The sequence below is a fragment of the Oncorhynchus tshawytscha genome, linkage group LG09, assembly GCF_018296145.1.
Source record: "Oncorhynchus tshawytscha isolate Ot180627B linkage group LG09, Otsh_v2.0, whole genome shotgun sequence".
NCBI classification, from domain to species: Eukaryota; Metazoa; Chordata; class Actinopteri; order Salmoniformes; family Salmonidae; genus Oncorhynchus; species Oncorhynchus tshawytscha.
This window is the reverse complement of record NC_056437.1, coordinates 22206639-22314889: the sequence shown is the minus strand read 5'-3', so window position 1 is coordinate 22314889 and position 108251 is coordinate 22206639. Positions and strand designations below refer to the sequence as shown.

Below are 108251 nucleotides of genomic sequence, written 5' to 3'. Positions count from 1 at the left end.
CTGCATGTGTATGTATTTATGTGTATTTATGTCTGTGTATGTGAGAGTGTAATGTTATCAAATCAAATCTAATTTTATTTGTCACATACACATGGTTAGCAGATGTTAATGCGAGTGTAGCGAAATGCTTGTGCTTCTAGTTCCGACAATGCAGTAATAACCAACAAGTAATCTAGCTAACAATTCCAAAACTACTACGTTATAGACACAAGTGTGAGGGGATAAAGAATGTGTACATAAAGATATATGAATGAGTGATGGTACAGAGCGGCATAGGCAAGATACAGTAGATGGTATTGAGTGCAGTATATACATATGAGATGAGTATGTAAACAAAGTGGCATAGTTAAAGTGGCTAGTGATACATGTATTACATAAAGATGCAGTAGATGATATAGAGTACAGTATATACGTATACATATGAGATGAATAATGTAGGGTATGTAAACATTATATTAGGTAGCATTGTTTAAAGTGGCTAGTGATACATCATTTCCCATCAATTCCCATTATTAAAGTGGCTGGAGTTGAGTCAGTGTGTTGGCAGCAGCCACTCAATGTTAGTGGTGGCTGTTTAACAGTCTGATGGCCTTGAGATAGAAGCTGTTTTTCAGTCTCTCGGTCCCAGCTTTGATGCACCTGTACTGACCTCGCCTTCTGGACGATAGCGGGGTGAACAGGCAGTGGCTCGGGTGGTTGTTGTCCTTGATGATCTTTATGGCCTTCCTGTGACATCGGGTGGTGTAGGTGTCCTGGAGGGCAGGTAGGTTGCCATACCAGGCGGTGATACAGCCCGACAGGATGCTCTCGATTGTGCATCTGTAGAAGTTTGTGAGTGCTTTTGGTGACAAGCCGAATTTCTTCAGCCTCCTGAGGTTGAAGAGGCGCTGCTGCGCCTTCTTCACGATGCTGTCTGTGTGGGTGGACCAATTTAGTTTGTCTGTGATGTGTACGCCGAGGAACTTAAAACTTACTACCCTCTCCACTACTGTTCCATCAATGTGGATAGGGGGGTGTTCCCTCTGCTGTTTCCTGAAGTCCACAATCATCTCCTTAGTTTTGTTGACGTTGAGTGTGATGTTATTTTCCTAACACCACACTCCGAGGGCCCTCACCTCCTCCCTGTAGGCCGTCTCGTCGTTGTTGGTAATCAAGCCTACCACTGTTGTGTCGTCCGCAAACTTGATGATTGAGTTGGAGGCGTGCGTGGCCACGCAGTCGTGGGTGAACAGGGAGTACAGGAGAGGGCTCAGAACGCACCCTTGTGGGGCCCCAGTGTTGTGGATCAGCGGGGTGGAAATGTTGTTGCCTACCCTCACCACCTGGGGGCGGCCCGTCAGGAAGTCCAGTGCCCAGTTGCACAGGGCGGGGTCGAGACCCAGGGTCTCGAGCTTGATGACAAGCTTGGAGGGCACTATGGTGTTAAATGCCGAGCTGTAGTCGATGAACAGCATTCTCACATAGGTATTCCTCTTGTCCAGATGGGTTAGGGCAGTGTGCAGTGTGGTTGAGATTGCATCGTCTGTGGACCTATTTGGGCGGTAAGCAAATTGGAGTGGGTCTAGGGTGTCAGGTAGGGTGGAGGTGATATGGTCCTTGACTAGTCTCTCAAAGCACTTCATGATGACGGAAGTGAGTGCTACGGGCGGTAGTCGTTTAGCTCAGTTACCTTAGCTTTCTTGGGAACAGGAACAATGGTGGCCCTCTTGAAGCATGTGGGAACAACAGACTGGGATATGGATTGATTGAATATGTCCGTAAACACACCAGCCAGCTGGTCTGCGCATGCTCTGAGGGCGCGGCTGGGGATGCCGTCTGGGCCTGCAGCCTTGCGAGGGTTGACACGTTTAAATGTTTTCCTCACGTCGGCTGCAGTGAAGGAGAGTCCGCATGTTTTAGTTGCGGGCCGTGTCAGTGGCACTGTATTGTCCTCAAAGCGGGCAAAAAAGTTATTTAGTCTGCCTGGGAGCAAGACATCCTGGTCCGTGATGGGGCTGGTTTTCTTTTTGTAATCCGTGATTGACTGTAGACCCTGCCACATACCTCTTGTGTCTGAGCCGTTGAATTGAGATTCTACTTTGTCTCTATACTGACGCTTAGCTTGTTTGATTGCCTTGCGGAGGGAATAGTTACACTGTTTGTATTCGGTCATGTTTCCGGTCACCTTGCCCTGATTAAAAGCAGTGGTTCGGGCTTTCAGTTTCATGCGAATGCTGCCATCAATCCACGGTTTCTGGTTTGGGAATGTTTTAATCGTTGCTATGGGAACGACATCTTCAACGCACGTTCTAATGAACTCGCACACCGAATCAGCGTATTCGTCAATGTTGTTGTCTGACGCAATACGAAACATATCCCAGTCCACGTGATGGAAGCAGTCTTGGAGTGTGGAATCAGATTGGTCGGACCAGCGTTGAACAGACCTCAGCGCGGGAGCTTCTTATTTTAGTTTCTGTCTGTAGGCAGGGATCAACAAAATGGAGTTGTGGTCAGCTTTTCCGAAAGGAGGGCGGAGCAGGGCCTTATATGCGTCGCGGAAGTTAGAATAGCAGTGATCCAAGGTTTTTCCAGCCCTGGTTGCGCAATCGATATGCTGATCAAATTTAGGGAGTCTTGTTTTCAGATTAGCCTTGTTAAAATCCTCAGCTACAATGAATGCAGCCTCAGGATGTATGGATTCCAGTTTGCAAAGAGTCAAATAAAGTTTGTTCAGAGCCATCGATGTGTCTGCTTGGGGGGGAATATATACGGCTGTGATTATAATCGAAGAGAATTCCCTTGGTAATTAATGCGGTCGACATTTGATTGTGAGGAATTCTAAATCAGGTGAACAGAAGGACTTGAGTACCTGTATGTTGTTGTGATCACACCACGTCACGTTAACCATGAAGCATACGCCCCCGCCCCTCTTCTTACCAGAAAGATGTTTGTTTCTGTCTGCGCGATGCGTGGAGAAACCAGTTGGCTGCACCGACTCCGATAGCGTCTCTCCAGTGAGCCATATTTCCGTGAAGCAAAGAACGTTACAGTCTCTGATGTCCCTCTGGAATGCTACCCTTGCTCGGATTTCATCAACCTTGTTGTCAAGAGACTGGACATTGGCGAGAAGAATGCTAGGGAGTGGTGCGCGATGTGCCCGTCTCCGGAGTCTGACCAGAAGACCGCTCCGTTTCCCTCTTTTTCGACGTCTTTGTTTTGGGTCGCAGGCTGGGATCCATTCCGTTGTCCTGGGTGAAAGGCAGAACACAGGATCCGCTTCGCGAAAGTCATATTCTTGGTCGTACTGATGGTGAGTTGACGCTGCTCTTATGTTCAGTAGTTCTTCTTGACTGTATGTAATGAAACCTAAGATGACCTGGGGTACCAATGTAAGAAATAACACGTAAAAAAACAAAAAACTGCATAGTTTCCTAGGAACGCGAGGCGAGGCGGCCATCTCTGTCGGCGCCGGAGGTATGTAGTTTCACCTCTTTACTCAATCTCAGTTTTCCCATGGCTCCAACAATGCTGACAGGAACAAGAGAGACGGATGATGGGGTTGTTCCCCAGGGTCTCCATCCACAGCTTCAAAATAGTGCTCTGCACGGGCATGAATTTTAAGCCCAAACCCGAGCTCTACCCATGCCTGTGACATTCCTACCCTACCCATGCCCGATTTCTTCTGCCAAATTTAAGGCCCGGCCCTGCCCGAAATCAGAAATAACTTCCTCCGTTAGTAAATCCCTTAGCTGCTCCTCACTGTCTGTCGCTCCCTCCCTGTGTTCAGCTCGCTCTACATGCGCTCTGCTCATGATAGCTCTAATTTTGTGAGTATCCTTGGCAACGGCTCCACTTAGGCGGCTCTGGTCAATAAAGAGACGAGAAAGCAATTACTGTAGCTGTTAGCTACTTTTCGTCACTCTAAACTCCAACAAAACTCAAGGAACATTTACATTTACTGTGAAATAATCTCTCTTGTCTTATATTTGACGAGGTTAAAGCACTTCTGACACCATGTTATGATCTTAGACAAATATGACTGTACTGCGCAGCAGAGTACAAGCAAATGGCTCAGCTTCAAAATGTTAGTGATTCATTTAGTGATACTCAAGCCCTGCCTGTACCCTATTTATTGATGATAACAAGCCCAACCCGACGTATAAGGTAGAGGCCGTGGGGCTCAGGTCAGGTAGCAGAGTTTTACTTCAGAATGCTGTTTGATTGAATATAATACTCATCACTAAAACAAAAGCAGTTTAGGTCAGAAGAGATGAGACTAATAAAGGAAATAGAGGAAGTAACAGAGCAGGTAGATGGTCATGGAAACTGTACAATAGAGGCACAAAATAAGTTAGAGGAAAAACAAAAAGAATTGGAGGTACTTATTCAAGAACAATCAAGTGTAATGTATTACAAAAATAAAGTGAATCGATGGAAAATGGGTAAATAAAGTGCACAACATTTTTCTTGAATCTTCAACATGGAAATGCTACCAAGAATAATTTACAGAAACTTGTTACAAATTATGGAGTCATCCATGATTCTCCAAATGATGGAGTCATCCATGATTCTCCAAATGATGGAGTCATCCATGATTCTCCAAATGATGGAGTCATCCATGATTCTCCAAATGATGGAGTCATCCATGATTCTCCAAATGATGGAGTCATCCATGATTCTCCAAATGATATTTTGAAAGAGGAAGCAAAATATTTAAGCATATGTTTTCTTTTCAGTCCTCCATTTCCACTGAATGATGTTAACTACAAGGATTTGTTTCCAAATAATAATAGTAATAATGCTAATAATAATAATGTAAAATTATCAAATTTACAGAAAGACCTGTGTGAAAGTCAAGTTACAGAGAAGAGGAACTTTTTGAGGCAATTCAATTTTTTCAGACTAGAAAATTAAACATTCCTATTTATATAATGAATATGAGTTTGGGGTGCTAAAATGATTAAATATTAAAGCTTTAAACCTCTCACTAAAAGCTTCCCTCATACATAAGTTATACTTAAAATCCAAATGGTTCTCCAGTAGATGATTAAGAAAGGCTCATCCTTTGTTCAAAATGGCCTTTTTGCCTTTATACAGATTACAATTTCTCATTTCCGACTAATTGAAAATGACATTTTGTTTAAGGTATCGCCCTTTCTTAAACAAGCCATACAAAACAATTTCAGTTTTATCCTCCAGAAAAGATAGAACAAATATTACAACAAATGTTTTGGTTAAACTCAAATATACTGATTAATAAAAAAACATTCTTTATGGATTTAAAAAAAGTATATTATATTTATGAATGACATTATGAATAGAAATGGAAGAGTTATGTCACATATGCAGCTTTCGAAAACAAAAATATATGGGAATGTCTGTTCAATCCAAACTTACAACCAACTGATTGGAGCATTACCACAAAAACTAACTAAACCTGAACTTCCTGACCTGCCGCCCGCAGGTGGTAAGGGTAGGTAACAACAGATCCGCCACGCTAATCCTCAACACAGGGGCCCCTCAGGGGTGCGTGCTCAGTCCCCTCCTGTACTCCCTGTTCACTCATGACTCCACGGCCAGGCACGACTCCAACATCATCAATAAATCAGTGGTAGGCCTGATCACCGACAATGACGAGACAGCCTATAGGGAGGAGGTCAGAGACCTGGCCGTATGGTGCCAGGACAAAAATCTCTCCCTCAACGTGATCAAGACAAGGGAGATGATTGTGCACTACAGGAAAAAAGAGGACCGAGCACACCCCCAATCTCATAGACAGGCCTGTAGTGGAGCAGGTTGAGAGCTTCAAGTTCCTTGGTGTCCACATCACCAACAAACTGACATGGTCCAAGCACACCAAGACAGCCGTGAAGACGGCACAACAAAACCTGTTCCCCCTCAGGAGACTAAAAAGATTTGTCATGGGTCCTCAGATCCTCAAAAGGTTCTACAGCTGCACCATTGAGAGCATCTGGTTGCATCACTGCCTGGTATGGCAACTGCTCGGCCTCCGGCCGCAAGGCACTACAGTGGGTAGTGCAAACTGCCCAGTACATTACTGGGGCCAAGCTTCCTGCCATCCAGGACCTCTATACCAGACTTCAGCCACCCTAATCATAGACTGTTCTCTATGCTACCGCACGGCAAGCGGTACCGGAGCGCCAAGTCTAGGTCCAAGATGCTACTAAACAGCTTCTATCCCCAAGCCATAAGACTCCTGAACATCTAATCAAATGGCTACCCCCCCCCCTCTTTACACCACTGCTGCTCTCTGTTGTTATCATCTATGCATAGTCACTTCAATAACTCTATCTACATGTACATACTGCCTCAACTAACCGGTGCCCCCGCACATTGACTCTGTACTGGTGTACTGGTACCCCCCTGTATATAGTCTCGCTATTGTTGTTTTACTGCTGCTCTTTAATTACTCGTTACTTTTATCTCTTATTCTTGTCCATATTTTTTAAAACTGCATTGTTGGTTGGGGGCTCATAAGTAAGCATTTCACTGTAAGGTCTACCTACACCAGTTGTATTCGGCGCATGTGACTAATATTGTTTGATTTTGATTTGAAATCCATTCATCTTTGTTTGATTTCATTTTCCCTTCAAAGATTTCATAACTTTGGAAATGTTTTAGTGATAACCCCTATATCACTTCCTGGTAACAGTGTTTTTCCAGTACTCTGACATACAATAGTGGTGTCCTACCCTTGATATGAGGTGGTGATCCTACTCAGCAGACTTCTTTCCCATCTTCAAGATGTTCAAATCCAACGGTTTTCCATATTGCGGAAGTATAATAACACAGAAACATCTCAATGTCATCTTAAAGGGACAATCTGCAGTTGCTACATACCGTTTTGGACTTATAAATAAATGATATCCACCCGTTGTTGTCGTACCCCTATTGATGTCGTACCCAATCAAAACCCCAAATAAGGTTGTTTTTAAAGAAACACTATATAGTCTCAAAACATGGTTAAAACTATCATTTTTGATGGTCCTTGCATCTATAGCTCGGTCTATGAATTTGAGAGTGGTTACATTTTCCAGCCCATCCCTTAGCTTTTTCATTGTTTCAATTGTTGATTTCAGCTTTAAAGTCTCCTGGACAGTTGTTTATTCTCAGCAAGGATAACAGGATCCGCTTTCCCAGAAACTGTCGTGGGATTTGTTTCTTGCTTCCCAGCAAACCTCAAAGAGGATCAGGAACAGAAAAAAACACACTCTCAAATTTGATTTGTGTTTGCTAGCAGGTGTTTTGGCCTACTACTGTGTTGCTATACTTTTTACAGACCCTTCAGGATGAAGAGCGGTGGACTTGGGAGAATGGTAGACTATTTATTTGCAGGGGGTCTGACCTTTGGCTATGATTTGAACATTTTGGTCCAAAACAGCCCCAAAGGAACCCACACTCAACAAACACTCAACAAACAGCTACTAACACGCTACTCATACAAGTGCCAAAGGCATTCTCACAACATTATGGCCATTAAAGTGTATTTTATAGTGAGCATAATTTACGTACTATATTTTACATGGCTCTTTTCCTCAAGATTCCTGTTCACTGAGTGTAATATCTGAGTTTAGGATTAGGGTTAGGGTGCAATGTATTACCAATCTAGGGTCAAGGTTAGGATTAGGGTTAGGGTGCAATGTATTACCAATCTAGGGTCAAGGTTAGGATTAGGGTTAGGGTGCAATGTATTACCAATCTAGGGTCAATATTAGGATTAGGGTTTCTGCTGTAAGCGCAATGTATTAAATCAAATCCAATTTTAATTGACACATGCGCTGAATACAACAGGTATCATAAAATGCTTACTTACAAGCCCTTAACCAACAACGCAGTTCTAAGAAAATAGAGATAAGAAAATATTTACTAAATAAACCAATCTGGGGTTGTGGTTGTGGATAAGGATTGGGTTAGGGATTAAACGGGATGTGGATATGAAGCTCGGGTTAATGTCCGCGCCCGCATTGAAATCTAATTGGAAAATCTGTTAATTTAAACTAGAGATTTCTAGGTTCTTGCAAGAGAAACGGATGATGGATTTGTTCCCCAGGGTCTCCCTCCACAGCCTCAGAATTCTGTTTGATTAAAACGATCTAGCTCACATTGGGGGAGAAGAAAATCCCTAATATGGACCCCATCAAGGGGTCACATTCTGTTAACCTAACAGGCCATAAAACACAGCTGGAAAGGATCGAACATGGGGAAATTACAAGATCTGATAAAATACCCTCCATTAAATTAATTAATCCCTGCAATGATTTGATTTTCCCTTCCAGCTTAAAGGTTTACGAAACTTTGGAGATTTTTGAGTGATGAACAATGTGTCATTTCCTAGGAACAGTGTTTTTCCAGTAAACTCTGTGAAACCTTTGATGTGTGTGGGAGTTTCTAGTTCGTACATGAGGCAGTGATCCTACTCAGCATACTTTTGTCCCATCTTCAAGATGTTCAAATCCATGAGTTTTCCATATTGGGGAAGGATAAAAAGTGGAAATCTACGGTTGCCACATCCACGTTTTTATACTCAGCATGGATAGCAGGATCCGCTTTCCCAGAAACTGAAGAGGTACTTGTTTCTCGCTTCAAGGTAAACCTCAAAGACGGTCAGGATCTATAAAAACATACTCTTAAGTTTGATTTGTGTTTTCTAGCAGACATTTTGGCCTACTACTGTGTTGCTATACTCTGTACAGGCCCTTCAGGAGGTCAGAGCGGTGGACTTGGGAGAGTAGCAGAGTATTTATTTACCAGGGGTCAGACCTTTGGCCCACAGGAACCAACACTCAATAAACTACTACCCACACATGTTTCAGTAAACGTTATTAGTGCCAAAGGCTTTCTCACAACATTTACCATGCATATAGTGCCACCTTATGGCCATTAGAGTGTATTGTATTGCGAGACATGTAACTTACATGGCTCTTTTCCTCAGCATTCCCATTCACTGAGTGTAGGGTTAAGGTGATGAATGAGGATAGGGTAATGGTTGAATCAGGATGTGGATATGGACTAGTGTTAAGGTTAGAGTGAGGGGATAAGGTGTGTGTGTGTGTGTGTGTGTGTGTGTGTGTGTGTGTGTGTGTGTGTGTGTGTGTGTGTGTGTGTGTGTGTGTGTGTGTGTGTGTGTGTGTGTGTGTGTGTTAAGGGGGAATGTTGGGGCCTTGCCTATACTAGTGATTTTTCCACCTCCAACCATTGGCAACACTGCAGTATTAAATGTCATTTGATCCCATTCACCTCATCATCTACAAGCCTGTAATCAAATGTTTGCCGCTCTGAAGCGGATTCTGCAACATTTACAGGCCACGTTGTTCGCCTCAACTGCCATCACTTAATGTGATTAGGTGGGAATAAATGTCTCTGGAAGCACTGATAAGCAGGAGGCAATAGACTGCAGGCAACACTGCGCTGATGGTGGCTGTGTGATGTACTGTAGGCCTATTATTATGTAATACATTGATGGCAGTATACATTTGTGGTACAAATGTCCCTAATATTTGGAACAGGCCTAGAGACTGATTCAGAAAAACGAACTATTTACCCATGAGGCTAAATATTTTGCCTCTACTGAAGTATGTGAAAAATGTAGATTTTGGTGGGTTATACTGCAAAATATGTACTGTTCTGTGTATGTAGTGTTATTTGTATTGTTAGTGATGTCATTATAGTCTGTTATACACTCAGTATACAAAACATTAGGAACACCTGCTCTTTCGATTACATAGACTGACCAGGTGAATCCAGGTGAAAGCTATTATCCCTTATTGATGTCACTTCAACGGTAGTAGGTATGTTAGTAGGTGCTATACTGGTTTGAGTATGTCAAGAATTGTAACGCTGCTTGGTTTTTCACTCTCAATAGTTTCCCATGTGTATTAAGAATGATCCACCACCCAAAGGACATCCAGCTACAGTGACTTGACACAACTGGGAAGCATTGTAGTCAACATGGCCAGCATCCCTGTGGAACACTTTCGAGGGCAATAGTGGGTGCAACTCATTATTAGAAATGTGTTTGTATACTCAGTCTCTCTCTGTCTCCCCCCCTCAATCTGCAGGCCTATGGGCCATTTGCAGTTCTGATCACCCTGACACAAGCACACTTGTTTGTTTCCCTCACACTTTGAAGTTTGTAGAGCCAGATGGATAGCCTCATATTGATCTCAGAGTTTAGATGTTCTGATTCTGTATTTAGTGAAATAATAAATATTCAAGCCATCAGGTGAAAATCATGCAAAACATAGTAGATACTGTATTTGTTTCCAATAGAGGTATTATTTTTTGTGATAATCATAGGCTAATCAAATGAACATTCAGAGGTAGCTAGGCTCTATAATTAGTTGTAGTGCAGTGAAGTGAAGTGATGGATGGGCAGCTTGTTCGAAGATTACATCATAGCCTACTGGGCTACAACTCAACTCTGCACTATGCAGTAATTTAACTATCACCCCAAAACTTGTCGCAACAAAATGAAGTCAACATCTTAATAAAAAAAATCTGCAGCAGCAGTATTGCATAAATATACATTATCTAAATTAAATATCGATAGTGCACGGCGGATTGCCCGTATCAAGACATGCGCGTACCTACGCATAGCTCAAAACGCCCACTATGCGGCAATTGAAAAGGCGATTGGCTGCTAAAGATAACCGTACCTCCGGTTATTTCGTGATTGGTTGAGGGTGACTTGTACATTACGTTATGCCTATTCTACAAGTACACAGGGAGCTTCTGAAAAGGAAGACGTAATGGTGTGATTCCTTGTGTCCTTGCAATGGTCATCATTCTAATATTACACAACAAATTCCACAACCGGGAGTCAGAATGAAGGTATGGTAGGCCTACTGCAATGTCAATATATCTATGTTGTGATATTTTGCACAGCCGGCTTGCAATCGATCTATATTACAACTTTTAAATCCGGTGCGTCGACAAATAGTAACAAAATATAAATATGGCATCCAATCAAACCTATTAATTGTTATACAATTACAATGCATTAATTTTGTTGTTTGTCTGTTTGCTTTAAAGGGTTGCAAACTCTGATTTTACGGATACATGTATAAGGTGAGTGACAGTAGTGTTTTGCCGGTTGGAATATTTTCTCCAGGGTTGAAATATTTATATTGCGTTCTATTTACAATGGCATGGATACATTAAATGATGATAGTCACGAGCTCTTTCTGATCCTCAGTCTGACACTAGTTTGCATCTCCCTCGCAGTGAACTATACCACAGTGCAATGTCCATTCATTTCCCCCATCGTTAATCTGCCATAATGAGATCAGTATACTGCAGTCAACGAGTGATGGAATATTTTGAGATGTCTGGTCTATTGATAATACCCCGTCCCTAGTATTTTGACTCACTAATCACTGACCAGGAGTGCTAGAACAGGCAAGAACAACAACCATCGTGTAGGGGATGGTGATGTTGTTGAAGAGGAGGATGAGGATGGATGATTATGATCAATAACCCCCTAGCATTTTTTTTAGTGTGAGTATCCGATGTATGGAAAGTTGTTTACCTAATTTTAATTAACAAAGCCTAACCCCTTAAATCCTGTTTCTTGCAACACTGTAATAATGAGCATCAGTGTAGAATAGTGTTTAGAGTAGGCGATAGATAAGATCTTCTAAATTGAGCAATTATTTCCACTGGCAATGTTTGGCTCCGATCCAGCATATCAATGTTATGTTGTGCAGCAGGCAGTAGTCTTTCAAAGGTGCCATGCTATAGTATCACAAGGTGCCATGCAACGTCAACATATCACAACATATCACTTTAATAATGTTTACATATTTTACATTACTCATCTCATATGTATATACTGTATTCTATTGTATCTTAGCCTATGCCGCTCTGACATTGCTCGTCCATATATTTATAAATTCCTAATTCCATTCCTTTACTTAGATTTGTCTGTATTGGGTATATGTTGCGAAAATGGTTAGATATTACTGCACTGTCGGAGCTAGAAACACAAGCATTTTGCTACACCCGCAATAACATCTCCTAAACACGTGTACGTGACCAATAACATTTGATTTGATATCAGACATTTGTGAATACATAAAGTGCATTCGGAAAGTATTCAGAAACCCTTCACTTTTTTCACATTTTGTTATATAACAGCCTAATTCTAAAATTGATTAACACAATTTTCCTAATCAATCTACCCAACACAACCCACCCATAATGACAAAGAAAAAACAGGTTTTGCACATTTTCTGCAAATTTCTTACAAATAAAAAACAGAAATACCGTATTTTTCAGACCCTTTGCTATGAGACTCGAAATTGAGCTCAGGTGCATCCTGTTTCCAATGATCATCCTTGATGTTTCTACAACTTGATTGGAATCCACCTGTGGTGAATTCAATTGATTGGACATGATTTGGCAAGGCACACACATCACACATGTCTATAGAAGGTCCCACAGTTGACAGTGCATGTCAGAGCAAAAAAATACAAGCCATGAAGTTGAAGGAATTGTCCGTAGAGCTCTGAGACAGGATTGTGTCGAAGCACAGATCTGGGGAAGGGTGTCAAAACATTTTTGCAACATCGAATGTCCCCAAGAACACAGTGGCCTCCATCATTCTTAAATGGAAGAAGTTTGGAACCACCAAGACTCTTCCTAGAGCTGGCCGTCCGGCCAAACTGAGAAATCGGGGGAGAAGGGCCTTGGTCAGGGAGGTGACCAAGAATCCAATGGTCACTCTGACAGAGCTCCAGAGTTCCTCTGTGGAGATGTGACAAACTACCAGAAGGACAACCATCTCTGCAGCACTCTATCAATCAGGCCTTTATGGTAGAGTGGCCCGATGGAAGCCACTCCTCACTAAAAGACACATGACAGCTGGCAAAAAGTTTGCCAAAAAGCACCTAAAGTACTCTCAAACCATGAGAAACAAGATTGTCTAGTGAAACCAAGACTGAACACTTTGGCCTGAATGCCAAGCGTCATGTTTGGAGGAAACCTGGCACCATCCCTACAGTGAAACATGGTGGTGGTAGCATCATGCAGTGGGGATTTCTTTCAGTGGCAGGGACTGGGAGACTCATCAGGATCAAGGGAAAGATGAACGGAGCAAAGTACAGAGAGATCTTTGTTTAAAACCTGCTTCAGAGTGCTCAGAGCCTGAGACTGGGGCAAAGGTTCACCTTCCAACAGGACCACGACCCTAAGCACACAGCCAAGACAATGCAGGAGTGGCTTTGGGACAAGTCTCTGAATGTCCTTGAGTGGCCCAGCCAGAGCCAGAGCCTGGACCTGAACCCAATCTAACATCTCTGGAGAGACCTGAAAATAGCTGTGCAGCGACGCTCCTCATCCAACCTGAGAGATTTTGAGAGGATCTGCAGAGAAGAATGGGAGAAACTCCCCAAATACAGGTGTGCCAAGCTTGTAGCATCATAGACAAAAATACTTGAGGCTGTAATCGCTGCCAAAGGAGCTTCAAAGTGCCGAGCAAAGGGTCTGAATACTTATGTAAATGTGATATTTTCTTTTTTTATATATTTCTTAATCTGTTTTTGCTTTGTCATTATTTGGTATTATGTGTAGATTGAGGGGGAAACTATTTCATCAATTTTAGAATAAGGCTGTAATGTAACAGAATATGGAAAAAGGGGTCTGAATACTTTCTGAAGACACTAAGTTGGCCATGATGGTTCAGAGGTCTATCATAAACATGTTTGTAACATCTTTATCCTCAAGTACTCAATCTTTTCCTTTATCCGCTTCCCTAGTATTTGAATAGTGAAGTATTGTGGGGGGCCTAAATCAGTTTGTTGTCTCAGTGCAGGTGAAAGGTCATCTGGTCTTCTGTCTGATCATGACAATCCATCATCTGCCCCAGAGAGATATCTGTGACGTTGTATTGACTAATCTGGTTTATTTTGAAAAGCAGCTTTTCAGCTCATGAGAAATGGAGGATGATGGCTGTAATATGTTTAGAACCACACATGAACCGTTTTTGTTGCAGTCAGTTGTACCATATGTTTTTCATCTAATTCATTGATACTGCATTGTCATAAGGATCCTGTTATTCTACATGACTTCTCTTGAGTTCCACTGAATTGTCAGTTATGCGGACTGTTGCTCATTGGGGCATATTGTTTTGTTGTGCAAGAGAATTCACTGAGAATTTGAGAGAATTTGCACAAGAGAATTCAGGATAGTTTGACTGGCATGACCCTGTTCTGAATTCCAAAATGGATTTGGAACTCTGAGATTAGGAGCTATGGTCTGTTCGAGTTAAATGTGATAGACTCAGAAAGGTAGCAGTTTCCGTGGGGGTCGTTATTAAATATGCCAGTCATATTTTAATATCAGGATTATCTCCTGAGCAGACACATCGTTTTGGTTTTATTGCCTGCAACCCAAAATCCAAATCGCTGTTTTTTTATTAGTTGGAGCTATCTTCTTCTACCCCAAAGGTAAGGCTTTAAAGGTACAAATGTATGATGCACAGGACATTTGCCATAATTTCTAAGCACCATAATTTCTAAGCTCCATCAGTTATCATTGACATGTTTGAATGCAGTCTTTTGAACAGCACATATTCATACATTGTGATTTGCTGTGCCTTCCCTGACAAAAGCAGCAAGAGATTGATTGAATCAGCTAGATTTTTCTGTCAGTTTTACTTCCTGATCTCAATGGAGATGAAGTCTAGTGCAGGCTGCCAGCTGACTGCACGCTTCACTATGTGAATGGCATCTCCCCCTGAAGCTACTGAAGCAATACTCTCCAGTGAGGAAATGATGGGGTGGAGAAGAGGGAGGGAAGAGAGGATCATCAAACTAAATTCATCATCAAATCACAAGTGTAGAATTTACTGTGAAATGCTTACCTATGACCTTTTCCCAACAACGCAGAGTTAAAAAGTAAGAAAAATTAGCTAAATAAAGGAAATAGTAACACAATTAAAATAACATTAACAAGGCTATATAAAAGGAGTACCCGTACCGAGTCAATGTGCAGTATGAGATAGTTGAGGTATTGATGTAATATGTAAATGTCATGTAGGTAGGGGTCAAAGTGACTAGGCTATCAGGATAGATAATAAACAGAGTAGCAGCAGTGTATACGAAGAGTGTGAAAGTGTGTGTGTGGGTGGGTAGCCATTTGATTAACTGTTCAGCAGTCTTATGGCTTGGGGGTAGAAGCTGTCCTGGAGACTTTGGTCCCAGACTTGGTGCTCCGGTACCGCTTGCCAAGTGGTAGCGGAGGGAACAGTCTATGACGGGTGGCTGGAGTCTTTGACAAGTTTACCTCTGACATCGCCTGATATAGAGGTCCTGGGTGGCAGGGAGCTCGGCCCCAGTGATGTACTGGGCTGTATGCACTACCCTCTGTTGCGCCTTACGGTCGGATGCCAAGCAGTTTCCATACCAAGCGGTGATGTAGCCAGTTAAGATGCTCTCAATGGTGCAGCTGTAGAACGTTTTGATGATCTGAGGGCCCATGCCAAATTTTTTCATTATCCTGAGGGGGAAGAGCCGTTGTCATGCCCTCTTCACGACTATGTTGGTGTACTTGAAGCTCTAGACCTGATCCACTACAGCTCCGACGATGTGAATTGGGGCGTGCTCGGCCCTCCGTTTACTGTGGTTCCCGATCAGCTCTTTTGTCTTGCTGATGTTGTAGGAAAGGTTGTTGTCTCTGACCTCTTTCCATTAGTCAGTCTCAATGTTGTCGTGATCAGGCCTACCACCATTGTGTCGTCTGCTAACTTAATGATGGTATTGGAGTCGTGGCTGGAAGAGTGAAGGCTGGGGACACTGGGACAGGGTCTGTTGTTTTGGTGGGGTGGCAGGAAGGCTAGCGGTTAGAAGCGTTGGGCACTAGAGTGTTGGGCCAGTAACTGAAAGGTCACTGGTTTGAGTCCCAGCCGACTAGGTGGAAAATCTGTTGGTGTGCCCTTGCGCAAGGCACTTAACCCTAATTGTGCCTGTAATTCCCTCTAGATAAGAGCGTTTGCTTAATGGCAAAAAAAAATAAAAAATTAATGTGGTGTGTCAACAGTAATATCTGTAATTATTGTCACAGTTTGTCTATGTTGTCTGGTCTTTGTTCTTTAGGGAATGTCTTAAGCCCTGGTTTTACCTGGTTCAATTGTCCTGATCTTGTCCACATTCTGATTGTGCTTACATTTTCAGACAGGTGTTTCAGATTAAAAAACGCAGGAGGTAGTCCGGCACGTATTTTGTATGGATATCTGTAAATGGATCTGGACAGTGAAACCATTTAAATTATAATTTTACCGCCTTCTTAAATCATTGACAGGTGGCACAATTGACTTATGGCATTAATATGTCTGTTTTACATATTCCTAACCAGTTGGGTTATTTTTGTTTGTTTCTTTGCGTTGTTTGTAAAAATAAAAATACAATTATTTTGTACATAATATCGCTGGTTCTACACTGTATCGGCAGGATAGAACAACGGCGTCTGGTGAGACAAGGTGCGGCGGACTATGTATTTTTGTAAATAACAGCTGGTGCACGATATCTAGGGAAGTCTCGAGGTTTTGCTCACCTGAGATAGAGTATCTCATGATAAGCTGTAGACCATACTATCTACCGAGAGAGTATTCATCTGTATTTTTTATAGCTGTCTACATACTACTACAGACTGATGCTGGCACTAAGACCGCACTGAATGAGCTGTAAGCAAACAGGAAAACGCTCACCCAGAGGCGGCACTCCTACTAGCTGGGGACTTTAATGCAAGGAAACTTCCGTTTTACCAAATTTCTATCAGCATGTTAAATGTGCAACCAGAGGGGAAAAAAATAACTCTGGACCACCTATACTCCACACACAGAGACGCATACAAATCTGACCATAATTCTATCCTCCTGATTCCTGCTTACAAGCAAACATTTAAGCAGGAAGCACCAGTGACTAAATCAATAAAAAAAAAGTGGTCAGATGAAGCAGATGCTAAGCTACAGGGCTGATTTGCTAGCACAGGCTGGAATATGTTCCGGGATTCCTCTGATGGCATTGAGGAGTACACCACCTCAGTCATTGGCTTCATCAATAATTGCATCGATGACGTCGTCCCCATAGTGACCGTACATACAAACCCCAACCAGAAGCCATGGATTACAGGCAACATCCGCACTGAGCTAAAGGCTAGGGCTGCCACTTTGAAGGAGCAGGATTTTAACCCGGATGCTTAAGAAATCGCGCTATGCCCTCCGACGAACCATCGAACAGGCAAAGCATCAATACAGGACTAAGATCGAATCGTACTACACCGGCTCTGACACTCGTCGGATGTGGCAGGGCTTGCAAACCATTACAGACTACCAAGGGAAGAACAGCCGAGAGCTGCCCAGTGACACGAGCCTACCAGACGAGCTAAACTACTTCTATGCTCGCTTCGAGGAAAATAATACTGAAAAATGCATGAGAGCACCAGCTGTTCTGGAAGACTGTGATCACGCTGTACGCCGCCAATGTGAGTAAGACCTTTAAACAGGTCAACATTCACAAGGCCGCAAGGCCAGACGGATTACCAGGACGTGCTTTGAAAGGCTGGTCATGGGTCACATCAACACCATTATCCCAGAAACCTTAGACCCACTCCAATTTGCATACCGCCCTAACAGATCCACAGATTATGCAATCTCTATTGCACTCCACACCGCCCTTTCCCACATGGACAAAAGGAACATCTACGTGAGAATGTTATTTATTGACTACAGCTCAGTGTTCAACACCATAGTGGCCTCAAAGCTCATCAATAAGTTAATGACCCTGGGACTAAACACCTCCCTCTGCAACTGGATCCTGGACTTCCTGATGGGCCACCCTCAGGTGGTAAGGTTAGGTAACAACACATACGCCACGATGATCCTCAACACAGGGGCCCCTCAGGGGTGTGTGCTCAGTCCCCTCCTGTACTCCCTCTTCACTCATGACTGCATGGCCAGGCGCAACTCCAACACCATTAAGTTTGCCGAAGACACAACAATGTTAGGCCTGATCACCAAGAACGACAAGACAGCCTATATGGAGGAGGTCAGAGACCTGGCCATGTGGTGCCTGGACAACAATCTCTCCCTCAATGTGATCAAGACAAAGGAGATGATTGTGGACTACAGGTAAAAGAGGAGCAAGCACACCACCACTCTCATCGACGGGACTGTAGTGGAGCAGGTTGAGAGCTTCAAGTTCCTTGGTGTCCACATCATCAACAAACTGACATGGTCCAAGCACACCAAGACAGTTGTGAAGAGGGCACGACAAAACCTATTGTCCCTTAGGAGACTGAAAAGATCCTTAGATCCTCAAGATGTTCTACAGCTGCACCATTGAGAGCATCCTAACTGGTTGCATCACTGCCTGGTATGCCAACTGCTCGGCCTCCGGCAGCAAGGCACTACAGAGGGTAGTGTGTACGGCCCAATACATCACTGGGGCCAAGTTTCCTGCCATCCAGGACCTCTATACCAGGTGGTGTCAGAGGAAGACCCTGAAAATTGTCAAAGACAGCCACCCTATTCATAGACTGTTCTCTCTGATACCGCACGGCAAGCTGTACCGGAGTGCCAAGTCTAGGTCCAGGATGCTTCTAAACAACTTCTACCCCCAAGCCATAACACTCCTGAACATCTAATCAAATTGCCACCTAGTCTATTTGCATTGCCCCCCCCACCCCCTCTTTTACACCACTGCTGCTCTCTGTTGTTATCATCTATGCAGAGTCACTTTAGTAACTCTACCTACATGTACATATTACCTCAACTAACCGGTGCCCCCGGACATTGACTCTGTACCGGTACCCCCCTGTATATAGTCTCGCTAATGTTATTTTACTGCTGCTCTTTAATTACTTGTTACTTTTATTTCCTATTCACATTTTTTGTTAAACTGCATTGTTGGTTAGGGGCTCGTAAGCATTTCACTGTAGCCTGTTGTATTCGACACATGCGACTAATACAATTTGATTTGATATTTCTGAAAATGTGGGCACAATTAGAATGTGGACAAGATCAGGACAAGGAACGCATGCTAACACCTGGTATAAACAAGGCTTTACACTGTCATATATTCTGACAAAAAGAATAATAGAAATCAATGGTCAAAAACGTTTTAAAAAAGCACAGCGCTCCTCAGCAGGTCCAGTGCATCAGCAGATTGATTGTGTGTGTCAAGAAGTCTGATATGACAAGTGCAAGTTAGGGGCCCTAAACCCCTTAACTGCCCACAACCAGGCATTCTATAGTAATACGTAATATTTAATCTTCATGTAGATTAGATATTATTAAGCTCCAAAAGGTGTATATATTGGTAACAAAATAGTGCATTTTACTGTAACTCTTGTTTGCTGTTATCTATTGTATGTTTTGTCAGTCCTTCCCTGCAGAGCTTACTGGGTGCTAATTGAGGTGACAGGGGAAAGCTCTTCCTTTGGCGCTGTGCCAGATATGAGTGATTTTATGGCCATACCACTGTGCCTCCTCCTGCTAAATCTAGCGAAAGGGTGTAGTAATGGCCCACTGAGTAACTGTCCAAAGATAGGGGGATTATCTAAGTCACAGTGGATCTTTTACCACTCTTTCTGTGTGCCTGGTTTATGCCCCATTGCATGCTTGGTCGGATGTATGAGTAGGGCACTCATCTATTTCCATTGCCTGCAATGTATTGAGAAAAACTCAACCCTGCGACACTCATCTTTCCCACTGACTACATTGTATTGAGAAAAACATCAGCTACTGTGACATTTGACCTTCATTCAAACATTTGCCAGGATGACATTTTCTTATGATATCATGTTGTTTCACAACCAACTTATTGCTGTACTGTATTTCTGGGAAGACCATCTCCATCTCAGTGCAGTCAGTTCCACATATAGCACTTAGCTCCTGGATTATATAACTGCAGACTGGCTAAGCAGGCAGGCGAAGAGAGGTGAGATCATAGAGCAGGGCTGTGTGTTGTGGCAGGTCATGGCTGAGTAGAACTGTATTTGTGGACAGCAACGGCCTCATCTTGTAAAATATAGCCTACGCTCACAGTATTCTCTACTGAGCTCAGACATAGCCACATACTGTATGCTCATGTCAGCTATTGATTCCCCAGGCCCTGTAACAGAAGACATTTTCTCTCCCTGCCCTCCTCCTCTCTTCCCCCATCAATATGCTCCAAGGAGCTGCGCCAGGGATCATGCCATCTTGGGTCTCAGGCCTTGGAGTAGACAGTCTTGCAGTCAGTAAACATTGATCAGGCAAACATGTCACATCCATTGTATGGTCTTCTTTTGGAGGACCACATTAATATCACTAAGTGCACCTACTCTACTAGGTCATAAGGCTGTTATATCTGTTAAATTACCCTACTGCTCACACAGTAACCATACAAGTCTTAACATAGAGATTAGGTTTTCAATGAGAGCCATAGCATACTCTCATCGGGGGATTTATGTCTGTAGCGTTGTGTGTGACCAGGCATTCATTATATAATGGACAGAAACTTAAAGTGGCAATGTGCAGTTGCTACATCCATTTTTGGACTTGTGATAATGTACACATTGATTCTTGAAAAATATAACTGATAAATGCCTCATGAGCTTAGTTCAACTGTCGTACCCCATCAAAATGCAAAATATAAGCTGGTTTTAACAAAGTAAATGTAAGCAGGGTTATTTAACGCTTACCCTATGAGGTACGGAGCCTGCTAGTTTTCTGTTCTGCCTGATAATGAATTGCCTACACCTGGTGTCCCAGGCCTAAATCAGTCCCTGATTAGAAGGAAACATTGATAAACTGCAGTATAATTGGCTTCGAGGTCCAGAGTTGAGTTTGAGGGCTATGAAGCCTCAAAACATGGTTAAAACTATAATTTTGATATCATGGATGGGTCAGGCCTTGCATCCACAGCCCTGTCTATAAATTTGAGAGTGGTTACATTACTTCAGCCCCATCCCTCAGCTTTTTGCTGAAACGGGTAGGAGGCTGCTTTGTTATTGTTTCAACTGCGGATTGCACCTTTAATGATTGAACCCAGCATCCCTTTTGGGGCATAGCTCATTAGGACAGGCTGTTTACGCTATAGTGCTTGACCATTTTCAACCGCAAACAGACCCAAAGAGCTCTCATAATAATGTATTTACAGCAGGCACGTTCACAGATAGGAGTCTACCTTTGCCCTCCTACTCCCAACTGCCTTTTGGGTGGTGGAATATATATTTTTGTATGCGGTTTGCATTACAACTGTGCTGGTTTATCGTCTCATTGGTGTGAATGTGTTTCACCTGTGCTGGCCCAGGTGCTATTTTAAGATTGGCTGGCCAAGGGCTCCAGTTGTCTTGGAAGAGGTGAAGGGTTAACACCTTTGACTCTCCCCATTTGATTTCTAAATCAAAATTATTTATCTGATCTTCCCAGTTTTGCTCCACCTTTTGGTTTCTTCCATGTTTTTAAATTTGGTGGGTGTCTTTTAGGTCCTAGTTGTTGCTAGTCAGCTTTCAGTGGACACCCCCATGAGTGTTTTTCAGAACCCCTCTTAAAACTCCACTTGTTTCGTTTTGGTTGTTCCCTTTTCTGTTTGAGTGAACAATTTTGGTTTTCTTGCTAGGAAATGTAACAAAAACCAAGGAAAGAGAATGCAAGGAAAAAGTGGCACAAAACTTAAACCAGAAGATCAGATAAAGGATTTTGTCTAGAAAGCAAATGAACGGGGGTCAACTTAAGGCGTTAACCTTCCACATCTCTCAAGACAACAGAAACACTGGGACAACTGCTCTTAAATAGCACCTGGCCCAGCACAGGTGAAACACCTTCCCACTAATGAGATGACAAACCAGCGCAGGTGTAACACATACTGACTAACGAGGTGACACCAATCGGCTTGCCCCACACGCTAACATCCAATCTCTAAATATAAATGGAAAAAACAAAGCCTGTAACAGTAGCAGCAACACATGTAGTCTATTAGACTCTAGCTAACTACCATATACTAAAAATATCCACTAGCCAGCCAGTCATATATCATAAGTTCAAAGTTTATGAATATTATATTAAGAAGTTATTATTTAAGAGCATTGAATATAAATCACAACCAGTGAAAAAAAAAAATATATATATATATATATTTTTTTTTTTAAATGTTCAGTTCTCATTTACAACTGCGACCTGGCCAAGATAAAGCAAAGCAGTGTGACACAAACGACACAGTTACACATGGAATAAACAAGCGTACATATAGAGCTAGCTAAATAGCAGATGGGTGCCCTTTTTTCATTTTGAGCACCTGCACCCTCTGCACGGCCCTGATTTGCAGTCCACATTCACTGTTTTTTTGTGTCTTTCACTCTGTTCCATTTGGATCTTAAGTTCCTTCCTCTGAAGAGCTATAGGCTGTATAGCATCCACCTCTGCACCTCCACACTGTTCACAGGACCCTGTTCTGAATACGCCAGCTGCCGTCAGGCACTGCTACACATTTCTTTAATGTGCGAACACCCCAGAGACTTTATTATAATACTTCAATGCTTTTTGTAGAGGAACTCAGGAGTTACAAAGGTAGTTCATCAGAGGGGGGAGGTGGTTGAGCATCTGAAGGTCACAATGAGGCATTGTGGGATTCAGGGTCAAATTACGAATGATGTGAGAAGTCTGAGATACCATTCCCTTAGCAATGCAACCTACAACAAAAGTTGTACTTTTCTCTAGTCTAGTATTGGAGGTGAAATTGGGGCACTGTATTGATTGCATTGAAGGCTACTATGATTTCAGTACTGCCAAAGGCATATGGTTTATTAACCTACTGGGATGGATAATAGGACTCCAAACTATGCATTCAAACTTGGAGACATTAATTTAAAAAGAACAGACGTGCATTCTTTGTGTGTTTGTTTCATAGGCGGGGGCATCGTCCATGTGGGCGTCATGTTGTGGGCTGCTGAACGAGGTGATGGGCACAGGGACGGTGCGCGGGCAGCAGCCAGGGTTTGGGGCCGGGACGGGGCCCTTCCGCTTTGCCCCCAGCGCCGGGTACTCCACATATCCCCCCACCAGCTCAGGGAGTGCAGGTCAGCTCTGCAAGGCCTGTGGACTGGCCTTCTCCGTCTTCAGGCGCAAGGTAGGTGGTGATGAGGATAATGACAATAGTGTGTAAAAAGATGAGGAAGAACACTGTGCCCCTTATAAACTAATAAAACTAACTTCCATATGAAATACTCAATCATACTGGTCACACCAGGGCATCAGCTCAGACTACAGACAGGTAAATGGCAGAGCGTATCTAGGCATTGACTGACAGTGTAGCATGCTGGGACAGCGATAGAAGCCCCTGGAGGCTTCAGCGTTCTTGCACTTCCAGGCTCAGACTGCTCTATCAGCCCGCTCACACCTGCTGAGGTTCAATCCCGGAATATATTCTGTGTGTGTGTGTGTGTGTGTGTGTGTGTGTGTGTGTGTGTGTGTGTGTGTGTGTGTGTGTGTGTGTGTGTGTGTGTGTGTGTGTGTGTGTGTGTGTGTGTGTGTGTGTGTGTGTGTGTGTGTGTGTGTGTGTGTGTGTGTGTGTGTGTGTGTGTCAGCTCGATATCTGTGTCAAGAAAGGAGAGGTTCTGGGGGACTAACACAGGCGATTGATAAATGGACCTGTCAGAGTGTGAATGTCCTCTTTCTGGTCCACAGCTCATTTGCAATGCACAGTAATGATATGGAAATTATTTCTGGCCATATCCCACTTTTTCTGTCTCCATTCAGACTGCCTGTCAGTCGATTCATCTGAGTTTCCTCAGTAAACCGAGATAAGCTTGTAAATGCTAGAGAATATTCCATATATTATTATTTAGGTTGTCTGTGCCAAATGGGGGAAACTCATCCTCTTTCCTAGGACATAGTGACATCATAGGGAATGAGTCCTTGTATTGGAAAGCTGTTGTCTGGTAGATTTGGCAGATCCCTCTCCTTAGTTGTAATTAAGAGTTCTAAAGCCAGGATAGTTCATTTACTCCATGATGCCAATAATTAATTAAATCTATTAATTAATTGATCAGGAGGAATGGACATGACTGGCTGATGGGATCGCCTCTCTTCTAAACGTGTGTGGTGAGTCTCTATTGCTGTATCTCTCTCTGTCTCTCTCTCTCTTTCTTTCAGCACATATGCTCGGACTGTAAGAAAAGTTTCTGCGCCATGTGCTCGGTGCTGCAAGAGAGCCTTCGCTGCTGCACCACCTGCCACCTCCTGCGCGGAACGGCCTTCCAGAGACCACAGCTCATGGCGCTGCGTGTTAAGGACCTGCGCCAGTACCTGCTGCTGCGCAACATCCCTACAGACACCTGCAGGGAGAAGGAAGACCTGGTGGACCTGGTGCTCTGCCACCAGGAAGCTGGAGAAAACACCTTGACACAAGGAGATGTAGAGGAAGATGAGGAGGAGGAGGAGGAAGAAGAAGAAGAAGAAGAGGAGGAGGATGCAGACACAGACAGCCTGCACTCGCTCCCCCACTCCCTCCATGCCTCGCCCCCCTCAGCCGCACACCGCTCCGCTTCAGAGCAGTTGTCTCTCTCCACCTCGGAGCAGTCGGCTCTCTCCACCTCTCAAGGAGGCTCTCCTCTCAGCCAGAGTGACAGCTCAGGGACCGCTCAGAGCCAGGTATGACTACACAAACACATAACACACACACGCATGCACACACACACTCACAAACACAACCTAGTCCCATTCCACATACAGCTGCCCCCCTTCGTTTACCATCTTCTCTGCTCTTTTGACATCTGTCCTCCTTGTATCAAAGCTAATTAATGTGAAGCTTGATAAGCACATGGCATGGATGTGGGAAACATATTAGTCAGTGTGAAGTAGAGTTGTCACAAATGGGTTATGATTGTCCACAGCCCTGCTGAAAGTAACCCCTTTGATAACCATTTAGGCTAAATATAGGAGCATAAAAAGTTTACAAGCATTCTAGTAATTGCAGTATAGTTTATTGCAGTCAAGCCCTGTCCTTTGCAGCCAGTTTGATACAGTCTGGTGCTTTGTGTTTGACATGAATGAAGAGGTTCACTCACACAGATCATCTGCTACATTCATATTTCATACTGCACAATTTCACTCTTTTCTGTGATCTCACGTCCACGTGACTGACAGCTGCTCTTGCAGTGCAGCCCTGGGAGCTGCAGCCAGTCATCAACAGCCAGAGCTGAAGCCCTCTTTTTTAGGTCTGTTATGCTGTCGGTTATGTAACAATGCTCAGGCTGGCTTCTGATTCCTCTCAACGGCACAGCTGTAATTGAAAAGAGAGAGCGAAACACAACAATACTGCTCACATCTCTGTCCGTGGGATCATTTTGGCCTAAACATCAAAATCATCCACTCCTATTGTAATCCATAAAGGATAAAATGAGTGGGGCTCTAGGCTGGTTGTGAGCATAGCTCGTGTCTGGTGGTAGTGCAGTTGTGGTGTTGTCAGTTGCTAGAGCTGGGTTAGGGAGGCTAGCACACCACAAACAGGCCTGCTGATGCATTATAAACACAGGTGCAGGCTTGCAGCCTGCAGCTGATTGGTCCAGTGGAATACGTAGGGAGCATGTGTGTGCACATACACCCAGGAACATCAGCCTCCCCCGACCCCCTATAGACTCAGCCCCCATCCCGCATCGTGATGTCACACCGGAAGAATGCATTAGCCCTGCACCATTAGCTAATTGCTTTTTGTGCGGTGGTCCGGTGGAGACAGAGAGGAGGGGAGGAGTAGGCTCTTCATGATCGTTGCTGTTTTATGTTCTCTCTTCATTGCACATAAATGGCTGAGTTAACGCAAGTCAATACGCCACAAGGTAAACATTCTCATCAGATTCGTCCCGCCAAGACCATTAGATTCTGGTTGCAGGCAAACTCCAAATATAGTTAACATATTCAAAGGGAATAATTAACCAATCTGTTAAGATTAGAAGAAGCAAATGGTGCTGAATACTAAATGTAACATGGTACCTTTAGAGCAGTGGTTCCTAAACTTTTTATAGCCTCGTACCCCTTCAAACATTCAACCTCCAGCTGCATACCCCGTCTATCACCAGGGTCAGCGCACTCTCAACTGTTTTTTTGCCATCATTGTAAGCTTGCCACACACACTATACGATACATTTTTTAAACATAAGAATGAGTGTGAGTTTTTGTCACAACCCTGCTAGTGGGAAGTGACAAAGAGCTCTTATAGGACCAGGGCAAAAATAACAATATAATAATAATCAATAATTTTTATTTTTATTTAACCATCTTACATATAAAACCTTATTTGTTCATCGAAAATTGTGAATAAATCACCACAGGTTAATGAGAAGGGTATTCTTGAAAGGATGCACATAACTCTGCAATGTTGAGTTGTATTGGAGAGAGTCAGTCCTAAATCATTTTCCACACACAGTCTGTGCCTGTATTTAGTTTTCATGCTAGTGAGAGCCGAGAATCCACTCTCACATAGGTACGTGGTTGCAAAAGGCAACAGTGTCTTAACAGCGCGATTTGCCAAGGCAGGATACTCTGAGTGCAGCCTCATCCATAAATCTGGCAGTTTTCACGATGAGGCTCTCTTGTTCAGATATCGGTAAGTGGACTGGAGGCAGGGCATGAAAGGGATAACGAATCCAGTTGTTTGTCATCTGTTTGTTTGTGTCATCCATTTCGGGAAAGTACCTGCGTAATTGCGCACCCAACTCACTCGGGTGCTTCGCTATATTACATTTGACATTGTCCGTAAGCTTGAGTTCATTTGCACACAAAAAAATCATACAATGATGGAAAGACCTGTGTGCTGTCCTTGTTAATGCAGACAGAGAAGTGCTCCAACTTCTTAATCATAGCCTACATTTTTTAATTGAGTTGTCATATAGTACTTCTGCACATATAACACACTGTGGCTTAGGAAAGGCACTACTCCCAATATAAGTGAACCCCAAATCAATGTAGTTCTCATCATATTTGTGCCTCTTCGATGGTCCAACGTCCCTGTCAGTTGTTCGGTGCTTTCCCGGGTAAGGTTGCAGTAGTTCTTAGGCTGCATCAGATTCAAAACGGTCAGTGTCCATGCTAGCTGGACTAACAACAAATGTAGAATTGTAGAATTACTGATCCTAGCATTGGATGTGCTCGTGGAAGCAGAACAACTTGTGTTGTTGACAGGTGCAGGTGTAGTACTGCTGATAGTAGCAGTACTACCAGCCAGTAGAGCTGGTATGTGTCTCTATGGGCCTTACTAAATGTACTGATTGAAAATGTGAAGATAATTATTTTTCCAGACCCCCGACGGCATTCCGCGTACTCCTGGAGGATACGCCTACATGCCTCATTTCCTTATCAGACATTTGAAGAGAGACATCAGATTTGAATTTGATTTATGGTTATTATAGCAAACTGTACTATTTTTTTATTTCCCTCTGATGGATGTTTAATATGAATAGAAAAAGTGATAACAGCACCTCTGGTGGTGTTTTATAGAAGTTCTGATTTGTGGGAGAAAGGGTGAGGAGCATCAGACAACACAAGTATTTCAACACTGTCATATCTGCTCCAGTACTGTTTCTTAAACTGCTGTTGATCCTCTTTTGTGTTGTGTTGTGTTTCCAGGAGCATGGGGGAGCTCCGACCATCCCACTCCTTCACCTGGAACCTGCCAGTGAACCTATCATAGAGGTGAGACGACCCGCCCTTTACCTCGAGCTGCCTCTGTCCTTTCAGTCTCCACCTCATGTATTTAACTGAAGAGAAATCACTGACCCACTCTTGTGAGAGCATTCACTTGGTCAGTTGTATTACCTCAATGACCATGGTGTGACCAAACATGGTCATAATTGAACTTTGTATTGAACATGTTTTCTGAAGTGCCTCCTCTTTTCTCTTTGTAGGTCAGTCCAGTGACACAGAGGAGAATACGGGCCTCTCTATCTGACCTGGACAACGAAGGGGACATTGAGAGCCTGTCTGTCCGGCAGCTCAAAGAGATACTGGCCCGTAACTTTGTCAACTACTCTGGCTGCTGTGAGAAGTGGGAGCTGATAGAGCGGGTGCATCGGCTCTACAGGGAGAACGAACAGAACAGGAAGTCCAGTAAGCACCACGTTGAATCATTTTAGTCCCCCTATACCAACCAACCTAATCTTAACTAGAACACTACTGATCCTTTTTATAACAACCTTCATAGATTATCAATCTCCAGTTCAAACCTAGTTTGAACAATAGAGAAACTGTCCAAGTTAAAACATCTTTCTTTGATTTGGTATTATTCACAGGTCCAGATACACAGTATTAAAGATGTATTTCTGTATTTTCTTCCAGTGGAAAATGTCAGCAACATCAACAGCATGTCTGCAGGTGAGGGCATTCAATACTGTTTTGTTGGGTTGTATTGTATATTACATGATGCACATACAGTTGAAGTTGGAGGTTTACATACGATTAGGTTGGGGTCATTAAAACTCATTTTTCAACCACTCCACAAATTTCTTGTTAACAAACTATAGTTTTGGCCAGTCGGTTAGGACATCTACTTTGTGCATGACACAAGTAATTTTTCCAACAATTGCTTACAGACAGATTATTTCACTTATAATTCATTGTCTCACAATTCCAGTGGGTCAGAAGTTTACATACACTAATTTGACTGTGCCTTTAAACAGCTTGGAAAATTCCAGAAAATGATGTCATGGCTTTAGAAGCTTCTGATAGGCTAATTGACATCATTTGAGTCAATTGGAGGTGCACCTGTTGATGTATTTCAAGGCCTACCTTCAAACTCAGTGTCTCTTTGCTTCACATCATGGGAAAATCAAAAGAAATCAACAAGACCTCAGAAATAAGATTGTAGACCTCCACAAGGCTGGTTCTTCCTTTGGAGCAATTTCCAAACACCTGAAGGTAACATGTTCATCTGTACAAACAATAATACGCAAGTATAAACACCATGGGACCACACAGCTGTCATACCGCTCAGGAAGGAGACGAGTTCTGTCTCCTAGAGATTAATGTACTTTGGTGCAAAAGTGCAAATCAATCCCAGAACAACAGCAAAGGATCTTGTGAAGATGCTGGAGGAAACAGGTACAAAAGTATCAATATCCACAGTAAAACGAGTCCTATATCGACATAACTTGAAAGGCTGCTCAGCAAGGAAGAACCACTGCTCCAAAACGACCATAAAAAGACAGACTACGGTTTGCAACAACACATGGGGACAAAGATCGTCGTTTTTGGAGAACTGTCCTCTGGACTGATGTCATAATGACCATCGTTATGTTTGGAGGAAAAAGGGGGAGGCTTGCAAGCCGAAGAACAATTTCCCAAGCGTGAACTACGGGGGTGGCAGCATCATGTTGTGGGGGTGCTTTGCTGCAGGAGGGACTAAAATTATGTGGATATATTGAAGCAACATCTCAAGACATCAGTCAGGAAATGAAAGCTTGGTCTCAAGTGGGTCTTCCAAGTGGACAATGACCCCAAGTATGCTTCCAAAGTTGTGGCAAAATGGCTTAAGGACAACAAAGTCAAGGTATTGGAGTGGCCATTACAAAGCCTTGACCTCAATCATATAGAAAATTTGTGGGCAGAACTGAAAAAGCGTGTGCGAGCAAGGAGGCCTACAAACCTGACTCAGTTACACCAGCTCTGTCAGGAAGAATGGGCCAAAATTCACCCAACTTATTGTGGGAAGCTTGTGGATGGCTACCCAAAACGTTTGACCCAAGTTAAACAATTTAAAGGCAATGCTACCAAATACTAATTGAACATATGTAAACTTCTGACCCACTGGGAATGTGATGAAAGAAATAAAAGCTGAAAGAAATCATTCTCTCTACTATTATTCTGACGTTTCACATTCTTAAAATAAAGTGGCAATCCTAACTGACCTAAGACAGGGAATTTTTACTAGGATTAAAAGGAATTGTGAAAAACTGAGTTTAAATGTATTTGGCTAAGGTGTATGTAAACCTCTGACTTCAACTGTATATTTGAGTTGTGTACAGGAAATGACTATAATGGAATTGTGTATAGGAAATGACTTGTTGAATTGTTTGTTTTAATACTATGTAAGAAAGAAGAATTGGAGTAAGAGCTTATATCCTATTAGAATCACTAATGGTTGTTTTGTCACTGCTCCTTTCCTTTTGTAAATGAAGTGGTGTCATATCCTCCGCCTATCTGCAATGGTGCAGTGGAAGGTAGGCATGTCTAACTCCACCACTATCCCACCTGCAAAACCATCACTGTCTTGAAATACATCTCTCCATATTGATGCATGCTGAAGTCTAATTTTTCCATTCAATCCCAACCATAACCCCTCCTGAGTAATATGCTATGTGCTGAGAGACCACTGCATCCTGCTGTTTAACTGGCTATTTGGGCACTACGTCATCATGTACAGTATGTGAATGACCATAGAGAAGACAGCCATCCTCAGGCTGCTAGCTACGTGGAGTAATACTATTTTCTCGTGTTGTTTTTCTCCACAGACAGTGTGAAGGCTCAGCTGGCCTCTGATGACCACCTATGTCGCATCTGCATGGACGCTGTGATCGACTGTGTGCTGCTAGAGTGCGGTCACATGGTCACCTGTACCAAATGTGGGATGAGGATGAGCGAGTGCCCCATCTGCAGGCAGTACGTGGTGCGGGCCGTGCACGTCTTCAAGTCTTAACTCTGCCTTGAGCGTGCATGTCAGCCAAGGACATTGAAGCTGTGACGTAGTGTGTGCATATGCTTGAAAACCTGAGGGAGTGTGAATGATTTTGCAAGTTTCCAAGGACTTAATGCTACAGCAGATGTGCACATCCTCCAGTCCAAATGACATGCAGAGCAGACAGCTTCACACAGCCTGACTTTTACTACAGCTACTAGAACTACAAGAGCCCCACAGGAAATTGCTCTGTCGTGTCTGGACCTCCACTGGCTCCAGGACACTGACCTTCTGTCTTTAGTGTGATACACACTGAATTGTTTCACAAATAACTCTCCAATATCTTATTTTACAGTGCTTCATGTCAATTAGTTTTTTACTTTTAATAAACCATGAAGCAGAATTGGTCCCATCAGGGCCGGTATACCGAACGGGGACACAGGGCTTGTGCCCCGGGGCCCTGACCTTCCTCAACCAAATTTGTATTATTACATTTTTGGGGTGTTGTGGGTCAGATTGCAAATAGTGTAAAATTGCAGGAAATTAGCTTTAAAACGGCAACATATTCTCTTAGCCTCATGATAAAATGTGTAGAAGGAGGGGGGAGTGCCTTGAGGTCAGTGCCCCAGGGTTCCAAATGCAGTAGTCTGGCCCTGGGTCCCATGGATACTTGAATTGGATATGTTTCATGGTGAGTAGGTATTAGGTGATTAAGGTGGAGATCATTATGATATCCCAGGGTTAGAGTCAATATGGTTTACACACTCATACCACACCAGGCTATACTATACGTATCTCCTTCAATGTTCTTTAGTATGTGCAATATTAAAACATAGACTTCTATGTCTGTCTATGAAACTCGTCTGAGAAACTCAACCAGGCTGCATGTCTCTGTGCTGTTCCATTCTATATACACACACACACGCACACACACGCACACATACACAGGGGAGGGTGTTTTAGGTGCCAAACTTCATACCACAACTACATTACTGATTGCTGTTTCTATGCCAAGTGTCACTCCTCACTTCAGACCATGCATTGTAGATTTGAGCAGCATCCAACCCAATCAATATGTAAACCATCAAGCTCAGTGATTGGTTGAATTGTAGGGAAGCTCTTGAGCCACATGCTATGGGTTATAGGGACTTCAGTTCAAGGCTGTCCAACCCATGTTCTCCTTGCATGTGTTGAATCAGTCACAAGTGATATCACATTATGATTCATGTCTATGTTGATGATCTTGTTTGGTTTAGAGAAGGCTCCTGTCTACTGTGGTAACATACCATACACTGTGGCTGGGTCATCCCATGCTTTACGTTCCTATGCTCTTCGTCTGTGTATCTTTTATTAAAGTCTGGCATGACTGACAATGTGTCTGCTACTTAGCTTAATTAAGCAATATCATTCCATTACTTTTCCTAGGTGTGTTGTCCACTGGCTCAGTGTTCACCTCTTGAAGGTGACAGGTGCTAATTCCTCTGTTCTGAGCTCATATTTAAACATCTTTTATCATGTTGTGGATTTGTCTTTTAATATCTCTTTTCGAGAAGAAAAGGATGCATAAACTCAGTCTAAGTTGATTTGTTTATACAAATACAACTTCTGTTCTTTCATAAAATTACATTTATTCAAATGTCTATTGAAAAAAAAAGTATCTACTAATGCCTGTAGATCGTTAGACAAAAAGCTTATTGCTGTAAAATAATTGCATATGATATGTAAGCTATTGATAAATATATATTTTTCCATTTGCTTTGGATGTCGTAATATAATTTATTAGCATTTGATATTTTAAGAGGTTGAATAATTTTTTTCAGAATGTAAATTCCATTAATTTGATCAAATTAATATGACTCTCCGATCATGACATTTCCCCATTAAAGTTCTCATTTTATTTTGGAGCATTTCTTGTCCTTACCTGCTAGGGGATTCAAAACCTTATGAATATTTGTACATTGCACACGGTAGCGCACACTGTCACTGTGTTTACATGTATGTTTATAATAATGCTGCGATATCTCAGATGTCACTTGTAGGCAGCTATATGATGTCAAAGTAGGATGAGTTATAGCTATGAGCACTCTATGGAATCCTGGAACTTTGTATTTTGGAATGTTGAACTTTTTATTTTGGTAATTACAAGTATTTAATAGATTTAATAAAATCCTGTACCATATAATAAGCAGAGATCCTGTTGTTGTTTTTAAACGCTGCTGTATCTGACCGGTTACCCCAAATCAATTGTTTATCCCCAGTTTAAAGAATGCAAGTTGACAAAATGGCAAACTATTCCAAATGTTGATGTTTAAGGTCTTTATTTCAGAATGTAAAAACCGTGAATAGATATTCCAACATATGACATACTTTAAACATATTTCACAAATGTTTTTGTTTACATATTGCACACAATGCTTATAAACATGACCAAAAATATAAATTAAAACGATCGTGGAAACATGACCAAAAATAGAGTTCAGTATTTAGAATTCATTTTTATAACTCAAGTCACAAACAGTTCTCTATACAGTATATACAGTTGAACCAATGACATACTAGTACTAAAATATTTCCCAACTGCACAGGGAAGACATGGTTGGTAGTTAGGCCTGTCCTCATACAAAAAAAGTAGATTTATATACAGGACCCCCCAGTAGCCATACTTTTATTTCCTGTAATTAACACAAGTTAAATACAAACTGGGGAACTGTACGTCAGTGTCTGACAGGTAACTAACTACATTCCTTATATTACACCAGTAGTAAGTAGTGGCTTTACTTGTGTATGCAGGTTATTAATATGCCATATACACATACTATACTGTGTCTGGTTAAAGAGATTCTTCAGTACTTTTGTATCCTTTTTAGCCAGTAGCTCTGAAAGTAGTGCTCATAAGATAAAACTGGTCCCCGAAAACTGCATACCACATCAGATATGTGCACCACATCATTGCTCTCTCTCTCTCTATTATGTGTACATCTTGCTAGCTGTCACTCAAGCATTATACGGTTAAGTCTACAACCATTGTATTCGGCGCACGTGACAAATACAATTTGATTGCGAGGGGCTGAAGCTCAAATTGCTAGGGGGCAAGCCCACGTGGGGGGAAAATGGCAGAGCCTACAGTTTCCAGTAAACAGTCACTTTCAAACTAGCGATTTCATGGAACAGTAATTCTGTTCATAGATTATGCATGTATGAAAGGCATTGACACATTCAGTCGAAAGTGTGAGGTTTAAAAAAGACTCACTAGTCAGCAAAGTTCAGGAGCATGTCTTTAAAACCTGCATCTATAGGTGTGAGAATCCCTTGTAAAAAATAAATACAATTAAAAACAGCCTAGTATATGGAGACTGATTGACAGTAGACTTTAAATCAGTCTCATGATGCTTCCTCTAGCAAACGGTCACTGGTGCCAACTCACACTGGCTTGATAAACCTGGGAAAGTACAGTGATATAAAACAAATTGTCAAACAGTGGAAATCGATTTTTATAGATATTTAGAAATTGAAGTGGAGTAAAAACAACTGTTCTATGGAAAGGAGAAAGTACCTGTGTACAGACAAATACAAATATCAAAATGAAATAGCAGCACTTAAATAAATACAATATAAAACACCTGCACAGAAAACAAGCTACTGCTCTATTGGCATAAATCTTCAGAGGTTTGAGTCTAAATAGTAAAAAACAAACAGTGAGGCAGATTGACACTTTTCAATCAAAATGGTACATGTAAATCAGTGCATTCAGTACTGCACAAAAGTATGAAACACTTTGATTAAAAAAATTGTTCTGTATAATGCATAAACGGTGCGCTGCAACAAAAGAAAATCATTAACAAAATTAGAAAAACATGACCATTGTGTACACCAGGGGTGGCCTATCATTTTGGCTCGAGGGCCACATCAACTTTTCAAAATTAAACGTTGAGCCGCAAAGATTTATTTTCGGACCGATGTGTTCGTCAAAAGCAAATTTGCAAGGTCAGAAAAAAAGGCAGTTATTTTTAGATGTTCAAGAGTGGCCTGGAGTGGTTTTTAACCCAAAACAATCATTCCTCATGGAAAGAAAACACCTGCTCTTTCCCATGACAGACTGACCAGGTGAATCCCGGTGAAAGCTATGGTCCCTTATTAATGTGATGTTAGATCCACTTCAAACCAGTGTAGATGAAGGGGAGGAGACCCATTAAAAAAGGATTTCTAAGCCTTGCAACAATTGAGACATGTCTTGTGTATGTGTGCAATTCAGAAGTGGAATGGGAAGACAAAAGATTTAAGTGCCTTTCAAAAGGTTACGGTAGTAGTAGCCAGGCACACCAGTTTGAGTGAGGCAAGAACTGCAACACTGCTGGGTTTTTCACACGCAACAGTTTCCATGTGTATCAAGAATGATCCACCACCCAAAGTACATCCAGCCAACTTGACACAACTGTAGGAAGCATTGGAGAAAACTTGACACCTTGTAGAGTCCCCAACGTAATGAGGCTGTTGAGGGCAAAATGGTGCAACTCCATATTAGGAGGGTGTTCCTAATGTTTTTTCACTCAGTGTGTGTGTGTGTGTACGTACGTACATACATACATACACTACCTTTCAAAAGTTTAGGGTTACTTAAAAATGTCCTTGTTTTTTAAAAACACCAGTCTCAACGTCAACACTGAAGAGGCGACTCCGGGATACTGGTCTTCTAGGCAGAGTTCCTCTGTCCAGTGTCTGTGATCTGTTGCCCATCTTAACCTTCTTTTTTTTATTGGCCAGTCTGAGATATGGCTTTTTCTTTACAACTCTGCCAAGAAGGCCAGCATCCTGGAGTCACCTCTTCACTGTTGACGATGTTTTGCAGGTACTATTTAATGAAGCTGCCAGTTGAGGACGTGTGAGGCGTCTGTTTCACAACCTAGACATTCTTATGTACTTGTCCTCTTGCTCAGTTGTATTTCTTCTTTAAATCAGCACAACAGTTTTCAGCTGTGTTAACATAATTCCATAAGGGTTTTCTAATGATAAATTAGCCTTTTAAAATTATAAACTTGGATTAGCTAACACAACGTGCCATTGGAACACAGGAGTGATGGTTGCTGATAATGGGCCTCTGTACGCCTATGTAGATATTCCATAAAAAATCTGCCGTTTCCAGCTACAATAGTCATTTACAACATTAACACTGTCTACACTGCATTTCTGATCAATTTGATGTTATTTTAAAAAATAAGGACATTTTAAATGACCCCAAACTTTTGAATGATATTGTGTGTGTATGTATATATATCAACCACTCCACAAATGTCTTTTTAATAAACTGTAGTTTTGGCAAGTCGGTTAGGACATCTACTTTGTGCATGATACAAGTCATTTTTCCAACAATTGTTTACAGACAGATTATTTCACTTATAATTCACTGTATCACAAATCCAGTGAGTCAGAAGCTTGGAACATTCCAGAAAATGATGTCATGGCTTTAGAAGCTTCTAATAGGCTAATTGATATCATTTGAGTCAATTGGAGGTGTACCTGTAGATGTATTTCAAGGCCAACCTTCAAACACAGTGCCTCTTTGCTTGACATCATGGGAAAATCAAAAGAAATCAGCCAAGACCTTAGAAAATAAATTGTAGACCTCCACAAGTCTGGTTCATCATTGGGAGCAATTTCCAAAGGCCTGAAGGTACCACGTTCATCTGTACAAACAATAGTATGCAAGTATAAACACCATGGGACCACGCAGCCGGCATACCGCTCAGGAAGGAGATGCGTTCTGTCTCCTAGAGATGAACGTACTTTGGTGCGAAAAGTGCCAATCAATCCCAGAACAACAGCAAAGGACCTTGGTGAAATTGCTGGAGGAAACAGGTACAAAAGTATCTATATCCACATAACCTGAAAGGCCGCTCAGCAAGGAACAAGTCACTGCTCCAAAACCGCCATAAAAAGCCAGAATATGGTTTGCAACTGCACATGGGGACAAAGATCGTACTTTTTGGGGAATTAAACAAAAATAGAACCGATTGGCCATAATGATCATCGTTATGTTTGGAGGAAAAAGGGGGAGGCTTGCAAGCTGAAGAACACCATCCCAACCGTGAACCACAAGAGTGGCAGCATCATGTTGTGTGGGTGTTTTCCTGCAGAAGGGACTGGTGCACATCGCAAAATAGATGGCGTCATGAGGTGGGAAAAGCATGTGGATGTATTGAAGCAACATCTCAAGACATCAGTCAGGAAGTTAAAGCTTAGTCGCAAAGGCATCTTCCAAATGGACAATGACCCCAAGTATACTTCCAAAGTTGTGGATGGCTACCCGAAACATTTGACCCAAGTTAAACAATTTAAAGGCAAAGCTACCAAATACTAATTGAGTGTATGTAAACTTCTGACCCACTGGGAATGTGATGAAAGAAATAAAAGCTGACATAAATCATTCTCTCGACTATTATTCTGACATTTCACATTCTTAAAATAAAGTGGCGATCCTAACTGACCTAAGACATGGAATTATTACTTGGATTAAATGTCAGGAATTGTGAAAAAAAGTTTAAATGTATTTGGCTAAGGTGTATGTAAACTTCCGACTTACTCTGTATGTATGTATGTACAGTGGGGCAAAAAAGTATTTAGTCAGCCACCAATTTTGTGCAAGTTCTCCCACTTAAAAATATGAGAGGCCTGTAATTTACTTATTTTCCACCATAATTTGCAATTAAATTCATTAAAAATCCTACAATGTGATTTTCTGGATTTTTTCCCTCATTTTGTCTGTCATAGTTGAAGTGTACCTATGATGAAAATTACAGGCCTCTCACATCTTTTTAAGTGGGAGAACTTGCACAATTGGTGGCTGACTAAATACTTTTTTTGCCCCACTGTATGTATGTATGCATGTATGTATGTATGTATGTATAGAGTTCACTTCCAAAAAGAAAAAATTAAATACTTCAATATCTTAGCAAAGACAAAGGAAGAACAAAAAAAAAACATGCTCTGTCAAATTTCCAGTACAGCCAGGTGTCCTGCCTTACATGTTGAACATCCTGTTTTGTAAAACATTCTTGCTTCAGCAGCACAAGAGCCATTCAATGAGTATCAGGGCAACAGTCACTTTTAAAATGTCTTATACCATTTCCAATGTGGGTTGTTTTTTTGCACAGAGGTGCGTGAAATACAACACCATCTCCATGGTGATAAAATCACCCTTGCCAGTTCCTTATTCTGACGAGTTTCCTAGCTAGCCAGTGCATACAGTACAGTCTTCGTCAACCTGCTGTTTGTCCACTAGCTGAGTTTCAGCAGTAGTTTCTCCTCTACTAGTTCAAACTGTACACTCACTGACATCTCAGCAATGAATTGCTCGCAGCCCTCTTTGGTCACCTGCTTGCAGTATCGCAAGTCAATATGACAGATGCTTCCACAGCGCTTGAAGTAAGTCAGGGACTGGTCCGTGACTCTGTTGCACACTGCAGAGATCAGTGAGGAGGAAGATGCAGTATTAGGTTGTTGTAACATGAGACCATTCATCATCTTCAGTTAATACACAAAGATAGATGCCTCCTATATACTTGGCCATAACAGTCATTTGTTTTCTAGAATAAAGGCTCCAACCAAAACCTCACCATCGTCATGAGCATATTGAGTGCAGTCAATGGGTGATGGCTTCACCCATTAACAGTGACTGACAGTGGATAATTAGAAAACAGTGGTGCCCTGTCTTTCTGTCCCACATTGACCCAACCTTTAACAGCACTACTCAGGGAGAGGAGAACCATGGGGGTACTTCAGTTATGGTGTTTGGAATGGAGCCTAGTTTTACTCCACCCCATGGCTCCAACTGTGCATCAGAAATAGAGACAATTAAAGCTATTCATACTTTATACTGGTGTTTATGGGGTCGAGATATGACTTTACGAGACACACATTCATCTCAGTAGGGAACATTTGTTATTCAATAAGACCTATGAAGCAATGAATGAACTTTGCAATGAGAGGTCAATGGCCATGTCCGGATTGTCACCAGTATGTTCTAAATAGTGAATAGTACTGTTAGCAGTGATTACTTTTAGTAGAGACATTCTGACATGGCCAATGTCTATAGTGATAGTAGGCATTGTGACATGGCCTTGTATGCCCCTACCGGAGAGGTTGATGTCAGTGAGCGAGTCTCTGGTGGTGGTCCCTGCAGCGGTCAGGATGTTGACTGACTGGTCAGTGACGTGGTTGCAGTAGCTCAGGTCCAGTCTGGTCAGCTGGGGCATGTAGCGGATGAGGAGGCGCAGAGAGGTGTCCGTGATGTCCAGCCCGGCCAGACGCAGGTCCACCACATTTCGCAGCTTACTCCTGTTGTCCAGCTGACCTAGGGAGGGAGAGAGAGACAAAGATTGAATGCTTGTCAAGTTCATTTTCTTCCTTTTTTAAAGCTTCTTTACTTCTACTAGGAGCAAAATCGAATGCAAGCTATTCCAGCTGTGTGGCTATAAAGACCGACACAAACATTCAGCAGAGAGCACAGCAAGACCTGACATGGATGGGCTGCAGCAGCCTGACTGGACTGCAAAGCAGATTGACATACTGTTCAATACTTCACATCATGTGTCCAGATTCTCACTAACACAGTGCAGGATGGCGAAAACCTACCTGGTCTGTTGTCTGTGGGGGGTGAGAGCAGATCCCTCATCTGGGCGTCTTTGAGACCCTCTACCCACTGGACGTCCAGGGTCCGTAGCAGCGGGCAGCTGGCGGTGCAGAGGGCAGACACAGCCACCCAGGAGCAGCCTGAGAGCAGCAGCATCCGCAGACCTGCAGGGACAACAGTCAGGGGTTAAGAGGGGTCAAACTCAACGACATCGCTCACTCTCTCAATTCCTCCTAAACACACCCTAGCACTGTCAAAATGACCGAAACCAAAACGCCATAATAATACAGAATTGGGTTTGCCTCCCTTGGACTATGTCAGTCCTAATTAAGTAACTCAAAATGTGTAACATTATCTGCTGCCCCGTTCAATCCTTTGGGGGGGATCTTAATAGTCTCCAACAGTTCATTAACCTGAGGGTGCAAAATCAAGCAAACAAAAACCATCACTATGTAAATGTAATTACAGTCGCCGCATAATTAATTCTAAGAAGAAACAAAGCCAATCGTCAGAAACACTGAGGAACCCCTGGGGATACCATTATTATGGAGCAGAGTCGCAGCCGTATGGCAGCATTCTCTGAAACTTCCAGCTCACCCAACCAAGGAAACAAAGACAGCGTTACATTATCACCAAACTAGTCACATTAAATACGTTCTTATCAATGCTCTCAGTACAGAGAAGCACAGTAACAGGCTGCAGTGGTGACATCAGGTTTGCAGTGTGTACCCAGAGCCATGGACAGAGACACAGTATAATGGCTAGGTGTATACTGTATACTGTAGATCGTTCTATTATAAAGCCACAGAGGGATATGCACATTGCCTCAGTTACAACACTGCTGGCTGGTGTTTAATATACCTGGCAGTCTGTTGATGAGCCAGCTGAGCTGCTTCTTGGAGATGTTGGTCCAGCTGAGGTCCAGAGCCACAGGCTGTCTGCGGATGATGCCACTCAGCATGAGGGGAGTGATGGATTTACAGCGGTTCAGATCGATCTGCGTCCACAGCCTCTTATCACAGCACCTGGGGAGGTAGGGACGAAGGTAACTACAAGATCACACAGCCACCATGGCTACAGCTGTGGAAAGACTACACTTGAGGTGAGAGCTCTAGGCTAGAGAGCCTTACAGCTTAGTGTTCATACGGCCTTTCTAATAAACAAGGACCACTTTGAAAAACACAACCCACTATTCACAAGATTGACTTGTCCAACTTCGTATCAGACGCTTTGGTCTATCAGGCCCTGTCTGGACATGACAGTTCATGCAGCTTTAGTATTCTGATAATGGAGTTCTGATCATGGAATTCCGAACACGTCACGAGTCTACATTTAAATGTGTCCACATTGTGTCCGTTCCTGCACTATAATCAAATGCCAGTGTGCATTTTACAAATGGTGGAATAAGCTAAATATCCCCCCCCAAGCAGACACATTGATGGCTCTGAACGAACTTTATTTAACTCTCTACAAACTGGAAACGATTTATCCGGAGGCTGCATTCATTGTAGCTGGGGATTTTAACAAGGCTAATCTGAAAACAAGACTCCCTAAATTTGATCAGCATATCAATTGCGCAACCAGGGGTGGAAAGACCTTGGATCATTGCTACTGTAACTTCCGCATATAAGGCCCTAATTGACGCATATAAGGCCCTGCCCCGCCCCCCTTTCGGAAAAGCTGACCACGACTCCATTTTGTTGATCCCTGCCTACAGACAGAAGCTAAAACAAGAAGCTCCCACGCTGAGGTCTGTTCAACGCTGGTCTGACCAAGCTGACTCCACACTCCAAGACTGCTTCCATCACGTGGACTGGGAGATGTTTCGTATTGCGTCAGATAACAACATTGACGAATACGCTGATTCGGTGTGCAAGTTCATTAGAACGTGCGTTGAAGATGTCGTTCCCATAGCAACGATTAAAACATTCCCTAACCAGAAACCGTGGATTGATGGCAGCATTCGTGTGAAACTGAAAGCGCGAACCACTGCTTTTAATCAGGGCAAGGTGTCTGGTAACATGACTGAATACAAACAGTGCAGCTATTCCCTCCGCAAGGCTATTAAACAAGCTAAGCGTCAGTACAGAGACAAAGTAGAATCTCAATTCAACGGCTCAGACACAAGAGGCATGTGGCAGGGTCTACAGTCAATCACGGACTACAGGAAGAAATCCAGCCCAGTCACGGACCAGGATGTCTTGCTCCCAGGCAGACTAAATAACTTTTTTGCCCGCTTTGAGGACAATACAGTGCCACTGACACGGCCTGCAATGAAAACATGCGGTCTCTCCTTCACTGCAGCCGAGGTGAGTAAGACATTTAAACGTGTTAACCCTCGCAGGGCTGCAGGCCCAGACGGCATCCCCAGCCGCGCCCTCAGAGCATGCGCAGACCAGCTGGCCGGTGTGTTTACGGACATATTCAATCAATCCCTATACCAGTCTGCTGTTCCCACATGCTTCAAGAGGGCCACCATTGTTCCTGTTCCCAAGAAAGCTAAGGTAACTGAGCTAAATGACTACCGCCCGTAGCACTCACATCCGTCATCATGAAGTGCTTTGAGAGACTAGTCAAGGACCATATCACCTCCACCCTACCTGACACCCTAGACCCACTCCAATTTGCTTACCGCCCAAATAGGTCCACAGACGATGCAATCTCAACCACACTGCACACTGCCCTAACCCATCTGGACAAGAGGAATACCTATGTGAGAATGCTGTTCATCGACTACAGCTCGGCATTAAACACCATAGTACCCTCCAAGCTCGTCATCAAGCTCGAGACCCTGGGTCTCGACCCCGCCCTGTGCAACTGGGTACTGGACTTCCTGACGGGCCGCCCACAGGTGGTGAGGGTGGGCAACAACATCTACTCCCCGCTGATCCTCAACACTGGGGCCCCACAAGGGTGCGTTCTGAGCCCTCTCCTGTACTCCCTGTTCACCCACGACTGCGTGGCCATGCACGCCTCCAACTCAATCATCAAGTTTGCGGACGACACAACAGTGGTAGGCTTGATTACCAACAACGACGAGACGGCCTACAGGGAGGAGGTGAGGGCCCTCGGAGTGTGGTGTCAGGAAAATAACCTCACACTCAATGTCAACAAAACTCAGGAGATGATTGTGGACTTCAGGAAACAGCAGAGGGAACACCCCCTATCCACATCGATGGAACAGTAGTGGAGAGGGTAGCAAGTTTTAAGTTCCTCGGCATACACATCACAGACAAACTGAATTGGTCCACTCACACAGACAGCATCGTGAAGAAGGCGCAGCAGCGCCTCTTCAACCTCAGGAGGCTGAAGAAATTTGGCTTGTCACCAAAAGCACTCACAAACTTCTACAGATGCACAATCGAGAGCATCCTGGCGGGCTGTATCACCGCCTGGTACGGCAACTGCTCCGCCCTCAACCGTAAGGCTCTCCAGAGGGTAGTGAGGTCTGCACAACGCATCACCGGGGGCAAACTACCTGCCCTCCAGGACACCTACACCACCCGATGTTACAGGAAGGCCATAAAGATCATCAAGGACATCAACCACCCGAGCCACTGCCTGTTCACCCCGCTATCATCCAGAAGGCGAGGTCAGTACAGGTGCATCAAAGCTGGGACCGAGAGACTGAAAAACAGCTTCTATCTCAAGGCCATCAGACTGTTAAACAGCCACCACTAACATTGAGTGGCTACTGCCAACACACTGACACTGACACTGACTCAACTCCAGCCACTTTAATAATGGGAATTGATGGGAAATGATGTAAATATATCACTAGCCACTTTAAACAATGCTACCTTATATAATGTTTACATACCCTACATTATTCATCTCATATGCATACGTATATACTGTACTCTATATCATCGACTGCATCCTTATGTAATACATGTATCACTAGCCACTTTAACTATGCCACTTTGTTTACATACTCATCTCATATGTATATACTGATATCATCTACTGTATCTTGCCTATGCTGCTCTGTACCATCACTCATTCATATATCCTTATGTACATATTCTTTATCCCCTTACACTGTGTATAAGACAGTAGTTTTGGAATTGTTAGTTAGATTACTTGTTGGTTATTACTGCATTGTCGGAACTAGAAGTACAAGCATTTCGCTACACTCGCATTAACATCTGCTAACCATGTGTATGTGACAAATAAAATTTGATTTGATTTGATTTAAATATGATAACAACAACAACAGACGGCAGTAGCTAACTACTGTATAGCTAAGTAGACAGCTAACCTCTGTAGCTAGCAAGCAATGCTGAAGGGATTGCATAACTCTAGCCAAACAAAAGCATTTATGAGGCCAGCAAACACGATCCTCACATGCTAGGAACGCATTTCCTCCAATGTTATAATGATGGCCTTTCTAGGGAGTTTTTCCTAGCCACCATGCTTCTACACCTGCATTGCTTTCTGTTTGGGGTTCTAGGCTGGGTTTCTGTACAGCACATTGAGATATCAGCTGATGTAAGAAGGGCTTTATAAATAAATATAAAAGTGCCTTTCGGTCCCAAAACACAAGTTTTCTAGACACTGATGACGTCGTCCACTGTATGCGCTTTTGGTAGCCTGATTGCGTCTAGATTGAGGAAAAATCCGCACACAAGCATCCCTGACCACCTCCTGAAGTGGTCAGACAGATCTGAACAGAATCAGACCAAAGTGACTTTTGTGCGTCTAGACCCATGCGATCTTCGTATTCTGATAGCAGAAGTTGTATGTAATTGTCAAGTGTAGACACGACCTCCGATAGCTACAGCTCACCATCTGTTCCAGGTCTTGCAGACACGCATGCAGACACACAGGTCTCTGTGTGCGAGGTGGCTGAACACGACCATCCACACCTCCCTGCGCATCACGTGGGCCTGTCCGTCATCCAGGGGAAGTCTGTCTGGTGGGGGGCTGATGGGAGGCGGCCGGATCACGTGACGCTCCATCTGTACACACTTGGGCGGTGAGTGGCAGGGAGGGGGGCGTGGGCAAATAGGTGTGATCGGAGGGCTGCGGTTCCACCCCAGGGGCGAGAGCTGGCGGGGCGTCCCATTCACCTCCCGCCCCCTGGGGTGGAGCCAGTCTCCGAGGTCACTGCTGCCGTTGTCGAGTGGCCGTTTGGGCTTAGGCTCCTCCCCGTCACTCTCAGGCTCCGTCTTCATTGGCCTGTGGTTCTGATTGGCCAAGCAGTCCTCTGTCTTCAATGGTCGACGGTTGTGATTGGATAGGCCATCCTCTGTCTTAATTGGCCTGCGGTTATGATTGGTGGGGGAGTCCTCTGTTTTTAGTGGTCTGCGGTTCTGATTGATAGAGGAGTCCTCAGTCTTCAGTGGTCGACGGTTGTTATTGGTTGGGCTGTTCTCCCCCTTCAGTGGTCTGCGGTTCTGATTGGCCAAGCAGTCCTCGGTCTTCTGGATCTCCAGGTTGAGCTCTTTGCTCAGCTCCTTGCTCAGCTCTTTGTTGGGTAGGCGGCGTCGCTGGTGTGCCTTCAGCTGGCCAAGTGTCTTGTCTGGGGCATCGCCCCCCTCACTGCTGGGCCCTGCCCGGGGAGAGCTGGAGCAGGACTGGTCACTCTCTCTGGCTGCAGACGTCCGTAGCAGTGGACTCAGCATAGTCTTTACTTTACCATCTTTACTGTCCTCTACACCATCTTTCTCATCTTCTTCCTCCTCATCATCCTCCTTATCTTCCTCCTCTTCTCTTTTCCCTTTAGCTGCAACCCTGTCCCCTGTGTATCTGTCATCTTCATGGTCTTCGTCCTCATCAACTTTCTCTTGCTTGATGGGCCGTAACAGCTTGGAGGTGAAGGTGTCATCAGGTTTTGGGGGCTTCTTCTGTAAGGGAACATGGGGAGGATATCAATTATCAAATAATCATCTTTACAGTTAATTTGCATTTTTATAAAGACCTTATTTATCAAATATTTTTCTCCAAACAGTGTTTGTCAAGTAAGTGGACTACAAATTCTCAAATCAAAAGGGTTATTGTTTGGTAATAGAATCTTGACAAAATAAACTCTGGGCCTTATCAAATCTGTCCCTTATCAAATCAAGAGGAATGCTCAGTAAAGACAGTCAATATAAAAATAATTAAAATTACCTTTTTCTTGACAACAGGAGGCTCGTCCTCATCTTTGATGTCGAACAGCTTCCTCTTCTTCCTCAGAGGGTTGTCCTCAGGCCTGGGTCGGGGATGAGGTAGCCCGCCCAGAGACAACATGGGAGAACGTTTCTTCAGAGGAGGATATTCCTCTGCTTTCCTCTTGGGGGTGTCATCACGCTCTGCCTTCCTCTTCACTGCAGTGGGTGATGTTGGCACACTGGGCAGGTCGGCCTCTTCCTTAACGTCACGGTTCAATCGCGAGTCCTTCAGCAGCGACCCGGGAAGGTTGGACGCGTACTTGAATCCTGGTCCTCTTTTTTGCTTGACAGCCAAAAGGGAAAAAACAAGGGAAGACAACTTTATACCTTTTGCCTATTTGTTTCCAGACAATTCAAGTCTTCTTAAAATAAAAGTGATTTATTGAACAGTGCAGAGCGTAGATATTCTGCCTAGAACATTAATTTCCACAACCACATAGATGCTTACTTTCCCGGTCTTCCCTGCATGGTTGCATTTTGGACACTCCCAGCAGTTTGGCAACTCTTCATTTACAACTCCACCAGAATTCTTCACCTGAACAAGAGGGCACAAGTAGTGAGTGGGTGAAGGTGATAGGAAGCACAAGTAAAAGTGATAAAGTACGAAACAAAGCTATCATTTATCATTTGCAGAATAAGTCCTTTATAGAAGGGGAAGGCAACTAGGTTAATCTGCGGACCAATTTTTGTCGGAGCGGATGATGGGGGGCCGGAACATAATTATGATAATATGTACACTGCAAATTGACCACAACTTAGACCCTCATATTTTTGGGGGGTGAAAAATATAGCTACGAGCAGCAATAAACAGGGTTCACAGGGTGACAAAAGGAACACAAGATCAGTTGGATAACAAAGCAAGCACTGTCATGTAGGTACTACTGTATCTTCCTTTATGTGCACTAAATACAAAATCATTAGCGTTACATATGCAAAGAGTGAGTTGTTAATATATTTCTTGGTTTAAAAAAATATATATCAATACCAAATTCAGCGTGGTACACCTTAAGGACGTCCATGATAACAATGACAAGTTTCAAGTCGATAGGCCACTGTTAAATGTGGATTTACAGTGGGTTAAATGAGTACTTAAAATCAGATTTTGATTTGTCAATAACTTAGCCATCTTTTACTGATCAGGACCAAATTTGGTATTATTTGGTCCTATGGCTCATGAGAAGAAGATTTTTTTAAAGTATTTTGGCATATTTTAAAACATATGCTCATATGCATCTACTGGTGAACATTGATGGATCATTGTGATGAGTCCAACAACCAAATTTGGAGTGAATCTGGCTTTTGTCAATGAGAAGATTTTTTATGATTATTTTAAGTTGTAGCATTACATAGTTAAACAAGTTAATTGTTAGTTTGCTTATTTGTTAAGATATCAATACCAAACTTAACATGGTTCATCAATGTAATGTCTTTGATGACATTACACAGGATTTACAAAGGATTCAAAATTGACATATGAAATCAGCATTTCCTGATTTATCAATAACTCAGCCATCTCTTTAACTAAACCCTTAGCTTTTCTCAAGGGCCATCCTGTTTCCATTGATCATCCTTGAGATGTTTCTACAACTTGATTGGAATCCACCTGTGGTAAATGTATTGATTGGACATGATTTGGAAAGGCAATTCCCTGTCTATATGAGGTCCCACAGTTGATAGTGCATGTCAGAGCAAAAACCAAGCCATGAGGTCGAAGGAATTGTCCGTAGAGCTCCGAGACAGAATTGTATCGAGGCACAGATCTGGAGAAGGATACCAAAACATTTCTGCAGCATTGTAGGTCCCCAAGAACACAGTGGTCTCCATTCTTAAATGGAAGAAGATTGGAACCACCAAGGCTCTTCCTAGAGCTGGTTACCTGGCCTAATTGAGCAGTCGGGGGAGAAGGGCCTTGTTCACGGAGGTGACCAAGAACCTGATGGTCACTTTGACAGAGCTCTAGAGTTCCTTTGTGGAGATGGGAAAACCTTCCAGAAGGACAACCATCTCTGCAGCACTCCACCAATCAGGCCTTTATGGTAGAGTGGCCAGATGGAAGCCACTCCTCAGTAAAAGGCACCTAAAGGACTCTCAGACCATGAGAAACAAGATTTAGATTCTCTGGTCTGATGAAACCAAGATGGAACTCTTTGGCCTGAACGCCAAGCGTCACGTCTGGAGGAAACCTGGCACCATCCCTACGGTGATGTTTTTTCAGTGGCAGGGACTGGGAGACTGACTAGTCAGGATCAAGGGAAAGATGAATGGTGCAAAGGACAGAGATCCTTGATGAAAACCTGCTCCAGAGCGCTCAGGACATCAGACTGGGGCGAAGGTTCACCTTCCAACAGGACAATAACTCTAAGCACACAGCCAAGACAATGTAGGAGTGGCTTCGGGACAAGTCTCCTTGTCCTTCAGTGGCCCAGCCAGAGTCCGGACTTGAACCCGTTTGAACATCTCTGGAGAGACCTGAAAATAGCTGTGCAGCGACGCTCCCTATCCAACCTGACATAGCTTGAGAGGATCTGCAGAGAAGAATGGTGTGCCAAGCTTGTAGCATCATACCCAAGAAGACTCGAGGCTGTAATCACTGCCAAAGGTGCTTCAATAAAGTACTGAGTAAAGGGTCTGAATACTTATGTCAATGTGATATCCGTTTTTTTTCTCATACATTTGAAAACATTTCTAAAAACCTGTTTTTGCTTTGCCATTATGGGGTATTGTGTGTAGATTGAGAAAAAACAACAACATGTAATCCGTTTTAGAATAAGGCTGTAACGTAACAAATGGCAAACGGAGCAGAGGATATGGGAGTTTAAGTGAGGCTGCTTAAAACTGCGCCACGGCTTTGCTGTGAACCCCTAATAACAATAATTTCATACCTTGAATACATTGAGACACATTCACGTCTCTTTATTTGTGGGAATACCTGGGAACAGATTTCCTAAATTAAACTCGTTTTTTGCTGAATTCCTGGTGACTTTACATGCTTTTGACCAAAAACATAAATCTTAAAAATTGGAAATACTTTTTTTGGGGGGTGCGGGACAAAACCAAACCACTCTCAGTCGCCGACCCCTGCTCTATAGGAGGAAGGGTAACCATAAACAAATACACTGCAGTAATGTAAGTGCTCACACTGAATCAATTAAATCAAACAGATAAGATGCTCATTAACAGCATACTGTCTTGCGCAGTTTACCTTTAGGCAGAGGGGATGGACTATCTCATTGCAGATGGAGCACTCCATGAGCATGAGGTTAAATTTGTCCTCCTCTTCCTCCACCGTGTCCTCCTTCCCTGCCTCCCCACACACCAGACACACTGCAGTGTGGGGCAGGACAGGCTGGAGACAACAAACAAACACCACATTAGTATATTAGAAACTCCCCCTCTGCACATAGTCACCAGATAAAATGTCAGCACACATACAAAGAATGTCCAAATACTCTGCAGGTTTGTATGAGGCCTACCGCGATACACTGCCTCATGATGCAGGACTGTTTCATGCGACCCGGCCCTCCAAACTTCTTCATGTCTTTACAGAAGTGGCATTCTCCACACTCTGTCCTCAGGCACGCCTCACACTTCCGACATCGCGTCCTCCTTCTCCGGGCCCCAGACGTGCTCCGGCTGGCCGACAGCTTGACCGCAGGCGCAGGAGACGAGGCCGCCATTTTGGGTTTGGGCCTGTTGGGAGGTCTCTGCTGCTGAATGGAGAAGAGGAAGAGGTAGGAGAGTCAGGTATCTTTATAGTACAACAACCCAAAAAGTGAAAGCAAGGTCTAGTATAGACAGATGGATCTAGGCCTATATTCACAAAGAATCTCAGAGTAGGAGTGCTCATCTAGAATCAGGTCCCAATCGGTCCCAATACTCCCAATTCATTATGATCAAAAAGACTGACACTTGATCAACAGTCCTACTCTAAAAGGCTTCGTAATACAGGATCAGGTCTGCAGGGTGTTGCAGTATTTGCTGTCATATTGACCCCGGAATTGGCAGCTGTTTAGGGGAACCAGGTGAATTGACTCATCTAATCAATCCCAGCAGTTGACCAACTAAGTTCTGCGCCACAAGCAGAGCTTTTATTATGACCTGTGATACCTAGTTCGCTGGTCTAACCATCTACTACGGAAAACAAAGAACCATGGGAACAGGCCTAGATCCCTGTCATTTGAGTGAAGAGAATGCAGAGAAAAAGGAGCCAGATGGCGGGCTGCCTTCTGAGAATTCATTAGCGATCTAATAAACCCCATTGCCTTCCATTCTGCTAGCAAATGTGCAATCTTTGAAAAATAAAATCAATGACCTACACAGAAGATTAAACTACCAACATTCAAAACTGTAATATCTTATGCTTCATGGAGTCATGGCTGAACGAGAACATTATCAACATACAGCTGGCTGGTTCTACACTGTATCGGCAGAATAGAACAGCGGCGTCTGGTAAGACAATGGTCGGCAGGCTATGGATTTTTGTAAATAACAGCTGGTGAACGATATCTAGGGAAGTCTCAAGGTTTTGCTCACCTGAGGTAGAGCATCTCCTGATAAGCTATACACCACGCTACCTACCTAGAGAGTCCATCTGTATTTTTAGTAGCGGTCTACATACCACCACAGACATTATATTACAAAAATGTACATACGTCCGTTAGCAAGCTAACAGACAAAGTTAATATCTTCATGGTAAATGCCCTAGCAGCTAATTGCTGTTGCCAAAAGACTCTTTGATAGCGATGGCTGGCACTAAGACCGCACTGAATGAGCTGTATTCCGCCATGTATTCTGTGGCGGTGCTCGTAGTAGTTGGGGACTTTAATGTAGGAAAACTTAAATCAGTCTTACCAAATTTCTATCAGCATGTTAAATGTGCAAACAGACGAAGATGTTTTTTGTTTTTTTAAATAAATAAATAAATAAATAAATAAATTCAACACCTCTGGACCACCTTTACTCCACTCACAGAGACGCATACAATGCTCTCCCTCGCCCTCCATTTGGCAAATCTGACCGTAAATCTATCCTGATTCCTGCAGGAAGCACCAGTGACTTAATCAATAAAAAAATGGGTCAGATGAAGCAGATGCTAAGCTACATGACTGTTTTGCTAGCACAGACTGGAATTTGTTCCGGGATTCCTCCGATGGCATTGAGGAGTACAACACATTAGTCATTGGCTTCATCAATAAATGCATTGATGACGTCGTCCCCACAGTGACCATACGTACATACCACAACCAGAAGCCATTGATTGCAAGCAACATTCGCACTGAGCTAAAGACTAGAGCTGCCGCTTTCAAGGAGCGGGAATCTAACCCGGAAGCTTATAAGAAATCCCGCTATGCCCCCCGATGAACCATCAAACAGGCAAAGCGTCAATACAGGACTAAGATCAAATCATACTATACCGGCTCTGACGCTTGTCAGATATGGCAGGGCTTGCAAACCATTACAGACTACAAAGGGAAGCACACCCGAGAGCTTCCCAGTGACACGAGCCTACCAGACGAGCTAAACTACCTCTATGCTCGCTTCGAGGCAAATAACACCGAAACATGCATGAGAGCATCAGCTGTTCCGTTAGACTGTGTGATCACGCTCTCCGCAGCTGATGTGAGCAAGACCTTTAAAACAGGTCAACAGGGCCAGACGGATTACCAGAATGTGTACTGCGAGCATGCGCTGACCAACTGGTAAGTGTCTTCACTGACATTTTCAACCTCTCCCTGTCCGAGTCTGTAATACCAACATGTTTCAAGCAGACCACCATTGTCCCTGTGCCCATGAACACTAAGGAATCCTGCATAAATGGCTACCAACCCGTAGCACTCACGTCTGTAGCCATGAAGTGCTTTGAAAGGCTGGTCATGGCTCACCGCAACACCATTATCTCAGAAACCATAGACCCTCTCCAATTTGCATACCATCCTAACTGATGATGCAATCTCTACTGCACTCCACACTGCCCTTTCCCACCTGAACAAAAGAAACACCTATGTGAGAATGCTATTCATTGACTACAGCTCAGCATTCAACACCATAGTGCACTCAAAGCTCATCAATAAGCTAAGGACCCTGGGACTAAACACCTCCCTCTGCAACTGGATCCTGGACTTCCTGACGGGCCGCCCCCATGTGGTAAGGGTAGATAGCAACACATCCGCCACATTGATTCTCAACACAGGGGCCCCTCAGGGGTGAATGGTCAGTCCCCTCCTGTTCTCCCTGTTCACTCATGACTCCACGGCCAGGCACAACTCCAACACCATCATTAAGTTTGTCAATGACAACAGTGGTAGCCCTGGTCACCGACAACGACGAGACAGCCTATAGGGAGGTGGTCAGAGACCTGGTCGTGTGGTGCAAACAACCTCTCCCTCAATGTGATCAAGACAAAGGAGATTATTGTGGACTACAGGAAAAAGAGGACCGAGCACACCCCCATTCTCATCAACTGGGCTGTAGTGGAGCAGGTTGAGAGCTTCAAGTTAATTGGTGTCAACATCACCAACAAACTAACATGGTCCAAGGATGCACCCCAAGACAGTCGTGAAGAGGGCACGACAAAACATATTCCCCCTCAGGAGACTGAAAAGATTTGGCATGGGAGCAATCGAGAGCATCTGGTTGCATCACTGCCTGGTATGGCAACTGCTCGGCCACCAATACAGAGGGTAGTGCGTACGGCCCAGTACATCACTGAGGCAAAGCTTCCTGCCATCCAGGACCTCTATACCAGGTGGTGTCAGAGGAAGGCACTAAAAATTGCCAAAGACTCCAGACACCCTAGTCGTACAATGTTCTCTCTGCTACCGCACGGCAAGCAGTACCAGAGCGCCACGTCTAGGTCCCAGATGCATCTAAACAGCTTCTACCCCCAAGCCATAAGATTCCTGAACATCTAATCAAATGGCTACCCAGACTATTTGCATTGCCCCCCCCCCCACCTTACGCCGCTGCTACTCTCTGTTGTTATCATCTATGCATAGTCACTTTAATAACTCTACCTACATGTACATATTACCTCAACTACCTCGACTAACCGGTGCCCCCACACATTGACTCTGTACCGGTACGCCCCTGTATATAGTCTCGCTATTGTTATTTTACTGCTGCTCTTTAATTACTTATTACTTTCATTTCTTATTCTTATTTTTTTAACTGCATTGTTGGTTAAGGGCTCGTTGAATTTGGCGCATGTGACTAATACAATTTGAAGTTATCCAACATCTGACCACACTCAAGTGAGAACATGCAATTTTTCTAACTGAAATCATCTGCACTCCAACATCTTAAAAGCTTGGTTTGAAAGTGTTTCCATGTTTCCCTAGCAACATTGTATGCCAAAACACTTTTACGTAACAACGAGAGGGCACAAGTTTAAATATGCTGTAAAATTAAATTGAAGGCAGTGAGAGATGGAGGGGAGGGGGGCTGCTTTGATGTGGAGCATTTTCCATTATTGAGTCTATTTCTTCCTGAGAGTGTTAATTTTCCCCTCTTATTTCTGGCTCTGAGCCAACGCTGAGACAACGTTGTATGTGCTGCTCATAAAACACACACACACATAAAAATATTTTTCTGGATCAAAAAGGTGGGTGTGGCAGGGGGATGTGGCAATGCCATGGTCGGCCCATCGACACAGCCGAATTCGGTCCGGTTCATGTGCAAGAACATTTGAGGCACCCAATCTTGGCGGTGCAGAGTAATGTTTGCATTTTAAGCCAATTACCTGCAATTCTACACATGGAGCGGAGAGAAAATGTTGCAAATTCCCTGCAATTTAACATCCTGCCGTGGAGATGAGGAAAAATGTGCAGTTCTAAATTTCATGCAATTCTATGCATTTTGCCATGGCTAATGCTGTGTTATGCTCAAACATAAAATAAATAATCCCGAATTTATTATTTTTTTCCCCCTAGCTTTTATTTTGGTGAGTTAGCTCTCAAAGAGGATTTTTTTTTTTAATACAGTGGCATGCGAAAGTATTCACCCCCCTTGACATTTTTCCGATTTTGTTGCCTTACAACCTGGAATTAAAATGGATTTCTTGGGGGTTTGTATTATTTGATTTACACAACATGCCTACCACTTTGAAGATGCTAAATATTTTTTATTGTGAAGGAAACAAGAAATAAGACACAAAAAAAACTGAAAACTTGAGCGTGCATAACTATTCACCCCCCACCCAGAGTCAATACTTTGTAGAGACACCTTGTGTAGCAATTACAGCTGCAAGTCTCTTCGGGTATGCCTCTATAAGCTTGGCACATCTAGCCACTGGGATTATTGCCCATTCTTCAAGGCAAAACTGCCCCAGCTCCATCAAGTTGGATGGGTTCCACTGGTGTACAGCCATCTTTAAGTCATACCACAGATTCTCAATTGGATTGAGGTCTGGGCTTTGACGAGGCCATTCCAAGACATTTAAACATTTCCCCTTAAACCACTCAAGTGTTGCTTTAGCAGTATGCTTAGGGTCATTGTCCTGCTGGAAGGTGAACCTCCATCCCAGTCTCCAATCTCTGGAAGACTGAAACAGGTTTCCGCTCAAGAATTTCCCTGTATTTAGCACCATACATAATTCCTTAAATTCTGACCAGTTTCCCAATCCCTGCCAATGAAAAACATAACATGATGCTGCCACCACCCTGCTTCACTGTGGGGATGGTGTTCTCGGGGTGATGGGAGGTGTTGGGTTTGCGCCAGACATAGCATTTTCCTTGATGGCAAAAAGCTACATTTTAGTCGCATCTGACCAGAGTACCTTCTTCCATATGTTTGGGGAGTCTCCCAAATGCCTTTTGGTGAACACCAAATGTGTTTGCTTATTTTTTTCTTTAAGCAATGGATTTTTTCTGGCCACTCTTCCATAAAGTCCAGCTCTGTGGAGTGTTTGGCTTAAAGTGGTCCTATGGACAGATACTCCAATCTCCGTTGTGGAGCTTTGCAGCTCCTTCAGGGTTATCTTTGGTCTCTTTGTTGTCTCTCTGATTAATGCCCTCCTTGCCAGGTCTGTGAGTTTTGGTGGGCGGCCCTCTCTTGGCAGGTTTGTTGTGGTGCCATATTCTTTCCATTTTTTTAATAATAGATTTTATGGTGATCTGTGGGATGTTCATAGTGTCCGATATTTTTTTATAACCCAACCCTGATCTGTAGTTCTCCACAACATTGTCCCTGACCTGTTTGGAGAGCTCCTTGGTCTTCATGGTGCCACTTGCTTGGTGGTGCCCTTTGCTTAATGGTGCCCTTTGGGGCCTTTCAGAACTGGTGTATATATACTGAGATCATGTGACAGATCATGTGACACTTCAATTGCACACAGGTGGACTTTATTTAACTAATTGTGTGACTTCTGGAGGTAATTGCTTGCACCAGGTCTTATTTAGGGGCTTCAGAGCAAAGGGGGTGAATACATTTGCACACACCACTTTTCCATTTTTTTATTTTTTGAAACATGTTATTGTTTTCATTTCACTTCACCAATTTGGACTATTTGGTGTATGTCCATTACATGAAATCCAAATAAAAATCCATCTAAATTACAGGTTGTAATGCAACAAAATAGGAAAAACACCAAGGGTGATGAATACTTTTGCAAGGCACTGTATACAGTACCAGTCAAAAGATTGGACACACCTACTCATTCAAGGGGTTCTCTTTATTTTTCAATATTTTCTACATTGTAGAATAATAGTGAAGACATGAAAACTATGAAATAACACATATGGAGTCATGTAGCAACCAAAAAAGTATTACATAAAAAATATATTTTATATTTGAGACTCTTCAAAGTAGGCACCCTTTGCCTTGATGACAGCTTTGCACACTCTTGGGCTCCCGAGTGGCGCAGCGGTCTAAGGCACTGCATCTCAGTGGAAGAGGTCCCTGGTTTGAATTCAGGCTGTATCACATCCAGCCGTGACTGGGAGTCCCATAGGGCGGCGCACAATTGGCCTAAGTTTGTCCGGGTTTGGCCGTCATTGTAAATAAGAATTTGTTCTTAACCGACTTGCCTAGTTAAATAAAAAAGTTTAAATAAAATAAAAAGCTGGTTGAGAGAATACCAAGAGTGTGCAAAGCTGTTATCAAGGCACAGGGTGGCTACTTTGAAGAATCTCAAATATATTTTGATTTATTTAACACTTTTTTGGTTACTACATGATTCCATGTGTGTTATTTCATAGTTTTGATGTCTTCACTATTATTCTACTATGTAGAAAATAGTACAAATTAAGAAAAAAACGAAATGAGTAGGTGAGTCCTAACTTTTGACTGGTACTGTATATAGGTACATTACCTTTTCTACATATTTCAAAATTACAACTTAGGCGGGCCGGAAAACACTTAGGTTGAACACCCAAGAATTTTCTATACAGAATAATCCCTTATATAGATGTACTGTATGCAAACAACAAGGACATACAAGCTATGCCTGGTCACTAAAAAGGAGAAGACCCAGGGGATATTAGGTACTGTAAACAAACTCATATTTTAAATCATAGTCAAAATCACACTGATATTCATATAAATATTATATTTGTTATACTATTTTAATATTGAATACTGCAGAGTAGGTCTTGCACGTTACGCATTTCACTGTACTTTTGCACGTGACAAATAAAACTTGAAACATCCCGAGGGTACTGTGAACTCATCTATATTAGGCAGACTATTGGAGGTTTGTTTCTATACTGAACAAAAATACAAACGCAACATGTAAAGTCTTGGTTCCATGTTTCATGAGCTGAAGATCCAGAAATGTTCACAAAAAGGTTATTTCTCCCAAATTTTGTGCACGTTTGTTTACATTCCTGTTAGTGAGTATTTCTCATTTGCCAAGATAATGCATCCACCTGACAGGTGTGGTATATCAAGAAGTTGATTAAACAGCATGATCAGTACACAGATGGACCTTGCGCTGGGGACAATAAAAAGCCACTCTAAAATGTGCAGTTGTCACACAACACAATGCCACAGATGTCTCAAGTTTTGAGAGAGTGTGCAATTGGCATGCTGACTGCAGAAATGTCCACCAGAACTGTTGGCAGAGAATTGAATGTTAATTTCTCTACCATAAGCCACCTCCAATGCCATTTTAGAGAATTTGTCAGTACATCCATCTGGCCTCACAACCGCAGACCATGTGTAACCAGCCCATCCCAGTACCTCCACATCAAGCTTCTTCAGCTGCGGGATCGTCTGAGATCAGTCACCCAGACAGCTGATGAAAGTGAGGAGAATTTGTCTGTAATAAAGCCCTTTTTGTGGGGAAAATCTCATTCTAATTGGATGCGCCCCTGCCCAGTCATGTGAAATCCATAGATTTAGGGCCTAATGAATTAACTTTAATTGACTGATTTCCTTATTTAACTGTAAAATCGTTGAAATTGTTGCATGTTGCGTTTATACATTTGTTCAGTATGCTTCAAAGAGATACTGCACTCATCATGACCGTTCACCCATAGATCACAGAGTTATAATGTACTTCACCAAGAAGCACATACTGATATATGGTTATGGGCATAGATACACTACATAGCCAAAAGTATGTGGGCAGCCCTTCAAGTTAGTGGATTCGGCTATTTCAGCCACACTCATTGCGGATAGGTGTATAAAATGGAGCACACAGCCATGTAATTTCCATAGATAAACATTGGCAGTAGAATGGCCCATACTGAAGATCTCAGTGACTTTCAATGTGGTACCGTCATAGGATACTACCTTTCCAACAAGTCAGTTTGTCAAATGTCTGCCCTGCTAGAGCTGCCCCGGTCAACTGTAAGTGCTGTTATTGTGAAGTGGAAACGTCTAGAAGCAACAACAGATCAGCCGCAAATTGGTAGGCCACACAAGCTCACAGAACCGGGCAGCGAGAAGTTAAGTGCATAGCACGTAAAAATCGCCTGTCCTCGGTTGCAACACTCACTACAGAGTTCGACACTGCCTCTGGAAGCAACGTCAGCCTCAGAACTGTTTGTCGGGAGCTTTATGAAATGGGTTTCCATGGCCGAAGCCGCACACAAGCATAACACCATAACACCATGCCCAAACCGGACACACGCGTGCGTACGCAAGTTGATTTAGTTCCAGTGAAAGGAATTCTTAAAACTACAGCAAACAATGACATTCTAGACCATTCTGTGCTTCCAACTTTGTGGCAACAGTTTGGGGAAGGCCCATTCCTGGTTCAGCATGACAATTTCCCAGTGCACAAAGCGAGGTCCATACAGAAATGGTTTGCCGAGATCGGTGTGGAAGAACTTGACTGGCCTGCAAAGAGCCCTGACCTCAACCCCATCGAACACCTTTGGGATGAATTGGAATGCCGACTGCGACTAGGCCGAATCGCCAAACATCAGTGCCCGACCTCACTAATGCTCGTGGCTGAATGGAAGCAAGTCCCAGCAGCAATGTTCCAACGTCTAGTGGAAAGTCTTCCCAGAAGAGTGGAGGCTATTATAGCAGCAAAGGAGGGACCAAATCCATATTAATGCCCATGATTTTGGAAAGAGATATTCGACGAGCAGGTGTCCATGTACTTTTGTACTGTATATACACTGAACAAAAATATTTAAAAAACACAACATGCAACAATTTAAAAAGTTTTAGTGGAGATCAAATCAAATCAAATTTGTCACATACACATGGTTAGCAGATGTTAATGCGAGTGTAGCGAAATGCTTGTGCTTCTAGTTCCGACAATGCAGTAATAACCAACAAGTAATCTAACTAACAATTCCAAAACTACTGTCTTATACACAGTGTAAGGGGATAAAGAATATGTACATAAGGATATATGAATGAGTGATGGTACAGAGCAGCATAGGCAAGATACAGTAGATGGTATCGAGTACAGTATATACACATATGAGATGAGTATGTAAACAAAGTGGCATAGTTAAAGTGGCTAGTGATACATGTATTACATAAGGATGCAGTCGATGATATAGAGTACAGTATATACGTATGCATATGAGATGAATAATGTAGAGTAAGTAACATTATATAAGGTAGCATTGTTTAAAGTGGCTAGTGATATATTTACATCATTTCCCATCAATTCCCATTATTAAAGTGGCTGGAGTTGAGTCAGTGTCAGTGTCAGTGTGTTGGCAGCAGCCACTCAATGTTAGTGGTGGCTGTTTAACAGTCTGATGGCCTTGAGATAGAAGCTGTTTTTCAGTCTCTCGGTCCCAGCTTTGATGCACCTGTACTGACCTCACCTTCTGGATGATAGCGGGGTGAACAGGCAGTGGCTCGGGTGGTTGATGTCCTTGATGATCTTTATGGCCTTCCTGTAACATCGGGTGGTGTAGGTGTCCTGGAGGGCAGGTAGTTTGCCCCCGGTGATGCGTTGTGCAGACCTCACTACCCTCTGGAGAGCCTTACGGTTGTGGGCGGAGCAGTTGCCGTACCAGGCGGTGATACAGCCCGCCAGGATGCTCTCGATTGTGCATCTGTAGAAGTTTGTGAGTGCTTTTGGTGACAAGCCGAATTTCTTCAGCCTCCTGAGGTTGAAGAGGCGCTGCTGCGCCTTCTTCACGATGCTGTCTGTGTGAGTGGACCAATTCAGTTTGTCTGTGATGTGTATGCCGAGGAACTTAAAACTTGCGACCCTCTCCACTACTGTTCCATCGATGTGGATAGGGGGGTGTTCCCTCTGCTGTTTCCTGAAGTCCACAATCATCTCCTGAGTTTTGTTGACGTTGAGTGTGAGGTTATTTTCCTGACACCACACTCCGAGGGCCCTCACCTCCTCCCTGTAGGCCGTCTCGTCGTTGTTGGTAATCAAGCCTACCACTGTTGTGTCGTCCGCAAACTTGATGATTGAGTTGGAGGCGTGCGTGGCCACGCAGTCGTGGGTGAACAGGGAGTACAGGAGAGGGCTCAGAACGCACCCTTGTGGGGCCCCAGTGTTGAGGATCAGCGGGGTGGAGATGTTGTTGCCTACCCTCACCACCTGGGGGTGATCCAGTTCATATAAGGAAATTAAGCCCTAATCTATGGGATTTCACATGACTAGGAAAACAGATATGCATCAATTGGTCACAGACACCTTATAAAAAAATAAAGGTAGAGGCGTGGATCAGAAATCCAGTCAGTATCTGGTGTGACCATTTTCCTCATGCAGTGCAACATCTTCACATAGAGTTGATCTTACTGTTGATTGTGGAATGTGGTCCCACTCTTCAATGGTTGTGCGAAGTTGCTGGACATTGGCGGGAACTGGAACATGCTGTCGTAAACGTCAATCCAGAGCATTCCAAACATACTCAAAATCGGTGACATGTTTGGTGAGTATGCAGGCCATGAAAGAACTGGGACATTTTCAGCTTCCAGGAATTGTGTACAGATCTTTGCGACATGGGCTCGTGCATTATCATGCTCAAACATGAGATGATGGCGGCGGATGAATGGCACGACAATGGGTCTCAGGATCTCGTCACGTTATCTCTGTGCTTTCAAATTGCCATCTACAGTGGGGCAAAAAAGTATTTAGTCAGCCACCAATTGTGCAAGTTCTCCCACTTAAAAAGATGAGAGGCCTGTCATTTTCATCATAGGTACACTTCAACTATGACAGACAAAATGAGGAAAAAAACAAATCCAGAAAATCTTGCACAATTGGTGGCTGACTAAATACTTTTTTGCCCCACTGTATAAAATGTAATTGTGTTCATTGTCCGTAGCTTATGCCTGCCCATAACCCCACCAAGGGGCACTCTGTTCACATCAGCAAACCGCTCGCCCACACAACACCATACACGTAGTCTGCGGATGTGAGGCTGGTTGGACGTACTGCCAAATTCTAAAACTAAGTTGGAGGCAGTTTTTGGTGGAGAAAGGAACATTAAATTCTCTGAAAACATCTCTGGTGGACACTCCTGCAGTCAGCATGCCAATTGCACGCTCCCTCAAAACTTGTGACATCTGTGGCATTGTGTTATTTGACAAAACTGCACATTTTGAGTGGCCTTTATTGTCCCCAGTACAAGTTGCACCTGTGTAATGATCATGCTGTTTAATCAGCTTCTTGATATGCCACACCTGTCAGGGGGATGGATTGTCTTGGCAAAGGAGAAACGCTCACTAACAGGGATGTAAACAAATGTCTGCACAAAATTTGAGAGAAATAAGCTTTTTGTGCGTATGGGATCTCTGAGCTTTTTAGCCTACTCAAGTATTTCATATCTATTGCTTCTGATATTGCTATGTAGCCCAGATTGTCTCTTTCCAATTATACCTGACAAATTGTCAATTTTTGATACTTTATATATTCCTTTTTATTATGCATCGACTCCCCATTTGCCAATCTCTAATTAACTATCTGCTTGCACCTGTTGCGCACAGCAGGTGTTTTAAGTGCGTGTCTTCTTAATTTGTTTGTACAGCACTGATGAAGGCATGACGCCAAAACGTATGCTCAGTTTATTGAATTTGTTTTATTAGCACCTTGCACTTTCTGTATTATTTTGAGTGTGGATTAAATTAATGATATTATTTTTGCATCTAGGCCTCTTTGGGTTATTCCTCTTCATGGTTGAGTGCAAGTACTTTTTGAACTCTACAGATACTCTTCCACGCACTAGCCACCTTTCATTCTATCTTGAGCTAACCCTCATACTGACTTCATATCTATTATTTCAGCTTGTGAAACATGGGACCAACACTTTACATGTTGCGTTTAGATTTTTGTTCAGTATATAACCTAGCTGTGTACAGTATGTGGTGATGGGGCACGAGCTATACCAGAGGAAATGTGGTTACTGTGAATTCAAATGGCAGATATCCAGCAGGCACTTGTTTCCACAGCAACCCACGGTACAGAACATGTGTTACTTTCCCACCATCCTGTGATTTTCAGTTGGAAAGGGCATGTACTAAGGAAATGCAGGTGAATGCTGACTGACTGCTCAGAGCTGCACCAGCAACACTGGGTGTGTACTGCTTTATATTTCTATCTGAAGAGCATTATGCAAAACACTATGTGAGTCAGAATAATAACAACATTGAAATTGCTAATTCACTAATCCCTTTGATCCTCATACTAAATCACTAAGCTGTGCACACTCCACCTCCTCCCTATCCTCACTCAATGACTAACCAGCGGGACTAACAGGTTTTGCAAGAATAAAACCACAAACCGCTCCGGAAGAATTTGCATGATGTAATGAGGTGTTTGAATTCAATAGAATGGTTATGTCATCATAACATTCTCCACCTAGCCTAGTGAGAGCAGTAGGAAGAGATGAGAGAAATCAGTGATCACAATTACAGCAAGGAACGGAACAAAAAACAGCCACAGCCAATCAGGTGTATCAGATTTCTATAGCAACATCAGCAGTGCACATTTTCCAAGGATCAGCATAGCAACAACAGACTTCCTACTATTCCTGTGACATGTAGAGAGAGTTGGGTAGCCAACCAAGTGCTGCTACCACTGGACAGAGAAAACGCAAATAACCTATCAGAGAAGAACATCAGGGTCAGAGGCTAAACCTTGCCTTGTTCTAGACTTATCCTAAAACAAGTGTACACCAAGCAGAGTGGCTAGGCTGGGGTGATCAGAGATCTAGGCAAAATAATATTTTATTTTAGATATTGGGGGCATCTATAATCTGTGGTGGAATCCAAGGATCTCTGTTTGGATGACAGACTCAGGGCCTGACTGAGCCAGAGAGGAAGTGCAGACAACTAAAGAAGACTCGTTTTCTTATGTTCTCTCTTGTCTCTCTGCCGCAGACATACAGTGGGAAGTATTCAGACCCCTTGACTTTTTCCACATTTTGTTACGTTACAGCCTTATTCTAAAATTTATTAAATTGTTTTTCCCTAAATCAGTCTACATACAATACCCAATAATCACAAAGCAAAAACAGGTTGACATTTTTGAAAATGTATCAAGATAAAATTCAATTTCTTTTTTTTTTTTTTAACTTTGTCACATGCGCCGAATACGACAAGTGTAGACTTGAAATGCTTACTTACAAGCCCTTAACCAACAGTGCAGTTCAAGAAGAAGAAAATATTTACCAAGTAGACTAAAATAATAAATAATGCTGTGTACAGTATAAAAAGTAACACAATAAGAATAAAAAGGCTATATACAGGGTACCAAGTCATTGTGCGGGGGTACAGGCTAGTTGAGGTAATCTGCACATGTAGGTGGGGTAAAGTGACTATGCATAGGTAACAAACAAACAGTGAGTAGCAGCAGTGTACAAAAAGGGAGGGGGGGAGGTCCAATGTAAATTGTCCGTTGGCGATTTTATGAATTGTTCAGTCATCTTATGGCTTGGGGGTGGAAGCTGTTGAGGAGCCTTTTGGTATGAGACTTGGCGCTCAGGTACCTCTTGCCGTGCTGTAGCAGAGAAAACAGCCTATAACTTGGTTGACTGGAGTCTCTCACAATTTTATGGGCTTTCCTCTGACACTGCCCATTATATAGGTCCTGGATGGCAGGAAGCTTGGCTGGGCCGTTCGCACTACCCTCTGTAGTGCCTTGCGGTCAGATGCCGAGCAGTTTCCATACCAGGCGGTGATGCAACCGGTCAGGATGCTCTCAATGGTGCAGCTGTAGAACCCTTTGAGGATCTGGGGACCCATGCCAAATGTCACATTTACATAAGTATTCAGACCCTTTACTCAGTACTTTGTTGACGCACCTTTGGCAGCGATTACAGCCTCGAGTCTTTGAGTATGACGCTACAAGCTTGGCACAGCTGTATTTGGGGAGTTTCTCCAATTATTCTCTGCAGATCCTCTCAAGCTCTGTCAGGTTGGACGGGGAGTGTTACTGCACAGCTATTTTCAGGTCTCTCCAGAGATGTTCGATCGGGTTCTAATCCAGGCTCTGGCTGGGCCATTCAAGGACATTCAGAGACTTGTCCCAAAGCCACTCCTGCATTGTCTTGGCTTAGGGTCATTGTCCTGTTGGAAGGTGAACCTTCGCCCCAGTCTCAGGTCCTGTACTTTGCGCCATTCATCTTTCCTTCGATCCTGACTAGTCTCCCAGTCCCTTCCACTGAAAAACATCTTCACAGCATGATGCTGCCAACACCATGCTTCACCGTCGAGATGGTGCCAGGTTTCCTCCAGATGTAACACTTGACATTCAGGCCAAAGAGTTCAATCTTGGTTTCATAAGCCCAGAGGAATCTTGTTTCTTTAAGTGCCTTTTGGCAAAAGCCCAGAGGAATCTTGTTTCTTTAAGTGCCTTTTGGCAAAATCCAAGCGGGCTGACATGTTCCTTTTACTGAGGAGTGGCTTCCGTCTGGCCACTCTACCATAGAGGCCTGATTGGTGGAGTGCTGCAGAGATGGTTGTCCTTCTGGACAACAGGTGGACTTCAATCAAGTAGGAGAAACATCTTGAGGATGATCAATGGAAACAGGATGGACTGGAGCTCAATTTCGAGTCTCATAGCAAAGGGTCTGAATATTTATGTTAATAAGGTATGGTTTTTGTATTTTATAAATTTGATAACATTTCTAAAAACCTGCTTTCTCTTTGTCATTATGGGGTATTGTGTGTAAATTGATGGAAAAATGTTTGTTTCATCAATTTTAGAATAAGGCTGTAATGTAACAACACGTGTTAAAAGTCAAAATGGTCTGAATACTTTCCGAATGCACTGTACAGTCAGCAATATGTTTGAAACATCAAATCGCAGTATCGGATCGCAATATATATAGAATCATAATACATATCGTATCGGCACCTAAGTATCGTGATAATATTGTACCGTGAGGTCCCTGGCAATTCCCAGCCCTAACATACAGTGTTCTATGATCTGTCCTGTCACCGGTCACCTCCTTGACAATATCTGTCACAAGCAACCATAGACAATGACAGAGGATCCATTTGCCCATATCAAAAGTCATAACCCAACAGGTTACCTGACAGCATTTAGTGATTTTCAAGTTAACCTGCCTCAAAGGAGTAGATCTATCGCTGTCAGATCGGACCTGACCCCAAAGGACCACGGACCTTATATGAGAAAATATGTTCCAGACAGCCCTCCACATTGTCTTGAAAATTCTCCCGTCTCCCAGCAACACAAAAACATAATAGGATTGGGAATCCTGCAGGGCAGTGACAGAAGGGTGTAAATCTCCATCTAAAAAGAGGAAGTGAAACTAACTTTACAGAACCTGAACTGACCCATCAGTCTCAGGAAGCCCAGGTCACTGAGTGACATAAGATGTTCCTCATCATATCCCAAATAGAGACTGTACAGGGAGCATAATATCTCCTTGCAAGGACATGCAATGACAGAAATGTAGCTTATCCATCTCATCAGCGTCAAAGCCTTCCATGCCTAAAAAGTTTGTTATCTGTAAACTATGTCATTTATTACCAGAGCACACATGTAGGCATGTTATGTAGCTAGCTAGTAGGGCCCTGTGATTTGGTTAATCATGTCACATGACATGGATTTTAATCTTTATTTAAAGCTTTTTTATCAAAGCTGTCCCATTTTCTTTTTATGTCAGATGGTCCAGAACCATCCTCAGACAATTGCTTTCATTTTTGGTCTAATTCTAATTTCTGGAAAAGGCTTAAAATAATGCTGAAAATCCAGGTCATGTGACATGATTAACCAAGACACAGGACCCTAGATCTAAGGTATGATGAGGAACATTCCTCTACAAACCAGCGTGCTATCCCTTAGCTCAGCAAAGCTGAGGTTCAGCAGAGGAGTTGGAGTATGTGCCACAGTGTAATAACCTACTGCGTCACAGTGGAACACAGGAAGACCTGCTCAACTTGAATAGCCCATATCCACACAGGCATACGCCCAATCAGTCATACAGCACAAACAAACACGATGTGTGATCTTAGATAAAACACCACTGCTGGTAAACTTCAAGAGGAAATGCGAGCGAGGAATAATAGATGCAAGGCTCTCTTAGACTGAGGCATAGTGAGCGCCCAGAGGTACTGTAAAAAAAAAAAACTGTTGTCCAAACATTGACACTGTTATTGTGGGCTTCTGGGGCATTTACAATCCTAATGAATTTGCTCTTGATATAACAACTCAAAAGCATTTCTCTCAATCAACCTATCATCTCATAGGCACTGTAAAAAAAAAAATATAATAATCTGCAACCAGACCATTGAGATGGAGGTGATATGTTTTGTTTTTTTAACACCAAAAACATGCACATCCCTATCGAACAAGAACACCACGTACAAATATTGTGTTGATATCAACAGCAACAGGGAGGAAAAAAATATCATCTGCTATCTCATCTGTGGCAGGATCGAAAATAATTCAACTGTATCCAATGATAAACACACTCACAGTCAGTGTATAATTGGAAGGGGCTGTGGAATGCAGTGCTATGACTATGTGGCAGAGGAGTCTATACACAAACACAATCTTCCTCAGCGTTTACATGCACAATCTCCTGGCTCATTTACATGCCATAGCCAATTCATACGGTACACATCAACTATATTCCCTCATTATCATACACAATTGCAGGCACAATAAATATATTAAATGCATCAGATGTATTCTTCCCTGTTCATACAATTGAACCTATTAAATATTCATCTATAATCTGCATCTTTCTGCCTGATCTCTCACACACATTCTTGTTGTTGATCTCGTTTCTCTTCCCTGTTCTGGAACAACCAGTAGTTTCCCTGAGGACTGACGCTGCTGTCTGAACGGTCTGTGCCATCTCACCTCCTTACTGCATTTCTCAGGCACACACACACCCACACACAACCTGTAAATCAACCTACAAGCACAGGGAAGAAAATAAAGAACACAAGAAAGGAGGCTAACACAGAAACAGAAGCAGCATTTCTCTTCAGGTGGCCCCTTTCCATACAACAATCAGCTCAATTAACTGTGCCTCACAGACAGACACATTTCTCTCCTCTCCTCTGCTATGTCCCGAGGAGTTCAGTGCGCTAACCAACCTGCTCAGCCTCTGAGTCGTAATCCTCATCGTCAGTGCTCAGCGACATGGCCATGGCTGTTTTTCATACCCTGACCAACTCACAGCAAACTGACATGGCTGCAGCCCGCCCCAGCCTGAGCCTCCTCCTCATCCAGCTGCTGCTGCCGTCTACCGCACAGCCCTCCCTCCTGCTCCACAATCTTCCAGCAAAGGCAATATACACAGCAGAGCAGAGCAGGCTAGCTCATGAATAGGGAATGGTTAGGTCTCTGGGAGGAAGGAGTACAGGGAGACAGTGCAGCCAATGGGGAGACCATATGCATATAAGGTATTTGAATAGGTGCAGTGGAGCCCCACCTTCTTCCAGTCAGGAAGGAGAATGCAGAACCAGTTTGGGGATATTCCTACATGAGCCGGATCACTGGGAAGGAAGACCAGACAAATTCAGCCAATAGAGAGACAGATGGTGTTTTATTCCAAAAGGAACACACAAAGAGCCCACAGAATCAGCAGCTGGCCTTTAAATTAATCAACGACGTGTAGGGGGAGCAGCAGACAACAGATTTCTATGATCAAAATCCATCCCATATGCAGCTATGTGCTACTGTGTCCACAGCACACTTCTTTGTAAGGGATTGATCTAGTCTGTTGCTTTCCTGCCTGCCCGCTGCATCAGTGAATCTGGCTTTGATTGCTCTGCTCTGGATTCTACTTTATGTCCAGCTGTACTGTGGTTGGAGCTTTTAATGCAGTACAGGAAGTTAAAGATCAAAAGGGGCTTCACACAGATAATTTTCTATCATGCCGCCACTCCTCCCCTCAATCCCCATCCTGTCTTAGTCAATACAACAGTAGAAGTGATGTCTAATGAGATGCAGTGACACAATTAAGCATTTTTGGACTTCGATACAAAATAATAAATCAGACTTATTTGCAAATTATTTGTCAAGCTGATCAATAGGCCTAGATAGATCACCCATAAGGAGCATAGTTTTAGTTAACCTTTTATCAGTAAACTCAAAGCCCTCACTTGGTAAACAAGATGAAGCAGAACAGTGTTAATTATCCAACAATGACAGACACTGTGGATGAGACCCAGCTGTGACATGGAAGAGATGAGGAGCAAAAAAATACAGAAAATCTCATTATCTCCCTCGTTAGGCAATTCTGCAGCCCGCTAAATCAAAATTATGCAAATAAGTACAACCACTGCTCTAGGGAAGAAGATAATCTAGTTTGAGAGAGAGGAGAGAGAGACACGAGTACCAAAATCACGATATACACCCTGCTCTACTAGGCCAAGACAGAGTATGAATATGGGCAGGCTTTCAGATGACAGATGAATGACAATACTGAGGCTATAAACACCGCATTCTCACCTTGGAAGACTTCTTGGGCCAGCACACCACAGGTACACCAGTGGCAGCCATTTTGGGATCATCGTCTTCATGTTCCTTCAAGACAACCTGGGGAACGGGTAAAAGAGTAATGTAAGTTCCTGTGTTTTATAATGGTACATCCAGATATTTACACAGAGACAGAAAATACATTAGAGCTGAGCTGGGATAGGCACATACCTTCATGTCATCCAGCAGGGCCTGGGGGTCCTCCATGCCATCTGGGACACATTTCTTATTTTCGGGGAGTGCTTCCAGCTTCTCCACCAGGGCCTTAAGGCCCTTCAGTTCAAACTCAGTCAAATGAGTCCATTTACTCTGAGACTCTGAGCCTGGCGAACCAGAGGGGGTTTTGGGGAACTCTGGAGGCTGGATGGAGGTGGGGTTGCAGCTATCATCCAAGGCAGCTTTAAGAGGCTGAGGGGCGCTGGGTTTACCCTTCCTGTTATCAGGAGAGCAGGGGTCATCAAATGCTGACCTGTCACTCCGTTCATCTCGTTCCTGCTGCGTCTCGCAGGAGTCCTCCTCGTCCATGTCCTGACTCCGCGAGTCAGAGGAGGGGCTCTCAGTGCTCAGCTTTGTCTCCAAATCTGAAGAAGTGCAGGAGGAGGATAAGAGAAGACTAAAGGACCAGTCTGATGTGCTCCATATGTGTAACCATTCCGGTCAGATTATAATTTCTGTCACTTTCATCATGCTAGCTATCATTTCTGTGATAATGCAGTCTCACTGATTAAACAGAGGTCAGAAGTGTTATAACATTGGCTCTTAGCAAAGGATTAGAGTGTTACCCACTTGTGAGTGGTAATTACAACAAGAGTGCAAGGCAGGAGCTCTCGGGATAGAAGAAAGATTGAAGCAACATTCATTGACACACCCGGGGCACTGGTTAAACAGCTCCATTAGTTGGGCTCACTCACCGATTAGCAGAGGATCTCTGTGAAACTCCGGAGCGAGATGGGAGCGCTTGGTCAGGCAGTGCACGTACCTCTCCAGGACATACCAGCACATCTCATTGTAGAACGGGTAGCGGAACTTGGAATGAACCTGAAACAAGTTTGGAGAGAAAATGTAATTAAGAGAACAAAAGTCTCTAAAAAGACAATGAGGTAAGTCATTCCCATGTTTAGTCTGCTACCATTTTGTAATGATTAACAAGAGTTAATGCCTAATCTTCACTGTAGGTCTGGTGGTTTATTTACTTCCTTCTGTATTAATACTCAAGCAGTAGGCCTAATGTCTGGGACTAGACAGTTATCATTTACTCTAGGCTAAAACATGAGGATCGCCACAGGAAAGGAAGAGACCCATAGACCCAGAATTACTTCTGCTGCAAAGGTAAATTAATCAGAGTTACAAGCCTCAGAAATTGCAGCCCAAATAAATGCTTCACAGAGTTCAAGTAACAGACACACCGCAACATCAACTGTTCAGAGGAAACTGTGTAAATCAGGCCTTCATGGTCGAATTGCTGCAAAGAAACTACAACTAAAGGACACCAATAAGAATAAGAGACTTGCTTGGGCCAGGAAACACAAGCAATGGACATTAGACCAGTAGAAATCTGTCCTTTGATCTGTCCAATTGTGAGATTTTTGGTTCCCTGTCGTGTCTTCGTAAGACACAGAGTAGGTGAATGGATGATCTCCGCATGTGTGGTTCCCATCGTGAGGAGGAGGAGGTGGTGGTGTGATGGTGTGTTTTGCTGGTGACACGGTCAGTGATTTATTTAGAATTCAAAGCACACTTAACCAGCATGGCTACCACAGCATGTCCAAACTTTTGACTGCTACTATATAATACAAAAGTATGTGGAAACACTTTCAAATTTGTAGAGTCTGCTATTTCAGCCACACCCATTGGTGACAGGGGTATAAAAAAAATACAAAATCAAGCACACAGCCATGCAATCTCCATAGACAAACATTGGCAGTAGAATGGCCTTACTGAAGAGCTCAGTGACTTTCAACGTGGCACCGTCATAGGATGCCACCTTTTCAAAAAAGTCAGTTTGTCCAATTTCTGCCCTGGTCAACTGTAAGTACAGTTATTGTGAAGTGGAAATGTCTAGGAGCAACAACGGCTCAGCTGCAAAGTGGTAGGCCACACAAGCTCACAACAGGACCGCAGAGTGCTGAAGCGCATAAAAATCGTCTGTCCTCGGTTGAAACACTCCGTATTTCAAACTGCCTCTGGAAGTACCGTCAGCACAAGAACTGTTCGTCGGGAGCTTCATGAAATGGGTTACCATGGCAGAGCAGCCGCACACAAGCCTAAGATCACCATGCGCAATGTCAAGTGCCAGCTGGAGTGGTGTCAAGCTCGCCGCCATTGAACTCTGGAGCAGGTCAAACACGTTCTCTGGAGTGATGAACCCTACCAAACGAGCTAAATGACTTCTATGCTCGCTTCGAGGCAAGCAACAGTTAAGCATGCATGAGAGCGCCAGCTGTTCTGGACAACTGTGTGATCACTCTCGCCATAGCGACGTGAGAAAGACCTTTAAACAGGTCAATATTCACAAGGCCAGGCGGATTATCAAGACGTGTACTCCGAGCATGCCCTGACCAACTGGCAAGTGTCTTCACTGACATTTTCAACACGTCCCTGGCCGAGTCCGTAATACCTACATGTTTCAAGCAGACCACCATAGTCCCTGTGCCCTAGAACACCAAGGTAAGCTGCCTAAATGACTACCGGCCCATAGCACTCACATCTGTAGCCATGAAGTGCTTTGAAAGGCTGGTCATGGCTCACATTAACACCATCATCCCAGAAACCATAGACCCACTCCAACTTGCCTACCACCCCAACAGATCCACAGATGACACAATCTCTATTGCACTCCACACTGCCCTTTCCCACCTGAACAAAAGGAACACTTATGTGAGAATGCTGTTAATTGACAACAGCTCAGCGTTCAACACCATAGTGCCCTTAAAGCTCATCCCTAAGTTAAGGACCCTGGGACTAAACACCTCCCCCTGCAACTGGATCCTGGACTTCTTGACAGGACTGCACGGCCAAGCACGGTGGTAGGCCTGATCACCGGCAATAATGACACAGCCTATAGGGAGGTCAGAGAACTGACAGTGTGGTGCCAGGACAACAACCTTTCCCTCAACGTGATCTAGACAAAGGAGATGATCGTGGGCTACAGGAAAAGGAGGGCCAAGAACACCCCCATTCTCATCGATGGGGTTATAGTGGAGCAGGTTGAGAGCTTCAAGTTCATTGGTGACCACATTACCAACAAACTATTTTATTTTTTTATTACCTTTATTTAACTAGGCAAGTCCATTAAGAACAAATTCTTATTTTCAATGACGGCCTAGGAACAGTGGGTTAACTGCCTGTTCAGGGGCAGAACGACAGATTTGTACCTTGTCAGCTCGGGGATTTGAACTTACAACCTTCCGGTTACTAGTCCAACGCTCTAACCACTAGGCTACCCTGCCACCCCAACAAACTATCATGGTCTAAACACACCAAGACAGTCGTGAAGAGGGCAAAACAAAACCTATTCCCCCTCAGGAGACTGAAAATATTTGGCATGGGTCCTCAGATCCTCAAAAGGTTCTACAGCTGCACTCTCGAGAGCATCCTAACTGGTTGCATCACTGCCTGGTATGGCAACTGCTCGGCCACCGACCTCAAGGCACTACAGAGGGTAGTGTGTACGGCCCATTACATCACTGGGGCCAAACTTCCTGCCATCCAGGACCTCTATACCAGGTGGTGTCAGAGGAAGGACCTAAAAATTGCCTGAGACTCCAGCCACTCTGGTCATAGATTGTTCTCTCTGCTACCGCACGGCAAGCAGTACCGGAGTGCCAAGTCTAGGTCCAAAAGGCTCCTTAACAGCTTCGACCCCCAGGCCATAAGACTGCTGAACAGCTAATCAAATGGCTACCCGGACTATTTGCACTGACCCCCCCCTTTCTCCTTTCTTTTTGGCGCTGCTGCTACTACTCGCTGTATATTATCTATACATCTTTGCTTTACCCCTACCTACACGTACATATTACCTCAACTAACCTGTACCCCCACACATTGACTCAGTACCGGTACCCCCTGTATATTAGCCTTGTTATTGTTATTTTATTGTTGCTCTTATTTTTTACTTTAGTTTATTTAGTAAATATTTTTCTAAAACTGCATTGTTGGTTAAGGGCTTGTAAACTTGACCTTACTGTGGAATGCTACACCGGTTTTATTCAGCGCATGTGACAAATAGAATGTGATTTTATGAATCGCGCTTCACCATCTGGCAGTCTGACGGACGAATCTGGGTTTGGCGGATGCCAGGAGAACGCTACCTGCCCTAATACATGGTGCCAACTGTAAAGTTTGGTGGAGGGGGAATAATGGTCTGTGGCGGTTTTTCATGGTTCGGGCTTGGCCCCTTAGTTCCAGTGAAGAGAAATCTTAACACTACAGCATACAATTACATTCTAGTCGATTCTGTGCTTCCAACTTGGTGGCAACAGTTTGGGGGAAGGCCCTTTCCTGTTTCAGCATGACAATTCCCCAGTGCACAAAGCGAGGTCCATAAAGAAATGGTTTGTCGAGATCGGTGTGTAAGAACTTAACTGGCCTACACAGAGCCCTGATCTCAACCCCATAAAACACCTTTGTGATGAATTGGAAAGCCTACTGCGAGCCAGGCATAATCATCCAACATCAGCTTCCGACCTCACTAATGCTTGTGTCTGACTGGATTGCATACTTTTGGTCATGTCGTGTAAGAAACTAGTTGAACAATTCAACTGCATTTGATAGAGACAACGGTTACGTTAAACACACACTGGCAAACCAGAGGCCCTGTTCAAGGCCAAGCTCTTCCATTCATTCCCATCTCTCCTGGGAGAGCTTGCCCTCTCAGACACAGCAGCATGATCTGATTCCCACTCTCCTCTAAGAAACACAGCTATATTTATCTCGCTGAGATGATTTCATACAGATCAACACTTTTCAGTGATAATCCTTTCTTTCTCCAGCTCCATTTCTGTGTTGAGGTGTAAAAATAGAGTGAACGCAACGTGCCAAGCCCTGGGGAGCATATGAAACTGTCTCTGTTTCTCTCATACCTCTTTTCCAGCAGAAACAAAAATAGTACTGTACTTTCAACAAAGCTGACTCTTTTAACCAGCTATCCATCATAACTGAGAAAGCTACATTTAGCCAAGTATCCATATAAATCTCAAAGCCTGCAGGACAAGCATCTATATCATTACAGCAACTACTCCGATCTTATTATTGGAAAGAATACCGGAATAAAAATAGTGAAATATTTCTAGACATTCCTCTCATTAGGTCATATACAGTGCAAAAACATGCATACACACAAACGCAATAGGCTCGTATACACTATATTTCATCAACATAAGAAGCCCCTGGGAGTTTGTGAAAAGAAGAGAAACACTATTTCCTTTAAGTATTTCAGTCTCAGGCTGCCAGTATGTAATCTCAGTTAACCCAGAATGTAAATATTGGGTAATTTGATCAGCTGCGTTGGGTCCATACGGTTCGGTTTGCGAAGTCTCCACCCTAGCAAAAAGAAACTCCCAGCCAAAACCCCCTCCCCTCCACTAATTGAACCTGTGTTTATCACCCCTGGAGTTTAAAATTGCTTAAGCACCACCTTTGCCCAATTATACATCCAAATAGTCAGTGTCAGATTCTTTGGTTTACGCGCAGGATCTCTCCACGAGAGATTAAGCCAATATGACACAACAAGCTCCGTGATTCATTTCTGCCCTTTTAGCGCTGTATTCTGATTTTACATAAACCGCTGTCACAGACTATTTCCACATGAATATGGATGGATTTTGTTTTGCGGGCACAGACCTCATCCGCGCCATCATTAGCACATCAGTCTGTTTCTCAATTGGATGGTAATGCAAATGACAGAATGTTCAGCACCTGGGCCTTTGTGTCACATTCCTGCCTTGTTTCAATCCCTAGCTTCCCAACTTCCCCTATCCAGTTCAGATCCGTAAAAAAACAGAGGTAGGGGCTGAGGAAGAGACTATTTAGTTCTCATACTCATTGACATAGCACACTAAGTGACCTAGACTTGTTTGTATGAGGTGAGGCTTTTTTCCCCATCCATCTTCATTGTAGAGACACAGTTTAGTTTCACTAATGGTTTCACTAATGGAGCAGGTCAGAGGTGGAGTGAAGCATCAGTACTGGAACACCTGTATGAGACAGCCTACCTTAGTCCTGTTCTCTATCTCATAGATTGAGAGTTGCATGGGAATGTTAAAGCTGTGCAGAATGTTGCCTCCGAACACCAGTGTGTCCTCGGGGGTGTAGACTGCATGAATCCAGCCTGAAACGGGACAGCCAGGGAAACATCATGAGAACCAGCTGACCCACTCAAAACATGCTCAGGCAGACAGACATGGTATGCCCAAACATGTTCTCAAACACATGCCTGACTAAAGCAGTGCATATACTGTATGGTTTGTTACAATGATATTCATGATATTATGATAGGAATAGATCAAAGCAAAATGCTAGGCAGCTCACCGGAGGGGATGAAGAAGGTGTAGCCCTGTTTTAGCTCAACTCTCTGGCAGCCATCTGCACGATCTCCCAGGAAGACGTCACTCTGCTTGCCTGACAGAACCCAGTCCTCATACAGGGCAAGGTTATGAGGTGTCGGAGGCACCAGCCAGAACACCTGAGCACAGGACAGGGAGATAAAAGTTGGGGATGTGGCTTTGGTTGTCATCTAACAACAAGGGCGATATATTTCTCAAGGTTACAGCTTATATTAGAGAAGTCAGCACATTTCGGAGATTTGTTCATCCTTTCACATAATGTTCTTCCCCCTCGCTTCCTCTTCATGCCTTAGCTTGACCTTTGCAAGTTTGTATAATGTGATCCGTCAAAGGTGTGCATACGGACACCCTAGCAACAATCCTCTGAGGTCTGCTGACTCTGCAGCAATTGCTGAGACAAACAGGGAACAGGTTCATTTGTAGCGCCTCGACAGAAATAGAATACATGTACAGTACCAGGATTGGGGGAGGGTATACCAGAGAGCCTCAGGATGCATTATTTTGCCACATACAATCTGGAAAACAAACATGACAACTTACCTTTCCTCCCTTGAACACGTGATACCACACAGACGTGCCCCCGAAATCAATGTGGAAGTCAGTATAGCAGCCCTTCACGCTCATCAAACAGTACCTACAGAGGGACATGAGACGGGTGAATGATGACCCACTGGATCTGAATAGTTATGACCAACCTAGGGGAGCATATTTTCTATGTTTGACAGCCTAGACGTTAAGGGCGTTGGGCCAGTAACCAAAAGGTCCCTGGTTTGAATCCCTGAGCCGACTAGGTGAAAAATATGTCGATGTGCCCTTGAGCAAGGCACTTAACCCTAATTGCTCCCGCAATTTGCTCTGGATAAGAGCATCTGCTAAATGACTCAAATGTAACTAAGAAGACTGTGGGTTAGGGGCTGAGCTGAATGAACATCAGAAACCGAAAGGGGGAAATAAAAGATGTGCAGTACGGTCACCAATTATATCAAAAAAGTGTGTTAGAAATGTTAAGTGAGCTCGTTTTTTGTTCATTGTTCTTACCCCAGAAACTATACAGTAAATTGTACCATTTCAACATTCCAGCTGTGCAATGTACAACTGAATATGAAAGCTATTTGGATGAAAATGTCTTTGTGATTAATTTCTAAGAAACAAGCAGCTCAACCACAATATCTGTTTGAAATCCGCTACTCTCTACTGTACAACAACTGCCAGTACCCTATTCCAACAAACACCAACAACAACAAAAATCAGTAACCACAAATAAGCTTAGAGAATCGCTCACAACAGCCTTTCCTCTGGAAGTTAATTGTGGAATGATTAGGGCTCCGTGGGACATAAATCATTCAGTAATTCAGTAATTCAGTGAGATAAGAATGAGAACAGGTCTATTAATAGAATGGGACCCAACCACTGACTCCAGTAGCCTCATATAAACCAGAATGATTACCGCTGCGCTATAGTAAAACAATGTAAGCTCGCGAAATCAGGCGGCTTGCGAGGCTATGACTCCAGGGCTTCAGTGGAGAAAATGGAACACTATCATTTACGACCGGGACGATACCAATATCGCAATATGTTTTCCATGACAAAACTGAAAACACAAAGCAGACAAAACTCTTTGATCCTTTAAAAAACATCTGTATGTAACTTAATGTGCTATAGCTTGGAAAATAAATTAATGTGACTGAATGACAACATAAATCAAATCAAATTTATTTGTCACATACACATGGTCAGCAGATGTTAATGCGAGTGTAGCGAAATGCTTGTGCTTCTAGTTCCGACAATGCAGTAATAACCAACGAGTAATCTAACCTAACAATTCCAAAACTATTACCTTATACACACAAGTGTAAAGGGATAAAGAATATGTACATAAAGATATATGAATGAGTGATGGTACAGAACGGCATAGGCAAGATGCAGTAGATGGTATCGAGTACAGTATATATGTAACGGATGTGAAACGGCTAGCTTAGTTAGCGGTGCGCGCTAAATAGCGTTTCAATCGGTGACGTCACTTGCTCTGAGACCTTGAAGTAGTAGTTCCCCTTGCTCTGCAAGGGCTGCGGCTTTGGTGGAGAGATGGGTAACGATGCTTTGTGGGTGACTGTTGTTGATGTGTGCAGAGGGTCCCTGGTTCGCGCCTGGGTATGGGCGAGGGGACGGTCTAAAGTTATACTGTCACATATACATATGAGATGAGTAATGTAGGGTATGTAAACAAAGTGGTATAGTTTAAAGTGGCTAGTGATACATGTATTACATAAAGATGCAGTAGATATGATGATGGGAATTGATGTAAAATATATCACTAGCCACTTTAAACAATGCTACTTAATATAATGTTTACATACTCATTACTCATCTCATATGTATATGTATATACTTTACTCTATATCAGGGAGTACAGAAGAGGGCTCAGAACGCACCCTTGTGGGGCCCCAGTGTTGAGGATCAGCGAGGTGGAGATGTTGTTACCTACCCTCACCACCTGGTGACACTTTGTGTTTTGTTTCCTTGCCACGATACTAATGAGTTTCGCGATACTGGTATCATCCCGGCCATACTATCATTACATGGCACATTATTGTTAGAGCCACAGTCATGATTTTTGTTAGGTGGTTTGATTTGTATGTAGGCTACTGTAAAATGGTGCATCTGTTCTCTTGGTATCATTTTTCAGCCAGCACAGTTAGTCTACGCTCAAGGTTTATCAGATTGAAATCTGCTAATAACAAGTGCATACCACACAGAGTGTTTGATAGATTAAAAAATGGCCAAATAAAAAGTAGGGATGAGACGATACCAGTATCACAGCCCTAATGTTGGAAACAAACATCATTATGTTGTCATCCAGAGTCAAAATAATTATAATTCCAAGCTATAGCACACAATATTTTAGAGTTTTGGTCTGCTTCATGTTTCCATTTTTGTCATGAAAAAAATTGTGATACTGGTATCATCACAGCCCTAGTAAAAAGTCTGTGATACTTCTACTGTGGATATGGCAGGGTAGAAAAACCACTCTTCAAGCCATGGGACATCCAAAATGAGTGATGAATAAACCATATACTAATTCTATACCTGGCACTGATCAACATAAACCCTGATGCAGGGGGAACATAAACTCTGATGCAGGGGGAACAAACTCTCTTGGCAACACGAATCCTCCAGGACCCTCAATAACACCAGGCAGCTGATCAATACAAGCTTGTTTGCCTCCTCTGATCCAGTCAGTAGCAGTAGCTCATAAAATACAGACCACTTCCCATCCTGTCAACACAGCTCATTTTGTCCATACATATCATTTGATTTGGTCTAGTTGCATGGCTAAGTTATAGTTCTCCAGCCCCGGCTGACTCTTACTGTATGAGGCCAGTCAGACAGATACAGGCTTGTCATCCATCCCACAGCAGTGTATCTGCACCTTCCCACAGAGACACCGGAGGAGAGGGTTCACATGGGCTGGAGACCGGAGTATGACCTTGACTGAGGTAATGGTGGAAACTGCCAGTGTAAGCACATTATAAATGCTCCCACTCAGAGGGAGAAGGTCACCTCATCCATATAGACACATATCACCGACACTGAACAGAACATGTCGAGGAGACGCACAATACTGTCTGGCTTACAGACTTCACTGAGGGCCCATCTGCTGAACCTGTGAGACACACACATAATCACACACACAGATCCCCAGCCTATTGCACAGCAGTTTGCAGCTCTCCTCTGGACAGAGAGTGAGCAGACCCTGGGCTATAGAAGCCCAACATCCCACTACAAAACACCACTCACGATCAATCATACCAGCCCTTGAGCGTCTCCATTAAAGACTGGGTAAATAAATCAAATGACATGGTAGAGTACTCCCGACATCTCTCAATCTGAACAGCTTTTCCCAATAAAAGACAGAGACATACCCGACAGCTATTCCTCTCTCTGACCCGGTTCGCTCAGGACCACCCCCCACCCCACCCCCCATGCGCTGGTCACCGACCAGACAGGAGAGAACTGCTCCGGATTTTATTTCTGCCCTGCACCATTAAGTAAAAAATTGAGAGGAGTGAGAGTAGAAGGAGAGAGAGAATATTAGAGTGAAAGAGAGAGCTAGAAAGAGAGAGGGGAAGAGTGAGGGTGAAAGGGAGGGCACAATTGGCTCTTGAATGCCCTCTATGTCATAATGCTGGTAGCTGATTGGCTGAGGAGGAGCCATGAAGTCACTTCGGCATCCTGTGAAGAACCGCCCTCTACCATGAAAGAGCCCTGCTGCCTAGCAACCATCTAGAACCATCAGAGGAAGTGAATGACAGCAAGGGGCTAAAAGAGAGAGGGCAAAGGGACTTTGGAAAAAGGAGGAGTAAGCTAATATTTCCTCCCAGCAAAGCAGCAATTTTCTCACAGCTTTTTAAAAGAAACTTTGGCATGTGCTTCAGTGTTTTCCTGTTATGTACAATCAACTGCATTTTTGTAACAGGTCCACACCTCAAAAGTAACTTTGACATTGCACACAATAACTAACTGAATTTCTAAAAGACAAATTACTTACTTCTGTACTTTGGGGTACTTCATCTCTGAGATGACATTAGTGGCTTCAGTTTGTCTTTGTTTCAGTTTAAGGGGCCACATGTTGTCCACCCAGTCCACTAGATCCACCTATAAGAGAGAGTTGACAGTTGGCATTCACTGTCAAATTTGCCCTTGTTCATAATGGATAAATTAATCAAAAACTGGCGGTGCCATCTTACCACAGTGGGCCTCTTGACGAGGTTCTCCAGTTTGGTGTGGCTGAACTCCAGGCTGATAACATTAAAGAGTTTGTCCCGCTCCTCCTCAGGCGTCTCATAGTAGCGGGCAAACTGGGCCATGCTCATCTCAGAGCCTTTCTGAGTGCTCACGTCCATCACATCAACGGCACGACGGCTACCTGCAAACACAAACACAGCAGTCTTACCGTAAACCTGAATACTACCATGTCACATGAGAGATCCTATTAGAGGTAATTTAGTAAAACAGTGCCATTTAACTATAACTGATTTCAGTCTGATTTTCTGTAATATAGATGGATAGGCCTATGTGTATTGTGTCTGCACTGGATATTTCTGAAATGCATCTTGGTAAAGTGAGTCATCTAATGTTTGTTCCATAAGTGAAAGAACCCTGCATTACAGGCTTAAAAAAAGTTTCCATCAACACCCACACACTTTTTGACTTGACACCTTTTCCGGCAGCATGCTTTTCATTCATCAACAAATGCAGGGTATTGTTGAGTACAGTGTGGGCCCTGCTGTCCAAACTAAATGATGAGTCTAAGAGAAGTATTTATGCAGTGAAAGGAATATGTACCATGCCTAATATTTAAAAGATAGACTTACCAACCAAACCCTTAATCTCACTGACGGTGAACTCCGGGTCTGGCATTCTGTATTTTTTCAAGAATGAAGTCAAGATAAGCATATTACCTTCGAACCATTCCACAAAACCTAATATTTAACCAAGGCAAACAAGAACATTTAATAGGCTAAATAGTACTTTATTGTTCACACGTCTTCATATTGTACTCATCTCTCACCTGAGTCCCAGTCCATCTTTGGCTTTGAAAATAAGAGGGGTCTGAAGTGCTTCTCTTTGAACATACTCATAAGTGAAATCTGAGAAGAAGAAAAGTGTAGGTGTTCATTATATCTTCACTCCGCACATGGTACAGTAGAGTACAATTTGTGTGTGTCTCAATGGCTGCGTTTAGACAGGCAACCCAATTTTGGTCTTTTTTCCCCACTAATTGGTCTTTTGACCACTCAGATCAGCTCTGAAAAAGATCTGATGTGAAAAGATCTGTTGTGGTTGGTCAAAAGACAAATTAGTGGAAAAAATATCACAATTCAGCTACCTGTCTAAACACTGCCATAGATGTGCGAGGACATCCTGCACAAAGACGAATTAACCAAATGGAACTTCTCCCCTAATGTGTGTGAATGCAATGGATGAAAAGGAAGAACATTTTAAAGGCCCAATGCAGACATTTTTATCTCAATATCAAATCATTTCTCTGTAATAATTAAGTACCTTGCTGTGATTGTTTTCAATTAAAATGCAAAAAAAATCAAATACAGTAGCTTCTTAGCAAAGAACAATTTCTCAAGCAATCATTTTCCTAAGACTGTCTGGGAGTGGTCTGAGTGGGGAGTGGAAAATGGGAAAGCTGTTATTGGCAGAGGTTTGGAATGCTCTTTCTTATTGGTGTATTAACTAATTTACCACTTGGTGATGTCACAAGGCACACCACAACTCCATCCTACCAAAACAGGCTGAAATTTCAGGCAGTCTTTTCAAACAGCTCTTACACTAAATGGGCATTATCACAGTATTATTCCAACCTCAGTGTGAAAATATATGAAATACAAGGAAATTACGTTTTTGACTGCCCTGGCCTTTAAGCGTGTCCACCGGTGAGGGGACAGTGCTTGTGGTAAGCTAAAATTATGAATTAAGCATTTTATTTTAAATTACCTTTGCCGTCCATCAACTGAACGAAATGTCTGTTGTACGAATTGCTAACAAGTTTCTCCTCCAGATTAAAACCCCTGACATTTGCAATTTCTTCAACGTCAGAGAAGTCCTCATTTTCGTCGTACATTGTCCGGCAGATGGAGCGCTAGTAGAGGAATGAAAATACAGGTTATAAAAGTAGGAGACAATATTTATCACGTCTTACCAATAATGTTCTCAAAATACTAGAGTATAAAATGAATATGCAAGTATAGCTTTGAATAAGGGCGGTCGTTTCAAATTAGAAAAAGCATAGGGCAGGCAGTACATTATCTTATGTAGGCTCGAGAGAGATCACAATAAAACAGTGGTGCACGTGGCTATGCTGTATTTGTGGTTGTAGGTGGGCCTTTAGCTGCAAACACCTTTACAGATGATTAAACAATGCTAGTTAATAATCTCAATCGTTATGTCCAAGACAAACATTAACATAACGTGCTAAGATGCACAATAACAACGGTACGCAAAGTCTGAGTGGGCTTGTGAATGACGTCTATAATTTTCCAAGTAAAATGTAGCCTAAGTAACTACATAAAGCTGACGTTTGTCAAATTTTAACATATGACATCTTCTGTTCTGAGGGTCAATGAAATGATGATAAGCTAGGCTACCACTGATATCTCAGCTAACCTAGCTAGGCTAGTCCAGTTAAAAGCGAGGCTAGCTATGCTAGAATAGGGTAATAATGCTACACACCAGCTTGCGTCCAGAATCTGCACCAGTTTCCATGATCTGAGCCCTTGCCTAGTGTATCTGTTCAGCCCTTCATTTAAAAAATTATAATAATCACATTTAAACTAATTATCACTGCGTTTCGACTCAACTAAGTGGTAACCATATTTGTTTTGTGCTGGATAACGTCACCGACAGAATCAAAACATTGTTGGACAACGTCATGCGTCACCTCCCACACTACTTATTCTTCACGTCAACTATGAAAATAGTTCTGAATGTATAACAAACAAATGCTATTACATTTATTTATCTGACTTTTTCGCGGTCTGTCATAGACCTGCAATTGCATGCACAACAAAGGCTGCTTGGAGTCCGCATGCATGCTCGCTCGCTCTAGTTTAGATCCCTCAATATGGATATATTGCATGCATGTACGCTATTGGGCACAATGGGCAGTGGGAACATTGTCTAAAATGATTCAATTGATTATTGCAAATTGTTAGTTAGTAGCTAGACATTTGTATCAACGTGTCATGCGAATAGCTAAATTATAATCATCCACTGTCGTTCAAATTATTATAAATAATTTGCAAGTATAACTGACACTGTTTGGTTCGCATTCTTCACCGGCATACGTTTCAGATAGCCAGGTTCTATTTTCCACGAATGGCCCTGCATGACTGACTAATGACAGTAACCAAATTATTGTACGCACTATAAATATCGTTTCAGAGTAACTAGTTACAATGTGAAAGTTTAAAGTATTTCTGTTTGTATGATCCAACTAACTTATTATGGATAGGCAGAATTGTGCGTAGTTTATTTAGCTTCGCCGCAATGGCTTATGGGTGCAGTCAGCTCGAGCGAAACAGCAGGGTCTAGGTGTTTGGTTCAGAGGCGCTGCAGAAGAAGTAGACGGTATGAAGTTTAAACAGCGTTATGCTTACAATACTTTGTCATTATTTAATGTCAACATAGCGCTAACGAAAATCGATTGAAAGTATCTGAACTGCTGCCAATTTCTACATCAATTTATTTGGACACCGAGGATGTTATCTCTGGTTAGCTAACGCCTATCGCTATTATTATACAGCCACATACGTATCAAACAACGCCTGTTCAGTCTATTCAATTTCAGCGGCACAATGAGTCTGAACGAGCATTCATTGCAAGCACTGTCTTGGAGGAAGCTTTACTTGAGTCGAGCAAAACTGAAGGCTTCCAGTCGAACGTCTGCTCTACTATCTGGGTTCGCTATGGTAAGGAATATACGCGCCCAAAGATGCATTGCAGCAAAGGCAAGTCTTTGATGTCCATAGCATGATGACGGCTAGGCATCATCCAAAAGCAGAATCCTTGTGTATTCATCTCATGTTGTATAGATTCTTTGCACCCCCTAGTTTTGCATTGCAGTTTTTCTTCATTTGGAAAGATCATGTCTGGATGGAATTTTGACAGCACGTTTTTCCCCCTTTATAGATCTCTAGTTCCAGACGGTCTGTCTTGAATGCTATTTTTTTCTGATACATTTCATACTGTTACTATCCCTTTCTCCTCTCTAGGTAGCAATGGTGGAGGTTCAGTTGGACACAACCTATCCTTACCCACCTGGTCTCCTCATTGCATTCAGTGCCTGCACCACTGTGTTGGTGGCCGTTCACCTTTTTGCCCTGATGGTTAGTACCTGCATCCTGCCTAACATTGAGGCAGTCAGCAACGTTCACAACCTCAACTCAGTGAAGGAGTCTCCACATGAGAGAATGCACCACCACATCGAGCTGGCCTGGGCCTTCTCTACAGTCATTGGCACCCTGCTCTTCCTGGCTGAGGTTGTACTCCTCTGCTGGGTCAAATTTCTACCCATTAGGCCTAAGAACCACAACCCCAACAATGGGACAATATCTGCAGGTGTGGCTGCTGCCATCACCTCCACCTCTATCATGGTGCCTTTTGGCCTGATATTTATAGTATTTGCTGTACATTTCTACCGTTCCCTTGTCAGCCACAAGACAGACAGGCAGTTCCAGGAGCTGGAGGAGCTATCCAACCTGACCAGGCTGCAGAATGAGCTGGACGGCAGAGGGGAGTCCCTCATGCAATCCCCCAGCTCTCAATTCCCTTAAAGACTGACCACTCTGACAAGATAGATATCTCTACCACAACAATACTTTTGCCATTAGTTTGACATTTCTATTAAAAACACAACAGAATTTATATGAAAGTGTTGTGCTACTCACTGTTTGAAATGTTCACATTTCTAGATTTTTTAAACTTGCATATAACTGCAAAACTATGCCACTTAACGCATGTACACATTTTCAACAGAAAAAAAACACCACTGTCTTAACTGGCACTTGGAGCATTGTATTGTGAACAGTTTAAAAAAAATCCATTTACCTTGCAGGTAATAATGCATGGGGCTGAAGAGGGCTCTCATTAACAATCTATTGTGACAAGGTGGCTTGCTTTACTGTTATGAGCACCACTGAAGGTCTTATGGTGTTTTCAAGACAACTCTGAACCTCGCAAGTTAAAATTTGCGTAGAGCTTCCTATTGGACGATTCTGATATTTTCGAAGTGGGAAACCCATTCCTCATCTTTCTACAATGAGTTTCCAAGCAGGAAATGTTAGTTCCGAGTTGTCTTGAATGTGGCATTACTTCTGTAAGAGGTGAATATGTTCTGTATTCAACCTAATGTTCTGATTTGTACTTTTTAGAGTTAACGTTTGATATTAAATGTAATCGGCCTCCTTAAGTTATTTGTAGTCCAAATGTTACTGCATAAACACAACAGTTTACTACTATGTAAACAATTTGTTATTGAAATAAACATTTTGTACCGTGGTTGTCGGAACAATGTTTTTGTGACATTGAAAGGCTATTTTCACTGCTGCTTAAACAGTGAATACAGAAATGAACTGCACATATTCTTTCTCAAAACAATTTGCGTCGTAAAAGGTGTTATGTTGCTTTAATTTCCTGTCAAACGTGCACCCTCTGACTTGTTTGTGCATTGAGTTGGTAGGTCTTGATAAATATAGAAAAGTTTGGTCATACGCACATCCTTTTGCTTTTTGTTTTGCTTCTAGGATATATTTAATACCTCAAATTGCCATTGGGGAATGATAGACAGATGGCGCTGTGTTCTCATTACAAGTCTGATCATGTTCAGTGGTCCTGTTTCAGAGAAGTAAAGTTATTAAGATCTTACTCATGATATGCTCTCTTAATTTAACAATTAATGGAATTTTACTACATGTCCAGAGATCAACAGAGATGAAGCACAACAGGAGGGTGGTCCTCCTGTTGTCCTTCTGTGGTATGTCCTATTCACTGTGGTATGTTGACTGTTTGGAACTGTATTTGAGTATTTTCAAATAGCTGCCAATACTTTCCAAATACATTCCAATATTAAACTACTTGTCTTAAATATCAGAATACTTTGAAATGTGAAAGTAATTGAGGTATTTTAAATAGTATTTGAACCCTGGTCTGATAGGGGGCACAGCACCATACCTGCAACACCCAGTAAAATACAAACTTTTAAATGCTTCAAAATACAAAGTTTGTACCTTAGGAGTTGTGTATATTGTAGTTGTTGTTGCCTCTTCTCTTCCAAAGTCCGACACTGTTCCACATTTGGCCACTCGGTCCACCCAGAAGCCCTCATAAAGCTGACCTTTGTCCAGGTAAAATAACTCCCCATGCCCATACAGTTGCCTTCATACCGTTTTTTTTCCCTTGATTCCCTAATTTGTGTTGAAGCCAATCTCAAAACCTGACATACTGTTATAGTTTACACCCAAATCCATGCAAATCCAAACCAAATTCATTCATGTTGTTCTACCAAATACATGTTTTATGAAGTAATTGCTGTTGCCACAGTAACAGACTTGTGTGCAATATTTCGTTCTTGCAGTGTTTCATTGAATTCCAGACAAATTGTCAAAGTTGGGGACAGCTCATCTACACTAGTAAAGATGCATGCAGATGTAGGCTACACTTGCTTTATTATACCTCAACTCTCCATTTACACACTGGAAATCAACTTTGTCTTGAACGCACCCGTGGTGACAGTCATGAGACTTCCATGTAAGATAATATGCCCCTACCTAGACGAAACATGCCCTGTCCGTGATGTTTGTCTTCAGCCATTCTCCCTCAGATACAGTATAGTGGGAAAGGAAAAATGTGTAGGTCCTATAGTTACATCCTTATTACCTGTTGAAAAAAATGGAGAGAACCAGTCACGGTCCATGGGTCTAAATGGTGACGCAGTAAAAGAGAATTTATGCTTGATCCGAAAGGTGGTCGGGGGCGCGGTATGGATGGTGTGACGCAATTGCCGAGCCTCTTGAGAGTGGCCAAATTGAGCTCTGTACCGCATCGCGGTGCATAACGAAAATGTTTTAACAATGCAGAGGGATCGGTATAGGTCCGCATTGACATGATTGGTTGATGGTAAGGAAGGGCGGGAGGTCTAGTATAAACACAAACTCACTTCATTGACAACTTCCTTCACAACAGCTCTACACTGTTCCGTGAAGCGCAAGAAGTGTGAATGCCCTACAGAGGCCATATCACCCTAAATGCTGCACGGCCAATGAAGATGGAGGGTTAACGCCTTTAAACCTAGGCCTAATACCTGATGTGTGCAAAATCTAGGCTATGTCATGCAACAGTAGTACCATGCGTCTTGCTCTCCAACTAATCCCCTGTGTATTCATCTCCATTGACTGAATAAACAGCATCTTACATTATCAGAAAAAATATTGTAATCAGATTGGATACTTTTGAAAAATTTGATGATTACTTCGAGGATTACTTTTACAATTCAGAAAGGATGTTTGCGAGAAAAAAAATATGACACTTCTGTTTTCTCAATGACATTCAAAACAGTATTGAAAAAATGCGAAAGTTTACATTTGTTCCACCTGAAAGAGTCTGACCACAAATCAGAGCCAACTATGATGACACGCCAAATTAGTTGGATCAATCGCGGGAAAAGAGCAAGAATAGGCTTTTGTAGGCTACAGTCCAAACTATGTCTTCCAATAGTGAGATTGCTGTCGTCATCCAAAGATTAACCAATTTGAATAAACGCTTGGAGGTAAGGATGACAGCAGTGGTGCAGTCTATGGTGATACGGATATCACTTATTATTGATATTTACATAGCGCATTGATGTGAATCACACTGCTGCTTTCTCATTTAGCTATTTACGCCTTACGGATTGTGGTTGTTGTGGATGGCTGTTCACAAATCTAAAATGTGTAGCTGAACCCATAATGGTTCAATTCAAGAAGTTTAAGCTGCCTATCAATCATTGTTTTTGAAACCGTGGACAGCCAGTCAAAAATGCTCTCTTGTAACAGCTGCATAGTGCGGATCCAAGCCTATGGAATAAATGTGGGGCTTTAATTGCTCAATCTAATTCATGCTGATAAAATAAATCCATAGGCCTAATGGACATATGCTCAAACTCGCACACTTTTGATAGACTTAAAAGGGTCAATCTGTAGTTGCTACATCCATTTTTGGACTAAATAATATATCAATTGGTCCTTGAAGAATATAACTTCTGAATGCTAACTTATAAAATAAAAACGTTTAAACTGTCACACTCCATGAGAACCCAAAATATAAGCTTGTTTTGCTCCAATGTTTGTAAACATAAATGTAAACAAACACTGAATGGTATGGAACGCCGTTTGGGTCTTTGAGTGTCAAAAAATATACATGTCAAATAACACTATTTGACGTGTCTAAGCATGTTGACCAATCAGGACCCGAATATGACTGCACGTCACATAAAAATTTAACATTTCATTTTTTACATAGTTATTACACATTGATTACACTATCACTCGTATTTCATGTCACAATGATTCACCAATATGTATGCTATTGTAACGGATGTGAAATAGCTAGCTAGTTAGCGGTGGTGCACGCTAAAATAGCATTTCAATCGGTGACGTCACTTGCTCTGAGACCTTGAAGTAGTGGTTCCCCTTGCTCTGCAAGGGCTGCGGCTTTTGTGGAGCGATGGGTAACGATGCTTCGTGGGTGACTGTTGTTGATGTGTGCAGAAGGTCCCTGGTTCGCGCCCGGGAATGGGCGAGGGGACGGTCTAGAGTTATACTGTTACATTGGTGCCGTGACCCGGATCACTGGTTGCTGCGGAAAAGGAGGAGGTCAAAAGGGGGGTGAGTGTAACGGATGTGAAATAGCTAGCTAGTTAGCTGTGGTGCTCCCTAAATAGCGTTTCAATCAGTGACGTCACATGCTCTGAGACCTTGAACTAGTGGTTCCCCTTGCTCTGCAAGGGCTGCGGCTTTTGTGGAGTGATGGGTAACGATGCTTCGTGGGTGACTGTTGTTGATGTGTGCAGAGGGTCCCTGGTTCGCGCCCGGGTATGGGCGAGGGGACGGTCTAAAGTTATACTGTTACACTATGATGCTGGTAAAGTTGTGTCTGGCGCCCATGCCGCTGCTGCACGAGCGCAGACACACTTACCCAAGCTCTAGAGACAGTGCTGGTCGTTAAAAAAAGCTAGCTAGCTGATGGATGCAAACTATGTTCTTCCCAAAAAACATAGCAACAACGACAATCTGTTTCAGTAGCTGTAGTTAGCTAGCTAACTATCTAGCTAAGTGTAATCATCTAAAATACCCCTAATTTATAAAACGGTTCTTATTTGATTAATGGTGGTCAGACCCACCTATGTGAAGCTAACCACAATAAAGATTAGCCACAACAGTGGAATTTGCTGTTTGCTTTCAACATAAAGGTCTCTCAATGAATGTCAAATGCAAATAATACAAATAGTGGAATCATGCCATACTGAAATAGATCATGCTAAACGAGGTTGAAATGTTCTTATATAAATTCAACAAATGTTTAATTTGACAAAAATCTGTTGAAATCACACTGGATCTATTAGACTTTAGAATTGCATTGGAGGCATTCTTATTTCACTGTACAGCCTCTATGGATTGGGTTATCAGTCTACTCAGTGACACCCAGAGAACATTAGCATCGTAGCTCTGAGGAGGATGTTAGAAAAAAATATATTGGGTATTGGAGTAGACTGATAGCCCATTTCATTGATCCCCTATCCTTAGGTAAAGCTGTACAGTGCAATATGAATGTCAATACACACACTTTTGATTACTGTCCGGTATTATGGTCAAGTGCAGCAAAGAAAGAACTAGCAAAGCTGCTGCTGGCTCAAAACAGAACAGCAGGCATTGCCCTTAACTGCGCATACAGAGCTAACATCAACATGCATGCCAGTCTATCCTGGTTGAGGGTTGACAATAGATTAACTGCTTCTCTTCTAGTTATGAGAAGTATTACTGTAATGAACATTCCAGATTGTCTGCGTAATCAAATAACATTCAGCTCAGACACCCATAAATACAGAAAAATGTTTTATCTCCCTCACCAACTTCAAACATCTGCTATCTGAGCAGCTAACCGATCACTGCAGCTGTACATAGTCTATCGGTAAATAGCCCACCCAATTTACCTACCTCATCCCCATACTGTTTATATTTATTTACTTTTCTGCTCTTTTGCACACCAGTATCTCTACCTGTACATGAACATCTGATCATTTATCACTCCAGTGTTAATCTGCAAAATTGTAATTATTCACCTACCTCCTCATGCCTTTTGCACACAATGCATAGAGACTCTCTTTTTTTCTGTGTTATTGACTTGTTAATCGTTTACTCCATGTGTAACTCTGTGTTGTCTGTTCACACTGCTATGCTTTATCTTGGCCAGGTCGCAGTTGTAAATGAGAACTTGTTCTCAACTAGCCTACCTGGTTAAATAAAGGTGAAATAAAAATAAATTTAAAAAATACCCCACAAGACATGCCATCAGGGGTCTATTCACAGTCCTCAAGTCCAAAACAAATTCAAGGCCACACAGACACACTAACATACCATTTTTTTGTATTTTTTTGTATTGTTTGTATTTCATTGTATTTTACATTTGTGTGACTATCCTTGTGTATCAGTGTTATATTACTTGTCATGTTTTGTGTTTTTTTGTGGAACCCAGAAAGAATAGCTGCTGCTTTGGCAAATGCTAATTGGGATCCGAATAAAATGATACAAATAAACAATGAATAACAAGTTTTTAAAAATAACATGACTATATACAGGGAGTACCAATACCGAGCCGATGTTCAGGGGTATGAGGTAGTCATGTATTCCAATGGCACAGGAGATGGCTGCCGTTTTACGTTCTCCTAACCAATTGTGCTATTGTGTGTGGGTTTTTTTTCGCGTTATTTGTAACTTATTTTGTACATAATGTTTCTGCCACCGTCTCTTATGACCGAAAATATCTTCTAGATATCAGAACAGCGATTACTCACCTCATACTGGAAGAAGATTTTTTCTTTAACAAGTCGGAGGCAAAGGATTTACTTCAGACACACGACAAGGCCCTCATCCCCGTCAATCGCAGGAGAAAGAGACAGAGATATCGGGGAGGTAGGTCGGGGTGACTTGCAAGGATCCGACGGCGAAAGGGTAATCAGCCTTTACCATTAGTCCTATTAGCCAACCTACAATCATTGGATAACAAAATAGATGAACTACGATCATATATATCCTACCAACGGGACATTAAAAACTGTAATATCTTATGTTTCACTGAGTCTTGGCTGAACGACGACATGAATAACATACAGCTGGCTGGGTTTTCGGTGCATTGGCAAGATAGAACAGCTGCCTCCGGTAAGACAAGGAGTGGCAGTCTGTGTTTATTTGTAAACAGCTGGTGCACGAAAAATAAAAGTAAGGAAGTCTCAGGATTTTGCTCACCTGAGGTAGAGTATCTCATGATAAGCTGTCGACCACAATATTTACCAAGATAGTTTTCATCTATATTCTTTGTAGCTGTCTATTTACCACTACAAACCGATGCTGGCACTAAGACCGCACTCAATGAGCTGTATACGGCCATAAGCAAACAGGAAAACGCTCATCCAGAGACGGCGCTCCTAGTGGCCGGGGACTTTAATGCAAGGAAACTTAAATACGTTTCACCTAATTCCTACCAGCATGTTAAATGTGCAAGCAGAGGGGAAAAAACACTCTAAATCACCTTTACTCCAAACACAGAGACGCATACAAAGCTCTCCCTCGCCCTCCATTTGTCAAATCTGACCATAATTCTATCCTCCTGGTTCCTGCTTACATGCAAAAACTAAAGCAGGAAACACTAGTGACTCTGTCAATAAAGAAGTGGTTAGATGATGCAGATGCTAAGCTACGGGACTGTTTTACTAGCACAGACTGGAATATGTTCCGGGATTCTTCTGATGGCATTGAGGAGTACACCACATAAGTCACTGACTTCATCAAGAAATGCATCGATGACATCGTCCCCCATAGTGACTTTCCGTACATACCCCAACCAGAAGCCATCGATTACAGGCAACATCCGCACTGAGCTAAAGGGTAGAGCTGCCGCTTTCAAGGAGCGGGACTCTAGCCCGGAAGCTTATAAGAAATCCCACTATGCCCTCCGACGAACCATCAAACAGGCAAAGCGTCAATACATGACTAAGATTGAATCGTACTACACCGGCTCCGACATTCGTCGGATGTGGCAGGACTTGAAAACTATTACAAACTACAAAGGGAAGCACAACCGCAAGCTGCCCAGTGACACGAGCCTACCAGACGAGCTACATTTTCTTATATGCCCGCTTCGAGGCAAGCAACACTGAAGCATGCATGAGTGCATCAGCTGTTCAGGGTGACTGTGTGATTACGCTCTCCATAGCCGATGTGAGTAAGACCTTTAAACAGGTTAACATTCACAAGTCCGCAGGGCCAGACGGATTACCAGGACGTGTAATGCGAGAGCATGCGCTGACCAACTGGTAAGTGTCTTCACTGACATTTTCAACCTGTCTCTGACTGAGTCTGTAATACCAGTCTGTAATGTTTCAAGCAGACCACCATAGTCCCTCTGCCCAAGAACACTAAGGTAACCTGTCTAAATGACTACCGACCGACCCATAGAACTCACGCCTGTAGCCATGAACTGCTTTGAAAGGCTGGTGATGGCTCACATCAACACCAATATCCAAGAAACCCTAGACCCACTCCAATTTGCATACTGCCCCAACAGAACCACAGATGATTCAATATCTATTGCACTCCACAATGCCCTTTCCCACCTGGACAAAAGGAACACCTATGTGAGAATGCTATTCATTGATTACAGCTCAGCGTTCAACCACATAGTGCCCTCAAACTCATCACTAAGCTAAGGACCCTGCAACTAAACACCTCCCTCTGCAACTGGATCCTAGACTTCCTGATGAGCCACCCCCAGGTGGTAAGTGTAGGTAACAACACATCCGCCACGCTGATTTTCAACACGGGGGCCCCTCAGGGGTGCGTGCTCAGTCCCCTCCTGTACTCCCTGTTCACTCATGACTGCATGGCCAGGCACGACTCCAACACCATCATTAAGTTTGCCAATGACACGACAGTGGTAGGCCTGATCACCGAAAACAATGAGATAGCCTATAGGGAGGAGTTCAGAACACTGGCTGTGTGGTGCCAGGATAACAACCTCTTCCTCAACGTGATCAAGACAAAGGAGATGATTGTGGACTACAAGAAAAAGAGGGCCGAGCACACCCCCATTCTCATCGATGGGGCTGTAGTGGAGCAGGTTAAGAAGTTAAAGATCCTTGATGTCCACATCACCAACAAACTATCATGGTCCAAACACACCAAGGCAGTCGTGAAGAGGGCACGACAAAGCCTATTCCCCCTCAGGAGACTGAAAAAAGTTCTACAGCTGCACCATCGACAGCATCTGACTGGTTGCATCACTGCCTGGTACGGCAACTGCCCGGCCTCCGACCGCAAGACACTACAGATGGTAGTGCATACAGCCCAGTACATCACTGGGGCCAAGCTTCCTGCCATCCAAGACCTCTGTACCATGCAGTGTCAGAGGAAGGCCCTAAAAATGGTCAAAGGCCCCAGCCACCCTAGTCATAGAGTGTTCTCTCTGCTACCACACGGCAAGCAGTACCAGAGTGCAAGTTTAGGTCCAAAAGTCTTGTTAACAGCTTCTACCTCCAAGCCATAAGACTCCTGAACAGCTAATGAAATTGCTACCCAGAATATTTGCAATGCCCCCCCTCCCCTTTTACGCTGCCGCTACTCTGTTTATTATCTATGCATAGTCACTTTAAATCTACCTACATGTACTTATTACCTCGACTAACCTGTGTCCCCGCACATTGACTCTCTTTCGGTACCCCTTGTATATAGCCTCGCTATTGTTATTTTACTGCTGCTCTTTAATTTGTTTTTATATTTTGTATTTTTTACTTAACACTTATTTTTCTTAAAACTGCATTGTTGGTTAAGGGCTTGTAAGTAAGCATTTCACTGTAAGGTCTACTACACCTGTTGTATTTGGTGCATGTGACAAATACAATTTGATTTGATAGGTAGGGGTAAAGTGACAAGGAAACAGGATAGATAAGACTAAACTGTAGCATCAGTGTTTGTGGTGAGTGTGAAAATGTGAGTTGCATCGGTATGCATGTGTACGCATGTTATGTGTGTGTATGTAGTGTGTTCATTGTACAATGTCTGCTCAACTGACAACCAAAACATAAACAAAATAAGAAAATAATTGCTGATTCATGTGCAAACTTGCTAGCTAATGTTAGCTGGCTAGCTAGCTAAGGACCTGTTTATATTACACATTACTTTTACAGCTAAAAAAAACATTTATGAACACAAATTGTACCATGAATCCAAGTGAACAGCTCCTTTTAGCTAGTCTTTCAAAGCAAAGTCAAATTTGACATTAGGTCAAGATAGCTAGCTAGGTGGTAAAAATAGACATGAATCATGATGAGTGGCAATCACTGAAGTATAGATGGATTAGCTGACAACATCACAAAAACGATGCATACGCTTAAATGGGGCAGAAGTCCATGAGTTGTTGTGATTCTGAATGGCCAGATAGCTGCCAACAATGACAAGAAACTGCCATGTGGGGAATCATAAGCAAGTGACTAGTTTCAGCTAGTTTAATGTTATTCTTGATACCATGACATGTTTTGACTGATTTCATGTTAATAGTAATATGGCAGAAATTTGCTAGCTAGCTTACCAACAACTGTATTTTGAGATGAGAGATAGCAAGTGCTCATTGTGTAAATGTATTTATGTTTTCAATAAACATTGGAGATGAAATATAGTTTACATGTTGTCAACAAACTAAGCCAGGGGTAGGTTCCTGTTCCTGGAGTAGTGCTGCTGCTGCTGCTTGCTGCTGCTGCTTGCTTCTTCGTCTACGATATAATGGCAGTCCACAAACCAACGTTAAAGGTGCATGCCGCCACCTACTGTGCTGGAGTGTGTGGTCAATCACGGTTTACAACATTTCTAAATCCTCCTACCTAACTCAGTACTTCTGAGAAAAAAGAAAAAAAAGTCCCCTACTAACTTCTAATAGTCCCTCACCACCCCCAAATCCCCCCAACCAACCTCAATGACCCTACATGTCAATCTTGCCCTCTCTTCAACATACTTACAACAATATAACACATGTTCCACCGACCATACACAAGCCCTTCACATGCTTGCCAACCAGATGTAATTTTATTTTACCTTTATTTAACTAGGCAAGTCAGTTAAGAACAAATTTTTATTTTCAATGACGGCCTAGGAACAGTGGGTTAACTGCCTGTTCAGGGGCAGAACGACAGATTTGTACCTTGTCAGCTCGGGGGCTTGAACTTGCAATCTTCTGGTTACTAGTCCAACGCTCTAACCACTAGGCTACCCTGCCGAGTTCAATGTACAATGTCCTAAATGCAATTGAACAAACATCACCTCTTCTTTCCTAATCTGATCTTTGAATCCTGGTCCACCAACCTTTCTTTGGAGGGCATATACAGTGGCAAGAAAAAGTATGTGAACCCTTTGGAAATATCTGGATTTCTGCATAAATTGGTCATAAAATTAGGTCACAACAATAGACAAACACAGTCTGCTTAAACTAATAACACACAATTATACATTTTCATGTCTTTATTAATACCATGTAAACATTCACAGTGCAGGGTGGGAAAAGTATGTGAACCTTGGATTTAATAACTGGTTGGCAGCAATAACCTCAACCAAACGTTTTCTGTAGTTGCAGATCAGTCAGGAGGAATTTTGGACCATTCCTCTTTACAAAACTGTACCAGTTAAGCAATATTATTGGGATGTTTGGTGTGAACCATTCTCTTGAGGTTATGCCACAACATTTCAATCGGGTTGAGTTCAGGATTTTCTTCTGTTGAGGCCATTCTGTTGTAGATTTACTTCTGTGTTTTGGGTCGTTGTCCTGTCGTATCACCCAACTTCTGTTGAGCTTCAATTGGAAGACAGATAGCCTAATATTCTCCTGCCAAAATGTCTTGATAAACTTGGGAATTCATTTTTCTGTCAATGTCCAGGCCCTGAGGCAGCAAAGCAGCCCCAAACCATGATCCTCCCTCCACCATACTTTACAGTTGGGATGAGGTTTTGATGTTGGTGTGCTGTGCCTTTTTTTCTCCACACATAGTGTTGTGTGTTCCCTCAAAACTCAGCTGTAGTTTCATCTGTCTACAGAATATTTTGCCAGTAGCACTGTGGAACATCCAGGTGCACTTTTGCAAACTATAGACGTGCAGCAAAGTTTTTTTGGACAGCAGTGGTTTCTTCCATGGTGTCCTCCCATGAACACCATTTGTTTGTGTTTTATGTATCGTAGACTTGTCAACAGAGATGGTAGTATGTTCCAGAGATATCTGTAAGTATAAGCTGACACTAGGATTCTTCTTAACCTCACTGAGCATTCTGCACTGTGCTCTTGCAGTCATCTTTGCAGCACGGCCACCCCTAGGGAAAGTAGCAACAGTGCTGAACTTTCTCAATTTGTAGACAATTTGTCTTACCGTGGACTGATCCTCAGTGATGTCACCATTGCCCTTGATTCTTGATTCACGCAATATTGTGCTGCTATTTTTTATTGACTTGGCCAAAGCTTTTGATACGGTAGACCATTACATTTTTATAGGCCGGCTAAGGAGTATTGGTGTCTTTGAGGGGTTTTTGGACTGGTTTGCTAACTACCTCTCTCAAAGAGTGCAGTGTATAAAATCAGAACATCTGCTGTCTCAGCCACTGCCTGTCACTAAGGGTGTACTCCAAGGTTCGATCCTAGTTCCCACGCTCTTCTCAATTTACATCAACAACATAGCTCAGGCAGTAGGAAGCTCTCTCATCCATGTATATGCAGATGATACAGTCTTATACCCCTCGCCAGATTTTGTGTTAAATGCTCTACAACAAAGCTTTCTTAGTGTCCAACAAGCTTTCTCTACCCTTAACCTTGTTCTGAACACCTCCAAAACAAAGGTCATGTGGTTTGGTAAGAAGAATGCCCCTCTTCTCACAGGTGTGATTACTACCTCTAAGGGTTTAGAGCTTGAGGTAGTCACCTCATACAAGTACTTGGGAGTGTGGCTAGACGGTGCACTGTCCTTCTCTCAGCACAAATCAAAGCTGCAGGCTAAAGTTAAATCTAGACTTGGTTTCCTCTATCGTAATCGCTCCTCTTTCACCCCAGCTGCCAAACTAACCCTGATTCAGATTACCATCCTACCCATGCTAGATAACAGAGACATAATTTATAGATTGTCAGGTAAGGGTGCTCTCGAGCGGACTAGATGTTCTTTACCATTCGGCCATCAGATTTGCCACCAAAGCTCCTTATAGGACACTTCACTGCACTCTATACTCTTCTGTAAACTGGTCATCTCTATATACCTGTCGCAAGACCCACTGATTGATGCTTATTTATAAAACCCTCTTAGGCCTCACTCCCCCTTATCTGAAATATCTACTGCAGCCCTCATTCTCCACATACAACCCCCGTTCTGCCAGTCACATTCTGTTAAAGGTCCCCAAAGCACACACATCCCTGGGTCGCTCCTCTTTTCAGTTCGGTGCAGCTAGTGACTGGAACGAGATGCAACAAACACTCAGACTGGACAGTTTTATCTCAATCTCTTCATTCAAAGACTCAATCATGGACACTCTTACTGACAGTTATGGCTGCTTTGTATGATGTATTGTTGTCTCTACCTTCCTGACCTTTGAGCTGTTGACTTTACCCAATAATGTTTGTACCATGTTTTTGTGCTGCTACCATGTTGTGTTGCTACCATGTTGTTGTCATGTTGTGTTGCTATCATGCTGTGTTGTCATGTTTTGCTGTTATGTTGTTGTCTTAGGTCTCTCTTTAAGTAGTGTTGTGTCTCTCTTGTTGTGATGTGTGTTTTGTCCTATATTTATATTGTATTTATTTTTTATTTATTTAATCCCAGGCCCCTGTCCCCACAGCAGGCCTTATGCCTTTTGGTAGGCTGTCATTGTAAATAAGAATTTGTTCTTAGCTGACTTGCCTACTTAAAGGTTAAATAAAAATAATAAATAAATGAACATCAAGGCTTTTAGAGATACTTTTATAACCCTTTCCAGATTTCTGCAAGTCAACAATTCTTAATCTTAGGTCTTCTGAGATCTCTTTTGTTCGAGGCATGGTTCACATCAGGCAATGCTTCTTGTGAATAGCAAACTCACATTTTGTGAGTGTTTTTATAGGGCAAGGCAGCTCTAACCAACATATCCAATCTCGTCTCATTGATTGGACTCAATGTTAGCCGACTCCTGACTACAATTAGCTTTTGTAGAAGCCATTAGCCTAGGGGTTCACATACTTTTTCCAACCTACACTGTGAATGTTTAAATTATGTATTCAATATAGACAAGAAAAATACAATCATTTGTGTGTTATTAGTTTAAGCACACTATGTTTGTCTATTGTTGTGACGTAGATCAGATCAAATTTGATGACCAATTTACGCAGAAATCCAGGTAATTCCAAAGAGTACATATACTTTTTCTTGCCACTGTAAATATGCTCAGATTCCCATCTCTTCTGCTACACATCTATCAAATGGCTCTGATCTTACATTTGGCCTCACCTCTACCCAGTGGAACATTAATATCAATTATATATTGTTTCAAAGCTCTTTTGGGTAACCGGTCTACAATTTCATTCCCTTCCACCCCCGAATGTGCTGGGACCCAACAGAATCTCACTATTACACCCATTCTCTCAATTCTCCAAAATAACATTAATACTTCCAATAGTAGGTCACTCCTATTAGATTTACAAGATTATAAACTATTCAATACAGATAGAGAATCTGAGCATAGTATAATTCTAACAGGTTGTACGTCCTCCACCCACTGTAGGGCAACTATTATCGCCAACAGTTCAACTGAGTATACTGACAGTTCATTTGTTAGTGTTCTACATATCTACACATCAAATTCAGGAACAGAAACGCCTGCTCCTGTACGCCCACTATCTGGTTCCTTGGATCCATCTGTGAAAAGCGGTAAAAAAAGGATAAACATTTCTACCAATGTAATTGTCAACCAGTTTCTCTATATCAACAACTTCTAGCCAATCTTTCCTTTTCTCTACCAAGGTTAGATCAACAACAGGATCTGGGAGAAACCATGGCGGAACATCCCCTATCACCACAGAAGGACCAGCCTCTTACTCCCTCAAACCACTATCATCACCAAGCTTTCCAACTGTCCAACCAAAACCACGGCCTTGTCTACTAGTATATTCCCAACAGTCATCTAGAACAGTAGCAGTGGGATGCTCAACCTCACAGCTTTTCAACAACTTTTCAGTGAATTACCATTTTTTTTACACCATATATCAAAAGGCATCTCACCTGCCTCCACTAGTAAGGCACATATATATGTTGATTTAAACGCTCCAATACATATCCTTAAAGCTATATACTGGATTCTGTCCAGTTTCTGAAGCAAGTATTCAGCGCTGTTCCATAAACTATACACACGTAATCAATTGCTGTCCTGATCAGAGCCCTAAAAATATCCGGAATCGATTGTCTTTCAGCACGCTATTGCTAACCAGAGACCGAGCGCATAAGATTCACTACCTTCTTACACTTTGTTTCAACATTTACAATGATCTTTCCATGTATATTGCTCATTGAACCATAGACCCAAATATTTGTACTTAGAAACCCTCCCCATAGGCTGTCCATACAGAAACAACTGTATATTATCAGCAACTTTCTTCTTCGAGAAGAACATACAACAAGACTTCGCCACTGACTTTGACAATTTAAAACCCTAATAAATCGACCATCTTTCAACATCCACTATAGCTTGTTGAATAGATTTGATCCCGAGAGACATTCTTTCCCCTCTTCCTAATAGCTCCATCATCAGCATATAGGAAGCCACAATACCCCAACTACATTCGAAAACACATTGTTAATCATAATGTTGAACAAAATAGGACTGATAGCACTGCCTTGAGGAATACCATTGTCAACTCTATAGGCTTCAGATAAAATGTATCCTATTTTAACTTGAAAAGAGCGATTAAATAAGGCCAAAACCCAGTTATATAATCTCCCACCAAAACCAAGTCTCTCCCACCTTCTCTCCACGTAGAGTCATAATGTAAAAAAAGACAGTAGCCATTACTTCATTCATGACCAGAGAAATACCATGAAGTTTTTTCAACTTCATTGCTCACCTTTATTAATGCATTCAAAGTAGATCTACCTTTTCCGAATACACTTTGACTCAAACCTCCATGTTCCAGGAAATATGACAATCTTTCAACTATCATCTTTACACAAGTTAGAGGTCAGTGCTACTGGTCTATAACTATCAGCACATGAAGGGTCCTTACCAGGCTTTACAAAAGGTAATATCACTGCACGTTTCCAACCAAAAGGTATAACCCCCTCACTCCAAATCGTATGAAATAATCCCAGGAGAACATGTATAACCTCATCAGGTAGATGCTTAAACATTACATAGCACAACTGATCCTGACCTGGGGCTGTATATCCACAGCCTATTAAGGCCGAACACATCTCATGTATGGTCAAATCAGGATCCATATTATTTAACAATACACACAATATTTAACAATACACACAATCTAAGGTAAAGGAATGGAATTAAGAAAATATAAATATTTGGATGAGCAATATCAGAGCGGCATAGACTATGATACAGTAGAATAGGATACAGTATATACATATGAGATGAGTAATGCAAAATATGTCAACATTATTAAAGTGACTAGTGTTACATTTTTAAAGAGGCCAGTGATTTCAAGTCTATGTACAGTTGAAGTCAGAAGTTTACATACACCTTAGCCAAATACACTTAAACTCAGTTTTTAACAATTCCTGACATTTAATCCTAGTAAAAATCAGTTGGGATCACCACTTTATTTTAAGAATGTGAAATGTCAGAATAATAGTAGAGAGTGATTTATTTCAGCTTTTATTTCTTTCATCACATTCCCAGTGGGTCAGAAGTTTACATACACTCAATTCGTATTTGGTAGCATTGCCTTTAAATTGTTTAACATGGGGCAAACGTTTCACGTAGCCTTCCACAAGCTTCCCACAATAAGTTGGGTGAATTTTCGCCCATTCCTCCTGACAGAGCTAGTGTAACTGAGTCAGGTTTGTAGGCCTTGCTCACACACGCTTTTTCATTTCTACCCACAAATGTTCTATAGGCTTGAGGTCAGGGCTTTGTGATGGCCACTCAAATACCTTGCCTTTGTTGTCCTTAAGTCATTTTGCCACAACTTTGGAAGTATGCTTGGGGTCAATGTCCATTTGAAAGACCCATTTGCGACCAAGCTTTAACTTCCTGACTGATGTCTTGAGATGTTGCTTCAATAAATCCATATAATTTCGCTTCCTCATGATGCCATCTCTTTTGTGAAGTGCACCAGTCCCTCTTGCAGCAAAGCACCCCCACAACATGATGCTGCCACCCCCATGCTTCACGGTTGGGATGGTGTTCTTCAGCTTGCAAGCCTCCCCCTTTATCCTCCAAACACAACGATGGTCATTATGGCCAAACAGTTCTATTTTTGTTTCATCACCCCAGAGGACATTTCTCCAAAAAGTACGATATTTGTCCCCATATGCGGTTGCAAACCGTACTTTTTTTATGGTGGTTTTGGAGCAGTGGCTTCTTCCTTGCTGAGCGGTCTTTCAGGTTATGTCGATATAGGACTCATTTTACTGTGGATATAGATGCTTTTGTACCTGTTTCCTCTAGCATCTTCACAAGGTCCTTTGCTGTTGTTCTGGGATTGGTTTGCACTTTTCGCACCAAAGTACGTTCATCTCTAGGAGACAGAACACGTCTCCTTCCTGAGTGGTATGACTGCTGCATGGTCCCATGGTGTTTAGACTTGGGTACTATTGTTTCTACAGATGAATGTGGTACCTTCAGGTGTTTGGAAATCGATCCCAAGGATGAACCAGGCTTGTGGAGGTCTACAATTGTTTTCTGAGGTCTTGGCTGATTTCTTTTGATTTTCCCATGATGTCAAGCAGAGGCACTGAGTTTGAAGGTAGGCCTTGAAATACATCCACAGGTACACCTCCAATTGACTCAAATGATGTCAATTAGCCTATCAGAAACTTCTAAAGCCATGACATCATTTTCTGGAATGTTCCAATCTGTTTTTTACTTCTTATGGCTGGGGGGCAGTATTGAGTATCTTGGATGAATAAGTTGCCCAAAGTAAACGGCCTGCTCCTCAGTCTCAGTTGCTAATATATGCATATTATTATTGGTATTGGATAGAAAACACTCTAAAGTTTCTAAAACTGTTTGAATGATGTCTGTGAGTATAACAGAACTCATATGGCAGGCAAAATCCTGAGGAGAAATCAAAACAGGAAGTGAGAAATCTGAGCTTGGTATGGATTCACCACAGTTCCCAATGAAATCCCATTGAGATATGATGTTGCACTTCCTAGGGGTTCCACTAGATGTCAACCATCTATAGAAATTTGAATGAGACTTCTACTGTGTTGTGGGACTAAATGAGAGCAGAATCTATCAGGTGATTGGCAGTCAGCCATTTTCTGATCACGCGCATTCCTCATGGTATCCACTTTCGTTCCATTGCTCATCAAGACACAAAGGAATACTCCGGTTGGAACTTTATTGAAGTTATATGTTAAAAACATCCTAATGATTGATTCTGTACTTAATTTGAAATGTTTCTTCGACCTGTAATATAACTTTTTGAAGTTTTTGTCCGACGTAACGCTGACCAGAATGAGCGTTTGGATATGTATACCAAACGAGCTAACAAAAGAAAGTATTTGGACATAAATAACAGACATTATCGAACAAAACAAACATTTATTGTGGACCTGGGATTCCTGCAGTGCTTTCTGATGAAGATCATCAAAGGTAAGGGAATATTTATCATGTTATTTCTTGTTTATGTTGACGCCAACATGGCGGCTAATGTGACTATTTCTTCTGAGCGACATCTCAGATTATTGCATGGTTTGCTTATTCCGTAAAGTTTTTTTGAAATCAGACACAGCGGTTGCATTAAGGAGAGGTATATCTATAATTCCATGTGTATAACTTGCATTATCATCTACATTTATGATGAGTATTTCTATTGAATGATGTGGCTATGCAAAATCACTGGATGGTTTTGGAACTAGTGAATGTAACGTGCCAATGTAAACTCATATTTTGATAAATATTAACTTTATCAAACAAAACATACATGTATTGTGTAACATGAAGTCCTATGAGTGTCATCTGATGAAGATCATCAAAGGTCAGTGATTAATTTGATCTCTATTTGTGCTTTTTGAAACTCCTCTCTTTGGCTGGAAAAATGGCTGTGTTTTTCTGTGGCTTGGTGGTGACCTAACAATCATTTGTGGTGCTTTCGCTGTAAACACCTATTTGAAATCGGACACTGTGGTGGGATTAACAACAAGATTACCATTAAAACGGTATAAGATACATGTATGTTTGAGGAATTATAAGTATGAGATTTCTGTTGTTTTGAATTTGGCGCCCTGCACTTTCACTGGCTGTTGTCATATCATCCCGTTAATGGGATTGCAGCCATAGGAAGTTAAAGGCACAGTCACCTTAGTGTATGTAAACTTCTGACCGACTGGAATTGTGATACAGTGAATTATAAGTGAAATAATCTGTCTGTAAACAATTGTTGGAAAAATGACTTGTGTCATGCACAAAGTAGATGTCCTAACCGACTTGCCAAAACTATAGTTTGTTAACAAGAAATTTGTGGAGTGGTTGAAAAAAAAAGAGTTTTAATTACTCCAACCTAAGTGTATGTAAACTTCCGACATCAATTGTATATAGGGCAACAGCCTCTAATGTGCAAGTAATGGCTATTTAACAGTCCGATGGCCTTGAGATGGAAGCTTTTTTCAGTCTCTTGGTCCCAGCTTTGATGCACCTGTACTGACCTCGCCTTCTGGATGATAGCGGGGTGAATAGGCAGTTGCTCGGGTGGTTGTTGTCCTTGATGATCTTTTTGACCTTCCTGTGACATTGGGTGCTGTAGGTGTCCTGGAGGGCAGGTAGTTGATGATGGTGATGCAAACCTCACTACCAATTTTCTTCGGCCTGCTGAGGTTGAAGAGGCCCTGCTGTGCCTTCTTCACCACAGTCTATGTGTCTGGATCATTTCAGTTTGTCATTGATGTGTACGCCTAGGAACTTGAAGCTTTCCACCTTCTCCACTGCTGTCCCGTCGATGTGGATAGGGGGGTGCTCCCTCTGCTGTTTTCTGAAGTCCACAATCAGCTCCTTTGTTTTGTTGACGTTGGGTGAGAGGTTCTTTTCCTGAAACCACACTCCCAGAGACCTCACCTCCTCTGTCGTCTGTCTCGTCATTGTTGGTAATCAGGCCTAATACTGTTGTGTCGTCTGCAAACTTGATGATTGAGTTGGAGGTGTGCGTGACCACGCAGTCATGGGTGAACAGGGAGTACAGGAGGTAACTGAGCACGCCTCCTTGTGCGGCCCCAGTGTTGAGGATCAGAGAAGTGGAGGTGTTGTTTCCTACCTTCACCACCTGGGGGCGGCCCGTCAAATCAAATGTATTTATATAGCCCTTCTTACATCAGCTGATATATCAAAGTGCTGTACAGAAACACAGCCTAAAACCCCAAACAGCAAGCAATGCAGGTGTAGAAGCACGGTGGCTAGGAAAAACTCCCTAGAAAGGCAAAAACCTAGGAAGAAACCTAGAGAGCAACCAGGCTATGAGGGGTGGCCAGTCCTCTTCTGGCTGTGCCGGGTGGAGATGGTTGGCCAACTGTGTTATCCTCAAAGTGGGCGAAGAAGGTGTTTAGCCTGTCTGGAAGCAAGACATCAGGGTCCGCGACGTGGCTGGTTTTCCCTTTGTGGTCCGTGATTGTCTGTAGAACCTACCACATACGTCTCGTGTCTGAGCAGTTGAATTATGACTGCACGTTGTCTCTATACTGACGTTTTGCCTGTTTGATTGCCTTACAGAGGGAATAACTACACTGTTTGTAATCGGACATATTCCCAGTCACCTTCCCACGGTTAAATGCAATTGTTTGCGCTTTCAGTTTTGTGCGAATGCTGCCATCTATCCATGGTTTCTGGTTTGGGTAGGTTTAATTAGTCAAAGTGGGTACAACATCTCCTATACACCTCCTCATGAACTCAGTCACCGTATCAGTGTATTCGTTTATGTTGTCGGAGGCTACCCAGGACATATCCCAGTCTGCGTGATCAAAACAATCTTGAAGTCTGGATTCTGATTGGTCAGACTAGCGTTGAATAGTCCTTAGCACTGGTACTTCCTGTTTGAGTTTCTGCCTATAGGAAGGGAGGAGCAAAATGGAGTCGTGATCAGATTTGCCGAAGGGAGGGTGGGGGAGGGCCTTGTCGGCATCCCGGAAGTTGGCGTAGCAGTGGTTGAGTGTTTTAGCAGCGCGAGTACTACAGTCAAAGTGTTGATAGAAATTTGGTAACGTTTTTCTCATATTTGCTTTGTTAAAATCCCCAGATACAATAAATGCGGCCTCAGGATATGTGGTTTCCAGTTTGCATAAAGTCCAGTGAAGTTCTTTGACGGCCGTCAGGGTATCGGCTTGAGGGGGAATATATACGGCTGTGACTATAACCGAAGAGGATTCTATTGGGAGGTAATACGGTCGGAATTTGATTGTGAGGTATTCTAGATTGGGCGAACTCATGGTGTGTATGTTATCACAATCACACCATGAGTAGTTAATCAGGAAACATACACCCCTGCCCTTCTTCTTCCCAGAGAGATATTTATTCCTGTCTGCGCTATGAACTGAGAAGCCAACTAGCTGATCGAACTCAGACAGTATATCCCAAGAAAGCCATGTTACCGTGAAACAGAGAATGTTACAATCTCTGATGTCTCTCCGTAAGGAAATCCTTGCCCTGAGCTCGTCAACTTAATTTTTATTTTATATTTTTTTTACCTTTATTTAACTAGGCAAGTCAGTTTAAGAACACATTCTTATTTTCAATGACGGCCTAGGAACAGTGGGTAAACTGCCTGCTCAGGGGCAGAACGACAGATTTGTACCTATTATCCTGAGACTGAACATTAGCGAGTAATATACTCGGAAACGGTGGGTGGTGTGCGTAAATCCTGAATCGTACTAAAAGTCCACTCCGAGTACCTCTTTTATGCCAGGGGAGTTTTGGAATAGTCTCTGGGATCAGTTCAATTGCCCTGGGGGGTACGAACAAAGGATCTGGTTTGGGAAAGTTGTATTCCTGGTCGTAATCATAGCAATGCTGGTAATTACTGCCGCTCTGATATCCAAAAGTTCTTCCTGGCTGTATGTAATAACACAAAAAATATCCTGTGCTAATAATGTAAGAAATAACACGGGAAGAAAATGAAATACTGCAGACTTTCCTAAGAGCTTGAAGCACGGCAGCCCTATCCGTTGGTGCCATTTTCCTGAGTATATACTTCATACTTCATCCAAAGTAACCCCACTACGCAACACTCTGTAAGCCCTATTTCTTTCTCAAATAACCACAGTGCACTCTTCAGTCAAACAATGAACCACCTTCCTTTTCTCACCCACTTCTCCCACTGGTACAAATACATTTCCAGCACTCAACATCAGAGAGGTCACAGAGGCAGCACATACATCAACTAGCCTCTCTAGACAACTGTCCAACAGACTTCAAGCAATGATCACCAGACTTTTCCCAGTCTGCTTTAAGAAAGCACCATCTTCTGAATGGAACTCTATCTGGAATAGTAACATCAAAGTTCATGGTACACCAAATCGGGAAATTATCACTTCCAACAATAGAATCATTCATTACATTCCATTCACACATACAGTTGAAGTCTGAAGTTTACATACACTTAGGCTGGAGTCATTAAAACTAGTTTTTCAACCACTCCACAAATTTCTTCTTAACAAACTATAGGTTTGGCACGTTGGTTAGAACATCTACTTTGTGCATGACACAAGTCATTTTTCCAACAATTGCTTACAGACAGATTATTTCACTTATAATTCACTGTATCACAATTCCAGTGGGTCAGAAGTTTACATACACTAAGTTGACTGTGCCTTTAAACAGCTTGGAACATTCCAGAAAATTATGTCATGGCTATAGAAACTTCTGATAAGCTAATTGTCATCATTTGAGTCAATTGGATGTGTACCTGTGGAGGTATTTCAAGGCCTACCTTCAAACGCAGTGCCTCTTTGCTTGACATCATGGGAGCCTTGGGAGCAATTTCATCAACCTTGGGAGCAATTTCCAAACACCTGAAGGTACCACGTTCATCTGTACAAACAATAGTACGCAAGTATAAACACCATGGGACCACGCAGCGGCCATACCTCTCAGGAAGGCGCGTTCTATTTCCTAGAGATGAACGTACTTTGGTGTGAAAAGTGCCAATCAATCCCAGAACAGCAGCAAAGAACCTTGTGAAGATGCTGGAGGAAACAGGTACAAAAGCATCTATATCCACAGTAAAACGACTCCTATATCGACATAACCTGAAAGGCGGCTCAGCAAGGTAGAAGCCACTGCACCAAAACCGCCATAAAAAAAGCCAAACTATGGTTTGCAACCGCGCATGGGGACAAAGATCATACTTTTTGAGAAATGTCCTCTGGTCTGATGAAACAAAAATAGAGCTGTTTGACCATTGTTGTGTTTGGAGGAAAAAGGGGGAGGCTTGCAAGCTGAAGAACACCATCCCAACCGTGAAGCACGGGGGTGGCAGCATCATGTTGTGGGGGTGCTTTGCTGCAAGAGGGACTGGTGCACTTCACAAAAGAGATGGCATCATGAGGAAGGGAAATTATATGGATTTATTGAAGCAACATCTCAAGACATCAGTCAGGAAGTTAAAGCTTGGTCGCAAATGGGTCTTCCAAATGGACAATGACCCCAAGCATACTTCCAAAGTTGTGGCAAAATGGGTTAAGGACAACAAAGGCAAGGTATTTGAGTGGCCGCCATCACAAAGCCCAGACCTCAATCCTATAGAATATTTGTGGGCAGAAATGAAAAAGCGTGTGTGAGCAAGGCCTACAAACCTGACTCAGTTACACTAGCTCTGTCAGGAGGAATGGGCGAAAATTCACCCAACTTATTGTGGGAAGCTTGTGGAAGGCTACGTGAAATGTTTGCCCCAAGTTAAACCATTTAAAGGCAATGTTACCAAATACTAATTGAGTGTATGTAAACTTCTGAACCACTGGGAATGTGATGAAATAAATCACACTCTACTATTATTCTGACATTTCACATTATTAAAATAAAGTAGTGATCCCAACTGATTTTTACTAGGATTAAATGTCAGGAATTGTGAAAAACTGAGTTTTAATGTATTTGGCTAAGGTGTATGTAAACTTCAGACTTCAACTGTAGATGCAAGAGTCAGAAGCCATTGTGAGGTCCAGGCTGGATGTAACCCCTCCAACAACATCAACTCTTGTACAACCACATTCATAGTTAAGACATCTAATGCTCGTTTCCATCATATCTTCCACAATAGTACCACTAGCATCTGTGTGCGTCCCCATAAACTATTACATGCATTAAAGTCGCCACAGAATATCTCTCTAGAGCCCAATTCTCCTGATATTTCATCAAACATCGCTACAGATAGTTGATGACAAGGGTTGTAAAAATTGTGTAACTTAACATTATTACCTACACTATAGTTTTCCACCATCACACTTTCAGATGGAACAGTTATATTACGATATACAAGACCTTCTCTTATGAACGTAGCACAACCACCACCCTGTCCAATTGATCTATCAGATCTGATTGAACAATAACCAGGAATAATAAAATCAAGATGTGGTCTAAGCCATGTTTCTTGAACACCTATCACAAAGTTTGATCTCTAAATCTATTACATATTTCTTAAACTCCTGACCGTTAGCAATCAATCTTCTGGCATTCCACTGAACGATAACAAAACTCTAATTATCATCATACTGAGACATTCCATCATTCGTATTATTATGAGTCAACATATCAACAATCATGGCAACAGTAACATATGTTACTCCTAAAAACTCTGTTGCTGCTTACACAATTGATCTTCAACTTGGCAGTTCTTCTTTCCACAAACGCAGTCAGGTTGATAACCTTTCAATGAAAGTTAATCTAAGTAACTATTAAGGTGTCCTTT

The 108251-nt window shown here is 42.7% G+C and overlaps 3 protein-coding genes across 6 annotated transcripts; 2 read left to right on the top strand and 1 right to left on the bottom strand.

Annotated features, from left to right (window-relative positions):
* The first annotated feature begins 10702 nt into the window (after positions 1 to 10702).
* Positions 10703 to 33676, top strand: LOC112257587 (E3 ubiquitin-protein ligase RNF34-like). The gene is made up of 9 exons (XM_024431265.2): positions 10703 to 10830; positions 11032 to 11067; positions 22887 to 23105; positions 24131 to 24628; positions 27599 to 27664; positions 27877 to 28078; positions 28307 to 28342; positions 30145 to 30186; positions 30478 to 33676. Exons 2-9 carry the CDS (start codon positions 11059 to 11061, stop codon positions 30660 to 30662), a joined length of 1257 nt encoding a protein of 418 aa, XP_024287033.1. The 5' UTR covers positions 10703 to 10830; positions 11032 to 11058; the 3' UTR covers positions 30663 to 33676.
* A 3787-nt stretch (positions 33677 to 37463) lies between these two features.
* LOC112257585 (lysine-specific demethylase 2B) lies at positions 37464 to 81702 on the bottom strand. Of its 2 annotated transcripts, none has more exons than XM_024431260.2 (21): positions 81564 to 81702; positions 80829 to 80973; positions 79891 to 79969; positions 79694 to 79740; positions 79067 to 79245; positions 78868 to 78974; positions 74859 to 74952; positions 74284 to 74437; positions 73968 to 74083; positions 68667 to 68793; positions 67927 to 68336; positions 67729 to 67815; positions 48896 to 49132; positions 48625 to 48768; positions 45871 to 45957; positions 45382 to 45714; positions 44056 to 45116; positions 40129 to 40292; positions 39270 to 39431; positions 38770 to 38988; positions 37464 to 38095 (listed from the first exon to the last, which is right to left on the bottom strand). In XM_024431260.2, exons 1-21 carry the CDS (start codon positions 81594 to 81596, stop codon positions 37914 to 37916), a joined length of 4167 nt encoding a protein of 1388 aa, XP_024287028.1. In that variant the 5' UTR covers positions 81597 to 81702; the 3' UTR covers positions 37464 to 37913. The 2 variants fall into 2 exon arrangements, with proteins under 2 accessions (XP_024287028.1, XP_024287029.1); XM_024431261.2 differs by having other exon boundaries at positions 45382 to 45705.
* LOC112257586 (calcium release-activated calcium channel protein 1) lies at positions 80633 to 84389 on the top strand. Of its 3 annotated transcripts, none has more exons than XM_024431264.2 (2): positions 80633 to 80787; positions 83105 to 84389. In XM_024431264.2, the coding sequence occupies exon 2, from the start codon at positions 83111 to 83113 to the stop codon at positions 83663 to 83665; it is 555 nt and encodes a 184-aa protein (XP_024287032.1). In that variant the 5' UTR covers positions 80633 to 80787; positions 83105 to 83110; the 3' UTR covers positions 83666 to 84389. The 3 variants fall into 3 exon arrangements, with proteins under 3 accessions (XP_024287032.1, XP_024287030.1, XP_024287031.1); XM_024431262.2 differs by lacking the exon at positions 80633 to 80787 and adding an exon at positions 81761 to 82840; XM_024431263.2 differs by lacking the exon at positions 80633 to 80787 and adding an exon at positions 82029 to 82801.
* The last annotated feature ends 23862 nt before the right edge of the window (positions 84390 to 108251 follow it).

Coding starts and splice junctions, on each gene's coding strand:
- LOC112257587 (XM_024431265.2), top strand. Junction 27,665..27,876: donor CCAGTGAACCTATCATAGAG/GTGAGACGACCC, acceptor TTCTCTTTGTAG/GTCAGTCCAGTGACACAGAG. Junction 28,079..28,306: donor CGAACAGAACAGGAAGTCCA/GTAAGCACCACG, acceptor ATTTTCTTCCAG/TGGAAAATGTCAGCAACATC.
- LOC112257585 (XM_024431260.2), bottom strand. CDS start 81,596: ATGGAAACTGGTGCAGATTCTGGACGCAAGCTG. Junction 79,246..79,693: donor TGAGATTAAGGGTTTGGTTG/GTAAGTCTATCT, acceptor TTGTGTTTGCAG/GTAGCCGTCGTGCCGTTGAT. Junction 74,953..78,867: donor AAGTACCCCAAAGTACAGAA/GTAAGTAATTTG, acceptor GTCCCTCTGTAG/GTACTGTTTGATGAGCGTGA.
- LOC112257586 (XM_024431262.2), top strand. CDS start 82,688: ATGAGTCTGAACGAGCATTCATTGCAAGCACTGTCTTGGAGGAAGCTT. Junction 82,841..83,104: donor AAAGATGCATTGCAGCAAAG/GCAAGTCTTTGA, acceptor TCTCCTCTCTAG/GTAGCAATGGTGGAGGTTCA.